The following is a 144,179-nucleotide window of genomic DNA, read 5'->3' as shown; positions in this document are numbered from 1 at the left end:
ACTTAGGAAGTATTTTTAATTCCAAAGTCGAATTTGCATATAACTTTAATTTAAAAGCAGCGAGCAAGGCAGGCTTGCTTTTAAAATGACACTGGGCACTTCAGCAGTGCACCTAGGTGTGCACCACCTATGCTGTGGTCCCTTAACCTACATGCCCTACCATATACTAGGGACTTATAGGTAGGTTAACTTAGCCAATTATAATTAGCCTAATTTGCTTATCCATTTTACACAGAGCACTGGCCCTGGGACTGTTAAGCAGTACCCAGGGCACAGCCAAGAGTCAGTAACCACCAGTACCTATCCAAAAAGTGTGGGGGTGATCAGGCAAAAAAGGAGGACTTTCCTACACTGCCCCCCCCCCAGATGAAAGGTGATAGGTACTAACCTACACCCTGGTAGTCCTCATCAGCTAAGTGGAAAAACCTGGAAAGGCCATCTGCATTGGCATGAGCAGTCCCAGGTCTGTGCTCCACGGTGAAGTCCATCCCCTGTAGGGAAATGGACCACCTTAACAGTTTTGGGTTCTCCCCCCTCATCTGCATCAACCACCTGAGAGGTCTGTGGTCAGTTTGTACACGGAAGTGAGTGCCAAACAAGTAAGGCCTCAACTTCTTCAGGGACCAGACCACAGCAAAGGCCTCCCTCTCAATGGCACTCCATTTTTTCTCTCTGGGGAGTAGTCGCCTGCTGATGAAGGCAACTGGGTGATCATGGCCCTCTTCATTAACTTGTGCTAACACTGCCCCAATCCCTTCCTCTGAAGCATCTGTTTGCACTACAAACTCCTTGCTATAGTGCTGAACACATAGCCTGTTTTAGGGTGTCAAAAGCTTTCTGACACTCTGGGGTCCAAATGACCTTCTTGGGCTGTTTCTTGGAGGTAAGCTCAGTCAGAGGGGCCACTATGGTCCCAAAATTCTGAACAAACCTCCTGTAGTACCCGGTCAGGCCAAGAAAGGCCCTGACCTGAGTCTGGGTTTTTGGAGCCTCCCAATCCAGAATAGTCTGGATCTTGGGCTGGAGAGGTTGTACATGGCCTCCACCAACAAGGTGGCCCATGTACACAACAGAGCTTTGCCCTATCTGGCACTTGCTTGCCTTGATAGTCAGGCCTGCTTGAAGCAGGGCCTGAAGCACTTCCTTCAGGTGGACCAGGTGGTCCCTCCAGGTGGAACTAAATACAGCTATATCATCCAGATAAGCTGCACTGAAAGATTCCAACCCAGATAGAACTCTGTTCACCAACCGTTGGAAGGTGGCAGGAGCATTTTTCATGCCAAAGGGCATCACCTTGAACTGAAAGTGGCCCTCTGGTGTGGAAAATGCTGACCTCTCCTTAGCTCTTGGACTTAAGGCAATCTGCCAATATCCTGAGGTCAGATCAAATGTGCTCAGGAATTTGGCAGCCCCCAACCTGTCAATGAGCTCATCAGCTCTAGGTATGGGGTGAGCATCAGTCCTAGTGACTGCGTTTAGACCTCTGTAGTCCACACAGAATCTCAATTATTTCTTCCCACCTTAGGGATTAGGTTTGGGGACCAGTACCACTGGACTGGACCAAGGACTATCAGAGGGCTCAATTACCTTGAGGTCTAACATCTTAGCCACTTCAGCTTTGATGTTGGCCTTGACCTGGTCAGACAGCCTGTACAGCTTGTTCTTGACAGGCAAGCTGTCACCAGTGTCAACATCATGGACACACCAATTGGTGAGTCCTGGGGTCAGGGAGAACAGACTAGCAAACTGTCCCAAAACTTGCTTACAGTCTTTTTGTTGCTGATCTGTCAATTTGGGAGAGAGTACCACTCCCTCCACTGACCCATCTTTTGCCTTTGAGGACAGGAGGTCTGGCAGAGGTTCACCCTCCTCCTCCTTCCCTTCATCAGTGACCATTAGCATGGTCATGTCTGCCCTGTCCTGGTGGGGTTTCATCCTGTTTACATGCAGGATCCTGTGAGGATTCCTGGGGGTGCCAAGGTCCACCAAGTAGGTGACCTCACCTTTTTTCTCTAGAATTGGATAGGGCCCAGTCCATTTGTCCTGAAGTGCCCTAGGAGCCATGGGCTCCAAAACCCACACCAGCTGTCCTGGGTGATACTCAGGCATGGTAGCCTTTTGATCATGCCAGAGCTTCATGAGCTCCTGGCTGGCTTCCAGGTTTCTGCTTGCCTTCTTCATATACTCAGCCATGCGTGACCGCAGGCCTAGCACATAATCTAGCACATTCTCCTTGGATTCTTTGAGAGGCTTTTCCCAAGACTCTCTCACCAAGCACAATGGGCCTCTTACAGGGTGCCCAAACAGTGACTCAAAGGGGCTGAATCCAACCCCCTTCTGTGGCACCTCTCTGTAGGCAAACAGCAGGCAAGGGAGGAGGACATCCCATCTCCTCCTGAGTTTGTCAGACAAACCCATGATCATGCCCTTCAGGGTCTTATTAAATCTTTCCACCAGACCATTGGTCTGTGGGTGGTAGGGGGTGGTGAACTTATAAGTAACACCACACTCATCCCACATGGCTTTCAGATAGGCTGACATAAAGTTTGTGCCCCTATCTGAGACCACCTCCTTTGGGAATCCCACTCTGGTGAACACACCAAGTAGGGCCCTAGCCACTGTGGGAGCAGTGACTGTCCGGAGGGGTATTGCCTCAGGGTACCTGGTGGCATGGTCCACTACTACCACAATGTACCTGTTACCTGAAGCAGTTGGTGGGTCTAGGGGACCAACAATGTCAATCCCCACCCGCTCAAAGGGAGTCCCAACCACTGGCAGTGGTATCAGGGGAGCCTTTGGTTTGCCTCCTGTCTTGCCACTGGCTTGACAGGTGACACAGGAGCTGCAAAACTCCCTGACTTTTTCTGACATTTGGGGCCAATAAAAATGGTTGACCAACCTGTTCCAGTTCTTGGTCTGTCCCAAATGTCCAGCTAAGGGGATATCATGGCTTAAGGTAAGGAGGAATTCTCTATACTTCTGGGGGACCACTACTGTCCTAGTAGCCCCTGGTTTGAGGGCCCTTGCCTCAGTGTAGAGAACTCCATCCTCCCAGTAAACCTTGTGGGTCCCACTGGTATCCCCTTGTTCTTGCCTGGTAGCAGTCTGCCTCAGGCCCTCAAGAGTGGGACACTCTCTTTGTCCCTGGCACAAATCTTCTCTGGTGGGCCCACCTGCCCCTTGCAGTTCTGCCAAATCAGGCATAGTTTGCAGGGAAAGTGTCCCTCCCTCAGAGTTCAGATCCTCCCCCTCAGGGTTGGATTCTTCCTGACCCTCTGTACTGGTTGGGGCTGGCAATCCAGACCCAGTGCCCTTTCTCTTTTTCTTGGAGGCTTGGCCCATTGTTCCAGGGTCCAAGTGTCCAGCATTTCCCTGTTGTGCTGCCTGTGACCTGGTCACAGCACACACCCATTCAGGGAGGTCCAGTATCTGTGCATGGACCCTTCTCTCCACTTCTGACCATTCAGATGCTTCAAGATCATTTCCCAGCAGACACTCTACTGGGAGGGCAGGAGCTACAGCTACCTTTTTAGGGCCAGTCACACCTCCCCATTCCAGACTCACCATGGCCATGGGATGGAGTTTGGTTCTGCTATCTGCATAAGTCACCTGGTGGAAGACACCAGGTAAGACCTGCTCTGGAGAAACCAGCTTCTCTGTGACCATTGTCACACTGGCTCCTGTATCTCTCAGAGCTTCCACCTCAGTCCCATTGACTTTAGGCCTCTGCCTATACCTCTCCATGATGGGAGGTAAGGTGGCCATAGTTGCAATGTCCACCCCACCCACGGATACTAAGGTGACCTCTGTGTACCCTGATTCCACCCCTGGGCCAACTTCCACCCCCAACCCTACACTAGCAATCCCCTGGGATTGCCCACCAGTGGGGGGCTTCTTGGAGCAGATAGCATCTCCTTTTTTATGTCCAGGTTGATGACAATCAAAACACTTGCCGGCCTTAGCAAGCTCCTGAAACCTTCCTGCTTTAGCAGGATCATAATTCTTTCCCTGATACCCTTTCCCTTTAAAAGTGAATTGGCTCGGGGCTCCCCCTCCCTGAGAAGTTTTTGGGGACTCTTGTGAGGACTCTTTGGGCTTTTTATCATCTTTCCCCTGGTTCTTCCCCTGAGAAGAACCATGTCTTCCCTTTTTCTGATCACCCCCTGGGGGTTTCTGGTTAACCCTAGTTCTTAACCAGTCATCTGCTGCCTCCCCCAGCTCTCTGGGGTTGGTCAACCTAGAGTCAACTAGATACTGGCGGAGCTTCTCTTGGACACAATTAGTTAGAAGGTGCTCCCTCATATTCAAATTGTACAGCCCCTCAAAGGTACTTACCCTGTTGCCCTGTATCCAGCCCTCCAGTGCCTTTACTGAAATGTCCACAAAGTCCACCCAGGACTGGGTGCTTGTCTTTTGGGTGTCCCTAAACTTGAGCCTATACTGCTCTGGGGTTAGACCAAACTTTTTAGTCAAGCAACTCTTCATACTGGGGTATGAGTCTGCATCTTCCCCACTCATGGTTAGGAGCCTATCCCTCCCAGAGTTGGGAACTAACTCCCAAAGAAGTGAACCCCAGTACTGAGGCTTGACTCTCCTCATCTGGAGGGCCCTCTCAAAGGCCCCCAGCCACTTATCTATGTCATCCCCCTCTACATAGGTAGGAACCACCCCTTTGGGTAATCTGGGGGAAAAACCCCCACCCATGGACACCTCAGCTTCTTTATCGCTGCCACCATCTCTTTTTTCTTTGTTTGCACACTTTTTCTTTTCTAGAGCCAGCTTATCTGCTTCCAAAGCTATGTATGCTAGCTGGGCCTCCAGCTCTCTTTCTCTGATGGATGGGTTCTCTCCTCCTGAAAGGACCCCCTTCCTACCACTAGCTTTGGGTCTGCCCCTAGTGACTGTATCTACTGAGGACCGTTCTTCCTCCTCCTCACTTGGGCTCAGATGCCTTCCCTCCCCTGGGAGGTTAGAGTTAGCATCCTCCCCTTTTTCTTCCTCCTCTGGAGCTTCCTCTGTGCCTAGCTCTTGGGCCTCAGCCCATGCTGTCAGGGATTTAATCAGGATTTGCTTCCTGAGATCAGTGGTTGCAGGCAACCCTCTTTCAATACACAACCCCCTAAGCTGGACTACTGTCAGTGTGGGTATGCTAGCCAGATCAAGCTCCATGGTTCCCTAGTTTTGTGTCAACAAAAACTTTTTGCAAAAATTGGAAACAAGAATTTAGAAAAATTACAAAAATTCAATAATTGAAATTAATCCAAATTAATTAAAAAAAAAAAAAAATTAAAAATTTAAAAAAAATTAAAAATTTGCACTAAGACAATTTAAAGGATTTTTAATTTGTTTTACTCAAAACTGTAACGTGATACTGAACACAAGTACAGAATCCCACCGCTGCCACCAAAAATGTTGGAAAATGGGTTATTGGTAAGGGCAGGTAGGTACCTACACCTAGCAACAAGCCACTAACCTCCACCTAGGTACAGTTAGGTCTCAGTAAATTAATCCCAGCTCAACCCTTGGTAGCTTGGCAACGAGCGTCAAGGCTTAACTTAGGAGACAGTGTGTAAAGCATTCAAATATCACAAAACAGTAATTAAATAAAACACAGGAAACAGTTTAAAAATCCAAAACCAATTCATAAAAATAGTTTATTTATAATATATTTTTATCTTTAAAATGACACAAAAACGAATAAAATCGGATAAAGGGAACCGGAGATATTAATTTTTAAAGAATTATTATTTTTCTAGCGCTTAGAAACAAAAAGCGCCAATCGGGTCATCTGGTTGCACCTCGACCGGGGCAAAGTCAAAGTTTCAGGCCGACCGCGATGGAGCCCTGCTCGGCTACAAGTCGCGGGAGGCCTCGGTTAAAAAGTTACCTTTTGACTTAGTCTTTATTTGGAAGTTTTTCTTCACCGGGACGAACCTGCCAGTTGAATCCGACCTCCTGGAGCCCTTGTCCGGATACGCGATGTGGGTTTCCTCGGTGGAGACTTTTACCTTCGGACTTAGTCGTTTTTTCGAGATGAAAATCCTTCGACCGGGGTAAACCTGGATCTTGATCCGACGTCCGTGGAGCCCTTCTCGGATACGATGGCTGGGAGGTCCCGGTCAACTTTTTACCTTCGGACTTAGTCTCTTTTTCTGAGGTTTTTCTTTACCGGGACGAACCACCAAGTCAGGCCGGGACGCGGTTGAGGCAAGCCGGCTAGAATTTCCGCGGCTCGTCGGTCCCTCTCTGGAGCTTTTTTCCAAAAATTCTCAAATCTTTTCCAAACTTCTGGGGCTTCACCCAGATGTTCTTTTAAGGTTCTTTTGGGGTCCACAGCTCACCCCAAGGGTCCAGAAGTTCTGTGATGGTCCTTGGGGGGTGCGGACTTCAACTCCCAGAATGCACCTGGCGCAAACTCCTTTTTGGCCACTGGACAGTGGTCAGCTGGTCACTTTTCAGGAGTTGGTGCAGGGGGACTCTGGATAGCAATTTTTCACCTGTAGCAAACAGGGAGTCCCTCCTTGAACCAGTTGAAGCCAGGCAAAGTCCTTCTTGTGGTGAAGCCCAAGTGTGCAGCTGGTGCAGTCCTTCTGGGTGCAGGTTCCAGGTGCAGGCCAGGGGTCCAGCAGGGCAGTCCTTCTTCTCCTTTAGTTCTTTTCTTCTTCAAATCTGGCAGGGATCTGAGGTGTGGGGGCAGGTCTGCCAGTTTTATCCTTGCTCCCTGTGATGACCACTTCCTGGGAAGTGTGGCAAAAATCCATCCCAAAAGGCAACAGTCTCTAAAAATCCAACATAGCTGAATCTGATTTTTGGAGGTTACATCTGGCTGAGCCCACCCACTGGTGTGGCTAAAAATCATAAACACACCCCTCTCCTGCCCTCTCCTAATCTAATCAAGGGGGCACCTAGTTGTCTGGGGTTGCAGGATGTGGGGGTGTTGCTGGGTGCTCCAGATGTCCTTCTCTGCCTTTGAAGACCAGTTTGGCAGCCCTCCCCCTTCCTGCCTCACCATCTGCTGAGGGGAGATTCACTCCCCCAAGCACATTCCTTTGTGTGAAGCCAGGCCACTTCACACCTCATCAAGGCAGCTTGGCAAAAGCTGCTGCAGGCTGGCCAATCAGAGCACAGCTGCAAAAACAATGCAGAGCTGAAATTGGCAACTTTTTAGGTAAAGTCTAAACTTTTTACCTGAACAAGTTATATTAAATCCCACAACTGGAAGTTGTGGGATTTATTACAACAATTAATTTGATACCAAATTCTTGGTATGCAACATTTAAGGAGACTTTAAAATGTAAAATAAAGTCTCTCCATTCTAGCCTATGAAGGCCATTTACTTCAATGAAGGAAAAACGAATTTGGCTGTTTTTACCTCGCCAGGGCTTATAAATCTATTTTTATAAAGTCCCTGCTTATAGTTACATGGCACCCAGCCCTAGGGGCACATAGGGCACACCTTAGGGGTGACTTATATGTAAAAAATAAGGTATTTTAAGACTTTGGAAGTATTTTTAATTCCAAAGTCGAATTTGCATATAACTTTAATTTAAAAGCAGCGAGCAAGGCAGGCTTGCTTTTAAAATGACACTGGGCACTTCAGCAGTGCACCTAAGTGTGCACCACCTATGCTGTGGTCCCTTAACCTACATGCCCTACCATATACTAGGGACTTATAGGTAGGTTAACTTAGCCAATTATAATTAGCCTAATTTGCTTATCCATTTTACACAGAGCACTGGCCCTGGGACTGTTAAGCAGTACCCAGGGCACAGCCAAGAGTCAGTAACCACCAGTACCTATCCAAAAAGTGTGGGGGTGATCAGGCAAAAAAGGAGGACTTTCCTACACATGGTAAAGAAAAGAACGATGGATTAAACCCAGATTTGTGACTGGGGCTGAGTTTTTGCATTGTTCAACACTCCGTCCATCATCCTTTTGTTTTGCTAAAGCTGCCCTTAGTGGGAAGGGTATGCCCAGACGTGGGTCCTGTGCTCAATGAGCCACTGGATTCAAACTAGCCTGGCTGATGAAGGGTGATGGCCTTAAACTGGTCATAGGATGCTTGTTTCTAGTCCAGGGAGAACCTAGCCTGACAGTTCGTGCTGGACTGTTTCCATGAGGAACATAGCCAAGGCTGATTTGCATATGGTTGGGTCCAAACTGGGGTGGCATGATGAGCAAAAGAATGATGGCTTAGTTATAGATCTGTGACTGGGGGTGAGTGTTTGAATTGTTCAGCACTACGTCCTTCATCCTTTTGTGTTGCTAACGTTGCCCTAAGTGGGAAGGGTATGCCCAGATGTGGGCCCCGTGCTCACTGTGCCACTGGATTCAAGCTAGCCTGGCTGATGAAGGGTGATACCCTGAAACCAGTCCCAGGATGCTTGTTTCCGGTTCAGAGAGGACTTAGCCTGGCATTTTGGGCTGGACTGTTCCCTGGAGGAACAGGGTCAAGACTGATTTGCATATGACTGGGTCCAAACTAGGGTGGCATGGTAAGCAAAAGAATGATGGATTAAAGACCGATCTGTATTTGGGGTTGAGTGTTTACATTGTTCAGCACTCCGTCCCTCATCTTTTTCCGTTACTAATGAGCCTGTAGTACTGATTGTGCCACTCACTTCGGTAGCCCTTCAAACATACCTTAGGCCTGCTATTGCAGAGCCTGTCTCTGCAGTTTGAAACTGTCATGTCAACCTGGCAGGTTAACCCTCTAGCAAGGCACAAAACTTCCTTTTTAATACATATGAGTACCCCCTAAGGTAGGCCCTTGATAGCCCAGTGCCGGGTAGACTGTATTTAAGAAGTAGGACATGTATATTTAAATTTCACATGTCATAGTAGTGAAAAACTCCTTCGTCATTTTTAATTACTGCAAGGCCTATAACTCCTATAGGATAACATTGGGATTACCTTAATACAATTTATAAGTGCAATTTTGAGAAGAGGTAGGACCACAAAGTTTGATTCCTCTAAACCCACAATTTAAAATCCAATCTTATGGCATAGTCAGATTTTAAATTGTGATTCTTAAAATGCCACTTTTAGAAAGTTAGCATTTTCTTACCTTAACCATCTGGTGCTTCTGTCTGTCTCTGAATACACATTGTGGTGGGGGAAAGCTGGCTCCTGTGCATTCCCTGCAGATAGCACACACAAAGGGAGTTTAAGTGTGACTGATGGGCCATCCTGGGACAGTCGGGAGGGAGGAGCTGACACTCCTGAATTGGCTGAATCATGATCCCACACAAACGGCTACATTATCCCCTTCAGTGAGACTAGAGCCAGAGCAGGAAGAGCAGGGACTCTGCATTCTTCAAAGGCTTCTCTTTGAAGTCACCCCACTTCAAAGGCACAACCAGGTATGAGAACTGGATTTCAGACACCACCAACCCAGCACACTTCTGGTCTTGTGGATACTGTGCCAGGAATAAGGACTGCCATGCTGCTGAAAGGATACTCTCTCCGCTTCACTCTGCTGGACTCCTGCTCTGCTGTGCTGACCTTCTGTCTGGTTCCCTCCTTGCCTGGTAGTGAGAAAGACTTGACCTGATTCTCTCCAACCCAGAACCAAAGTCACTCCCACGGATTTCTGGTTTGTCTGCTGTTCTTCAGACGTTCAAGGGACATCAAAGACTTCTCTTCATCCTACAACAACACCTGTATGTTGCTGCTGTAATTCGTGCCATGGCAACTGCCGTCAGTCTAGTCCTGGGCCCTTGGAAGCACATATAAAGTGCTGTAATTGCCTGAACTTGTGCAACGCTGGCTGTGTGCCAGTCAGAACCAGTGCATCTCCATCAATGCCGACCCATTGCTGCAAGGATCAAGGACCCCACATTACTGATGACACTGGTGCATCATCACTGCTGCGAGGATCGGGAGCACGTATTGCCGACTACATGATGCATCACCACATCTTGCGCTTGACATTGACACTACTCTGAACTAAGGTACTGTCTTAGGTGGGCCAAGGATGGTCACTACATCTGACTTTTCAGTTTTGGCCCGGTCTATCATGGTCAGATAACCCCAGGTGATGCTTTACACTTCTAAGCAAAACAACCAAGTTTATTCTTTAAAAATGAATATCTCGACTTCTACTTAATGGATTTTTGTTGTTTTTGCCTTGCTTTGTTAATTAAATTAAGCATTATTATTCTAACTAAGTGTTGTACCTTTTTGTGTAGTGTTTCCACCATTTTACTGTTTGGAGTGTTGCACAAATACTTAACACATTGCCTCTAAAGTTATGCCTGACTTCTCTGTGCCAAGCTACCAGGTCAATTTAGGGTGTGTATCCGACTTACTCTGAGTAGGATTGTGGTTCCTCCATGCAACCCCATTTTTAAAAAGGTGGTTTATCACCTTGAAAAGCAGCAGCAGAGTCAAACACTGCTGCAGTCAATGTTTTGAAGCCATCCTGTACCACCACCAGAAAGTAGGCTAAGGCATTCCATTGATACTCACACAGATCACTCTGGGCCCTCTGGATATCATTCCTGCCACATGTAGCTGAACCCATCAAGGCTCTACTCATGGTGTTGACATTGGTCTCTGCACTCCGAACCCCACTTGCTACAGCAGGTCCTGCTTCAGTCCTTTCCAAAACATCATGTAACATGGACCGAGTGTCAACAACAGTAGTATGCCCTAAACTGCACAGCAAACATTTTGACTGTGCTTGCCACAAGAGTCAGAACAGGGGTGGCCAAAGTTGTTGAGTTGTGGGGCCATGGAGCTTTTGGTAGACTCAATTTACGTAACAGGGGAAAGTCTCTGGTGAATGGTATTGATCTTCTGTCCTCAGGGAAAGGAAGAATCCCAGGGAACTGTCCACACAAAACTGATGGGGCCAGGCTTGTCTGCAAGATCATCCTCATTGTCAGGAGAATGACTGAATGTTTCTTATCTTTTTTCCTAAGGCAGAACTGAATCGAGGCTGATAACTGTGATCTTGGTGTGTCACATGGGATGCTACTGCACATTTGTCATTTATTGATGTTTATAATGTCGGACTGCTCTCAATGAGTTTTCCATACCTACTGATGGCATTTTGTGAAATGTTCATTCAGAGTAAAGTGAAGTGATTTGGTGGTGCAAATTGTAAGACTGGCCTAGTGTGTGTCTGCCATGGAACCCACAGTTGCTTGAATCTCCTATTGCAGAATACACTTTGCTATGCATTAGCAACAATTTGCAAAGTGTAATCCTACAAACAATTGGCACTCACTAATGGTAATGTTGAACAAGGAAGTCTGCTTTACAGTGGCTAACGAGGGAAACAAATAAATAAAAACTATGAGCAGATTAAATATTTTGTCTGGTGCCTGATCAAAGTAGAATGCCCAGAAACAAACTATTACATTTGAAGCAAAGAAGCCGGTCTTGCAGAGTATCAATGTTTCAACTGCACACTGTAGATTTACAACTGCAGAATCTCCTGGAGACACCTATTATTTGTGTGCGGATACTTCTACTAGTAAAGCACCTTTGTAAATAGCAAACAATTGTAACTTTACCCAAAAATATGATTACCTTTGTAAATCAGTCCCTTAATTTACAAGGAACTCATCTTTACTGCTTGCTCCAACTATTATCAGAACCACATCTTCCTTGCTCTGGATCTCACTAAATAATTATTTGTGTTACATAACTCCTTAGCAAATGGTGAGGCCTGTACACCTAAAACTCAACCCACCCAAACATTTGACAATTTAATGTATTTGCAAGATTTCTCAGATCTTGCCTTCTTTTTGTCAATCTCTCCTAACGTTCTTCCGCTAAAGATTACTTATAATTACAGGTGAGGAATGAAAGTGAGTCCTCTGCTCCGCATTTTTAGACTGTGTGTTTTTAAATGTCATATACTGCATTTTATAAGCATTTTTTAGGCTTTTTTGAATTTTATTCATGGGCTGTGTATTTAATGTAAGGTAACTATCCCTACCTGTGAGGGCATTTCACTTTTTCGGACGCACTCCGTGTTGGTGGAGGAAGCGTGCTTGAGGAAGGGTTGGGTCTGTTAGAGCCCGCCCTCCCTCCATTAACGTTCTGTGTTGACTCAATGGTCTGTGGCAGGTTAGCTGTCTAGCGGCTGCCTGTCACGTGGGGGCATTCCTTGGTTGGGGTTCACATATTAATCGGGCGGATGCGGCCCCGTAGCGAGGAATGAAAGTGAGTCCTCCGCATGAAACTGCTCCGCATTTTTAGATTGTGTGTTTTTAAATGTCATATACTGCATTTTATAGGCATTTTTTAGGCTTTTTTGAATTTGATTCATGGGCTGTGTATTTAATGTAAGGTAGCTATCCCTTACCTGTGAGAGCATTTCACTTTTTCGGACGCACGCCGTGTTGGTGGAGGAAACGTGCTTGAGGATGGGTCGGGTATGTTGGAGCCCGCCCTTCCTCCATTAACGCTCCCTGTTGACTCCAGGGTCTTTGGCAGGTTAGCTGTCTAGCGGCTGCCTGTCATGTGGGGGCATTCGTTGGCTGGGGTTCACATATTAATCGGGCAGATGGGGGTGCGCAGTGGACGCGCGCAGCGGGTGCGCCACTGGCGCGCTGAAGGCACGCCTAATGCAAGCCCGTCTGCTCCCGTCCACCCACGTGCGGGGACGGGGGACGGTGACTCTGCGCCACTTGAGGAGATCTCAAGGCGCATTTGCTATTCTTCCCATACTCTTCACTCCTTGGCGGCAGCTCCATCATGTAAACATCCATTTCTTCCAGTCACTTGGAGGACTAGAGAGAGGGTATGTGAATGCTGTGTATGGTCACCTTGAACCTCCTTTTGCGTTCCTTTATTAAGAGTAAATAAGGGGGCCCACTCTGTGTGGACTATAGTTGAGAAACCCGTGATATGTGGTTTGATAAATGCGCGTTCCCTCCCCAAACATAAGACAGAAATTGCTGATTTGATTAATTTATATCAATTAGACTGTCTATTTATTACAGAATCTTGGGCTAAGGCAGATTCCAACCCTGATTTTACTGAAGCATCCCCGGTAGGATATTCCTTCTTTAGATTTGATAGGCCCTTGGGTAGAGGGGAGGTTAGCGATTATTTGTAGGTCTCATTTATCCTGTCAGTGGGAACCAGCTAACCCTTCAAGTAAGTCCTGTGATGGCCTGTTTTTCAAGATCTGGCAGAATAATTGTACACTCTTTGAGGGGCTACTTATTTACAGACCGCCTGGCCCAGTTGCCTCTTTTCTATTAGACTGGCCTAATCTAATTGAATCATTGGCTACGGCAACTAATTGCATCATTCTGGGGGACTTTAAACTCCATTTTGATGACAGCCAACTCACTCATATCAAAGAGCTGGTCAATTTCATGGCTACTTTCGATTGGAATCTTATAGTTACCACGGCCACTCATATGGCCGGGCATATTTTAGATGAGATCTTCGCTCGCCCAGAGGATCAAGTGACATTGTCTAACATCCCTCTGGAGTGGTCTAATCACCACCTTTTACTGTTTAAAAGTGGACATTGGCTCCCCAACTATCAGATGAGGATGTGCCGCAAAGCTTTGCGGCATTGTAATAAGATTACTAAGGAGCAGTTGCGCCCAGCGTTAATTGCGGGGTGGGAAGTGCCTGCGAGCTCTCATACGTCTGCCTTGGATGCCTTAAATTCGGGTCTTAATTTGGCTTTGGACCCACTTGCCCCAGTTGTGAAGAGGTCTCCGGTGGGGAATGAAAAATCTAGCTGGCCAGCTGGCCCTGGTTTAATAGTGATCTGAAGCTGTTACAAAGGAGATTTCGTCAACAAGAAAGACGATGGAAACTATCCCCCAATGCAGCGGAAAAGGATAAGCTGAGAACTGTTCTAAAAACATATAAAGCTGCGTGTTTTGAGGCTAAATCTGTTTATTTGTCGTCAAGAATCAAAGATGCGTCAAACTCCCTGAGAGAATTATTCAAGGTGGTCCGATCCTTGACTATTCCCCCTCCCTCCACTGACGCAGTTAATTCTCAGGAAATCTGCAATAAAATTGCTTTTTTCTTTGAAACTAAAATTTTACAAATGTATTTGGATTTCCCTCAATCTTCTGTGATGCCTGCTTCCCCTTCTGTCCGGGACCCAATCTCTGACCTTGACATTCCTTTGCTTACGAACTTCCATCCTTAACCGCCAGATAGGATTAAAGAATTGTTAATGAGGATAAAGTCGGGCTCGTCATCTGACCCGTGCCCGCCTTATATCCTTCAGATGGTTCCTGAACTTGTCGCACCGGCATTGGTGACGATTTTTCAGGAAGTATTATCTTCTGGAGTTCCCCCCCCCCTTGGTGGGAGTCTACCGTCATTCCCCTGAAAAAGAAGTCGGACCAAGCAGCTTTTGAGTTGAGCAATCTGCGTCCTATCTCATTACTGCCCACATTGGCAAAAATGTTTGAAAAACATATTAATCATGGACTTTTCCTCCTTCTTTCATCGTGCTGGTTGTCTTGATCAGTCGCAACATTGTTTCCGGATGGCCCATAGCACCGAATCAGCGCTTCTTACGACTTCTGACTCCATCCGCAGATTATTGGATGAGGGTCAAGGTGCTGTCTTAGTCCTATTGGATCACTCTGCGGCATTTGATACCATCTCCCTGCAAATTCTGGTGTCGCGTCTTCACCAAGCTGGGATAAGAGACTCCGCTCTTAAGATCTTGGAGTCCTTTTTAGGCAACAGACCCATTACGGTGAGCTGGGCCGACTTCAAGGCACCGGCCTTCTGTCTGCCTTGTGGAGTTCCGCAGGGCTCAGCTCTCAGCCCTACTTTGTTGAATCTTTATGTTGCCCCGCTGGCTAAACTGATTTGTTCATACGTTTTATTCCAACCTCCTATGCGGATGACACTCAACTTCTCATCCCTGTGTCCAGGAACTACTGGGAGGAAGTGGCCGATCGGTTCAGCAACTGTATGTGCAAGATTAACTAATGGATGGGCCAGAACTGGCTAAAACCTAACACTGACAAGACAGAGACTGTTCTGTTTGGTTTCAGTAATGAGGTGTGGAACCCTCAATGGTGGCCTTCAGAGTGTGGGAAGCTCCCCTCCCCCAGTGTTCCCACCAGAAACTTGGGAGTGATCTTTGACAACTCTTTGAGTTTTAGGCCGCAAGTTAATGCCATAGCGAAATCCAGCTATTGGATTTTAAAGACCTTGAGGAAAATGTTGCCATACTTGAAGCAGGAGGAGAGTTACAGTAATTTTGGCTTTGGTCACGTCCAGGTTCGACTACTGCAACTCCTTGTTACTGGATCTAGACTTAGGCCCTCATTCCAACATTGGCGGTAAATGCCGGTTACCGCCGTGCAGAAGACCGCCAACACACCGCTGCGGCTGCCGAATTCCGCTACAGCTATTACGACCCACAGCTCGGAACCCGCCAAAATCTAGACACCCACACAAGTCCGCCACACCAAAGGTGAGTGATAAACTGGTGATAACAAAACCGACACCGTCACGCCAACAGGAATACGCCCACACTATCACGACCCACAAATCCACGTGGTGGTCTTTCAACCACGGTATTCCATTGGTGGTACACACCGCTGCGCTCAAAATACACACACATATACAAAACACAACTACATTGGACAATTCGAAATACACACACCTGATACACATACACACACCACTCCCACACACTCACACCACTATAAAACACACACCCACAGACCCCTATGACACAAAATGAGAACGAAGCACAGAGAGAGACATCACCATCAACAAACTAGCATCCACAGGCACACAATACCATCACTCACACAACATCCATGCACCTCACACAACACACACAAACACATCCCCTCACACATCACAACACACACCGCCTGACACATCACCCACACCACACCATGGCACCGCAAAGACACCCCAGGTTCTCAGAGGAGGAGCTCAGTGTCATGGTGGAGGAAATCGTCCGGGTAGAGCCACAGCTATTCTGATCACAGGTGCAGCACACCTCCATTGCTAGGAAGATGGAGCTGTGGCGCAGAATCATAGACAGGGTCAACGCAGTGGGACAGCATCCAAGAACATGGGATGACATCAGGAAGAGGTGGAACGACCTACGGGGGAAGGTGCGTTCCGTGGTCTCAAGACACCAGATTGCAGTTCAGAGGACTGGCGGCGGACCCCCACCTCCTCCCCCACAACTAACAACATGGGAGGAGCAGGTCTTGGCTATACTGCATCCTGAGGGCATCGCAGGAGTAGCAGGAGGAATGGACTCTGGTAAGTCCAATCTTTACTATTACATCCCCTACCCTACCTGCATGCTATCACATACCCCCACCCTCACCCCCATCACTCCAACACTTCTCATATGTCCCACTATCACAAGCCACCCATCCCAAAACCAGGACCTGCATGCAACACTAAAGCATGGACACCCATCATTAAAGCATGTCCACTACAGATACCCACACAGATCCTCAAACAAAATATCACACAAGGTCCTAGACAAGATTGTAAGCACTGGGGTACAGGGTCACCCACACATTGCACACAATGGCACACACAGATGCAATATTCATGCCTTTACACCCCTGCAGGACCCCTACCCAACGTCACCGGACAGGAGGCTCCAGACATGTCCACTCCCTCCACAGAAGAGGCCCACAGTGATGACAGCAGCTCTGTCCAACTGGATCTAGATGACCAGCCTGGCCCAACTGGGACCTCGGGACAGTCGGTTCCCCTGACACTGGCACATGCCACCACAGACCCTCCCCCTCAGGAAACACCAGCACAGCACCCACCCAGCGGGCCCATCCCTCTGTCCCCAGGACACGTCAAGCAGCAGTGTGTCCACCACTACACGGAACCCAGGCAAACCCAAAAACCCAAGAACATCAGGGATCTGGGGTCAGTGGCATTTGGGCACATGGTTCAGGGGACAGAGGAACAGGAAAACAGGGGAACTGGGAGGACTGCTATGCGACCGGGGGAGGACAGGCCTAGGGAACCCACGCTACACGAGGCCCCCTCCAACATCATCGGAGCATACCATCATTCCCGGGAGACGATGGCAACGGTACTGGCCAAGTTTCAGGAGACCCAGCGGCTGCAGGAGGAACAGTATTTGGGGATCAGGGAGGAACTCAAGCCCATCAACGCCACCCTGGTCACCATTGTAGGGGTGCTGTAGGACCTTGTAAAAACCATGAAGGAACCCTGTGGCACAAAAAGGGGCCCCTGACAGTAGCCTCGATGATGAACAGCCCACCACCTCTGCCGGCGCTAGTGGACAGGAGGCACCGCCACAGGACCATGACACCAGCACCCCACCCCCTGCAGATGGAGAACCACCCCGCAAACGGTCCCTGAGATCCAGGAACGAGACAGAGAACAATGCCAAGACCCCCGCCAAGAAATGAGACCATCCTGAATGTCATCCTTCTGTCCCACTTCGTCACCCTGTCCATCCTTAAACTGCCCTAGCTCCACTTCCTATGCCCCTTTGGACAATGCACCTGTGAGACAAATAGACTGGACTCTGCCATGGACACTCCTCCACCATCACCCCTGACCATTTTATAACCCCCTCCACTATTTTGCACTTAAATAAACACCCTTGAATCACAAAACAATCTGGAGTCAGTCTGTGCTTTCACAAATGTGTATTTGCAATAACTTTGGAATATTGCAATGTCAATTTACTTGTTCACATACCAATGTAACGCAGCTGTAGTCCATGAGGTATTATAGCAGAGGTCACACAGTGGGACCCACATCTGTGAAATGGAAAGGCAAAGTAATAAGTCAGGGTCCATACACTGGGTGAAAGTGACAGACATATGATAGGTCTAACAATTGTATGAGATGTAGGAGGCAGTGATGTCTTCTTACCTGTGTCTCACTGGAAGTATTGCTGGATCACGTTGTTTCTGTTGTCGATATCCTCTTCTTCTGCCTCCTCTTCTTCACTGTCCACAGGCTCCACAGCTGCCACAAGACCTCCTTCTGGACCATCCTCCTACAGAAAAGGCACCTGTTGTCGCAAAGCCAGGTTGTGCAGCATACAGCAGGCCACGATGATCAGGCACACCTTCTTTGGTGAGTAGTAGAGATAACCACCTGTCATATGGAGGCACCGGAACCTGGCCTTCAGGAGGCCGAAGGTCCTTTCGATCACTCTCCTGGTTCACCCATGTGCCTCATTGTAGCGGTCCTCTGCTCTTGTCCTGGGATTTCTCACTGGGGTCAGTAGCCATGACAGGTTGGGGTACACAGAGTCACCTGCAAATGTTGAGGGACAACTGTTAGACAAACACTAACCCTTAGGGACAACCCCAGACCCAGACAATCATTCACACGGTATAGGGTCCTTGTCCTCACCTATTATCCACACAAGGATCCTCTGGAGTTGCTCCATCACATAAAGGATGCAGATATTCCTCAAAATGTAAGCGTCATGCACTGAACCAGGAAACTTGGCGTTCACATGGGAGATGTACTGGTCGGCCAAACACACCATCTGCACATTCATAGAATGGTAGCTCTTCCTGTTTCTGTACACCTGTTCACTCCTGCAGGGGGGTACCAATGCCACATGTGTCCCATCAATGGCACCTATGATGTTGGGGATATGTCCCAGGGCATAGAAGTCACCTTTCACTGTGGGCAAATCTTCCACTTGAGGGAAAATGATGTAGCTGCACATGTGTTTTAGCTGGGCAGACAACACTCTGGACAACACGTTTGACAACATAGGCTGGGACATCCCTGATGCAATGGTCACTATTGTTTGAAAAGACCCACTTGCCAGGAAATGGAGAATTGACAGGACCTGCACTAGAGGGGGATTCCTGTGGGATGGCTGATAGCTGAAATCAGGTCTGGCTCCAACTGGGCACACAGTTCCTGGATTGTGGCACGATCAAGTCTGTAAGTGATAATGATGTGTCTGTCTTCCATTGTCGCCAGGTCCACCAGCGGTCTGTACACCGGAGGATGCCGCCATCTCCTCACCTGCCCCAGTGGACGTGACCTATGGAAGAGAACAGCGAGCACAGAGTCAGCCAACATTGAGGTATAAAAAAAAGAATTTATTGCACACATTTGTCAATCCGCAATGTGCCTATCACTGTGTGTATACAAGGCCTAGGTAGGTGTGATACATTTAAAATTAATGCCATGTGGCCACCTGAAATGGCGGCTGCCTGACCTGTAAGGTGGGACAAGGGGATATGAGGTAACTGCGCTGGCGTTGTACACCGACGCGTTATGCGGTCGAAGACCGCGGCGCAATCCTGCATTGGAGCCAATGATGATGTACGCCGGCGGTGACGGTACGCACCGCTGCGGAAGTGACCGCCATTTTCTCTCTGTTCACTCACTTGATACCTGACCTTCGACATGAGAGGACCTACACTGCAAGTGCTGTTGTGACCTCAGTCTGGAAGCGACGATGGCTCATGTGTCTGGGGAAAGGGCCCTTGCCTTCACTTTGGAGGAGTTGGAGAAGTTAGTGGTTGGGGTCCTCCCCCAGTACACACTACTCTACGGTCCTCCAGACAAACGGGTGAGTACACTGTGAGAATGCTGTATGGGCAATGCCTGTTTGGAGTGGTGTGGATGGAAGATACTTGGGGGGAATGAGGCCTGCATGAGCGGACGGTGAGTGTATGTGCGTCAGGGCAAGGGTGGAAACGTGGGCCAATGACTGTGACGGTCCGGACAGTTAAAGATCATCCTTTTCACCTGTACTATTCCTGTAGGTCAGCGCCCACCAGAAGAATGATATTTGGCGTGCCATCGCCAAGGACGTCCGGACCCTGGGGGTCCACCACAGACGGAGCACCCACTGCCGGAAAAGATGGGAGGACATTCGCCGCTGAAGCAATAAGACGGCGGAGGCCCAGCTGGGGATGGCCTCCCAATGTGGAAGGGGTGCCCGTCGCACCATGACCCCCCTGATGTTCCGGCTCCTGGCGGTGGCGTATCCGGAGTTGGATGGGTGCTTGAGGGCATCACAGCAGCCACAAGGGGATGTGCACCGTCACATCCATCTGACTCTGCCCGCATCACGAGGTGTCTGGGTGAGGGAGGGGGCAGTGGGTTACCCTAGGCCAGGGCGAGCTTTGTAGGCAAGGACCCTTTGTGAGGCAGGCTATGAGGCACCCCAACCCCACCAGTGGTGAGAGCCATCTACACCTAGTTAGGCTCCTGTGACTTCCATGTGTGCAGCAATCGGGCATAGGCCTTGTACCCCATGTCCCTGTGATCAATTAGGGAACTGACAGTGCATGGCGTAGTGCAGCGGGCTGCTGTGTCTGTAGTGTCCGCCAACGGTAGCGGTATTGCATGCACTGTACATGTCTTTCTTCTTTCTTCTCCCCCTTTTTGTGGTCTCCCTGTTCTTGTGTGCATCAGCATCATCAGGCGGAGGAGCAGTGCCACCGGAGCAGGATGGAGCTGCATCCCACATGGCCATGGAGGGTGAGAGAACAGAGTATGAAGTCACCAGTGGGACGGAGGGCGAGGGGAGCTCCACGGCGGGGACAAGAGCAGAGACCAGCGACACTGACTCCTCCTCTGATGGGAGCTCCCTTGCGGTGGCGGGCCCCTCTGTGCCCCCCGCATCTACAGCCGCCATCCCCCTACCAGCACTGCCCTCCCAGCAGCCCCTCAGCGTGTGTCCTGTGGCCGCTCACCCAGGAGGGTGGGCATCTCCTTCGCCCCAGGCACCTCAGGCCCTGCCCCAGTCAGCCCAGCTGCCATCAGTGAGGAGGCTATTGACCTCCTGAGATCCCTCACTGTTGGGCAGTCTACCATTCTGAATGCCATCCAGGGTGTAGAGAGGCATTTGCAACAAACAAATGCATACCTGGAGGGCATTCATTCTGGCCAGGCAGTCCAACAGCGAGCATTTCAGGCTCTGGCCTCTGTACTGATGACAGCCATTGTCCCTGTGTCCAGCCTCCCCCCTCCAACCTCCTCCACCCAGACCCAATCCCCTGTACTTCAGCCTATCCCAAGCACACCATCAGATCAGCATGCACACACCTCAACACACAAGGGTGGCTCTGGTAAACATAAGCACCACACATACCACAGGTACTCACACAAGCATCATACACATACACACATACAAACATCCACTGCCTCCACTGTGTCCCCCTCCTCCACGTCTCCCTCCTCCCTCCCTGTCTCGTCTCCACTCACACCTGCATGCACTACATCTTCAGCAACTACCTCATCACCAGCACTCCCATCACCACACACCGCTCATGTGCACTCACCACCCCCACTACCATTCACACATCCCCTGTGTCCTCTACCAGTGTGTCTGTGAGCCCTTCTCCCAAAGTACACAAACGCAGTCACACACCCACCCAACAGCCATCCACCTCACAACAGCCTCCAGCCCATGCACCTTCACCCAAAGTCAGCAAACGAACACCTCCTACAACCACCACCTATTCCTCCACTCTCAAACCCCCTCCATCTACCCGTCCCAGTGTGTCAAAAAAGCTTTTCCTACCAAATGTTGACCTCTTCTCTACACCTACCCCCACCCGTCCATCTCCTAGGGACGCCTTTCCAGTTCTCAACCCAGCACCTCAGCCACCACATCACCGGGCACAGTGGTGCCAGCAATAGCAGGATTTTGGAGTGTGCCAAGCAACAGGGCTGCCAGTGTCCCAAGGAGCGAGGGCAAGGACATTCCACCACCTCCAAAACTGAAAATGTTGCCCACATCCCGGAGGTAGAAGGCAAAAATACCTCCCACAAGAGCTCAGGTAAAACCAAAGCGGAAAGTGGCAAGACAGCTCAGCCACCATCTAAGGTGGGGAAGGGCCAGAAAATCAAAGGCAGGTCCACGTCAACGCCAACCTGCACGGTGGACAAAACCGCCACCAGCACCTCCACCTGCACTGCCGCCACAGACACCACCGCCAGCACCGCAGACACTGAGCCCGCCACCAGCACCTCACACACTGAGGCCGCCACCGGCACCGTGGCAAGTGAGCCCGCCACCGTTTCCACAGAGCCCGCCACCAGCACCGTTTCCACAGAGCCCGCCACCAGCACCGTTTTCACAGAGCCCGCCGCCAGCACTGATGCCACAGAGCCCGCCGCAAGCAACTTTTCCACAGAGCCTGCCGCCAGCACCGTTTCCACAGAGCCTGCCGCCAGCACCCATGCCACAGAGCCTGCCGCCAGCACCGATGCCACAGAGCCCGCCGCCAGCACCGTTTCCACAGAGACGGCCGCCAGCACCACCGCTACTGATACCGCCGCCACCACCGCCGCTACTGACACCGCCTCCACAACCGCCAGCGGCCCCACGACATCCTGAGCCAGTGGCACCACCGCAGACATGGCTGCCATCCCCAGTGGTCAGTTGTATGAGGCTGGTGGTCAGTTCCAGGAGCCTGGCCAGCTTGCATGTTGCACCACCGTCAGTGGAGTGTCACATCCACTACCTCAGTCCTTGGCAGGATGAAGCACTCTGGGCACAAAACCCCCTCCAGAACCAGTGGAGAACTGCATCCACTACCTCAGTCCTTGGCAGGATGAAGCACTCTGGGCACAAAACCCCCTCCAGAACCAGTGGAGTAAGGCATCCACTACCTCCGTCCTTGGCAGGATGAAGCACTCTGGGCACAAAGCCCCCTCCAGAACCAGTGGAAAATGACATCCACTACCTCAGTCCTTGGCAGGATGAAGCACTCTGGGCACCAAGCCCCCTCCAGAACCAGTGGAGACTGTTATCCACTTGAGAGTCTGTGGCTTTGCACTCCCCAGGATAAAGCAGTGGGCAAACCACCCACTGAAAAGACTTGAGAGACTTTGGCTTTGCACTCCCCAGGATAAAACAGTGGGCAAACCACCCACTGAAAAGACTTGAGAGACTGTGGCTTTGCACTCACCAGGATAAAGCAGTGGACAAACCACCCACTGAAAACACTTGAGAGACTGTGGCTTTGCACTCCGCAGGATAAAGCAGTGGGCAAACCACCCACTGAAAAGACTTGAGAGACTGTGGCTTTGCACTCCCCAGGATAAAGCAGTGAGCAAACCACCCACTGGAGAGACTTGAGAGACTGTGGCTTTCCACTCCCCAGGATACATCAATGGTCATGGAGCCCCCTCGTGGAGCTGGCGTCGTGCACTCATCCTGCTGAGGTGCCCCCCCTTACCTTCCCCCTGAGGTGCCTGTTTCATTTCGATCTGATGCCCCAGCAGTGTTCTCTCCATTTGAAGTCTGGTATCGAGTGTGGGCCTCGCCCATGCATTTAGGGCCCAGTGGTCCACGGACTATGAATGGTGCACTATCCGGACTTGTATAGTTGGTGTATATAATTGTTTATACTGTATTTAAAGTTTTGACTAATGGATTTTTCATGATTACAATTGTTACAATCATTTCCTTTTGTCATTGCGTTCTTCCAGGGGGGTTGGGGGGTGTAAATCTAATGTTGCAGCATGTATAGGTGTGTGTGTTGTTGTGTGTGAGGGTGGGGGTGTTGCATGTTGCATGTGTGTGTCACTCTCTTTTCCCTCCCCTGTGTTGTAGGTGCAGTACTCACTGTGGTTGTCGCCGCCGTCTATCGTGCTCCTGGTAGAGGAGCAGGAATACTATCGCAGGGAGGATTTGGAGTTCTGGCTCCATGGCGTCCATGGCGTCCTGGTTCCTCGTGGGTTGTGTAGAGGTGAGTGTTTCCCCTTCCAAGACCTGTTTCCGCTGTGTTTTTGTTCGCGTTGGTTCCGCCCCAGAAAAGGTGGCGGATTGGCCTCTCATAATTGTGTGGGCGGTACATTGTCTTCCTCCTGTCTGTTGGCGGTGACCGCCATGCTGTTTGTTTGTACTGCCGTGGCGGTCGGAGTGTTAAAGTGGCTGTCTATGTTGGCAGTTTCCACCATGTTCGTGATTCCATTTCTTTTACCGCCGGCCTGTTGGCGGTCTTACCGCCGCTTTAACACCGCCAGGGTTGTAATGAGGGCCTTAATATCCTTGAGTAAACTTCAGTTGATCCAAAATAGTGCGGCCCGTCTGATATTGGATCTCCCTCGCTCGGCTTTGGCCAGCCACAGTCTTAAACATCTTCACTAGCTCCCGGTCAGGAAGCGGATTATCCTTAAAACTCTTTGTTTTACGTTTAAGGATGTACATGGAGGGGGAGCAGACATCCTTGCGGCTAGACTTCAGTGGTATTGGCCAGGGCGCGAACTCAGATCTAAAAATGCTCATTTGATCCATGTTTGTCGAACACGCAGAGCTAAATGGGGAGACAAAACCTTCACTGTGGCAGCTTCTAGGTATTGGAAGTCTCTTCCTTTGGAAGTCAGGAAGGAACAAAACTTTGTGACTTTCAGGAAGCGGGAGAAGACTTGGCTGTTTCCACGCTAACTATCTGGTTAGTCTGCTGCACTTCTCCCTTTCAGGCCCTGTAGCGATGCCAAGGCCGGAACGTGCTTTAGAAATACCTATATACATACATACATACATACATACTTCTGCATTCCCCATGATCTGAACAGATTTTAATTATGTGTCACATGAGGTCATTTTTGCCTAGACATATTCTGCCACTTCTCGGTCTCCCCTAGTCCTTTCCCCAACCAAAATCTTTAAGACCATTGTTCTGTTTGTCACTCTTTTGATTATGTCCAATTGAAATTATTCATTAGAAATCATCTAGGTCCCAACTTTATGAAAAGCTGAACTAGTCCCCCTCTGTCGAAAAAGCCTACCTTAAATCATGAGCTTATTGCAAACAATTGCTTCATCTTCCCCATATCCCTATGATCACTAAAATATTTGGAAAGATGAGTTAATTTCCACCCATACCAGCATACTGAATACAACAGCATACTTAAATCTTTCCAATCTGGAGTCAGGACGACCTTGAGCACTCTGATCATGTTGATTTACACCGTTAACAACATCAGAATGATACTGGACTCAATGAAGTCTGTGGCCCTCATAGTCTCATATTTTCTCAGGCTGTGTGTGGCTTTGGGTACTTCACTGTGCCTCCAATTTTCCATTCCTTGGCTTTTATGTGTCATTGAATAATATGTTCTTTCAGTAGTACTAATGAAATCTGTAAACTCATAGAATGGAACATTGTTGGTCTGGTCACATGGATTCATCTGTACCAACATGCACTTCTGGCAGTTTTTAAGACAATATTGTAGTGGCTGCACAGAGATATTATGGCCCATATTTATACTCTGTTTGCGCCAGGTTTGCATCAATTTGGGCCTTAATTTTCGTGGGCTCTGTTTTTTGACAAGACCATGTCCACTCAACTAAATTCCAGGTTCCGTGGGAGCGAAGAGAATAAAACCCTAACCACTATTCTCTTGTATCTGAAAAGAACAGGGAATGAGCGATTAGCCTCTGGGGGAAATGGATAGGGAACAGGAATTTGGGAAGGTAAGAGAAACAAAACACTGGTTCACGAAGGAGCGTCACTGTTGTTCTAAGAAAGTTGCCTCAGGGCTTGGTGTAGGAATGCTAAGACCAAAAACAAATTAACAACAAAAGAACTCCAAATATCACAGAGTCTTTCAGCAAAAAAACAATAATTATTATCATTCGATTCGGCAATCACCAAGTCTTTCAGCAAAGTCACAATAATTATTAGCACTTGATTGCTCAACTATTAAACAAGCTTTTGTAACTCACAACAAAATCATTTTAAAATCAAACTTATGAATTTGTCTTTTTTTTCATTTGTGGGGGGAAGCACTCACCAGCTCCTCGTCACACCGCCCGACGCCTCCAGCGTTTTGGAGGTTGAATTCTTGAATCCTCGGGGGACGACTCCGCCGGCTCTTACACTCCCATATCTGTGAATGGGAGTGCCCTGGCGGGATAGTGAGGGCCTAGTGGGGGGTCCCAGCATTTCTTTTGGGTTGTGCTGGCTCAGGGCCAGCTTGGAACTAGGGCGTTCCAGGCAAGACGCTGCCAGACTTCCCTTCTGGGTCAAGGTAGGCAGAGTCAGCACTGACGCTGACAGGCTGCTTAATGGAGACACGGTAGCTGCAGGCTTAAAAATAGTGGCAAGCAGCTCCAGAATTCGTCCTTTCTCCGGCATATCAGCACCCCAAGAGAAGGTAGGAGGCAGTGGGTGTGAGGAGAGAGAGGAGAGTCAGCTGGTCAGGGTACAGTGAAAAGTGGATCCTATGAGGCACCATACCCAACTCGCAAGGCAAAGTTTGCCACGGGCTAAGTTGGATATTGGGGAAGGAAGTGGAGAAGGTGGTTTAAAGCCCTTAAAAAATCTTAAAGGTATGAAACCCAGGAAAAAAATAGGAAGCTCTAAACTGACTCCATTGGCAAAAACTTTTTTTAAAGTTAAATCCCCTGACAATTTGGCGATTGTTGAAAGCGAGATGGACGGGAGTGTTTCAAAGGGTCAAGAGGTGGGAGTGGAGGTGGAGGCAGGAGGGGAAGATGGCTCCCAAAGTGGGAAACACTCTCTAGCCAGCAGCTACCCGTGATGTTCTAAGGGACTCTAGTCGACTGGCAGGAGGTTGGAAAAGTCTTGGATAATAAAGGGGCTGTCCCTCAAGCTGTTTCATCATTGGTTGATACGTCTCAGGGGAGTGAGATTCCTGTTTCCCCCCCCTGTCATTCAGCCCCGGCTTGGTAGGTCTTTGTTGCAGTTCTGGCTCCCCTATTGAGGCAGTGCTCTCAACTTTATCGGTGGACATTAAAAAGGGTTTTGCCATATCTGAAATTAATCAAGGGGAAATAAGAGAGGCTTGTGGAGCCTTGGAGAAAAAAATTGACCTTCTGGCATTAAGAACGCAAGCACTGGAAGAAGCAGTGGGAGAAATGAGAGTGGAAATTAGGGACCACAAAATGGAAATCGATTTGTTGAAGGGAAATGTGCAGGCTCTTCAGAGTAAATTGGAACGATTAGAGAATAACTCAAGAAGAAATAATTTGAAAGTGCTGAATGTTCCAGAGGATGTGGAAGGTGGAAACTTAAAAATGTTCTTGAGTTCCCTTCTCAAGAGCGCACTTTCATTGGAAGAGTCTCTTGAGGAAATAGCAGGGGAAATTCAGCGAATTCATAGAGACCCCTTTAAGAAAAGGCCAGGTAGTCTCAAACCTCTGAAGATTTTGATACATTTTCAAACCTATTCTTTGAAAGAGAAAATCTTGACCTTGGCTCTTAAACAGAAAACCTTAAAGGGGGATCATTTTTCGTTTGAGGTCAGGTTTGACCTGTCAAGTGTGACTTTAAATAGGCAGTGAGAGCTAGGGAGGCGGATGGAAGAGTTCAGGAAACTAGGTGCCTCAGTTCAGATGAAGTTCCCTGCATTTCTCAAGATTGTGTATAATAACAAAATGTATAACATAAGAGAGGTGGAAGCAGCAGATGAGCTCCTGGGGACTATTAAAGATGGAGGCGTCAACAAGTAATCTGTGTTGCCGAGGGATGGCCGAATGGTGCTTCATATTGGGTCATGGACCTGAATAAAGGGGGGGTTTTCCTGGGAGGGGCAGGAGGGGCAGGAGAGGGGGGGTGAGGGGAGCACAAGAGGGGGGAGGCGAGGTTGGGTCTGGAGGGGGGAGAAGGGCCACGAGAGGGGGGGAGGGGAGCACAGGGTGGGGAGTAGATGGCAGGGATATTGGCAAAAGAAAAAGGTCCTGTACACCTCAGTTGTTTAGACAACCTGTAAGGCATACATAAGGAAGAAGTGGCCCAAGGAGTTTGCCCCCAGAGGAAACTTCAAATACTTTCTTGGAATGTGAATGGTCTGAAGGTGAGTGGTAGGAGAGATAGGATCGTACAGTATTTGAGGGACTCTCCTGCCCAGGTTTTTATATTGCAAGAAACGCATCTAACGGGTGAAGAGTGTAAAGTCTTATTTAGAAAACAGAAGTGGGTTCGTTGCTGTGTATGTACTGAGCAGGGCTCCCATATTAGGGGGGTGGTAATAGTGTTTAAACATCAGTGCGATCCAGTAGTATTAAAAGTTAGTGTAGATACTGCAGGGAGGTGGGTAATAATTAAAGTTAAGTTATTTGGTAGACCTGTTACCCTGGTTGGGTTTTATGGTCCCAATAGTGACGATATTGAGCCTCTTAAGAAACTGTTCTGTCAACTGTTCAATTTTTCAGACCCAGTGTTAATGGCAGGGGACTTTAATATAATACTAGATAATAAATTGGATAGATCAACCAAAAGAAGATCAGTACTTAATTCAAAATCTCAGCAGCTTTTGAAAAAGATGATGAAGGAAAGGGCATTGGAGGATTGGTGGAGGGCTAGAGTGGGACCTCAACAGGCCTTTTCATATAATAATAAGAAGTATAACCACACATCGCATATTGATTACTTCTTGGTAGAGCAGACATGGCGTGGTGCGATAGTTAGTATTGAGTATCTCCCCTCGCATTTATCGGATCATGGAGCAGTGGTATTAAAAATGAATTTAGCGAGAGAGAGAGAGGTGAGTCGGTGGACGTTGGACCGCTCCTTATTATTAGATGAAGAAGTCAGAACTAGGCTACTTGCAGAAACCAAGGAGTTTTTTAAGGTGAATATGGGTTCCGCCCCTTTTGATGTGGTTTGGGACGCATATAAGGCGGTGATACAAGGGATTCTTATTAATATTGCCGGTTATAAGAGTAAGCGCTACTGGGAGGAGTTAGAGTTCATGGAGGAAGAAATGAAGGTTTGTAGAGAACGGTTATTGATGAACATAGGCGAAGATGAGAAGCGGATAAGGTAGCAAAGATTGGATGTCTTGAAACTCCAACTGGAAGCGCTTTTGCAAACAAGACTTATGCAGCGATGGGAGGCAAGTAAGTTGGTACATTTTGAAAATGGGGAAAACCCAGGAAAATTACTAGCTTGAAAAGCAAAAAGGGATCAAGTAAGAAATTCTATTAAGGAAATTGAGGTAGAGCAGGGGCAGAGGACTAGAGAGAGCGGGGAAATTAAGAGTGCTTTTGGACAATTTTTTCTCAACTCTATACAGAAGAGGTTGATGTTACTGAGCAGGCGGTTCAAGCTTGGTTGGTGGAAGATACTCTCCCCTGTTTATCCCCTGTTTATCCGTGGAGCAGCGGCTTTGGTTGAATAGGCCTATCACTCCAGATTAAATTATAGCTGCCTTGAGGGGAAGGAAGGGGGCAAAGCCGCAGGTCCAGATGGTGAATTGTATAAGACCTTGGAGTAGGTATTAATGCCCTTTTTGTTAAAGTTGTTCTCTGAGGTATTTGCGAATGACTCCCCCATTCCGGCATCCTGGAATGAGGATAGTCATTTAATTGATTTTGAAACCAGGTAAAAACCCGGCTAGGTGTGAGTCATATAGGCCCATCTCGCTGCTGAATTCAGATTATAAGTTGTTTGCAAAGGTTCTTTCAGGTAGGTTAAATTTGGTAGTAAAGGATCTAATCAACACGGATCAGAAGGGGTTTGTTAAGGGTAGGTATTTACATGAGCTCACCCACACCTTGATTGGGGCAATAGATCTGGCAACTACTCATAGGACCCCTTTGGGGGTTTTAGCTTTAGATGCTATGAAGGCCTTTGACAGGGTCAACTGGAGTTATTTAGTTCTTATTTTGAATAGGTATAATATAGGGAACAATTTCTGTAAAGCCATTAAACGGATCTATTCTGACCCCTCTGCTAGAATCCTAATTAATGGGGAACTATCAAATTGCTTTAGGATATCGAGGGGGACTAGGCAGGGGTGTCCATTGTCCCCGCTCCTCTTTGATTTGTATATTGAACCCTTCGCCAGGAAAATAATACAGTACTCTGAAATAGTTGCTTTTAAATGGGAACCGCTGATCTATCAACTGCCCTCCCAGCATTACGAAGATTTGCGGAGGAGTTTGGTTTTGTCTCTGGCTATCAGGTTAACTCAGAGAAGCCGGAAATTATGGTATGGAATCAAGACTGGCAAGGGAAGGATGAAATACACTACTTAGGGTTATTAATTACACATGATATTGAGAAGTTAGTGGTGAAAAACCAAGAAGCATTGGTGGTAGAGTGCATTAATTTAATGAAGGGCTGGGCCCACTTGCCGCTGACAGTACTGGGAAGGGTAAACCTGGTTAAAATGTTTCTTATTCCAAAAATTAATTTTATTCAGAATGCCATTCCATTATTAATGGATGGCAGATATCTTAAGAAACTCCAACAGGCTATCACTTCTTTTATTTGGGCCTGTAATGATCCCAGGATTGCGTGGAAAAAGCTGCAGAGGAGGAGAGAGAAGGGAGGTTTATCATTGCCCGATCTACAGCTATTTGCTTGGGCCTACCAGCTGAGAAATTTGAGAATGTTATTTACTTCTTTGGATGATTCAGTGGTAGGCGTAATGTTTAAAGCAATGACATGTAACATTCAGGGAGCAGGAAAACAGTTTCTTTTTAAGTTTGGAGACACAATTGTTTTTAAGAAAATACGACTAAAAGTTCTGAGGGAGGCAGCTATGTGTTGTCTCAAGTGAAATCCACCATGAAGATTGATTATTATAATCAGCTAGCCCCTATTTGGGATTCCCTGGGCACTCCAGAATGTTTGAAAGATGCTTTGGCCAAACCGTTAAGAGATGTCGGTTTAGAATGCTGGGGGGATCTCATATAGGATACGATGTTAATTTCTTGAAAAGAACTGAGTACTATGACAGACGGCACTCTGTCTAGGTTCAAATATTTTCAACTGGCTTCCTGGGCACTGTCCACTCGACAAAGTAATCAGGGGGAAAACCCTTTATCAAAAGATCTTTTTTTACGGCTCCCCCAATGGCTGTAAGATTGCAAGGTGGTATTGGGAGATTCTGGAGCAGATCGACGGAGAGTTTAAGTTGCCAGAGCAGCTGTGGCAAGGCATCATGACAAAAGAAACGGCGCAGTTGGAATGGCAAGAATCATTGAGAATGTGTTTTGAGGTAGTTAAGGCCGCCTCGTTAAGGAAGAATCATCTGTACGTGTTACATAGAGCTTACATCACTCCAGCGAAACTTACGAAGATAAAGAAAGGCGAAGTGGTGAACTGTCTCAAATGTGGAGTTTCGAAGGCTGCAGATGTTCATCTCTTTATAGAGTGCCCGGGAGCGTTTTTCTTTTGGACGGAAGTGGTGGGTGCGCTGTCACGGGTGGTAGGAAATGAACTAACTGTAAATCTCCCCTTAATTATTTTTGGGAAAACCAGCGATATGGTAGGGTGGTCCAGAAATAATAAGAACTTTGTGTTCTTTGCTATTTTGTTAGCCAGAAGAGAGATTTCTTTTAAATGGATGACGGCAGCCCTGCCACTATATAGGAGCTGGTTGAATATGTGTGTGAAAACAGCTAAATTAGATCTTAAGGTGGTCAGTCCTGAGCGGAGGAGGAAAAAAAGTAAATTATGGGCTCCCCTTCTGGAAGTGGTTCCTCCCGTTCCCTCCCTCCCTTCTGTAGGGACATTTTTTCCGATGGTTTAAATCCTCCCCCTCTCTTACATCTGGGCCAGCTACTGGGCTCCCCCAGGTGGGCTGAGCAGGTGATATAGGGTCCTCCTTGGGCGATATGTCCATCGTTGGCTTTAAATGCAAGTAGACCTTGCTGGAAATAAGGTGTGACATATCGGTGAGGTGTATGAAAAAAAAAAAAAAGAATTTGTCTTTTGTTACTCGTTTTCACACAATAGACTCGCTTCAAAAACTCCAAAACAATCAGAATACATTTAAGTTTGCATAGATATCGAGCGATGCTTTCAGGAGTCCACAACACTTAACTTCAATGCTGCTTTTAAAAATACTTCTCAAGCTGTATTTGGAAAATAGTCTTGTATCACGGGTTTCTCAGCATCGACAAATATCTTTCATAATGCACCAAAAGGTCACTACCCTCAAGAAGGCTGAAACCAGGGAGACAAGAGGGGTATTACTCATGAACTGCCTTCTCCTTGAATGTTTTGATTATTTGAGGAACATGGAATACTGCTTGTAAATTCTCCAGCCGCTGCAAAAGTAATCCGCTCCAGAGAGGGAAGCTCCGATGAAGCCTCGCACTGAAAATGCGACTCCTGAAAGAATCACTTAACCCCTGCTGAACCGGGAACACCTGCGAGAAAAGGAAGACTCGAAGCCAAGCAAAGGAAACACCTTGGCAGTTCTATTTATAGACTGGTCTGCTGGTGATGAGTCATCAATCATGAGGGGTGTGGATGCTGTGCTGGTGATGAGTCATCAGACATATGCTGGTGATGAGTCATCAAACACTTCTGATGATTCATATGAAGGAATTTGATGTCTCCATAAAGCGCTTGACAAACAATTCACAAACGGGACAACACTTTCTTTTAACAATATAAGAAAACATGCAATGTAATATCTGGTCTTCAGACGGAAGATCATTTTCCTCACAAGTTACAGGGAAGTGCTGTGCTGTAAACACATTCGTTGCATGTTTAATCTTTTTTCATTTATGATGATTTATTGTGTGACGGAGTAGCAAGAAGCGTGCGTGTGGAAGTGAGAGTCCTAACAGTACCCCCCCCAAGGCCTTTTTACTGGCCGTGGTTTGGAGGGGTATTGTGCATGAAAGGAATGTACCACCTGTGGGGTGTGGACATGGGCGGCTGGTTCCCACGACTGCTCTTCGGGTGGGTAGCCTTTCCAGTCTAATAGATAAAAAAGACAGCCTTGTCATCTACAGGAATCAACAATGCAATAAACTTTTAATTCTTCATGATTATCACTAAGTATGGAAAGCGGTGGGTGAATAGGTTGAGTGGTGGGGAGAAATGGTTTGAGCAACGAGACATGAGATACTGGATGCATTTTTTGTTCACTGGGAAGGTTCCGTTTCATAGCTGCAGGCTTGATAACTTTGGCAATGGTGAAGGCACCTATGTACCAAGGCTGTAATTTATAAACCCCTGGTATGGATAAATAATGGGTGCTTAGTCATACTTGATCTCCTTCTGCATATGTTGGTGCAGATGTATGGTGTTTGTCTGCTTGTTCTTTCATCTTTTTCTTGGTGTCAAGTAGGGTTTCTTGGGTTTTATTCCAGATGTTTTGTAATTCAGGTAAATGTGCATGTACTGCAGGTACCTTTTGGGATGGTAGGAATGGTATGCACTTGCTTTGATAGCCTAGATTACAATAAAAAGGTGACATGTTATGAGCCAAATGAATGCTGTTGTTATATGCAAATTCGGCTCAGGGAACTGCTTGCAACCGACTGCTAGTTAAGGCGGTAATTAAACAATGTAGGAACTGTTCCATGATTTGGTTAGTTCTATGTGTTTGACCATCAGTTTGAGGATGATATGCAGAGGATGACCAATATTCAATACAAAGAGAAGAACATAGTTCCAGCCAAAATTTAGACACGAATTGTGTTTGTCAATCAGAGATAATTACAGTTGGCAGGCCATGAAGCCGGACAATATACATTATAAAAGGTTCAACTAGTTCTTTAGCAGTTGGGATTTTAGTGAGAGGAATGAACTGGGACATTTTTGAGAATAAATTCACTACTACTAGTATACAGGTATTCCCTTTATCTTTCGGTAGATCGGTTACAAAATCCATATTAATAGTATGCCATGGAGCTGGCGGTACTGGTAGAGGAATGAGTTTTCCTACGGGGTGGTGTGTGAAGGTTTGTTACAAGCACATACGGGATATGTACATATAAACTTCTTTACTTCAGCAGCTAGGGAATCCCACCAGAACCGTTGTGTGCACAAGTCCTTAGTCTTACACTCTCCCAGTTGTCCACTCAAGGAGGACGAATGATACCATTGAATAATCAGTTCTCTCAGATTCTTAGGGATAAACAAAGCCTGATCATGATAAAATAGATTGTTAGAAAATTATTGTTCTTTCATCTTTTCCTTGGTGCCAAGTAGTGTTTTTTGGGTCTTATTCCAGATGTTTTGTAATTCAGGTAAATGTGCATGTACTGCAGGTACCTTTTGGGACAGTAGGAATGGTATGCACTTGGGATGATAGCCTAGATTACTATAAAAAGATTACATGTTATGAGCCGAATGAATGCTGTTGTTATATGCAAATTTGGCTAAGGGAACTGCTCGCAACCGACTGCTAGTTAAGGCGGTAATTAAACTACGTAGGAACAGTTCCATGGTTTGGTTAGTTCTATGTGTTTGACCATCAGTTTGAGGATGATGTGCAGAGGATAACCGATGGTCAATACGAAGAGAAGAACATAGTTCCTGCCAAAATTTAGACACAAATTGTGTTTGTCAATCAGAGATGAATACAGTTGGCAGGCCATGAAGCCAGACAATATACATTATAAAAGGTTTAACTAGTTCTTTAGCAGTTGGCATTTTAGTGAGAGGAATGAAATGGGACATTTTTTTAGAAGAAATCCACTACACTAGTATACAGGTATTCCCTTTATCTTTCGGTAGATCGGTTACAAAATCCATACTAATAGTATGCCATGGAATTGGCAGTACTGGTAGAGGAATGAGATTTCCTATGGGGGTAGTGTGTGAAGGTTTGTTATAAGCACGAACGGGGCATGTTCGTGTAAACTTCTTTACGTCTGCAACTAGGGAATCCCACCAGAACCGTTGTGTGCACAAGTCCTTAGTCTTACACTCTCCCAGATGTCCACTAAAGGAGGACGAATGACACTATTGAATAATCAGCTCTCTCAGATTCTTAGGGATAAACAAAGCCTGATCATGATAAAATAGATTGTCAGAAAATGATTGTTCTTTCATCTTTTCCTTGGTGTCAAGTAGGGTTTTTGGGGTCTTATTCCAGATGTTTTGTAATTCAGATAAATGTGCATGTACTGCAGGTACCTTTTGGGATGGTAGGAATGGTATGCACTTGGGATGATAGCCTAGATTACAATAAAAAGGTGACATGTTATGAGCCGAATGAACGCTGTTGTTATGTGCAAATTTGGCTAAGGGAAGTGCTCACAACCGACTGCTAGTTAAGGTAGTAAATAAGCAATGTATGGACTGTTCCATGGTTTGGTTAGTTCTCTGTTTTTGACCATCAGTTTGTGGATGATGTGCAGAAGACAACCAATGGTCAAAAGGAAGAGAAGAACAGTGTTCCTGCCAAAATGTAGACATAAATTGTGTACCTCGAACAGAGATAATTACAGTTGGCAGGCCATGAAGCCAGACAATATGCCTTATAAAAGGTTCAACAAGTTCTTTAGCAGTTGGGATTTTAGTGAGAGGAATGAAATGGGACATTTTGGGGAATAAATCCACTACCACTAGAATACATGTATTCCCTTTATCTTTCTGTAGTTCGGTTACAAAATCAATATTAATAGTATGCCATTGAGCTGGCATACTGGTTAGAGGAATGAGATTTCCTATGGGGGTGGTGTGTGAAAGTTTGTTACAAGCACATACGGGACATGTTCGTATAAGCTCTTTTACGTCTGCAACTAGGGAATCCCAGCAGAACCATGGTGTGCACAAGTCCTCAGTCTTATGCTCTCCTGGATGTCCACTCAAGGAGGACAAATGACACCACTGAATAACCAGCTCTCCCAGATTCTTAGGGATAAACAAAGCCTGATCATGATTAAATAGATCGTCAGAAATTGATTGGAATGGATGTGCTAACCATTGTTAAATATTTTCATTCTGCAATTCTTGTTTTAATGTGTCCTGGAATAGGAGCTCGTCCGAACAACTACCTATAATTTTTTCGTTGGAATCATTGGAATTGGTGTTATCTGTCTTGTATCTGATTGTGTTGTGGTGTTTTGGAGACGTGACTGGGCATCAGCCTTAAATTGTTGTGTACCGGGTCTATAAGTAATTATGAAATCAAATTCATTAAAGAAAGAAACCCATCTCATTTGTCGTGGGGTGAGTGCTTTTGCAGATCTAAAAAAGTGTAAGTTCTAATGATCTGAATAAATAGTGATGGGAAAATGCACTCCCCACAAATGATGTCTCCATTCTTGAAAGGCCAGTTTTATGGCTAGAAATTCTCTTTCGGGTACTGTATAGTTTTGTTCTGTCGGTAAAAGCTTTTTAGAGAAGAAGGCTATTGGTTGCATATTCCCAGTTTCAGACTCTCGCTGAGAAAGGATTCCACCTACTGCCACGTGTGAAGCATCTGCTTCTACATAGTAAGGTAGAGAGGGGTCAGGATGCCTTAATATGGGAGCAGTAGTAGAACTTCCTTTCAGTGAATAAAAAGCTTGTTGTGCTTCAGGAGTCCACTTAAAAGGTACTCCTTTTCATAACAATCGAGTAAGTGGGGCTACAATGTCAGAAAAGTGGGAGATAAACCTTCAATAGAAGTTAGCAAAGCCAACTATAATCTGGATTTCTTTTATGTTTGTGGGTTGTGGCCATTGTAAAATAGCATCAATCTTTCTTTAATTCATTTGGACCCCTTGTTTTGACAAAACAAACCCTAGAAATTACACTTGAGGAGCATGAAATTGAATTTCTTTCAACTTGGCATACAAATTATGTTCACGTAATTTGTGTAACACAGTTGAAACATGATTTTCATGTTCTTTTTCATTGTGTGAGTAGATTAAAATATCGTCTATGTAGACTATGACAAAGCAATCCAAGAATTCACTAAGAACATCGTTTAGAAAGAATTGAAATACCGCAGGGTTACACAAACCAAATGGCATCACACAATACTCAAAAATACCATATTTTGTGCGTAAAGCTGTTTCCATTCAACGTCCTCGCAGATTCTAATGAGGTGGTAAGCTCCGCAAAGTTCAAGTTTGATAGAGAATGTAGCTTTGTAAAGTTGGTTAAGATGGACCGGAATCAAAGGAAGCCGGTACTTATTTTTTATGGTCACTGTATTAAGGGCTCTTTAGTCAATACAGACCCCAAGATCTCTGTTCTTCTTTGGGACAAAAAACAAAGGAGACGAAACAGAGGAAGTAGAATGGCAAATGAAGCCAATTGCCAAGAGCTCATCTAGATAGTCTTTTAAAAACTTTGTTTCTTGCTCTGACAGAGAATGTATACTACTACAAGGTAGGGTGGCACCTGGAACCAAATCAATTCCACAATTGAAACTACGATGAGGTAATAAACCGGTTGCTTGAACCTTATTGAACACATCTGCAAACTCCTGATATTGTTCCGGAAGCGAACTGTCACTTGTGGATGATGAGACCATACATAACAAGAGAGAATCCCAGCTTGTTGCCTCTTGGTAAAAATTCTGAAGACAAAATGGAGAATTTAGGCCCTAATTTATACTTTTTGGGGCAAAACTGCACTACAGTAATGTAGTTTTGCACCAAAAAGTTTAGCACCCGCTTGCACCATTTCTGTGCAACAGCCAGGCACCAGCTTTATGGAATGGTGCAATCCAGTGCAAAGGGTAGGCTAGAGTAAAAAAAAATGACGTTAGTCGGGTGGGGCTGGCGGTATGGAAGAAGGGGGTTTTGCACCAAAAAATGATGTTAGGCAGGTTGGAGTAAAAAAGAAATGATTCGCACCTGCCGAGAGTCATTTTCTGAAGCAAAATCATCCATGCCACATGACTCCTGTCTTAGAAAAGACAGGAGTCATGCCCACCACCACAATGACCAGGACAGCAGACCAGGGTTCCCTGTCACAAACTATTGTAATATTTTCTGAATAATAAGTTATTCATCCTGAGGATAATGTTTGGGGAGAAAAGTGATCCCTAACCTTTTGGCTAATGAAATATCCAAAAAACTACGTGTTGCCCCAGAAACAAGACGTATAAATTGGACTTTTCTTAATTGGGTTTGGAAAATCATGGTCACTATTATTAGGAAATGATGTGTAAGTCTAAGAAGGGTATATCTGGAACCCTTTGAGGTATTTTGTCCTTTGCTCAAAACATAGACCTCACTTTCCTTGGGCTATCTAGTTTTTCAGAATTTTCACTGAAAAGGTTTACTGAAACTACTGTCTTTATGGGTATTGGTGCCTTGATCTTGGTTCTCACAGGACATGGGTACTCGCAAACATTTTCCCAGGGGCCAAAAAGTTTGGTCTGTGGTGTGCCTGGGGGCCACATTGATGCAAGGGCAGTGGCGGTTGGGTGGGGTGGGGTGGCTGGTGGTATTGGTGACAAGGAAGGTGGAGAAGAAGCAAAGAATATACATCTAGTGGCTGAAATACACAAAAGGAAAAAAGAAAACCTGGAATAAATCCCGGCTTACCCACTTTTCCAAATTGTGTGATCCTAGGCAATTTTTTAATCTCTCTGTCCCTCCTTTCTCTGCATTATCACATTTAAGAGGACCTCGAAATATATGATTCATGGTGTGTGCTGCACAAAACCTGCTTCTATTTTTGATTTAATAAACTATAATGTGGTTCATGTATGATAGCAACCCAGGCCACCCATAAAGTGCACATACCAAGTGACTTGCCTCTTTAATTTACTATTGGTGGTGTTCTCAGGGTAAGGGAAGAATTAATGTTTCCAAATTCATGTTTGAAAACTATCACTTTTAAATGAATACATCTCAATGCATTGATAAAATAAATTGTACTAAGGCGAAAAGGTTCTGCATGTTAACTAAATACACTTTTTTAATTTTGAAGAGACTGCCTTAGTTTTACACATATGCTGCAAGATGTCTTTAAAAATGAAGGTGTTTCTAAAGTTAAGTGCAGGTGTCCCTAGTTACTTCATTTCTTTAACACCAATTAAGTTTGAAATAAATGATTGTGTGCCTATGTAATATTTTTATTGTTAGTGCGGTCGAGCAAACAGCTGGCCAGTGCTCCTGTTGCCTAAGGGGCCGCATGTAAAGGTCAGACGGGCTGCATGTGGCCCGTGGGCCGTATTTTGAGTATCCATGTCACAGGACATTCTCATGCAAAATGACCTGCTTTACCACAATAGAGACATAATTTCAAAGAACATCTCCTATCTTTTTCTTCTATGGATAACGGAGAAAGGACACCCCCTATTTGCATTGTTTTTCTATGTTTCTGATTCTTAGCCTCTTCTGTTTTCTCAGCACGTAAAACAATAAGACGTGTATTAACTCCTCCACCTTTTTCGCCTTTTCTTTCATTTAATCGATTATCAAGTTTAACGATTAAATCGATAAATTTGCCACAATCTTCTAGAGGTTCTACTATCTGAGACAAAACGTCTTTCAACTCATCTTGGAGTCTCCAATAAAATAATGAGTTTCTTTTACTCTCTGACCAATGGGTTTCTGATACTAATCTATTGAAAGTGGTTACGTAAGAGGTCTTGATTTCCTTGTTTCAAATTAAATAACTCAGTATCACTAGATTGCATGAAGGTGTGTCGAGAAAAAAGTTTCTTTATTAGGGCTCGAAACTCTTGGAAAATATACAAAAGAGGGCCATTGTTTTGGACTAAGGGGATAGACCAATTAGCAGCATTACCTGCAAGGTACGAAAGGACCAAAGCAACTTTTGCGCATCATCCAGAAAAGCTGCGGGCCTACACAAAAACTGCAAGTAACATTGGTTCATGAATATATCAAATTTACTACTATCACCAGTGAATCTTTTGGGCAGAGCTAATGGAATTAGTGTAGGTGTCACTACAGTGAGTTTCATAGGTGTTGCTTCTTCAGGTTTATTAGGAACAAAGGTTGGTGGTTTTAGAAAGGGTTTGTCTGTTCTAGGAACTGCACCTAACCATGGTCCCCCCCTAATCTTGTATCTCTCAAGTTGTTCTCTAAGGGCATGCTTTTCCTCCCTTAATTGGCTACCTCAGCCTGAACCTGTGTCAAAGCCCACGCAAGATCCTCCATGTTGACCTCTGTCTGAGACATCTTTGCTCAGGCGGACTTAGGGCCAGATTTATACTTTTGACCCAAAACTGCACTAACGCAGTTTTGCGTCAAAAATGTTAATGCAGTCTAACGCCATTTCTTAAAGCCACTCGTGCGTCAAATTTATACTTTGAGGCACAGTGGCACTAAGAACAGGTTAGAATAATTCTTTTTTTACGCTAACCATTGCGCCTTGTTGTAAGGCAAAATTACATTAATGTAGGAATAAATGACTCTAATCCGGTCTGTGACATGGATAATATTGCAAAACAGATATGCATCATTTTTCACTGCAATAGCGTCAAAAAGCAACACAAATGCAGCAAACAGTACTGAGGAGCCCCAAAATGGATGCCAGAAGCCAGGAGACCCCAGGGAGACCTCAATCAACCAGGAACCAGCCAGGAGGACACAGACAAGACCCAGGGGACAGACAAGAAGAAGAGGAAGTGTCGCTTCAGTGCAGAGAAGCATGAATACTGGTCAGAGAGGTGACGGAGCACCAGCATCAATTATTTATCACCTCTAAATTACCAAGTGGAAGGAGAGAGGTAATTTGGTAACAAATTGCGTACAAGATTAACAGTGTGGCAGAGTTCAGGAGCACTGTCACAGAGTGTAAGAAACACTGGCATGACTGCAAGTGCAGGACAAAGGAGAAAATGGCAAGGAACAGGAAGGCAGCACTGCAGAACGGAGGTTGGCTTCCACCACCACCGCAGGAGGACCTGGACGAGATGGAGTAGATGGTTGCAGCCGTCATCCCTGAGGAGATCATCACGGAAATCGCAGTACAGGACAGCGCAGACTTCCAGGAAACAACATTTATGCAGGGTAGGTTACATGGGGGACAAAAATTCCTAAATATAACGTGCAGGAAGGGGGAGGTACATACATACTGCACAATGCATGTCAGCCCTGGAAATCAGGCAGTCGAAAGGAGCAAAGGGGCACGGCACAGGTGCATGGGCTGTGTAGGGGCATCCAGGGGCACAGCTGAACACAACACCATCAACCTTTGCATGGGGGTACACAAGCGGCATTTACCATTGACAACACTTGCTACTCATACCTGTGCTGTGTTTGCTGGTCAATTAGGAAATGGCAGTTAGGTGCCCATGGCACAATCACACTCAAAATGAGGGTTCAGTATGAATACATGATTAATCCCCATCAATCCCTGTCCAAGTGCAACTCCTGTCAACTGCTCATGTCCATTGACTCAATAAACATCAGGCACTGTCACATACATTATGAAGTGCACAGCAGTAATCTCATTCCCATGCTGCCCATTCCAGGGTCTACCCCTGTGTCACAATTGCTGCAATACCACCATGCAACATCTCAAGTGTCATAGTGCTAAGACAACAGCATTGAGGGGGAGGACATATGTGTGTAGCTAGGGAAACACACCCGCACAATCATAAGAGGAAATGGAACTCTGCCAGGCCCATCAGTGCAATGCATTGTAGCACACATACACAAACATTAACATGAGAAACTACCAATGCAAACACCTGTATTGTTCCATGGAAATGCAGAACATGGTATAGTGCAATGGCTCTGCACCGTATAGGTGTATGTAACAAATGATAGATTGGGACGGGCCATATTGTTATGTGTGGAGCATGTGACATCAGCACACCAACAAGTATTGCAAGGCCTCACCATGCTAATGGTAGCAGAGGGAGAGTTGATTAGGACAAGAAGGTGGCACGCCAACATTTGGACAGAAACCCCACCTAGAAGATGTGAGGCAGACAAATTCCCAAACTGCCCACACTACCTGGGACATGCAGGTGTGGCATAGGCCTGAGAGACTGCAAACATAAATGACAGGAACAATGCATGGGAACCAAGATTACAACGTACTACCAAAAGGAAGTCAGTGACGTCACATTACAACTGCCACAACAGAGACACTCTAATTGTAGAATATCTCATTGCAGAGGATGATGGTTCTCCTGTGGATCTGCCTGTCCTGGACTACCCTGATGACATGGATGACTAGCTGACAACCATCAGCCAGGAAACCCTCCAAGATGTTCTGGGAATCCTCCAGACAACACCTCCAGTAGCAAGGAGGAGCACACATGTAGCAGCCATCACAGAGGACCCACTCACCACCCCAATTTTACGACCTGCCAGCTCAAACACAGCTGAGGACTCTGATGACACTGGGACCACCTTTGAAGTTCTGGGAGTACAGCGGGAGCTGGCCATAGATGTGCGGGTGGGGATGCAAACTATGGCAGCCAGCCTTGAGGGGGTGCGCAAGTGCATGATGACATCCACAGAACAGTCAGCAGCCATACAACTCACCCAGTCACAACTGCAAGAAGTCCAACAGTGTGTGAGGGACCTCACCACTGATGTGAGGGAGTTGCAACAACACCTTCACTCCCACTCTTGCGGCTGCATGCATGATAACAAGCTGGACTCCCTCAGGGCAGACATGGCTGCCTACTAAAGGGATGTTGCTGGCTTACTCAATAGTCAGCAGCTCTTCCTTGCTGCAGTTATGCCATATCTAGTTACACAGATGGCAGCTGCCGGGAATTTGGAGTCCACTTCTCCAACCACTGAAGTGTGTGTTGGCCCCTCAAACCTACCACCACCACCATCAAGGGCAGAGTAGACGACACACACATTAGAGGATCAAGATGTAGAACAGATCACCTTCACCCGTAAGAGTACCCGGTAGCACCAGCCCATGTCACATGGGCACTGCTTTTCCTTTGTCCTGTGCTTGACAACATGCCAGTGTTGCAACAGTTGGTGACATGCACTCTTCACCCACACACTGCTAACCTTACCACTATGGACTGCAATTGGCTCTCACTACCCAATTGGCAATTCATGTTCCTCTGGACTGAATAACACTTCATCTTAGCATGTTAAATGACATGTCCCTCAACCTTGCACTTGTGTTGCATCACAATAGAATGCTTTACACTAATGGGCTCACAAACCTGTGTTTTGTAACTATTGCACTGCAGCACTTTGAAATAAACAGCACCTACACTACCACTTTGTCTCTATGTATTGTGACACATCTACTTTGCTGGAGATTGGTAATGCATGTAACATGTTAATGGTCAAAGAGTGTCAATACCAGAGTGCAGAAATAATGTGAGCAGATACTTATGCACAAGGGTCTGGATTTTTAAATCATCTGTGCTGCCTGTGGCTCATTTCTGAGGTAAAAGCAGCACAAACTTAAAAAATGTCATTGTAATTTGAAGATTTGTGCTGCTACCGTGTTAAAAAATGAGGCAAATGCTGTGTAAAAATTGTATATTTCAGGCCCAAGGTTTCTACAAGATTGAACTCAATGCTGTCCACATCCCTTAAAAGACAATCATTGTGTACGTGACATTTGACTCAAAGCGTGCATGCCACACCCACAACATACAGCAGGAATGGCTGTGTAAGAGTGTTTGGCCAATAACGTCAGCTGGGAGTCGAATTTAAACTCATAGGCATGAATTTTGTATTCTTAACCTCATACGAAATTGGCACCACTCAGTTTATCAGGGTTCACATGGATATCAGGCGGCAGACAGACGTCCCACAGTGCCCAAGGTTCCAACACAGGACCTAAACGATGACAGCTTTAAAATCACACCTACCTGTCCAATACATGGGAACCATAGTCACTTTGAGTGGTGGGTACAATGGATGGCAGATGCATAGAGATGTAGCTTTGTTGTAGCTGCCAATGTGACAGCTTAGTTGTAAGTGGGTATTAACATGTCAAGAGTGGGATGTGGATGCAGGACGGAATACACAGGCCAATACAAATTTGGCACTGTACACTTATTCAAAGACCCAGATTCCCAAGCATATGACACATGCCATAAAGGGCTACCTAAAACTTTATTAACTATGTATAAAAGAGAACTTAAAACTAAGTCACACACCTATACTAACCTACCTATCCTAACTATATATTACACACAATTGGCCCTAACTACCCTATGCTAAACTTACTTACCACATTTAGCTAAACACTCTAAACATTTGTCCCCCACCCCCTTATATGACTGGACACATGTTGGACAGCATCTACTAACCTAAACACATACTAACTAACACTAAACAGATATATATTTCTTTGTATTTTTTTATAGAAAACACAAAAGCCCCAACATCAACCCCCACCCACCCACAGCCTAACATGTAATTATATAACCGCCCCACCCCCAAAACTACTTATCCTATCTAAACTACTAGCCTACTAGAACCTATCACTATAACCCCTGAACCCACTAATAAACAAGATAAGGAAAGAGGCGGCCGGGAACAGAATTAAGGGTGAGGCAATGCAGGAGTTAGAGGTTTGCCGTCTTGAGAGTTCTCTTAATGGATTTTAGCCTCCGGCTATTCCTATCAACGTCCCGCTGGAGACTGTCAATTTTCCTCAGGACCTTTTGCATGTCCCTCTGTAGCTGCCAGATTGCGGCCATGTCCAAAGCAGCTGCTGTGGTGGTCTGTGTCCCTGATGTTGTCGCTGCTGCAGGTGCCGTGGACAGGGGTGCTGGAAGTGAAGGTGCAGCAGGTGTTGTGGCTGTAGCTCCTGAGGTTGCGGGTGCAGCAGATGGGGATGATATACTGGTGGCCACTGTGCCACTGCCTGCAGTCATGGTGGTGGTGACACCTGTTGTGGCCAATGCCGGGCCCCCTTGGCTAAAGGCCCGCCATGCTCCTGTGGCTCTTTCCCGACTATAGCGTCTTGCCATCATTCTAAAGCCAGACTCCACATCCAGGATATGCCTGTATCTCAATGCTCACCTCTGGAATTCTAATCTCTGCGGCATTCATGTTGGCAGCCGTAAAAATGAGACAGGCAACCATTGGTGTCATCATTGGGTGATGCATGTACAGATGATAATCCAACACTCTCCCTCAAATTGCACATGCAGTCCAAATCACAGTACAGATGACAAATTGTCCCTGAGGAATGACATGGCAACGCGGCCTATCCATCAAGTATTTTACAGCACAGCAAAGCACAACAAGGTGAGTACCAAATAAAGTGATCTGTGCATTTATGTCCTGCAATGTGTCACAATGCAAATGCAGCAAGTACTTAACATGGGCCAGGCCAACTAATCCCCATCATCTGGATCACCTTCAAGGCACACAATACCTCTGATTTGTATATGTAATTGGCAGGATGGAATGCAGTGGCTAATCATAAGGGGTCAGTGTTGTTTGGGACACATGGATGCTTGAATTAGATGTCTGTCATCTACACTACGACCATCACACCTACCTACATATATGTTCTCCATCTGCCCCTGTGCCTCAGGGGGGATGGGCATGCAATACATCATCACAACTGTCAAGGACAAGCACAAAGTCATGTCCAGCTGTACATAGCTTTAATGAGTGGAACACATGTGAGGAAGCCTGCCAACTAGGAGTGAGGTAACCATTGGTCAATCACATCCATATTCATGTTTCCCTTTGTGGACAGCCATCAACATCTGATCTGCCAACACATTTCCTAAATCACCCACATTGATGCAAGCACACATCTGGTCTTGGTCTGCATGCACACCTATAACATACCACATAAGTGCCACATAAATGGAGTACAACATTTGGGGCTAGATGCTGGGGGACAGTCACCCATACAGTCCTACATGTATATTAAAATACAGAGATGTGCACTTTTGTGTGGAAAACTGATGCATCACTGTCTTGTGTGAATGAGGGCATGACTTGCTGTCAATATTCTGACACTGGAACACCTCCAAATCAAATGTGGCCCTACATGTGGCTACCAATCACCTTTTTCACCTGCTGCTGCCTATTGCGCAGCACAAGGCTCCCAAGATATGACTCTCTGCCAGAGAATGTCTAACGCTTGCATGGAACACTATGTCAACCTCCAGTCAAGTCATACATCAGATCACATGCCAGCTCATCATATCTTGCAATGATTCCAACACACAAGAGTCAATCACACAACAGCTGCAATCACAACACAGGACAGACATTTTCACACTTACTGGATATGCCTGGGTCCTCAAATTGTGCCACTTCCACGAAGGTATAGGGAACCGATCCACCTGTAAGACATGGAAAAGAGATATATGCTCAATGTCTGATCACTGTACAAACATGGGAATAACATATCACAGTGTGTGACATTTTATATGAGTGAGCTGCAGATCAGGCATGTAGACACTCCAAAAGACATACCACTGCAAACTTGCATCGACACTGACACTCCAGTGAGTGATAGACACACATATGTACTGGCCTTAACAATCATGTGGTGCTAAATCTGACTACAAAGTCTTGTGGCTAATCCACTTCATATTGTACTCCATGTCATGATTTGTAATTGGGTCACAATTGCAATGGCACTTCCCTGGTGCACTGCAATACAAGTGACTCAGGTACTGTGGCTTGTGCACCAAGGGACAATGATTATCTGTGTGATGGACATGTGGGACAATTTTCTGTCAGCAATTATCATGCATTCAGTGGTCCATACCAGATGTGGCACAATTGTATGTAGGTAACAACTGCCCAATTGGCAGTGTCCCCTAAGCCGTATATGCCCCCTATACCAACATGATGGCAGGGATCATGTGTATGTAATGATGACAATGTAGCACTAAACATGGATTGCCCACTTTGCTGTCCCAATACTGTGAAATATGGTATGCTGACACTGTCTTAGCTGATCATCATTGTTAGAAAGCATGGGCACAGGTGTAGTCATTACACCTGAAATGTGTCACTTAGGGCCATATGTACCTATTACAGGTTTTGTGGTTCACACATTGCGAGACTTAGCAAATAGCAATTAGCAAACTGGATGATCAGAGGTAGAACACTCAAAATAACACTGTTTGCAATTACAAAATGGGATAGCAAATGACCTACCTCTCGAATAATGATGAGGTAGGTCTCATTTTGCAAACCCCCTGGGAATGGCAGCACTCACAGGGATGCTGGCCTGCTGAGCATGCCTGTGAATGCTTTCATATTTGGATGTAAATATTCATTTAATTGCAGCCTTGTTTTAGCAGGGGTGAACAGAAAGTATTTTAAAAACCTATTTTATTACTGAAAGACATTTTTGGAAGCAGTCAGTGGTCTGTGGCACAACTTGCTGCTCAGAAAATGTTTTTGGCCATGCAGTCACAAAAAGGAAGGGATCCCAGCACCAACTTGAAATGGATGGTAACTGCAATTGCTTAGTGCCAGCATGTGTGCCCAAGAAAAAAACAAATATCCACCTGCGACTCAATGATAGGATAGGAATGCCTATTCCTAAATGCCAGTAGAAAACCCTGTTTTGTGATTGTGCAATGTGATAGCAGAATGGCAAATTTTGGTTTGTGTATTTGAATGAATGTTTGTCCTGACGTAAACACAAAAAATCAGTAAATTACGCCATTTGGAAAAGTTACAATAGCTTGGTACATATGGCCCTGAATAATAGTCGGACATGGCTCAACAAAACTAAGGACTACATTGTTAACATGTATCAACATGTGTAATACATCTCAGTACTGGTACACTAACAGTTTGTTCAACTTACATTCCATATGGCCACAAACATTGCATGCAGCACGTCAAGACATATGTTACTGTCACTCAGGAGCATTCTACTGTACACATTTGTCAATGTGATACTCACCAACAGGGACACTGATCACCACACCCAGGTGGTCCAGCAGGTCCTGTTTTTGGGCCACCAGGTGAGCCCAACAATGCTTCAGCTGGTGCTCGTTCTGGGAGGTGTTGAAGACTCGTTTAAGGTGGAAGAGCACCTTCGCCCAACGCAGACTCCTTGCCTCCGTGTGGTACCCCTGTATCACACGACCCCCTTGCCTCCAGCATCATTGGAAGGAAGTGGCACACAAGCCACACAAATGCCCCAAGCTCCTGCTCACCATTGCACCCCAGCCTCGCCCTTCCTGACATAATACAGTACAGTATTTCAATTAAAAAAAAATGAAAAAAGGGCAAAAAAATAGAAAAAAAGGAAACTTACAAACACAAATTACAGGCCCCAACTACCCCAACTAATCTAACCCCCAAACAGACACCCAACAGTACAAATACTATTCAGACAACAATAAAAGATACAAAACACTTACACAGGTACAAAATACAAGAAGGATACACTAAACGACAAAAGATAGACCACACAAGATACAAGATACACAATCCACAAGATAGCAACACCAACACACAGCCACACAGTCAAGAAAATCACAGACTGCAAAGTGAAAGCGAAAGTACACCCACTGTACCATGTCTGTAAAAAGGATTTCCTATTACATCACTTCCTGTCCCCTTTGCACCCTGTTTTCCATCTTGCGCGTATTTTTTTGATGCATACGTAGTTTGCATGAATATATTCAACGCATAACCTACATGTGGCAAAATCCCACGCATTACCAGGAAACTACTATTTTTATGGATATCCGCATACGTGGGCTGCGCTGGTAGAATTAACGCTAGGAACCCATTGATGATTAGTATGCGTTTGCATGTTTATTCGACACATGCGCATCAAAATTTCGGACTCAAACTGTGTTTGCATGATTTTTCATTATTTAGCATGTATGCAGCCTGTATGTAGACGAAGATAGGATGGTATGGCCTGCAGTTTGTGTTCTAGTGTTTGGCCACATGTAGTAGACCATGCAACTACGGCCCACATATTTACTATCTTTGTGCAAGATTTCCCTTTTTTCTGATGCAAAAGCAGCACAAGTTAGGAAATTTAAATGTAATTTGTAAGTTTGCGCTGATTTTGTGTCAATAAATAACCGGCAAGGCTGCATAACAAAAGTATAAATCATGGCCTCTGTGTTTTGTGTGCAAATCGACTGTTACAACTATATGTGTGCTTCTTATGGAACACCATGCAATACATTTGGCGTAATGTTCATGTATGAATGTGTTACAAATGGGTATCAACATCAGATGGCAATCAGTGAGCTACAACAGTCATGATATGTGTTTGTAATATGTGTCGACTTATTTGCTGTGCATAGTTTTTTTTACTTTGGGGACATTACATTTCCCACAACAAACAATATACAGGGAAGATAGAGAATGGCTGATGAGGGCCAAGTCGGATATGTTACCCCTCAAATGTCATATATATTTGGCTACGACTTCATGGTGACGTGTGTGAACTACCCATAAGTCAGGCATTTCAAGATGTTTGGTAAATACAGTGTTTTTGACACAGAGCCTCAATTCCAATCATAAAATTGTTCTGCACACGTCAGTTTGACTAAAGTAAATTACCTATGTTCCTCCTGTGGCTGTGGTGGATATGCAGCCCTGGCTCCATGTGTTCACATATTTTCAGAGGTCATTGCACAAAAGTGTCCAGTTCAAGTTTGTGGGCATGTGTAACCTGTGTGAGTATTGGGCTCCATGGTTCTACGGTTTCATGCAGGTCTAATCAGGAGTCTGTTGGGGCAACCCTTGAGTTCACAGAGTATCTTTCAATGCAGATTTTTCCTAAAGCCAAAGATCATCTAAAGGCATACAAGGGGATAGGGCAGCTATGGTACGGCAGATAATACAGAAGAGTAAAGACAGAGCAACCTCAGTATGGACAAATATGTAATGGGTCAGTAATGGACAAACATGCAGGGCTCATCACTACATTTGTAAACAGGGTAGGACTCAGAACTTCCCACAGCAACAGGGAACGTCAGTGCCTTTGTGTAGATTAATCTCACAGCTAGTCACCACACAAGCTCCATTAAAAGGTGGTGGCAGAAGTGAATCTGTGTCAGGACCCTCAGGGCACAAATATGGATTGTCCTTACATACACAAGACTGGCCCTTGTTTGTCGGGCTGGAGACACAGTAACAAATCCAGGAATACAGCCATAGCACACTGTCACTGTAAGGCACTAATAAATACATGCAAAACTAGACAAAGGATGGGGGCTGGACTAGCCTCCTGGAAACCATGTGCCAGTACAAATTTAAACAATTCTTTACAGTTGAGGACTGATAGTACACTTACCAGACACAATACCCCAAGAGGAAACGGAGGGCAAGGGAAACAACTAGGAGGCAAATGCAGGCAGAGGAAACAGGCTTTGGTTGACACAAAGACTGGAACAGGTCTGGCTAACAGGAAGCAGACTCTGTCAGGAGCCACGTTGAACAAGACTGAAAAACAGGGAGCAGAGTCTGATTGGAACAAGCAGGAACCACACTGTGTAAACAGAGAACAGTTTAATTTCAGGCGTAATCAGGACTGTAACACAATCCAACAAGGGATCTGGTACACAAATGAATTGTACTCCAATGCACTACGAGGAGCTTCAGGGAATGGCAGCTTCTAAGCAGTTCCAGGTAGCAGCAAGGTGAGGCCAAAGTCACATGGCTGGGCTGCTCGAGAGAGCTCACAGGTGTGGACAGCTTCAGTCTCCCACAAGTACTGGAGGAGAGAATCCAGTATAAGGGGACAACCTGACATTTCCCATGGGAAGCTATGGACAGAAGATTAGAGGTCTGGGAAGCTATGGACAGAAGATTAGAGGTCTTACTGGCTACTGGGCAGTTTATTATGAGACCTTAAGTCCATGCAGCCTAATGTAGCTATTCTATAGCATGCATGTGTTGTGACCATTGTTTGTCATATCTGGGGCACTCATGCTATCCATTTTCAGGATTGATGCACCTCTTATCACACAAGCTCTTTGCACCAGATATAAATATGGTGTTAAGTTTGCGCCAGATTCACGCAAAAGAATTACACTAATCTGGTGCAAACAGAGTATACATATGGGCCTTAATTATCATGGACTTGGCTTTTTGACAAGACCATGTCCGCTCAACTAAATTCCAGGTTCCGCGGGAGCGAAGAGAATAAAACCCTCACCCCTAAACACTATTCTCTTGTATCTGAAATGAACAGGGAGCAAGTACATAGCCTCCGGGCAAAAGGGATAGGGAACTGGGATCTGGGAAGGGAATAGAAACAAAACACTGGCTCAGGAATGAGCGGCACTGTTGTTCTAAGAAAGTTGTCTCTTGGTTTGGTGCAGGAATAAAAAAAATTCTAGCTTACGCGTCAAGAATTTTCAATTCTATTAAGGACACGGAGACGAGGATTATGCTTTCTCTTTCTTTACTGACTTAAAACAGCAGCCAATCACAAACAAGTTTAACAAAAAACTACACATCCCATGATGCTCTAGTCAATGTCACATGGTCCAATCACCTATCACGACCTCTGCCCATATAACACCTGACTCTCGATGTCACTTCCTCTTTCTTTGGTCAAGGCAGATATAGTTCACATTGAAATCGAAACTTCTTACATCAACTGTAACTCAGAGTTCGGATAGTCCTCTTTTTAACAGGTAACATGAGTTTGGAGACTCCAACTTGAAAAGGAAAACCATTCCATCGAAATGAAGGTACAAGACTTTACCAAGATCCTGGACTCAGGAGTTCTTCTGATCAGAAACTATGAAATAAAACAGGTAGGTAATATTCTCAAAGGAAAACAAATTCTCATAAATAATATTTATATATCTGTGGTATCCAATGGGAGGGAATAATAAACAATAATCATATCAGATAACAAATCTGTTCAATAATAAAAATTTTATGGGTGGGATAATCCTCGCCTCCGTGTCCTTAATAGAATTGAAAATTCTTGACGAGCAAGCTCAATTTTTTTTTATTCTATGTCAGGACCGGAGGCTCTGATTATGCTAGTTTAAAGCTGTCCCATTACTACAGATGCTACATCCATCACAGGCTTGTGATAAAATTCACAAAACGTATTCTCTGAAGACCAATCTGCAGCTCTCATCTTGTCTAAAACTTTCTGTGACATTTTCATATTCTTTTAAACAATGAACAACACATAACTTAGAATTATCAGGATACATTGGATATGTTACTGACCTGTAATTCGTTTTAGTCCTTCTAGATATTGTGAAAGTCACCCCATTTGGTGAGTATACTCTACCAGATAAATCTAACGCTCTGACACCTGACACTCTTTTACAGCAAATGAGACATAACAACATGGTTAATTTGGCCGATAGTTGCTTGTGAGATAAATCCTTATTAGCAGGCCAGGAATCCAGAAATCTTAGGACAACATTAACGTCCCATAATACTGAGTATTTTGCCTGAGGCGGTTTAGACAGGCGAATGCCCCTTAGTAATGTACATACTAAAGGGTGTTCACCTACAGGTTTACCCTCAACCGGGATATGTCCCGCTGAAATGGCTGATCTAAAATTATTAATCGTCCGGTAAGCTAACCCGGAATTGGCTAGTTCTGCTACAAAGTTAATGACTAACTCGATATGTGCTTCCATCGGATTGGAACCTCTTCCATCACACCAATTACTCCATCTGCGCCAGGCTGAATCGTATCTTTTATGGATACTACCCGCCCAGGCTTGTTTAATGAAGTCCTCAGCTTATTGCGAAAGGCCTGAGGAGCTCCATCTTGACCTGAAATCATCCATGCTAGCAGAGCCAGTTTTCCTGACGAGATCATTGGACACTGATGGCCCTCCTGATTCAGAAGAAGATTCCGACAAGGAGGAATGAGAAGAGGAGAGGCACAAGCTAAATTCAGCGCTACTGGGAACCACGGTTGTGCCCTCCAGAAGGGAGTCAGTAACACGATCTGAGCTTTCTGTCTCTGGACTTGAGACAACACCCTGGCAATCATAAGAAACGGTGGAAACGCATAACCTCGAAACTGAGACCAGTCCTGAAGAAATGCATCCGTCTTCATTGCACAGGGATCTGGTCGCCAACTGAAGAATTTTGAAATCTGGCAATTTAGGTGGGAAGCAAACAGATCTACCTCGCAATTGCCCCACTCTTTGATTATCTGGGAAAAAATCATTGGGTCCAGTTTCCAGTCGCTGGAGTCTGTCAGATATCTGGAGTTCCAGTACGCAACTATGTTCTGGTCCCCAGGAAGGTATTCCGCAATGACTACTATGCGTTGTGTCAGGCAGAAATGCCAAAACTCCTTGGCAATCTCTGCCAGGATTTTGGATTTCGTTCCCCCCAATTTGTTGACATACCTCACTGCTGAAACATTGTCCATTCGTAGAAGTATGCAACAATCTGTCTTCTGAGGGGAGAGACTCTTTATTGCAAAGGAACCTGCCAGAAGTTCTAGGCAATTGATGTGTAGGGTCTGTTCCCATTCTGACAATCTGCCTCCTGTCAGTAAAGAGTTGCAACGTGCTCCTCAACCCCAACGTCTGGCATCGGATTCGATCACCACGTTCGGAAGAGACCCGAAAATCGCTCTGCCGTTCCAGGCTTCCATATGTTGTAGCCACCACTGTATCTCTGATTTTACTTCCATAGTCAACGGGATCTGTTCTGAATAGCTCAGACCCTGTTGTAGGTGCGTGATCTTGAGTCTCTGAAGGGCTCTGTAATGTAAGGGGGCTGGAAATATTGCTTGAATGGAAGAGGCTCACAACCCCACTACTCTGGCTATGTTCCGTAAGGAAACCATCGACCTGGTCAAAAGGGACCTCAATTCCCTCTTGATGTTGCGAATCTTCTGAGAGGGAAGAAGAAGTTGACATGAGATTGAGTTTATCCGAAACCCCAGGAAATCTATTATTTGTGTCGGATTCAACAATGATTTCTGCACATTGATAAGAAAACCTAAATCTTGCAGAATATTGATGGTCCAATTCAAATGCGATAGCAGGGTCTGGGGAGCTTGAGCCATCAAGAGAATATCGTCCAGATAAATGATCAAACGGACGCCCTTGGCTCTTAGCCATTCCATGACCGGTCTCATCAGCTTCGTGAAGCACCAAGGTGCTGATGACAGGCCAAAGGGGAGTGGCAGAAATTCCAGGCACTGACCCTTCCATTGAAATTGGAGGAACCTCCTGTGTGGAGGAAAGATTGGGATTGACAGATAGGCATCTTTTAGGTCTAGACGAACCATCCAGTCCCCTTCTAATAGAAGGTCCCTTAGCATATGAATGCCCTCGATTTTGAAATGCCGATATAGTATCCATTGGTTGAAGTCCTTTCAATTCAAGACTAGGCGGTGACCTCCCCATTTTTTGTGCACCACAAAAATAGGGCTGATAAAACCATAAGGATGAGGGGTGGAATACTGTACTGCGCCTTTTTCTAATAAGGCTTGGACTTCTTTGTCTATAAAAGCCTGATTTTCTAGGGAAAAACACATCTGAAGCGGAGGGTTGACCTGAGTGGGAGTACTGACAAACTCTAGGTGAAAACCCAAAACCGATTGGAGAACCCAGGGATCCCCGGTAATCTTTCTCCAATTTTTTATAAACAATGCCACTCTGCCCCCAAGAGTGACCCGAGAAAAAGGAATAATGCTCACCTGAGAAATTAGAGTCCTGAATGGCACCTTGTTGCCCTCTGCGAGGACCTCTGCGGAAACGTTGGCGTCCTCCTCTGTGGCGAGTGGGATAGAAAGTGGTGTCTTGTTCTCCATACCAACCACCTCTGCCCCTGGGGTAATAATTCTGGGGACTGATGTATGAACCTCGGCCGGCCATGCGTCCGCCGTAACGACCGGCCCTGGTAAAAAGGCCTCTTTTAAAGACTTTTTTAAGTGACATTTGGGCTTTATCGAGAGATGAAAATGTGGAGCAGATCTTGGCTAGCTCTTTAATAAAAGACAAACCAAATAGAAGGCCATCAGCTGAAGGACCCGCTTCCGAAGATGCTAGATCGGATAGTTTTGGGTCGATACGCATCAATATAGACTTCCTACGTTCAGAGGAGATAGCGCAGTTAGTGTTCCCTAAATGACAAACAGCTCTTTGAGTCCAACCAATCAGGATGTCAGTGTCCACCGGGGTGCTTGACTCCTTGGCCACGTACGCCATTTCGAGAATCTTAGTCAAGGGGCCAGAAAGGTCCGAAAGTTTATCTTGGCAGTTCCGCCACGATCCAGCTAATCCTTTCTTAGGATCTTTGGAGAATTGTTTCATAAATGTGACCATGGTTGGGTCTATTTCCGGAGTCTCTGAGACTCTGCCTTCTAAATCTGGTCTGGGGCATTCTGCCTTTAGGCAAGAGCGAACTTCTTTATCAAAACCTTTTCTGATATTAGTTTGCACATACTGGGCTACCTCAGGAGGAGGAATCCAGTTCAAAGCTCTGGGGTGAATGATTTCCGAAGGATCGAAATCAAGTACTAATGAAGGAGGGGTGACTTTTTTAGCTTTCTTACTAGGTACTGGGGAACCTGAGTCGTCTGAGTCCTCGGATGAGGAATTTTTGTCTGATGAGGAAGGAGAGAAGGTAGTATCCTTTTTTGAGCTGTAATTATGCTCTTTGCTGTGTTTTTTATGCAGCTTCTCAAAGGCATCCGCATGAAGGTCACTAAGAACAGGGGAAGACTCTTCCAAATTTTTTGCTTTTCCTTTTTTCCCTCCTGGAGTGGGGCTTGGCCTTGCACCCATCCTTGAGAACGTGCGTAGTCAAATAATTGGCCTGAGAATGGGCCTAGAGCTTTTACCAGCGCATCGTTAAATGATTGCTGTACCCTAGTATCAAGGGCTTCCACTAAGTCCACTTCTAATTGGCTTCCCAATTCTTCAGTGTAATATTCACCTTCTTGTTCATTCCACTGAGCCATTTGAACTCAATAGTTATTAAAGCAGATGTAAAAATCTGTGTGTCTACACTTACTTAAGTGTGGGAATCAAATAAATACTCTAAGTATCAGGGGGGAGTGCAAAAACCCCAAAGCAGGCAAAGGATTCGATTGTGCCCACAATAAAACATGGAAGGTGCTGCCTGCCGGCACTCTAGGCAGAAGCCTAATTTCAATTTTACAACCTTCGTTCCTATTTAGAGAACGGGCGTCAGGGATCAATAAATACTTTAAATTGTCGACGGAAGGACACAGGTGGCCGTCCGCACGCGTCTCAACACGCCGAGCCGATCGTTCTAAAACACGAAGGATCGGCTCTGGAACGAGTTGAGCGCGCGCGTGAGCCGGCAATAAATATAGAAGAGATACTGCGTGGAACACGCAGTGCGCTCCCGCTCCCACTCCACAATCGGGCATAAAAACACGGCAAAAATGCAGAAAACGGAAGCGCAAAGGTGCGCAAACACACATATCGCAACGCCAAACATTTTAATAAATAAGCAATTACAATCGAAAAATAAACATTTGCAATGATGAATAAAGATAAAATGCACTTATCTGCTGCGAAGCAGACAAGAAAGAGGAAGTGACATCGAGGGTCAGGTGTTATATGGGCAGAGGTCGTGATAGGTGATTGGACCATGTGACATTGACTAGAGCATCATGGGATGTGTAGTTTTTTGTTAAACTTGTTTGTGATTGGCTGCTGTTTTAAGTCAGTAAAGAAAGAGAAAGCATAATTGGAGCCTCTGGTCCTGACGTAGAATTCTAAGACCAATAACAAATCAAAAACAAAAGAACTACAAATATCACAGAGTCCATCAGCAAAATAACAATATTTATTATCATTCAATTAGGCAATCACAAAGTCTTTCAGCAAAGTAACAATAATTATTAGTGCTCGATTGCTCAACTATTAACCGCCTAGGTGCGGGCGTCGGCCAGTGGCCGACGCCCACACACCCTCCCTGGTGCGGGTCACGACCAGTGGCCGACACCAGGAAGGGTATCAATAAATCCTCGGGTGCGTTGCACCCGAGGATTTATTTATTTTTTTAAACCCCCCCCCGGGAGACACGGAAGCTTCCGTGTCTCCCCCCGCCCCCCCACCCGCCCCTTTGTGACGTCAGCGCGCCTCGCGGCGCGCTGACGTTGCAAAGGTGTTTTCCCCATCAAAGCAGGAAGCAGCCTTGCGGCCGCTTCCTGCTTTGATGGGGAAAACGGCCTTTCTCACGTTCGGGAAGGCCTCGTAAGAAAGGGGAGTGTCTCCCCTTTCTTACGAGGCCTTCCTGAAAGTGTTTCCTGGCCCCCGATCGCAGCACAGCTGCGATCGGGGGCCAGGAAACACTTTCAGGAAGGCCTCGTAAGAAAGGGGAGACACTCCCCTTTCTTACGAGGCCTTCCTGAAAGTGTTTCCTGGCCCCCGGTCGCAGCTGTGCTGCGATCGGGGGCCAGGAAACACTTTCAGGTTTCCTGGCCCCCCGATCGCAGCACAGCTGCGATCGGGGGGCCAGGAAACACTTTGAAAAGGCCTCGTAAGAAAGGGGAGACTCTCCCCTTTCTTACGAGGCCTTCTCAAAGTGTTTCCTGGCCCCCGATCGCAGCACAGCTGCGATCGGGGGCCAGGAAACACCACTAGACGCCAGGGATTTCACTTTGGGGGGGCGGCCCCCTCGGAAAACGGGCCGCCCCCCCCGGGGGCATAATTAATAAAAAAAAAAAAGGTAGGTGCCCCCTGGGGGGGGGGGGGGGGGCGCAATTTTGGCCCCCAAGGAAACCATACAACAACTAAAAAAAATAGATCTATATATAGATCTATATTTATATATCTATGTAGATAGATATATCTATGTACATGGATATATCTATAGATATATCTATGTACATAGATATATATATATATATAGAGGTAGATCTATATATACCAAAGAGATTTATAAAGTGTGCTACTCACCTGTGAGGGTCTCAAGGCGCTTGGGGGGGGCGGGGGAGGGAAAGGGGCTGGGAGGTTCACTGTTCGAAAAGCCAGGTTTTGAGGCCCTTCCTGAAAAGAAGTAGGTTTTGGGTCTTGCGAAGGTGGGTTGTGAGGGCGTTCCAGGTTTTGGGTGCAAGGTAGGAGAAGGATCTGCCCCCGCTGGTGGTGTGTTTGATGCGGGGGACAGAGGCGAGAGAGAGGTCAGCTGAGCGGACGTTTCGTGTGGGGGTGTGGAAGGTGACTCTCGTTGAGGTAGGCAGGGCCTGTGTTGTGGAGTGATTTGTGTGCGAGGATGAGGATCTTGAAGGTGATCCTTTTGTCAATGGGGAGCCAGTGGAGGGATTTGAGGTGTGGAGAGATGTGTTCGTGTCGGCGGAGGTCGAGGATGAGTCGTGCTGCTGAGTTCTAGATGCGTGTAGTTTGCGCTTGAGTTTTAGAGTGGTGCCGGCGTAGAGGGCGTTTCCGTAATCAAGCCTGCTGCTGATCTGTGTGTGAGTGACAGTTTTTCTGGTCTCTGTGGGGATCCATTTGAATGTTTTTCAGTATACGGAGTGTGTTGAAGCATGAGGAGGTGAGAGCGTTGATTTGTTGGGTCATCGAGAGGGAGGAGTCTAGGATGATGCTGAGGTTGCGTGCGTGGTTGGCGGGGTGGGTGCAGGGCCTAGCGTGGTGGGCCACCATGAGGGGTCCCAGGTGTTTTTGTGTGGGCCAAAGAGGATTATTTCGGTTTTGCTTGAGTTGAGTTTCAGGTGATTGGCTGTCATATATATATCACTTTTGTCAATATGTGTGTGGTTTCCCTGGGGGGAAAAGGGTCCGACTTGTCTAGTGGCAGTTTTAGTGCCATAAAGAAGCGCAGAAGGTTTATATGCCTACTGCAAAGAGCAAATCTGTATTTTATGTAAATAGCTGAGTACATTAGCAAAGTCTATGGAGAGATGAAGGGCACTTTTGCTGGGTGGTAATGAGGGAATCCGAGGAGGAGGGAGTGGGAGCACCAATAATGATTGTTGGACTGGGCGCAGGAGGTGCTAAAGACTGTGACGAATGGTATGTGACAAGGTGTTTTTTGAGTGTCTTGAAAGTACGTGCTGATTGAGGGAAGAAGCGCAGGTAAGGTGGCCTCTACTGTTGCACGTATCTCACACACCATCGATTTTGTGACTGTCTACGTAGGCTAGTGTTTTAGAGCAACAGTTTAGCCAATAGCAGAGATGGCATCTTGATGGATGACTGCTGCCTACACTCGGGTTATAGAGGACCGCTCTGACATAGGATCAGAGACCGAGACATCAGATACTGAGACAGCATCTGAGGGATAGGACAATGGCGCAGACTCTGGGAGTGATTTTTCAGTCAGAGGAGTCCCATTCGATAACTCCTCTTCCAGTACATTATGAGGGAGGTGATGAGGACAGTCCTGCTGTCCCTTCGCAAGCTGTTTGTGCAACTGGGTAATAGTGGGTTACGCCAACCCAGAGAGCAGGTGAATGCGGCGGCAAGCAGAGAGAGAGTGCTCTCTTGGGAGCTCCCCAATTTAGTTCAGCCCCAAATTCCACCACCCAAATCATATTGTGGAGACATCAAAATTATCCATGGCAAAACAAACTGGTTTTGTAAGGCAGGCACCTGTGTTTTTGGTCCTGGATTCGGCGGCCATATAGAGAAACACACTAAACCCAAACATTTCTGGAAACTAGACATTCGGGGGAGTCCACAGAGGTGTGACTTGTGTGGCTTCCCCAAAGTTTTCTTACCCAGAATACCCTGCAAAGGTGAAATGTTGAAAAAAAACTCAATTTTTCTCGCATTTCTGTCACACAAACTACAGGAATATGCTGGGATCCACAATATTCCTACCACCCAGTGACTCCTCACCTGTCCTGATAAAAACACTACCCCACTTGAGTGCCTACACCTAGTGTCTGTGTCAGGAATGGATCACCCCAGGGTCAACAGCTGCCTCACGTAAGGACCAACATTGACCGTTGTGTGATCTATTCCTGTCGCAGGCACCAGGCCTAACCACACAAGTGAGGTATCATTTTTATCGGGAGGCTTGGAGGAACGCTGGGTGGAAGGAAATTTGTGGCTCCTCTCAGATTCCAGAACTTTCTGTCACCGAAATGTGAGGAAAACTTGTTTTTTTAGCCACTTTTTGAGGTTTGCAAAGGATTCTGGGTAACAGAACCTGGTCCGAGCCCCGCAAGTCACCCCTCCTTGGATTCCCCTAGGTCTCTAGTTTTTAAAAATGTACAGGTTTGGTAGGTTTCCCTAGGTGCCGGCTGAGCTAGAGGCCAAAATCTACAGGTAGGCACTTTGCAAAAAACAGCTCTGTTTTCTGTGATGTGTCCACGTTGTGTTTTGGGGCATTTCCTGTCGCGGGCGCTAGGCCTACCCACACAAGTGAGGTATCATTTTTATCGGGAGACTTGGGGGGACGCTGGGTGGAAGGAAATTTGAGGCTCCTCTCCGATTCCAGAACTTTCTGTCACCGAAATGTGAGGAAAACTTGTTTTTTTAGCCACTTTTTGAGGTTTGCAAAGGATTCTGGGTAACAGAACCTGGTCAGAGCCCCGCGAGTCACCCCATCTTGGATTCCCCTAGGTCTCTAGTTTTCAAAAATGTACAGGTTTGGTAGGTTTCCCTAGGTGCCGGCTGAGCTAGAGGCCAAAATCTACAGGTAGGCACTTGGCAAAAAACAGCTCTGTTTTCTGTGATGTGTCCACGTTGTGTTATGGGGCATTTCCTGTCGCGGGCGCTAGGCCTACACACACAAGTGAGGTATCATTTTTATCGGGAGACTTGGGGGGACGCTGGGTGGATGGAAATTTGAGGCTCCTCTCAGATTCCAGAACTTTCTGTCACCGAAATGTGAGGAAAACTTGTTTTTTTAGCCACTTTTTGAGGTTTGCAAAGGATTCTGGGTAACAGAACCTGGTCAGAGCCCCGCGAGTCAACCCATCTTGGATTCCCCTAGGTCTCTAGTTTTCAAAAATGTACAGGTTTGGTAGGTTTCCCTAGGTGCCGGCTGAGCTAGAGGCCAAAATCTACAGGTAGGCTCTTTGCAAAAAACAGCTCTGTTTTCAGTGATGTGTCCACGTTGTGTTTTGGGGCATTTCCTGTCGCGGGCGCTAGGCCTACCCACACAAGTGAGGTATCATTTTTATCGGGAGACTTGGGGGGACACTGGGTGGAAGGAAATTTGAGGCTCCTCTCCGATTCCAGAACTTTCTGTCACCGAAATGTGAGGAAAACTTGTTTTTTTAGCCACTTTTTGAGGTTTGCAAAGGATTCTGGGTAACAGAACCTGGTCAGAGCCCCGCGAGTCACCCCATCTTGGATTCCCCTAGGTCTCTAGTTTTCAAAAATGTACAGGTTTGGTAGGTTTACCTAGGTGCTGGCTGAGCTAGAGGCCAAAATCTACAGGTAGGCACTTTGCAAAAAACAGCTCTGTTTTCTGTGATGTGTCCACGTTGTGTTTTGGGGCATTTCCTGTCGCGGGCGCTAGGCCTACCCACACAAGTGAGGTATCATTTTTATCGGGAGACTTGGGGGGACGCTGGGTGGAAGGAAATTTGAGGCTCCTCTCAGATTCCAGAACTTTCTGTCACCGAAATGTGAGGAAAACTTGTTTTTTTAGCCACTTTTTGAGGTTTGCAAAGGATTCTGGGTAACAGAACCTGGTCAGAGCCCCGCGAGTCACCCCATCTTGGATTTCCCTAGGTCTCTAGTTTTCAAAAATGTACAGGTTTGGTAGGTTTCCCTAGGTGCCGGCTGAGCTAGAGGCCAAAACCTACAGGTAGGCACTTTGCAAAAAACAGCTCTGTTTTCTGTGATGTGTCCACGTTGTGTTTTGGGGCATTTCCTGTCGCGGGCGCTAGGCCTACCCACACAAGTGAGGTATCATTTTTATCAGGAGACTTGGGGGGACGCTGGGTGGAAGGAAATTTGAGGCTCCTCTCAGATTCCAGAACTTTCTGTCACCGAAATGTGAGGAAAACTTGTTTTTTTAGCCACTTTTTGAGGTTTGCAAAGGATTCTGGGTACCAGAACCTGGTCAGAGCCCCGCGACTCACCCCATCTTGGATTCCCCTAGGTCTCTAGTTTTCAAAAATGTACAGGTTTGGTAGGTTTCCCTATGTGCCGGCTGAGCTAGAGGCCATAATCTACAGGTAGGCACTTTGCAAAAAAACAGCTCTGTATTTTGTGAAAAAATGGGATGTGTCCACGTTGTGTTTTGGGGCATTTCCTGTCACGGGCGCTAGGCCTACCCACACAAGTGAGGTATCATTTTTATCGGGAGACTTGGGGGAACATAGAATAGCAAAACAAGTGTTATTGCCCCTTATCTTTCTTTACATTTTTTCCTTCCAAATATAAGAGAGTGTGTAAAAAAGACGTCTATTTGAGAAATGCCCTGCAATTCACATGCTAGTATGGGCACCTCGGAATTCAAAGATGTGCAAATAACCACTGCTCCTCAAAACCTTATCTTGATCCCATTTTGGAAATGCAAAGGTTTTCTTGATACCTCTTTTTCACTCCTCATATTTCAGCAAATGAATTGCTGTATACCCAGTATAGAATGAAAACCAACTGCAGGGTGCACCTCATTTATTGGCTCTGGGTACCTAGGGTTCTTGATGAACCTATAAGCCCTTTATATCCCCGCAACCAGAAGAGTCCAGCAGACAAAACGGTATATTGCTTTCAGAAATCTGACATCGCAGGAAAAAGTTACAGAGTAAAACATAAAGAAAAATGGCTGTTGTTTTCAGCTCAATTTCAATATTTTTTTATTTCAGCTGTTATTTTCTGTAGGAAAACCTTGTAGGATCTACACAAATGACCCCTTGCTGAATTCAGAATTTTGTCTAGTTTTCAGAAATGTTTAGCTTTCCGGGATCCAGCATTGGTTTCACACCCATTCCTGTCACTAACTGGAAGGAGGTTGAAAGCACCAAAAATAGTAAAAATGGGGTATGTCCCAGTAAAATGCCAAATTTGTGTTGGAAAATGTGGTTTTCTGATTCAAGTCTGCCCGTTCCTGAAAGGTGGGAAGATAGTGATTTCAGCACCAGAAACCCTTTGTTGATGGCATTTTCAGGGAAAAAACCACAAGCCTTCTTCGGTGGCCCTTTTTTTCCATTTTTTTGGAAAAAACTAAATTTTCACTGTATTTTGGCTATTTTCTTGGTCTCCTCCAGGGTAAACCACAAACTCTGGGTACCATTAGAATCCCTAGGATGTTGGAAAAAAAGGACGCAAATTTGGCGTGGTTAGCTTATGTGGACAAAAAGTTATGAAGCCCTAAGCGCGAACTATCCCAAATAGCCAAAAAAGGGCTCAGCACTGGGGGGGAAAAGGCCCAGCAGCTAAGGGGTTAAGCACACTTTTGTAACTCACAACAAAATCGTTATAAAATTAAACTTATGAATTTCTCTTTTGTTATTTATTTTCATACAATAGACTCACTCTAAAACAATCAGAATAAACACGTTTGCATAGATATCGAGTGATGCTTTCAGGAGTTCACAACACTTAACTTCAATGCTGTTTCTAAAAATGCTTCTCAAGCTGTCATTGGAAAATAGTCTTGTATCACGGGTTTCTCAGCATCGCCGAATATCTTTCATATTGAACCAAAAGGTCACTAATCTCAAGAAGGCTGAAAACAAGGAGACAAGAGGGGAATTACTCACGAACCAACTTCTCCTAGCATGTTTTGAATTTTTGAGGAAGATTGAATACTGCTCATAAATTCTCAGGCCGCTGCAAAAGTAATCCGCTCCGGAGAGGGAAGCTTCGATGAAGCCTCACACTGAAAAGACGACTCCCGAAAGAATCATGGTACTTCATCTGAACCGGTAACACCTGCGAGTGAAGGAAGACTCGAAGCCACGCACAAAAAAACACCTTGGCAGTTCTATTTATAGACTGGTCTGCTGGTGATGAGTGATCAATCATGAGGGTGTGGATGCTGTGCTGGTGATGACTCATCAAACACTTCTAATAATTCATATGAAAGAATTGTCTCCATAAACCGCTTGGCACACAGTTCACAAATGGGACAACAATTTCTTTAAAAAATATAAACAAACATGCGATGTAATATTCGGTCTTCAGATGGAAGATAATTTTCCTCACAAGTTACAGGGAAATGCTGTGCTTTAAACACATTCATGACATGTTTAATCATTTTTCATACATGCTGATTTATTGTGTGAGGGAGCAGCAAGAAGCGTGCATGTGTGAGTGTGAGTCCTAACAGGTGCTCTACTAATGAATAGCATCTGGAATCACCAATATGCCAGTGATACACAGCTCTACTTGAAAGTCTCCTCTACTTCAGACATCAAAAGCCCTAAGCACTGTGTGTGCATTATCCAGACCTAGATGTCCAGCTCCTATACGAATCTCAACGCAAAGAAGACAGAATATTTGTTCTTTGCCTGGTACACCAAACAAGAAACATTACAAACCTGGCTCAATGGCATAAACCTTAATAACTTCAAACTCAAAGTTTCAATGAATGCCAAGTTACCTGGATTCACCCTGGACAGCAACCTGACCTTTGATGTGAGGACCCTTTTAGGACCCAAGTTGGTCACCCATGTTTTAGCTTAGTTTTACAATTCATGTTTTTTTTAACATTTTATTCATGTTAGCAATGTGACTTTTTAGCCTTGACTCTTTACACATTTCATCAGTTTGCTTTATTCTAGGAAAGCAAGGAACATGCTGCTTATTTAATCAGCTTTGCACCATATATAATCATTTTTATTGTGCAAGGCTATGGAGCGAGGTGAGCAATATGCTAACTAATATTGCCAGTCCGGGAGACATCATCTATAATCAAGATACAGCACGACATTATACTATATGCCCAATGTGGTACGCTTTATTATGTAAACTGTGCATCGACACGCTAATGGGCATTCCAGCCACCACGATCCTGGGTCACATGCTGGGTGACACGCAGCGCAGCTGGTGCTGAACTGCCAGCTCCCTGAGAGGATTGCCACCTACAAGATGGGCAGATTCATCACACTTTATCCAGTTATGGGGCTGGTGCTCATCTCTTACATTGGGCCAGGCAGAGGACTACAACCACTATGTTCTCAAAAATAGACATACGATTCTGTAGGAACTTCTAGAACCTCTATACCATTTAGAACCACATACTTCATGGTTGTTTATCTTCTTTACCCTAATCGTAATGCTGAATACCTTGCTTTGTTTCATCTGCCTAATTATCACAGCTCACTCTTTACATGCCAGATTGTGATTGTTTCAATAAATGTATTGCAATCATTTCATTTATTTGTGTTTCACCTTGGCATGCATGAGTAAGTTAGTGAAGTTGGTATGATTTGTTTCCACGGCTTCCCTGGGGAGTTGAAGTGTCATGTACTGGTTGCCATAATCACCTTTTACCCTTGTGGGTTAGGAGGTTTGGATGAGGCACTGTGAGCTAGCCAGAAATTAGGCTAACAGAAACTAAAGGTATGGATTGAACTCAGTCTCCACAGTCTACAGTGCTGCCGTCCTAAGCACTCTGTCCTATTACCAAAGTAATACCGCATATCACCCTCAAAGAAAACATTGTGACCAAAAATAATTTCTTTAAGCACACAGAGGTGACACTGCAGTGATGGAACATTTTAATAGAACTTTAAAGTCTAAGGTGTGGGGACATTTCAAGGCACATAACACATCCACTATACAGATATATTACAAACATTTGTAGAAGTTTATAACACAATTTAACAGAGGGCTATCATAACCACTGTAATAGCATTAATGCTGAACAAAGCTTTAACTTCATTGGGAACTGTTTATGGTGATCGATTCAAGGTGAAAGTAAAGAAACCCCTTCCAAAAGAAGGTCATCAATTTAGGGTGTCTGAACTCAAAGGAATCTTTACTAAGGTCTACAGATTTTTTGTAAGATTGTGATGGTAAATAGGTTACAGTTAGATTTTGTACAGCAAAAAGTTACAATAAAGACAAGTCAGACTTGCAAGACAACCTTAAAATGTAGGGGTATTGGCTAGCTCTCTGAAGGACATGTGAGTTCAGTGCTACTCAAGTAGAAAATATAGGGGCAACTAAGCATGACCAAAGGGTCAAGATACTCTATACAGAATGTCCTCAATGTTAGTACCCATGGTTGCAACTTATCTCACTTCTACAGAAAGCAAAGTATTTTCTGCAAGGAAGCAACTTCAGAACTGCTGTTCAGGTCCTTGTAGATTTCCATCTTGCATCTGGATGGCTTCCCAGACTCCACACTAGCACTCCTTAAGGGCATCCTACATGCTGCAGTACATCTCATCCAGGGCCTAAAAAAATATAATCGCTTCATCCCCTTCCTAATGTAACTCTGCTGAATTCCTCATTAATCCATACCATCTTCAAAATCATCTATAACACTTACAAACTTATCACAGCTGCAAAGCCAGCTCATCTTGCAGACCAGTTTACATTGTCTGATGGTCAGCACACTCAGAGCCAAGACATAATCAAACTGCAGAATAGTATGCTTACATTGAAAAAAAACAGGGAAGCAGGCCTTTTAGATCTATGCATCCAGGATTGAGAACAAAATTCCAGTAGCCCACTACCCCAACTCAGCTATAATTTAGAAAAAAGTTGATGACTCAACTCTGTAAAGAATACCATGCACAATGCAATAACTGTCCTCAATCCAGCTATCTCTCCTATTATTCATTAATGTTATGCTTGTCTTTGACCTTATATAGAAAATGCTAACGTTTGGCTAGGTTTGCACTATAGGAATATGATATACAGACATCTCATACACCATCAGTGATAGCTAATTTTCTGGGTTGCTTTTTCCAGACACTTTAAGCAATATTTATTAGGTAGCTCTGCTGCTGGTGCATTGTGTTGTAAGTGGTAAATTGTTTGTGTGGCTTGAGGAGTGTCTTTTATTGTTGGAGATACATGTGAATAGTGTTAGAAATTGGGTCTCTACTTGGCAAAGGTTTGCACCCTGCCCAAGTAGGGACCACAATCCTAGTCATGATAAGTCAGATACATACCATATATTTTCCTGTGGTCACTTGTGGTAGCTTGGCACAGAGTAGTCATTTTAACTTATGAGGCAATGTGTGAAGTATTTGTGCCACACCTGGTTGCAGTAACACAGTGACAGACACCACAAAAAGACTCCACACGAAGTTAGAAAAATAGGCAATATTTATCTGAGTTACACAAGGTAATAACAACAAAAACAAAAATCCAATAAGTAGATCCTGAAATATGCAATTTTAAAGATTTAGGTAAAAAAAGCACATAAAAGTAATAAGTGCCAGCGGTAGTTATCTGGCAACCTTGGACCGGGACAAAGTCATAAGTTCAGGCTGACTGCGATGGAGCATTGGCCTGCTACAGGGACCCAGTTGGACCCATTAGTTTGAGGTCTGCATGGCCTTGTTTTTCAAGGCTTTGTGTCATCGGGCATCGGTTGCAAGAAGATGTGCAGTGAGGCTTTGCAGGCTTTGGCACCACTTTGCGCTGATCCCAGAGAGCTGTGTGGCAATGCTTTGCAGGGCTTGGCATCACTTTGCCTTGCTTCCCAGTGTTTTTTTCTGACAACCACAGAAGGCAGAGCACCTTGGACCCACTTTTATAGTTCCAGTACAGGAGTAGAACCACTTGGCAGGGTAGATTGTCAGATCGCAGAATCCAGGTGCTGTAGCAGGTAAGTTGCAGCACTCTTTGATATCCTTGAGACTGCAGAAGAACAGGGGGAAAACCAACAAGCCCTTGGAAATTCTTGGTTGAAAGGATATAGAGAACAAGTCCAGTCCTTCTCACTGCAGGACAGAAGCAGAAGGCAGCGCACCAACACAGCAGAGCAAACAGCAAAGTGGAAGTCCTTCCTGCAACAACAGCACTAAGCCAGCACAGCAGACCAAATAGCAAAGTGGCAGTCTCTCCTACAACAGCAGCAGTAGACCAACACAGGAATGTAGTTGCAGAGTGTCCTTGGTTCCAATAGAATCTAATTTGATAGGGTTTCGGGTCCAATATTTGTACTGTGGTGCCCTGGTTCTGGAAGTTGGGAAAAACTTTCTGGCATTCCTTTAATGTCCACAAGGTCCCTGCCATGCCCTCCCTGGCTCCACACAACCTACCTGGCATTACACAGCCCTGTATGGGGAGAGGCACAGCACTATTCAGGTGTAAATGTGGCAGTGCTAAGCTCCTCCTCCAATCAAGCCAGTTAATAGGCATTAAGGCCTATTAAGTCACAACTACGCTTCCAATCAGCGATTGTTTAGAGGGAATACACAAAGCCCAGATGTAATTCACCCCAGACAGGTATTCAGAGACCGGAAGAGGCACAAAATGGTTAAAGTAAGAAAATGGCACCTTCCTAAAAGTGCATTTTCAGACATACAATTTAAATTCCAACTTCGCCTTAAGTTGTGAATCTAAATTGTGAGTCCAGGGACACCGTACACCATATTTCTATCTTTTCCTAATTGCAAATTAACTTAAAAGATCTTTTAACTTAACCCCAATGTTATCCTATGGGAAAGATAGTTTTTCACTATCTGGACATGTTAAACTTTAAAGTATAGGTCCAACTTTTTAAATACACTACACTCTGCTTTTGGGGCTAACTAAGGCTCACCTTAAGGATGACTTGCATGTATTAAAAGGGAAACTGTACCCACTTGCCAAGTCAAATAGACAGTTTAAACTGCAAACACAGGCTACGCAGTGGCAGGCCTGAACATGTTTGAAAGGCTACAGGCCCATTAATGGCAATACATTTGCAGGACCTGGACACATATAATGCACTTTACCAGGGACTTACTAGTAAATTAAATATTAAGTATGCCAAACAGCTATAAACCAAGTATACCATGTTTAGAGAATAGAGCACATGCACTTTGGCACTGTTTAGCAGTGGTAAAGTTCCCAGAGTCATGAAACAAACAAAAAATGGAAAAGAAAAAGAGGAGGAAGAAGTTTGGGAATGACCCTGAAGAAAGCGCCATTTCCAACAAGTAGTTGTTTCATTTTCATCCGGTGTCAAAGCTGACGGATTTGTCTGCCAGTGGAAACCCTGACAACCATTGATGTCCTTTGTAACAAAAGTCCCTCCATGAACTAATCAATCAAATCAGTAGATTTGCAGAGTGCTTCTGGTCATACTTGACAGTATTCAGGTGCTGGCAGGGTCCAGATGTCCAGGTGATTAGCCAAATACCCAGTTCTTCAGGGACTTTCAGAGCTTTGTAAGAGATAGGGCAGTCTGAAGATGAAAGGGTAGCTCATTCCATGTTTTTGCTGCTAGGTAGGAGAAAGAGCAAGCTCTGCATTTCCTGCATTGGATGCAGGGTGTGAGGGTTAGAGAAAGGAGAGTGGAGCAAAGGTGTCTGGTGAACTGATAGAAGTTCAGGTAGTGGTTCAAGTAGATGGGTCCATATATGTGTGGAGGACCTCAGATGCTTGTGTCAAGAGCTTGAACTGGCATTCTTTCTGTATATGGAGCCAGTGGATTTCCCGAGGTATGGAGCTATGTGGATTTCTTCTAGGGAGATCAAAAGTGATTCTGGCTGCAGCATTCTTTATGTTCTGTAGTCATTGGAGGAGGTGAGGTACAATCCTTGTATATAGAAAGTTGTTATAGTCCAGTCAGTAGGATATGAGTCCATCGGTAATGGTGTGTCCTGAGCTTTGGGGTAGCCATTTGAATATATTACCAAGCATGCAGAAAATGAAGAAACAGGAGGAAGAGACAGAGTTCACCTGAGTCATCATGGTTAGTTTGTTGTCCAGCATGATGCCTGGGCACCTAGTGTTGTCAGTGGGAGTAAGAGTAGGTCCAAATTCTGAGGGGTACAAGGATGCACTCCATGGGGATCATTTCTTTCAGAAGACTAGTACCTCTATGTTGCGCTTCAGACACTTGTTATTTATCCAGTGGGTGATGTCTGTCATGCAGTTATAAAAGTTGGTGGTGGGGGTGTCTTCAGAGAGACAGGATGAGTTGTGTATTGTTGGCTATGATGTTCAGTCCATGGGTTTTGACGATGCAGGCTAGAGGTGTCACTTAAGTGTTGAAGAGGGTGGGACCTTAGCAAGGATCCATGGGGTACTCACATATGATTTTCTTGGGATTTCCTTGGGTTCAGATGTGAAAGTGGATTTTTTGCATTCTTCCAGGGAGGAAAGAGGTGACACACCTGAGAGAGCCTCCTTGCATGCCTATATTGTGCAGCCTTGTGTGATAGAAAACCGTGTTGAAGGCTGCTGAGAGGTCTAGGAAGATCAGAGCTGCAGTCTCTCCTCAGTCGAGTATGGCTCAGATGTCATTGGCAGCCATGATGAGGCCTCTCTCGGTGCTGTGACTGCTGTGGAATCCAACTTGGGAAGAGTCGAGTAGAAGGTAAGAGGCTCCATTCCAGATGTGGGGATAATTGTTGGTTGATTGCTTTTTCTAATACTTTAGTTGGGAATGTGAGTGGGGAGATATTTGGTAATTGTTGAGTTTCCTCAATCAATCATAGCAGTGGGGGAGGATGTTTGGCAGACCAGGGGAGGATATCTGTGAGATGATGACATTGAAGTGGACAATCGAGTGGTCGGCCCTGGTGAGTTCTGTGGTGTGGCTGTACCTGATGCAGTCGCTAGATGTGAGGCCATGCCTCCCTGACAACAGACAACTCTAAATATGATGTGCAGATGAGATTCCATACAAATGTTATTGGAGAGTGTTCGACCATGGGAAATGGTAGGGACCAATGACGGTGGACTGAAGTTCAGCCATTCGACCTATCTCCATCATGACATATGGCAGTCCATAAGGCTACCCCTTAAATCTACGGAGAGATAACCACCATCATCACAGATGATCTGATCTGCCATTTGGAAAGAACAACGTTCTGTTTGCTAAACTCTAGATCAGGTCCTAAATGCGTTGAAGTGAAACGCACTAAGGTCATCCACATATTTCCGAATGGAAATGTTTCTTGGCTGCAAACTGGGTCAAAAACCAGCCCCAATTGAAGTTTTAGGTCCATATTTACAAAACAGTCATAAAAGGCAATGCAGCAGCCAAAAAAAGCTGTCCTGCGTTGTGTGATAGGGAGGGAGCAGGATAGCACCATATCTACAAAGATATGACACTCTCCTCCCCTCTCCCTAGCACTGGCACTGATTTCAGCAGCTGTGTACCACGCACACCTTTGCACAGTAGTCCAAGGGTGTGTTTGTTAGTCTAGTATAGGTTTTGTACTGGAAGGGAACCCATTCATTACAAAATACTATGCCTATATACACTTTAAAACTTTTCCTAATTTTATGAAATGCTGCATAGTGTAGCACACATGCAAAGTCGGAAAAGAAAGGAGAAATGAAAACATTTTTCCTTTAAATGCATTGGTGGTTGCATGGGATTGCCCATGCACCACCCATGTAATGCCCCATTTGGCACTAAGGGCCTCATTATGACATTGGCGGTAAATCCCACTTACAGCCACACTGACGGCCGCCAACTTACTGCCACGGCAGCGGAAATCCGTTCACCATATTATGACACAAACCCGTCAACCCAAAGGTCAATGATAAAGTGGCGGTATCAAAACCCACACCATTACACCAACAGAACAATGCCCACCATGTTATGACCCACGAATCACCAGGAGCGGACATTTAACGGCGGTAAACCATTGGCGGTACATACCACAGCGCTCAAAATGGACACCCACAAACAAAACAACACTACATTGGACAATTCAAACAACACACACCTGACACCTGACACCCATACACTCACCACACCCACACACCACACCATTATAAAACACACACCAACAGTACCCACAACCCTTTACGACTACAAACCATTGCCACCAAAGAGACACCAAGACCACTGACACAACTAGAGCCACACACTACTCACACCTATAATCCACTCATGCACTCCACATCACACACCCCAACACATTACCAAACACACCCTCACCAACACACCTCACAGAACACATATGGCACCACAAAGACACCTCCGTTTCACAGTGGAGGAGCTAAGGGTCATGGTGGAGGAAATCCTCATGGTGGAGCCACAGCTATTTGGAGCACAGGTGCAGCAGACATCAATAGCCAGGAAGATGGAGCTATGGCGGAGCATCGTGGACAGGGTCAACGCCATGGGGCAGCACCCCAGAACTAGGGATTACATCAGAAAGGGGTGGAACGACCTACAGGGGAAGGTACGTTCCATAGCACCAAGACACCAGCTCGCTATACAGAGGACTGGCGGTGGATCCCCACCTCCTTCCCCACAACTCACAGCATGGGAGGAGCAAGTCTTGGCAATACTGCATCCTAGGGCCTGGCCGGAGGAAAAGGAGGACCTCCTCTGGTAAGTCAACTCTCTACTATTTTCACCATCCTACCAGCATGTCATCACATACCCTCACCCTCACTCCCATCACATCACTCCATCCCACACACTCCACCATCACATCTCACTGCATGGACACCCCTCACAGCCCTGCCTGGACACTCATCACTAAAGCATGCACACTATAGAGAAATAACAATCCCACAATACAATAACATACACAAGTGAAAGCTGGCAGGGCACATCCAACCATAGAGGGAAGCCACGGATGTTCAATATGTCACACACATAAACCATAGCACATAATTTACATCCCCCCAGGTACCCCAGCCAATGTCAGTGGAGAAGAGGTGCCAGCACTATCCAGTCCCCCAACTGAAGAGGCCCTTAGTGATTCCAGCAACTCTGGTCTTCAGGATCTGGATGACCTACCTGGCCCATCAGGGACCACTGGACAGCCTGTTACCCAGGCCCAGTCACAGACCACCACTGAGCCTCCCCCATCAGGAAACACCACCACAGCACCCACCCAGCGTACCTATAACTCTGTCCCCAGGACATGTCAATCAGCAGTGTGTCCACCTCTATGGGGACCCTAGGCCACACCTTGCCCCCAAGAAAATCAGGGAGCTGAGGTCAGTGCCACTGGGCACATGGTTCAGGGGACAGAGGCACAGGACAGCAGGGACTCTGGGAGGACTGCTGTGTGCCAGGGGGAGGACAGGCCCAGGGAACCAACTCTCCAGGAGGCACTCTCTGAGATCATGGGAGCCTACTAACATTCCCCGGACACGATGGGCCAGATCCTTGACAACGTGCAGGAGAACAGGAGGCTGCAGGAGGGACAGTACCAGGGCATCAGGGAGGACTTGTAGGCCATCAATAACACCCTGATCTCCATTGCAGGGGTGCTGGCAGACATGGCCAACATTGATAGGGAGGCAGTCTCACACCAGCGGGCCCCTGCCACTAGCCAGACATCTGAACAGCCTTCAACCTCCGCTGCCACTAGTGGCCAGGAGGCCCAGCCACAGGACTCGCAGGCCACCTGTCACCCCTCCCTGCAAAAGGTGAACCAACCACAAACATTCCCTGTGATCCAGACAGAAGTCAGAGACACTTTCCAAGACCTCTGCCAGGAAATGAGACTCTCCTGATTGTCACCCTTGTGTCCCACTCAGTTACCCTGTCATCCTTGAACTGCCATTGCTCCCCTTCCTATGTCCCCATGGACACTGCACCCGTGCTACAAACAGACTGGAACAATACCCTAGACTTACCTCCATCATCACCCTATCCCATTGCACTTTCCACCTATATGTTAGCACTTCAATAAACACCCTTGGATAAAAATCGATTTCCAATATGTCATGTATTTCAAATATGTATTGATTGAAACAGGTATAACCATTGCAAGTTAACTGTTCATAGAATGAGCATAGATTAATGACCTGTAGCTGGCTGCAGTGATCAGACCAGGAGTATATGTCAGGTCACCAACATCTGCAAAATGAATTGCCAGAGGGAACAGTAAGTGAGCAAAGAAGTGGGAAATATCAGCATGCCATTGCCACACAGATTACAACCAAAGTCATAGAAATGTAAAGTTACACTGTCCTACCTGTGTGTTATTGGAAGTATTGACGGATCACAGATGTTCTGTTGTCCTCAGCCTCATCCTCTGCCTCCTCATTGTCAACAGAGTCTACTGCTGGCACACAGGCATCTCCAGTCTCCTCTTCCTGCAGAAAAGGGACATGGCGTCTGAGGACCAGGTTATGCAACATGCAGCATGCCACTACTATCTGGTAGACCTTCTTGAATGAGTAGCACAGGGATCCACCTGTTAGATGGAGGCACCAGAACCTTGCCTTCAGGAGGCCAAAGTTCCTTTCAATTATCCTTCTGGTTCACTCATGTGCCTCATTCTAATGTTCTTCTGCCCTTGTCCTGGCATTCCTCACAGGGGTCAGCAGCCATGATAGGTTTGGGTAACCAGAGTCACCTGCAAATATTGAGGGACAACATTTAGCCACACACTATCCTATATGTCCCACACCATACCCATAAACATAATGGGTGGGAACCAGGGCTCACCTATTAGCCACACCCTGTGCTTCCGTATTTGGCCGATCACATTTGGGATGCTGCTATTCCTCAGGACAAAGGCATCATGCATAAACCCAGGATACTTAGCATTGACGTGGGAGATGTACTGGTCCGCCAAGCACACCATCTGAACATCCATGGAGTGGAAACTCTTACGATTCCTGAACACCTGTTACTTCTGCCGGGGAGGGAAAAATGCAATATGTGTTCCATCAATCACCCCAATTATGTTAGGGATATGTCCCATTGCTGAAAACTCGGCCTTCACTGTGGCCAAATCCTCAACCAGGGGGAAAACATTGTAGCTGCACATGTGTTTTATCATGGCAGACAACACTCTTGTCAGCACTTTAAGAGCATTGGCTGTGACATTCCTGCTGCCAAGCCCGCTGTCACTTGCAAAGAACCAGTTGCCAGGAAATGAAGTACTGATAGCACTTGCACAAGAGGGGGGATCCCATTGTGGTGACGGATAGCAGATATCAGGTCAGGCTCCAATTGGGCACACAGCTCTGTGATTGTGGTCCTGTCAAGTCTATAGGTGAGGATAATGTGCCTGTCCTCCAGTGTTGCCAAGTCCACCAGGGGTCTGTACAATGGGGGTCTCCATCTCCTATTCATCCGCAGCTGTAGTAATCTAAGGGACACAAGAGTGAGGAGCGGTTATAATCTGAACAATGGAGCTACAAAAGTCGTTTGCATTCTGTTAACATGTAATGGGTCAGTGTGATTTGTCCACTATGTGCCAATACCTCTTGTGATGCAGCATTATTCCAGAGCACTGCCCTCCCTGAAATGGCATCTAGTTGTCCTGTATGCAGGGACAGGTGGAAGTGAGGTAATTCTGCTGACATTGTGCGCCGTTGCAGGAGGCGGTCGAGAACCACAGTGAAACTCCTCATTGGTTAACATTAGGCCCTATGGGGTACAGTGGCCAATGGTGATTTACGCCGGCGGTGACAGTATGCACCAGCGCGGACGTGACTGTCATTTTCTATCATATTCCTCACTTGCTACCTGACCTTCCATAGGAGACGACCTACACTGCATGTGCTGCTGTGACCTGTGTCTGGAACCTACCATGGCCTGTGTGACCAGAGAAAGGGCCCCAGCCTTCACTTCGGAAGAGGTGGAGAGACTGGTGGATGTGGTCCTACCCCAGTACGGACTGCTATATGGGCCTCCAGACCAACAGGTGAGTACACTGTGGGCACGATACATGTGGGAAGTTTGCATGGAGTAGTGTGTGTGAAGGCTTTGTGTAAAGGGGGGAGAGTGGATGTCCTCTTAGCAGCATACAGGTTGTGTGCTGGGCTATGTGTGTGCCAATGGTGATGAAAACAGGTATGGTGGGCCATATGTGTAACAGGCTCGACTCAGTTTCTAATGGTGTTTCCCTGTGTGTATTGCCTCTGCAGTCAGCGCCCATCAAAGGAAGGATATATGGGATCCATTGCCAAGGAGGTGCGGACCCTAGGGGTCTATGGCAGGCAGAGCACCCCCTGTTGCAAACGGTGGTAGGATCTGAAACGCTGGGCACGGAAGACAGTGGAGGCCAAGCTGGGGATGGCCTCCCAACGATGAAGGGGTGCCCGTCTAACCCTGACCCCCCTGATGGCCCGCATACGGAGGCCTATATGGAGCTGGATGTGCGCTTGAGGGCATCACAGCAGCCACAAGGGGGTGAGTACAGTTCCCATAATTACAACTTACACATAATAGGGTGGTATCCGGGTGGTGGATGTGTGTCAGTGGGTGCCCCTAGGACAGGCTTGACATTGCAGCATAGGTCCCCTGGTGGCAAGGGCTCTGAATGGATAATCCTGCTACCTAGCTCGTAGGCATCCACTACTGGTCAAGGCTGGGTGGGTCCCAGGTGTGCTGCATTTTCCAGTGTGTGCCCCTCCCCATGCCATGCTAGCAATATCACTGGTAGTAAAATGCATAGTGTGTAGTCCTGTTACCTGTGTGTGAGGATGCTGTGTATGCCAACGGTGGTATTGGTGCAGCTAATGACCCCGTGTATCCTTTGTCTCTCTCCCTCCTTTCTTGTTTTCTCATCCCTGTCATTATGTGCATTAGCATCATCTGGCAGAGGAGCTGAGGCATCGGAGGGAGCTGCATCCCACAGGACCCAGGAGGCAGAGTTCACCGACGCTGAGGTCACCAGTGGGACAGAGGGTGAGGGGAGCACCACGGCGGAGACTGGAGGGGACACTTCAGACTCAGATACCTCCTCCGATAGAAGCTCCCTGGTGGTGGCGGACACTTCTGTTACCACCCCACCTACAGGTAGAGCCGCCACCCCCTGTGCCAGCACCACCCTCCCAGCAGCCCCTCATCGAGTTGCTTGTGCCCGCTCAACCAGGAGGGTGGGCGTCTCCTTTGCCCCAGGCACCTCAGGTCCTGCCCCAGTAAGCCCTGCTGCCCTGAGTGAGGAGGCTATTGACCTCCTGAGATCCACCTCTGTAGCGCAGTCAACCATTGTGAATGCCATCCAGGGGCTGGCAGCCCAGATGCAACATTCTAATGCATTCCTGGAGGGCATTCACACTGGATTGGCGGCCCAACAGAGATCGATTCAGGCTCTGGCCTCCTCTCTGATGGCAGCCATTGTCCCTATTTCTACCATACCCCCTCCAGCTTCCACTGCCCAGTCCCATTCTCCACAACCCCAACCGATCTCCGGCACACATACAGACGAGTATGCACACAAGACAACACCCAAGAGTGTCACAGGCAAACACAAGCGACCACACTTCATCCCATCGGCACTCACACAAACACCATCCAGTTGCAGACACAACATTCACTATTTCCACTGTCTCCCCCTCTTCCTCCTCCCCCACCTTCCACCTAGTTACGTCAACACTCAAAGCTGCATGCACTACATCATCATCCACTACCAGCATCATCACCACACAAAGCAGAACACACACCTCACTTGTAGACACCTCCACAACATCCATGCACACTTCCCCTGTGTCCTCACCCACTGTGGGGGTCATTCCGACCCTGGCGGTCATGGACCGCCAGGGCCGGGGTTAGAGGATGCACCGCCAACAGGCTGGCGGTGCATCAAGGGCAATTCTGACCGCAGCGGTAAAGCCGCGGTCAGAAAAGGGAAACTGCCGGTTTCCCGCCGGTTTTCCCCTGCCCCTGTGAAAGCAGCGCCGCCATGGGGATTCCGACCCCCGTCCCGCCAGCCTGGTTCTGGCGGTTTTCACCGCCAGAACCAGGCTGGCGGGAACGGGGGCCGTGGGGCCCCCTAACAGGGCCCCAACAAGATTTTCAGTGTCTGCATAGCAGACACTGAAAATCGCGACGGGTGCAACTGCACCCGTCGCACCCCAGCAAATCCGCCAGCTCCATTCGGAGCCGGCTTCATCTTTGCTGGGGCTTTCCCGCTGGGCCGGCGGGCGATCTTTTGAAGATCGCCCGCCGGCCCAGCGGGAAAGTTAAAATGCTCCCCGCGGTCATTTGAGCGCGGGGCGGTGTTTGGGTGGTTTCCGCCCGGCGGGCGGCGCCCGCCGCCCGCCGTGGTCGGAATTACCCCCTGTGTCTGTTCCCCCCTCCTAAAGTACACAAACACAAGCACTCAGTCACCTAACATCCATCCTCCTCAAAACAGCATACAGCTCATGCACCTGCACCCAAATCCAGCAGACAGACACCTCCAACAACCACACCCCCATCCTCCACTCCCATTCCTTCTTCCTTTTCCTGCCCCAATGCCCCTAAAAATCTGTTCCTATCCACCATTGACCTCTTTCCTCCGCCTCCCCCCCGTCCTGCACGTATGGCCAGGGTACAATAAACCCAGCCAAGCACCTCAGCCACACAGTCCACGGGCCCAGTTCCACACGCAACCACTCGTGGTGGAAAGCAAGAAGGTCAAGGAGTCTGCACCTGCGACACAAAAGGCCAAGGAGCCTGCACCAATAGGCAGGAAGGGCAAGGAGCCTGCACCAGCAGACAAAAAGGCCAACAAGCCTGCACCAGCAGTCAAGAGGGGCAAGGAGCCTGGAGTAGCAGGCAAGAAGGCCAAGGAGCCTGAGCCAGCAGCTGTGATGGAGCCCCCACCACCAAGCATGATTGTTCATCCATCTGAGGGTGCAGGGCATGTGCAGGAGCCTCCCCCCACCAGCAGCACCACCACAGTGCATCCATCCGTGGGTGCAGCAGATGTGCAGGACCCTCCCCTTATCAGCAGCACCACCACAGTGCATCCATCCAAGGGTGCAGGCAACGTACAGGAGCCTCCCCCCACCAGCAGCACCACTACAGTGTATCCATCCGAGGGTGCAGGTGATGTGCCGGAGCCTCCCACCACCACCAACACAGTGCAGTCATTACCACCGGTGGACAAAATGTAATCCTGCATCCATGGGCTGCTGTGCCGCCTTTCCACTCCAGAGCCAGTGGCCAAGACACCCACTCAACAGGCTGTGGCATTGCACTCTCCAGGACCAAGCACAGGGCATGTTGCCTCCTCCAGAACCAGTGGGCAAGACATCCACTCCAGACACTGTGGCCTGTCACTCCCCAGGACCAAGCACAGGGCATGTTGCCCCCTCCAGAACCAGTGGTCTTGTTTCAGCTCCCGGCTGAGGATCCCCACCCCCATCCCCCTGAGGTGCCTACCTATTTACCAACTGATACCCGTGCAGTGTTCTCTCTGTGTTGATGCAGGTGACAAGTCAGGCCTTTGAATTTGGCCTGTGGCCATGTGGCCCATGCGAAATGAGGGCTGGGCTGTGTCCCTTGTCCAATACATTTGTATATATCTGTTACATTGCCTAAATTATTACTTATACTGTATTGATCTTATTACATTCACTTTGGTAAAATCTTTTTGTCTTGCATTATTCAGCCGAATTAGGAGGATTAACTTTTTTCTTGCGCAGCTGGTTGTGTGTATGGTGTGTGTATATGTGGGGTGTGTATGGTGCATGTGCGTCACTTTCGTTTTCCTCCCCCCCTTGTATGCTAGGTGGCTGTACTCACCGTCATCATCTTCACTGGCTTTGGTATTCGTGGTGGAGCAGAACATAGAATATCATAGGAAAAACATGCAGTTCGGGTTCCATGGCGGTGTGGTTCTTTCCTGTGTCTCCAAAGGTGAGTCCTTTCACTTCTGAGGTCTGTTTCTGCCACGCTTTTGATATTGTTACCACCCCGGAAAAGGTGGTGGATTGCGTTGTTGTAATGTGGTGGGCTGAACTCTGACTTTCGCCTGGCTGTAGGCGGCTAACGCCATGGTGCTGGTTGTTTATGCCCTGTAGGTCGCTGCAGTACATTGGTTGTCTTTCAGAGATCTTTCTGCCATGGTCATAATTTGGCGGTACTTACCACCAGCCTGTTGGCGGTATTACCGCTACTTTATCACCGACCGCCAGGGTCGTAATGAGGGCCTAAGTAAGTGAAGCAGTGCTTTATGCTGCTTTGCATTACTTTTAAGTTACTTTCCAGCGTAAAATAGGTCTTGTGCTGGAAAACAAACTAGAAAAAAAACAATTTGTGCTGGTTAGCGTCACTTTTGTAACACTAACCCAGTGCCAAATGTGTGTAAATCTCCCCCTAGGATGGTCTGAAATACATACAAAATGAATGACAAACAAGTGCATACCATTATCCATTAGTATAGGTCATTAATAATCATAATTGACCCAAAATGGATTTGCACACTGTTGTCCTCCTGAAGTACCATTGTGAAAGTTAAATGTATTTTGTTTTGCGCAATGTATGTAACTTGAACATGTGATTGCCTATCACCAAGATCAATAGTGTTAGATAAATCTATGTATGCCACACAGGATTGAAGATACTTAAACCCATGCTTAGAGCTTTTCAAATGGGTTACTGTTGTTTCAGCACTGTGAAACAGAGAGGACTGACAGGTTGGCAGTTGAGCATTTACCATATCTAGATTATTGCTGTAGAAGTTTGTTCTCTGCCCTCGGCAGAGTTAGTCTTTGAGTACTCCATTGCCATTTCTCATTTCTCCATCAACATACACAACTTTTTCATGGCTAGTGTGTTGGTTACCACCACCATGGTGCGTGCGGCTGTAGGGCTGTTGTGAAAGATGTTAGCAATGTCAGAAATTGATATGTATGGCAGACTTATGTTAAACTTTCATGAACAATTTCAATATACACCTGCACAACATCATCCAATTACCGCCAACTACTGCCTTTCCTACAAACCTGCCCAAACCACTAAACAGATCAGTTACCACCCCTAGTACAAGGCATCAGCCACGACAGGGAGCAGAGCCCCTAACTTCTCAGAGAAAAATCTGCCACTTATGGTGGATGATACCAAAACTGTTAAGTATCAATAAAACTTTGTCAGTGTAGGAAAATGTTGTTAAGAATTACACAGTTTGTTCAAGAAGCATTACTAACAGAATAACATCAGGAAGAGGTGGAACTACTTGAGAAGAAACACCTGTACCTTCAATGTGCAATCCCATGAACATGCTAGGTATATAGGTGGAGTTCTCCCAGGCCCCTCAAACTCATAGGAATGAAGGAGGAGTTGGAAATATTGCACTCTGAATGTATTGTGTGCATCCAAGTTAGAGTGGACCGTAGTAAGTACTGCATAAACACAGTTCATATTTCATAGTCCAAATATTCCTATATGGCCTCCTTACATGTTGTCAACTCATATCTATTTTTATCTATTCTTTTTTATATTTGAATGTAGTCATCCGCAGTCATGCAAAGAAAAAGATTTGGTAAGCTATTGACAAGAAGGCTGTTTAAAAAATGTGTGCAGGCACCACAACAATAATTCTGGTAAATAATGTGTGGACCTCCACCACTGGATGCAGATTACACCTGTGTAGTAGTCCCAACCAGCAAAAGAAGTAAGTGGGTCCTTCTTGTTGGTGCCCAAAGTTAGCAGACAATATGAATGAAAAGGAGTAGCAAAAAGGCAGTAAGTGTAAAGCATTATTCCTCTTATCAGATTATTTATCAGCCAATCGTATATGTAATGATTTAATTGTCGATATTATCAGTTGATATGTTGGACGTCCTAAGGATATGCAGAAAGGTAATATATTTATAATGACAAATTATACATGCCTACTGCCCTATCATACTAAAATGAAGTTGGCTCTGTAAGAAAATACCTCTTTATGCATGGTCACTCACATTTTTCAGTTGTACGACATTGTTTTTAGACTCTGTATATTGGAATTCTAATAACCAGATACCAGAGCATGTGCTCTGATATTTATAAACCTGTTGAAGTGATTAACCATCCTGATTGGCATGTTTAGCTTGTCTATAATTCCCTATTTTATGGTGTCCTGTGTACCCGGGGCCTGTAAGTTAAATGTCACTAGTGGTCTGCAGTACCTACTGTTCCATCACTGAAGTGACAAGACAAAGCACGTCTTCAGGCCTGCCCCTGCAGCCTGAGTGTGCAGTTTTCAAACTGCAAATTCAACTGTAGAAAGTAATCCTTTTGCCAGTCCTAAAAAATCCTTTTTGGTAATCATCAGTCACCGCTAAGGTAGACCATTGGGCAGGGTGCACAGTATAAAAAAAGGCCCATATTTATACTTGTTTTGCACCGCATTTGTGTCGTTTTTTGATGCAAAAGTGGCGCAAACTTACAAAGTCCAGTTACATTTTGTATGTTTGCCCTGCTTTTGCACCACAAAATGATGCAAATACGTCACAAAAAAAAGTATAAATCTGGGCCTAAGTTCTCAAGCTTTACATGTCCTAGCAGTAGAAAATCTCCAAATTAATTTTTCTCTGTGGCAAGGCTGGTTCTCCTAAAAAAAGCACTAGGTTACACTACAACACTTTTTAATGCATAACATCAGTTTGGAAATAGCTACAACCAAGATTCAAGGGCTCAAATTAATAGTAATTTAAAAACCCAATTTGATGATCAAGTCAGATTTTAAATTACAATTTTGAAAACAACACTTTTAGAAAGTTTGGTCCTGATTTAAGAGGGCCTAGTGCCTAGTGCCAATTCAGTGCTGCTTTAGTGTTGTTATTTTGATGCTAAGGCAGCACTTAGGTGGCTTTTTTGACACGTCATATTCACAAAGTGGTACAATGCATGCGTTGCGTCAATTTGTAACCCTTTGCTCTACATTATGCCTGCGCCATTAGCGGGTCTGAAAAAATGGCACAAATAAATCTTTCTTTGCGTCATTTGTTTCTGCACTTTTAACACCTGCTCAGAGCAGGCTTTAAAAAGGGGCACACCATTGTTTCAAATTGACCCCTATCTACTGTGCAGGGATAGCAGGCTTTAAAATGGAGCACACTATTGTTTCCAATGGACCCCTATGTACTGAGCAGGCTTAGTGCCAAAAGAGTCAGGCATTCTTATGCTATTGCCCCCTACACTGCACCAGGGTGCACCCTAATTTATATACAGAGCACACATGGTGGCCAAAGGGGGCATAAGAAAAGTGGTGCAAGATGTAATGTAGCACCACTTTTCATAAATCTGACACTTGGGGGATCATTCTGACCCCGGCGGTCCGAGACCGCCGGGGCCAGGGTCGGCGGGAGCACCGCCGACAGACCGGCGGTGCCCCGCAGGGCATTCTGACCGCGGAGGTTCGGCCGCGGTCAGATGCGGGAAACCGGCGGTCTCCCGCCGGTTTCCGGCTGCCCTGCAGAATCCTCCATGGCGGCGGAGCGCGCTCCGCCGCCATGGGGATTCTGACACCCCCTACCGCCATCCTGTTCCTGGCGGGTCTCCCGCCAGGAACAGGATGGCGGTAGGGGGTGCCGCGGGGCCCCCGTAAGAGGGCCCCTCAAAGTATTTTAGTGTCTGCTATGCAGACACTGAAATACGCGACGGGTGCCACTGCACCCGTCGCACCTTCCCACTACGCCGGCTCAATTCTGAGCCGGCGTCCTCGTGGGAAGGTTGATTTGCCCTGGGCTGGCGGGCGGCCTTTTGGCGGCCGCCCGCCAGCCGAGGGCAAATCCCAAAATACCCTCAGCGGTCTTTCGACCGCGGAGCGGTATTTTGGTGGGGGAACTTCGGCGGGCGGCCTCAGCCGCCCGCCGAAGTTAGAATCACCCCCTTGGTGTTCTAAAGTCTAAAGCCTCTAGTGTTTTTTTCAGGGTTAATCCCCAACTGGTACATAGCAGCCCGCTGACAACCTGCAACTTATGAATGGCTCCTAGGGAAAAGACAAAATGGCTGTGGTCGGGATGAGTTGTGATCTCCTCCTAATAAAAGGGCTGGGAGGGTGTGCATAAACTTCAAAGGAGTATCCCCCCCACAAGAAGATATAACTCTTCTCTAGGTCTGCCCATACCATTTCTCCAAGTAACTAAAGTAGCAAAATCCCAGTGGGAGTAAATCCAGTTTCAGAACCTGTTTGTAGTGGAAGTGCCCTTGTTTCTTCAAACACACCTCAGGGATGTGCCCAAAGCTTTGCTCAAGGGTAGGCAGGGAGAAACACTGTGGGATAACTTACAGTGAAACATAAAAGAAGTCCTTTGTTTAGGTAGGGAGTGGCCAGAGGTTTCCCACATCCACAAGCTGGCACAGAGCATACAAGTGGAACCCTCAGTACCCTCTTCTGAAAGCCTCTGGACCTGTGGAATACAGAAGAAGGACTATACCTGCTATTGAACCTGTGATGAAAGCCCTAATGTTTGAACATGGGCCCCACTTGTACAGAGTAGACTTCAAGAGACAGTGTGTTATCCTCCTATTCAGCTCTAATAACACAAAAGCTACAAGAAGTTGAAATCTCTGCTGATCCCAGCCGACCAGGTCCAACTGGGTTTGCCAAGGACCCTGCTCGTGGCTTCTTGAAATTGAGTTCTACCTCCCAAGTGGGACTCAAAATGTCATGGACACTTGGCTGGTGTTAGACTGTATTCTGTCCTTCTTTAGAATTGCAAGACGGGACACTTTTTCTGACCTTCTAGAATCAGGGGTTACCATCTGACTGTCATTGAGCCTTAGTCCCAACAGTCGAACTATAACTCAGACTGAACTTGTTAGTTAGCCCCTCTGAAGTTATTCTGGCTTCCAGGAAAGTGTATCAGTCCAACTTAGAGGACTTGACCGGGACCCCCACCAAGCAGCATTCCACTGACAACAACACCATCCACGGCCGAGCCTTTAGACCTTATCCGCTTGTAGATTTCCCTCAATGACTTTGATACCATTGACTTTCCCACTAAGGTCTTGCCCTTCACCATTGTGTCATTGACAAGCCCCTCTTCATATTTCAGCTAGGGCTCTGACCTTCCATCGACCTCATCAACAATGGCTTTTCTCCATAAAAACAACTAAGTCAGGAAGTAAACTTTCCAATGGGATGAACGTAGGCCATGTAGCCAACCCATGCTCTATTGCAGTTGGCCTTAACTTTTGACTTTGACCCAGTCCATAGCTACCAGATCTCCACAGCTGGTTCTTTGCCCTTTTTGGTGCTAACAGCACCCACAACTTCAAAAAATCATATCTTTCATTGTCTACTTCTAATTATTGTTGTTTTGATTTCCATTAAAAAAAAATCTATTTTTATAAATTGGAGTGGGATTTTTATTGTGCTGTGTGTTTTTTTTTTTTACTTTTGAACTGTTTTGGTACTAATCAATACTTCACATATTTTTCAGTTAAGCCTATCTGGTTTCATACTCAACCCCAGCATGGGAACTGCCCTCATCGAAGCCATGGATGATATCCACATGACTTTGGACAATGGAGACATGGCTTCCTTCATCCTCCAGGACCTCTCCGGAAGCATTTGACAGTCTCCCATCCCATCCTTTTCCATCTCCTACATGACACCAGAATCCAGGGACATGCACTCCGATCAATCTGCTACTTCCTGACTGGAAGGACCCAGTCAGCCAGCCTGGCACCCTATACCTCAGGCGCCTACAACCTCATCTGCAAAGTTCCACAACGAGCCTTCCTGAGCTCCACCCTCTTCAATTCAGACACCAACGACTTACAACTCATTCTTTTCCTCATGGACAGACTCCCAGTAACTGGATCATGTTAGTTTTCTTCATGACTAAAATTGACCACTGGATGAAGAACAACTGTCTAAAGCTGAACACTGACAAGTACGTAATTGTAATCTACCATGGGACTCCACCTAGATTTCATTAGATCTAGGACTAACACCTACCCCCACAACCCATGCCAAGAACCTAAGGATCATCATTAACAGCAAACTCAAAATGACCACCCAAGTCAATGGCATCACAATGCCATTCAGAACTCGATGGCCAGAATCACTCTCAAAATCCCACGCCTCACTCACATCACACTACACCTGAAGTAGCTCCACTGGCTGCCCATTCAAAAACAAGCATAATTCAAAGTCCTCACCCACACTTTCAAGGCACTACATAGCAAAGGCCCAGCATAGCTTAACAATTGCATTTGCTTTGACATCTCCCCTTATCCAAACTACTTGCAGAAATCCCATGCCTAAGGAAAACCACATCTGGTGGTTGGGTTGTCTCCTACATCCCTCCTAAAGTTGAAATGACCTGCGGCTACAAAGAGCCTTCTGCTCATTTCTTGAATTCTGTAAGAAGTTGAAGGCCTGGATTATCAAGTAGTCTCACTAGGCTCTCTGTGTTAGTAGACAAGCATCTACTCAGCACTATGACGTCCTCCCCAGTGATAGTGCACTCTACAAATCTATATAACATTACAACATAACATAATAACATAAGATTGTGCAAGACTTCAAGCTAGCCGTTCAACCACTCTCTTATAGATGTCTAATAGGTCCCAAATTGCTTTAAGTACAATATCTTTCAACTTAGATTATAAAGTTCCTCCCCTAAATATCCATCCAGCCAAAATCATATAAGTGACTTTGGGCTTGGCTGTACTTCACCAGTCCTGGATTCATAGATGTCTGGAATATCCCTTGCCAATTGATTTGCATAGAATAGCAAGAAATTATACAGTCAATTATTATCATGGCACGGAAATCATGTAAGAGGGCCTACATTTTGCTTTGGCAGTTCGCTGTTTCCTATACCAGATCAGGATCAGCAGAGAAGACAATTCCATCCTTGGTCATAACATTTCTCCCTTAACCAGGCTAGTTTTTTCCTCCTTCATATTGGAAGAAAGCAATAATGGTTTGAGGTCTACAACCTTGTCCAAAACATTTTCTTTTACCACAGTACTGAACCCAAAGTATAATATTTGCCTTGGAAACTTCTTAAAAAACCAAGGGCCTGATTTCCAAGGCCTCTTAGCACCACACTAGTGTCATTTGTTACGCTAATGTGATGTGAAGGAGGTCATTCTCCTTCACAATATTTATAAAGTGGTGCAATGCTTTTGTAACTCTTTGCGCCACATTATACCTGAACCAGGTACAATGTGTGCAAGGGGGTGTTCCCACGAAGGGAGGCCGCAAAAAATGCTATACTGAAATCCACAAGAATTCACTGCTACATTTTTTATGTCATTTTTAATGCCTGCTCGGGCAGGCATTAAAGTGATGGACCCATAGTAGCCTACTACTACATTTCAGCAATGTTCAAGAGAGAATACACTTAGACTGGCATGCTGCTGTTGTCATCCCCTCCTCTAATGAGGTTGCATTCCATGATGCAAAGCCATGCACCATGGGGCAGAAATAGTTTGGAATGTCTAGCATAGGATGTTTAATGGATGCAGACCCTTCTACTGCAAACTATTAATCATGGACACATTTCTGTAGGATACCATGTATTGGATGTGTGATGTACATTTCAGCACACATGTAATCTTTGGGTTTATTACATGAGGCTTTGAGTCAAAACCTATGGATTTTTGCAAGAATCCACTAAGATAAAGCTCCGTTGATGCAGACCAAAGCATTACAAAGTTCTCTTTGCACTAAAAAAACAGGTACCTTTGCTGCACAAAATACCTTTAGCATTTGAAAGTAAATACTGATGAGTCTGTTTGCATCACTTTACATCACTTTTCACCTTTGAAATTTTGCAAAGCTGAAGTAAATCAGGATCTCAGAGCTTCCATCATAGAAACCTTCTTGAGTTATAGTCTTTTAATTGCCTTCAACTGTCTCAGAGGTATGTTAGATTGCTTTTGTTGGTGTAGCGGCTAAACTACGAGATAGAGATTGGCCTGATTCATCCTGTACCTCTTCTGTAAGACTTCAGTAAGCAAAGCTGAAGGTAGATGGAGAGATGAGGCATGGGTAGAATTTCCACATATAACTTGTTGGTCCTGCGTTATTTAGCTGACCCTAAAGATATAGCCAGAACTTGATATCAATTGATAGTACTAACATTTAAAAAAAATGGTTGCTTGTTTTAAAGTGTACTCAGTATATGGCATCAGAGGTTTAAGTTTTGCCTCAAAAACATTCCTCTGAACTGCCTTCGAAGACTAAGATAACCCTTCCTGCTGGAGCTTAAATGATATTGTTTTGGCTCTGATCACCCCTTGAGCTGTGGCTTCCTGTGCCCCAATATTCAGCTCCTGTGTAGTTCCACAGAGGTATCAAAGGGAAACTGCAATATGTATTATAGCAAGATGAAACATTAGAATTTACCACACTGGTGGCTATAGCAGTTGTCATTGTTTGTGATAGAGCAGAAGATTAGAATCATGGTGAAGCTGAAGTGGAAAAACAGATAGCTGGCAAAGTAGCCCTGTAGGCAAAAGCAGCACTGATTCTGTGGCACTGTCTTTTGGTTGAGGATATTGAAAGCTCTTAAATGTCTTGCTCTGCTCGGGGTACGTAGTAGAGAAGTCAGGACCCAAATACTGGTTCACTGTCTGTCCCTTAAAAATCTCAGGAATTGTGACAGCCATCTTTGGTGAATGACCATGCTGCCCATCAGCCCTAAGGGCTACATACTTTCATTCACTAGTTACTTGAGTAGTCTGTTACTTAGAATGCATCAGACGACTATCCCGTGTAGCTCCGCTGACAAAAGCATGCCAAATGAGTGAGGACCCAATGCATTTCACAAACCAGCGTATGGAACTTTCATATTAACTAGTTTCTAAAATGCCCCCATTTTATGATGCAAAATGCATATTTACAAGGAACACAAAATCTCTGTTCTCATTAATATTACTGAGGTAGGAGCCATTTTCGGACACCCTGACTGTGAACACAGGAATAGAAGCCTGCAAAAACCAACAGACCTCCAGCTGTGCATTAGCACTCCCTGCCTGGAAACATTTCTTTCAACATGGCTCATTTTAAGGAAGGGAATAAATTGAGGATAGTATGCAGTGTTCCCATTAAGGACTATCTTCATTCCTTGAGGCTGGCCAGAGCAGCTCAAAAGGATAGCTTCCAATGAGACAGTTTTCCATGGAACAGTTTCCTCTTTGTAAATCAGAAACCATACCAAGTTTACACATTCTATTCCAAATCACAAATAGGAAGTGACGACTGTGCAAAGGAAATCACTCTCTTTGCAGCCAAAAGCCACAAAATATGTGATTGTGGTAATAGTAGTTTATGCGATCATAAGAGAGTTTAGTACATGTGACTCTAAATTCCCTCTTGAAATTAATATTCCAATAGGCCTACATTCACTGCGGTTTTCATACAGGAGAAACAACATTTTTGTAATCCAGTGAATTACAACTGTCATACAACGTAGATAAAACTGTCAAGCTATATTATATCAACCTACTGTGTGGTCTTCAATTTTAAGGCTAGCCAGCCTTTCAGTCTCAATTTGGTGCTAGAGACAATAACTATGAAGAACAATTGTAATGAAGAAATACAGTACACTGTTCCAAAAAGAGAAAAACACTGGTCTCTCGGGCATCCCTAAAAATAGGAGCAAAAGCCCTCACACATCTGTGTGATTTCATGCTTCATCACTGGGCTTGCTCCACGTCAGACCGGTGCTGCAATGTCTGACGGGCCCCTCAGGGGGGTTCTTTGCCGGAGATCTTTTAGTCTGTGCCAAAGTATGGAAAATAGGAGTAAATTTAAACCCATGTTTCATCAAAGAGAAAAAAAGAAAAAAGCTGGAAAGAAACAATGAAAGATAAAATTGATTCGGTCTCCAACTCGAAAAACAGATTTTATCTAAGCAAGACAGGAGTCGGTCAAGGTTAAAAAAACAGTGTAGAGTGAATAGGGAATGATGAACCCACACTCTACTAAAAGAAGGGGAAAAAAAGAAATTTTCTTTGTCCGCTACAGCAAGTCAACATGCTTCGCGCCTTATCAAGTCCTCACGGATCACTTGGTGCTTCATCAGGACTATGTATATTAGTATAAAGTGTAAATTGCACTTAATGTGTGCCTGACAAACAAACAACAATGAGTGAAACTTACTCACATCAGTCATATACCTAACAGATCAAAACTGAGAGAAACCCTCCTTAATTAGGGACAGGGCTTCATGGGAAAGTGCAAGTATATGGATTGTCATTTTTTTTACTGAAACGGCAATCTATCACTGGAGACCTACTCTGGAGTCGCGTTCCCGAACAATTGTAATGTGCATACTTCTATGTAAAACCTTTGTTCTGCTTTCCAACACTGTCGGCACATACTTAGAGGCATAGTGACTACATCATGTGAAGTGGACACTACAGTCAAGATTTACTAGTTGTTAGGGTGAAATTTTGCGTGAGGCAAAGAGTGGCAAATTCACGCATGAATTTACAATGCTTGTGCCGTGTTGTTTTATGTGAAATTCTTGTAAATGTTTTCAAAGAGAGCGTGGAAGGGTATTTCCCACACAAACTGAAGATGAAATCAGCACAAATACATTAAAAAAAAGTAAAGTAAATCCTCACAAAGTAGCGCATGCAACATTTGAGTCAGAAAAATAGTACACATACTAAGCAGGGGCAAAAGCAGTCTTACAAAAACAAGGAGAGACTGCAAAAGGAACATCAGTGAAAGATTTGTCATAACAGAAGCCAAATGGAGATACTTATTGAAAGACACAGGCATCATCTAATTGCGCAAGTAGGAATAAGAGAACACAAGGAGAACATCTTCAAACAGATGGTACCATTGTTTGACCAGCATGAGGAAGAAATCATAAAGAAATTTAGACTGAGTGGAGAAATGGATTGTATGTCTCCTTCCCTTGAACTAGCAACTACCAAATCACATGTCTTACTAGCACATGTGAAACTTATGCCTGTTCTACATCTTTTAGCCTCTGGATCCTTCCAGAATATAGTAGCTGTATTGGCTGGTGCGTCACAGGGTGCTTTGCCTGCCTTCCTGCCAACAGTTGTGGAAGCCACATGGTGTTGATGAAACAGATTGTATCGTGTCAACCTGCTCCCACCATCTGGAACAGCACATCGGTGCAGAAATCGCAAACAGGCACACTCAATCAATGTACAGGTCATTTGTAATGACAAATACTGTTTCAGAAATGTTGCAGGCAAATGACCTGGCTTTGCACTTAACTCCTTCATAATTTGGCACTCAAAGATCAATAAACAGTTTGAAATTGGGAAGTATGGTCAAAGTGTACTGCTGGGTATATATGTGTGTCTGAAGTTAGGGATAAAGTAGCAGAAAGGAATAGAAATAACTATGGGCCTCATTATGACCCTGGCGGGCGGCGGAGGCCGCCCGCCAGGATCCCGCCCTCCAAATTACCGCGCCGCGGTCAAAAGACCGCGGCGGGTATTACGAGTTTTCCCCTGGGCTTGCGGGCGGTTCCAGTAAAACCGCCCGCCAGCCCAGGGGAAAACGACCTTCCCACGAGGATGCCGGCTCGTAATCGAGCCGGCGGAGTGGGAAGGTGCGACGGGTGCAGTGGCACCCGTCGCGTATTTCAGTGTCTGCAAGGCAGACACTGAAATACTTTTCGGGGCCCTCTTACGGGGGCCCCTGCCGTGCCCATGCCATTGGCATGGGCACGGCAGGGGCCCCCAGTGGCCCCGCGACCCCCCCTACCGCCATCCTGTTCATGGCGGCTTTCCCGCCATGAACTGGATGGCGGTAGGGGGGGTCAGAATCCTCATGGCTGCGGAGCGCGCTCCGCAGCCATGGAGGATTCCAATGAGCAGCGGAAAGTCAGCGGGAGACCGCTGACTTTCCGCTTCTGACCGCGGCTGAACCGCCGCGGTCAGAATGCTCATTGGAGCACCGCCAGCCTGTTGGCGGTGCTCCCGTGGTCGGTGGCCCTCTATATTCCCTCCATCTGGAGTGTATCACTGACATGCTATGACAAAAATCCAGAGGTATATCACTTACAAGTATAGTATAGCATAGTATAGTATGGTAGTTTGGAAGTGACAAAAAGTTGGTGCTGATACATTGTTACCTCTGCTATTAAGGTTTCTACCTCTTCTGGAGTACATTTGAATTTCCTTTTACGTGCTCCTTCATGTGAGCACACTTGAGATAATTCTACTACTAATTCTGCCATTTTTTCATTGTTTCTTTGTGGATTTTGGTTTCCTCCTTCGTGTTCTATTTTGCATAGTTAAATCAGCTTTTCAGTGTTTGTTTACACCTTTGCGCTGCTTTGTGTCATGTTTTTACTGTTTACATGACACTATGGCCCTCATCACAACCCTGGCGGTGGGTGATAAAGTGGCGGTAATACCACCAACAGGCTGGTGGTAACTACCACCAAATTATTACCATGGTGGTGATATCTCCGATAGACAGCTAATGTACCACACCGACTGCCAGGGCAGGAACAACAGTCACCACGGCAGTAGCCGCCTATAGCCAAGCAGAAGGCAAAGTACCGCCCACCATATTAAGACACTGGAAACCACTACCTTTTCTGGGGCGTTACCAAAGCCATCAAAAGCCTGGCAGAAACAGAGCACAAAAGTCAAAGGACTCACCATTGGAGACACAGGGAAGAACCACGCTGCCATGGAACCCAAACTGCAAGTTTTCCTGATGATCTTCTATGCCATGCACCACCTGGAACACCAACACTGGCGAAGACAACGACGGTGAGTACAGCCCCCTAGCACACAATAAAGAGAGTTACACACACATGCACCACACACAACCAATACACACACACCATACACATAACCATATGCATAACAAAAACAATTTGACCATGAAAATCTGCAGAATAATGCCAAGGCAACAGGAATACATGAAAATGTTTGTAATCAGTACAATAATAAATTCAATAACCCGATTTACACATTCAACTGATTTGTACACGTGTATAAAATAGGGACACTGCCCAGTCCACAGTTCACAGGGCCCACATGGCCACAGGGCAAAGTCCAAGTCCCCACTCAAATCCTGCCCCAATCCAGAGAGAACACTGCAGGGGCATCAGTTGGCAAATAGCCAGGCAACTCTGGGGGAAGGTGGGCACCTTAGCCAGTTGCGGAAACAAGCCCATTGGTTCTGGAGGGGACAATATGCCCTGTGCTTGGTCCTGGGGAGTGCAAGGCCACAGTCTGTCGAGTGAGCGACTTGCCCACTGGTTCTGGAGGGGGCAACATGACAATTTCTCTGTCCTGGGCAGTGCTAGGCCACAGGCTCTTGACTGGGTTTCTTGCCCACTGGTTCCGGAGGGGGCAACATGCCCTGTGCTTGGTCCTGGGGAGTACAAGGCCACAGTCTCTCGAGTGGGTGACTTGACCACTCGTTCTGGAAGGGGGAGTATGCCCTGTGCTTGGTCCTGGGGAGTGCAAGGCCACAGTCTCTCGAGTCGGTGACTTTCCCACTGGATCTGGAGGGGGCAACTTGCCCTGTGCTTGGTCCTGGGGAGTACAAGGCCACAGTCTCTCGAGTGGGTGACTTGCGTACTGGATCTGGAGGGGGCAGGCCGCACTGCAGCCCTTGGACGCAGGACTATATGGCGTCTGCCGGCGGTGATGGCTGCACAGTGGTTGTGGGAGGCTCCTGATCAGCCCCTGCACCCTCCGATGGCTGCACTGTGGTGGTGGCTGTGGGAGGATCCTGCTCAGCCCCTGCACCCTCTGATGGCTGCACTGTGGTGGTGGCTTTGCGAGGCTCCTGCTCAGCCCCTGCACCCTCTGATGGCTGCACTGTGGTGGTGGGTATGGGAGGCTCCTGCTCAGCCCCTGCACTCACTGATGACTGTACAACCACAGCTGGTGGTGGGGGCTCTGTGACAGCTGGTGGTGGTGGCAGTGTATGGCTGTCACCTTCCTCTGGCATAGATTGCCTCCTCTCCACCTGTTAATGGGTTGGGAGTCCCTTACCCTTTCTGGCCCTGGTGGACGGCCTCTTCCCCCCTTTTCCTGCTGGTGCAGTCTCTTTCCCCTTCTCTGCAGCTGGTGCAGGCTCTTTCCCCTTTTTTGCACCTGGTGCAGGCACCTTCCCCTTTTTTGCAGCTGGTGCAGGCTCCTTCCCCTTTTTACAGCTGGTGCAGGCTCCTTCCACTTTTTTGCAGCTGGTGCAGGCTCTTTCCCCTTCAGTATTGTTGACCTGGAATACTTTCCACCACGAGTAGGTGGTGCTACCACTGGGCCCTTGGAATGTTTGGCTGAGGTGCTTGGCTGGGTACTTGCGACCCTGTCCATACATGCAGGTCGGGGTGGAGGGGCAGGGAAGAGGTCAATCTGGGAAAGGAAAAGCTTTTTAGGGACGTTGGGGTGGGAAGAGGGAGGAGTAATGGGAGTGGAGGATGAGGGAATGGTTGTTGGAGTTGTTTGTCTGCTGAATTTGGGCGCAGGTGCATGGGCTGTTGTGAGGTGGATGGCTGTTGGGTGTCTGAGTGCTTGCATTTTTGTACTTTCAGAGGTGGGGACAGACACGGTGGGAGAGGACACAGGGGACATGTGCATGGATGTTGTGGAGGTGTCTGCCAGTGAGGTGTGTGTTCTGCTTGTTGTGATGATGATGCTGGTAGTAGCTATTGATGTAGTGCATGCAGGTGTGTGTGTGTGGATGTAACTGGGTGGGAGGTGGGAGAGAAGGAGAAGGGGAGACAGTGGAAATAGTGGATGTTGTTGTGTTTGCAAATGAATGATGCTTGTGTGAGCGCCTGTGGGATGAAGGGTGGTGATTGTGTTTTCCTGTGACACTCTTGGGTGTTGTCTTATGTGCATGCTCATCTGCCTGTCTGCTTGGGATGGGTTGGGGTTGAAGAGAATGGGACTGGGAAGTGGTAGTTGGAGGGGGGACAGTAGAAACAGGGACAAAGGCTGCCATCAGAGAGGAGGCCAGAGCCGGAATCGATCTCTGTTTGGCTGCCAATCCACTGTGAATGCCCTCCAGGAATGCATTAGATTGCTGCATCTGGGCTGCCAGCCCCTGGATGGCATTCACAATGATTGTTTGCCCTACAAAGATGGATCTCTGGGGGTCAATAGCCTCCTCACTCAGGGCAGCAGGGCTGACTGAGGCAGGGCCTGAGGTGCCTGGGGCAAACGAGATGCCCACTCTCTTGGGAAGCGGGGAAGCGGGCACGGTCAACTCATTGGGGGGCTACTGGGAAGGCAGTGCTGGTACATGGATGGTGGATCTACCTGTATCAGGGTGGTCCTGTGGGATGCAGCTCCCTCTGTCATCGGTACCTCTGCTCCTCCACCAGATGATGCTAATGCACATAAGGACAGGATGAGTAAACAAGAAAGGGGGAGAGAGATAAAGGATACACTGGGTCAATGACTGCACCAACACCACCTAGGTGTACACAGCACCCTCACACACAGGGAACAGGCCTACGCATTATGCATGGCACTACCAATGAAATGGCTACACAACAAGGAATGAGGAGGGGTACACACCGCCAACTACAGCACACTTGGGACCCACGCAGCCCAGCCCAGTAGTGAATACAAACAAGCAGTATTTCACAATCAAATCCTTAGCCACCAGAGGAACAAAGCTGCTATGGCTGGCCAGGCCTAGGGGCAACCACTGACACACTACCACCACCCGGACACCACCCCTCCAGCCATGAGTTTCAATGATAGCCACTGCACTCACCCCCTTGTGGCTGCTGTGATACCCTCAAGCGCCCATCCAGCTCACTGTAGGCCACCACCAGTATGTGAGCCATCAGGGGGGTCAGGGTCCGATGGGCACCCGTTCCTCATTGGGAGACCATCCCCAGCTGGGCCTCCGCGGTCTTCCGTTTCCAGCGTCTCAGGTCCTCCCACGTTTCCGACAGTGGGTTTTCCGCCTGCCATAGACCCCCAGGGCCATATTCCCTTCTTTTGATGGGCGCTGACCTGCAGACGTAGGTCAGCAGGAGGGCACCATTAGAAAAACAGTCCAGCCAGTTACACAAATGGCCCACCATGCCCGTTTCCATCACCACTGGCATACACAGAGCCCAGCACACAATGTGTACACCGCAAAGAGGACATCCACCCACCCCCTCACACGAGGTCTTCACACACACACAAATCGATGCATTCATGCCACATGCATCGTGCCCACAGTGTACTCACCTGTTGGTCTGGAGGCCCCCACAGCAGTCCGTACTGGGGTAGGACCCTATCCACCAGTTGCTCCAACTCCTCAGAAGTGAAGGCTGGGGCCCTTTCCCTGGTCACACAGGCCATGGTAAGTTCCAGACACAGGTCACAGCAGCACATGCTGTGTAGGTCCTCTCCTATGTTAGGTCAGGAAACAAGTGAGGAATCTGATAGAAAATGGCAGTCACGTCCACAGTGGTGCCTGTCGTCACCAGCAGCGTAGATCACCATTGCCCACTGTACCCCATAAGGCCCAATTATACCCAAGGAGGAATTACACGGCGGTTCACAACCGCCTACCGCCGGGGCACACAAGGTCAGCGGCATTACCTCACTTCCACCTGTCCCTACACACAGGACAGGCATTCGCCATTTCAGGGGGGGAACAGGCCTATGGATGAAATCTGTGTCACAGGATATATAGGCCCATACTTCACAAATTACACTGTCCTATAACATGTTTGTACCTTTCGGACTGCTGTTGTGGCTCCATTGTTCAGTTTGTGACAGACTCCTCACTCTTTTGTCCCTTAGATACCTACTTCTGTGGATGAATACAAGATGGAGACAAACCCCTGTGTACAGACCCCTGGTGGACTTGGCTACACTGGAGGACAGGCACATAATACTCACCTATAGACTTGACAGGGCCACAATCACAGAGCTGTGTGCCCAATTAGAGCCTGACCAGATATCTGCTATCCATCACCCCACTGGGTTCCCCCCTCTTGTGCAAGTGCTTTCAGTTCTCCATTTCCTGGCAACTGGTTATTTCCAAGTGACAGTGGGCTTGGCAGCAGGAATGCAGCTACATTGTGTTCCCCCAGGTTGAGGATTTGGCCACTGTGAAGGCCAGATTCTATGCAATGGGACGTTTCCCCAATATAATTGGTGCAATTGACAGAACACATATAACATTTGTCCCCCCCGCCAGAATGAACAGGTGTTCAGGAATCTTAAGAGTTTCCACTCCATGAATGTGCAGATGATGTGCTTGGCGGACCAGTAAATCTCCCACGTCAATGCTAAGTATCCAGGGTCGGTGCATGATCCCTTTGACCTGAGGAATAGCAGCATCCCAAATGTCATGTCCCAGCTACAGAGGCACAGGGTGTGGCTAATAGGTGAGCCCTGGTTCTCAGCATATGTTGGTGTGTGCCTATGGTGCTGGCCATATAGGACAGTGTGTGGCTAAATGTTGTCCCTCAATATTTGCAGGTGACTCTGATTACCCAAACCTATCATGGCTGCTGACCACTGTGAGAAATGCCAAGACAAGAGCAGACGAAAGTTACAATGAGGCACATGGGTGAACCAGAAGGATAATTAAAAGGACCTTTGGCCTACTGAAGGCCAGGTTCTGGTGCCTCCATCTAGCAGTTAGATCCCTGTGCTACTCACCCAAGAAGGTCTATCAGATAGTGGTGGCATGCTGCATGTTGCACAACTTGGCCCTCAGACGACATGTACCTTTTCTGCAGGAGGAGGAGACTGGAGATGCCCTTGTGGCAGCAGTGGACCGTGAGGACTGTGAGGATGAGGAGGGAGAGAATGAGGATGAGGATGTGGACAACTGAACATCTGTGATCCGTTAGTACTTGCAATGACACACAGGTGAGACGGAACAACTTTACATTTCTATGATTTGGTTGAATTCTGTATGGCATTGGCATGCTGGCATTTCCCACTTCTTTTCCTACTTACTGTTTCCCCTGGATATTCATTTTGCAAATGTTGGTAATTTGACAAATTCTCCTGGTGTGATCACAACAGCCAGCTACAGGTCTTTAATTCTATGCTCATTCTATGTACAGTTCATTTGTAATGATTGTAGCTGTTTCAATCATATATATTTTAAATACATGAAATACCCGAAGTCAAATTTATCCAAGGGTGTTTATTGTAGTGCTTATATAGAGAGGGGAAAGTGCAATGGGATGGGTCGATGGTGGAGGAAAGCCCAGGGTATTGTTCCAGTCTGTTTGTAGCACAGGGGCATTGTCCATGGGGACATAGGAAGGGGAGCAATGGCAGTTCAAGCTGGACAAGGTGCCTGAGTGGGACACAAAGCTGACAATCAGGAGAGTCTCATTTCCTGGTGGTGGTCTTGGCAAGTGTCTTTGGCTTCTGTCTGGTTCGCAGGGAAAGTTTGTTGGGTGGTTCACCTTCTGCAGGGGAGGGGTGCTGGTTGTCTGTTGGTCCTGTGGTGGGGCCCCCTGGCCACTAGTGGCAGCAGAAGTGGAGGGATGTTCGGATGACTGGCTAGTGGCAGGGGCCCGCTGGTGTGACACTGCCTCCCTCATAATGTTGGCCATGTCTGCCAGAACCCCTGCTATGGAGATCAGGGTGTTGTTGATGGCTTGCAAGTCCTCCCTGATCCCTTGTTACTGTCCCTCCTGCAGCTGCCTGTTCTCCTGCATGTTATCTAGGATCTGGCCCATCGTGTCCTGGGAATGTTGGTAGGCTCCCAGTATCTCTGCAAGTGCACCCTGAAGAGTCAGTTACCTGGTCCTGTCCTCCTCCTGGCTCACAGTATTCCTCCCAGCGTCCCTGTTGACCTGTGCCTCTGTCCCCTGAATGGTGTGCCCACTGCCACTGACCCCAAGTCCCTGATTGTCTTGTGTGCGATGTGTGGCCTGGGATCCCTGTACAGGTGGGCACAATGCTGATTGATGTGTCCTGGGCATAGAAGTTTGGGGACGCTGGGTGGGTGCTGTGGTGTTGGTTTCTGATGGGGGAGGTTCTGTGGTGATCTGTGACTGGGATGGGTGACCGACTGTCCAATGGTCCCTGATGGGCCAGATAGATCATCCAGATCCTGAAGTCCAGAGTTAATGTCATCACTGTGGGCCTCTTCTGTTGGGGGACTGGATAGTGATGACACCTCCTCTCTAGTGACATTGGGTGGGGTACCTATAGGGATGTAAATGATGTATTATGCTTCATGTGTATGACATTTGTACATCCCTGGCTTCCCCTCTATGCTTGGTGTTGCCCTGCCAGCTTTTACTTGTGTATGTTGGTTTATGGTGGGGTTGTTAGTTTCCCTATGGTGTGCATGCGTTAGTGATAAGTGCCCATGCAGGGCTGAGAGTGGTGTCCATGCAATGGTACAGCATGCAGGGCTTGGCATTGGGATTAGTATGACGTGATGGTGGAGTGTGTGGGATGGAGTGGAGTGATGGGAGTGAGGGTGAGGGTGTGTGATGGCATGCAGGTACGGGGTGATAATTGTTGAAAGTTGACTTACCAGAGTCCACTCCTCCTCCAACTCCGGCCAGGCCCTCAGGATGCAGTATTGCCAACACTTGCTCCTCCCATGCTGTGAGTTGTGGGAGAGGAAGTGCGGGTCCACCGCCAGACCACTGTATAGAGAGCTGGTGTCTTGCTGCTATGGAATGTACCTTCCCCAGTAGGTCATTCGACCTCTTCCTGATGTCGTCCCTTGTTCTTGGGTGCTGTCCCAAGGTCTTGATCCTGTCCACGATTCTCTGCCATAGCTCCATCTTCCTTGCTATTGATATCTGCTGGGCCTGTGCTCCAAATAGCTGTGGCTCTACCCAGACGATTTCCTCCACCATGACCCTTAACTTCTCCTCAGTGAAAGGGGGGGTGCCTTTGTGGTGCTATGGGTGTTATGTGATGTGTGGTGGTGAGGTTGTGTTGGGTAATATGTTGGGGTGTGTGATGTGGAGAGTGAGGGGTGTATGGGTGTGAGTGTTGTGTGGGTCTATTTGTCGCAGTGGTCTTGGTGTCAGTCTTGTGGCAATGATTTGTATTCGTAAAGGGTTGTGGTACTGTGGGTGTGTGTTTTATAGTGGTGTGGGTGTGAGTGTGTGGTGTGTGTAAGGGTGTCAGGTGTGTGTTGTTTGAATTGTCCACTGTGGTGTTCTTTTGTATGTGGCGGTCCATTTTGAGCGCGGCGGTTTGTGCCGCCAATGGTTTACCGCTGCTGAATGTCCGCCATTGTGATTCGTGGGTCATAATGTGGTGGGCGTTGTTCTGTTGGCTTAACGGTGTGTGTTTTGATACCACCAGTTTATCACTGACCTTTGGTCTGGCGGATTTGTGTATGTGGCTGCATTCGGTCCGATTGGTGTGTGGGTGTCATAATATGGTGAACGGATATCCACCACCGCGCCGGTAAGTTGGCGGCCGTCAGCGTGGCTGTGAGCAGGATTTACCACCAGTGTCATAATGAGGGCCTATGTTATTTTGCTATTTCTCCACTGTTGTGCCTTCTTCTTTGTTCGGGTCATAAATATGATGCTGGACTGGTAGTGTAAATAAGCACTAATGTGGCGATATTATTTTTGGTGCAAAACATCGCCAAAATGTATTTTAGTAAATATAATCCTTCAAGTGCTAAATTTCAGACGCAGGCTGGACCACAAAGCATTTTTGACTGACAGCATTTCATGTCCCTGGTGGTAAGGTAATGCATTGCTTGGTTCAAATAGTTTTCACCACCAGATTATGAAAGCAGGTTTTCCAGCAGTAGTACATGCAGTGGGTTCCTTAACGTACCACCCAAAACATGAATTAGCAGCAATTAAAAATATTTGGTGATATATCCTCCATCCAGTTTCTTAAGTCTTGACAAGCTGGAGCATCACTATTTTGTCAGAGAATGTGATGAGTGGTTACTTGTCACAATAAACTTAAAAGCAGTTGCTGAAATTATAGCAGGATTTGCTGACATAGCTAAAGTAAGAAACATAACATAACCCAATAACACATGCAAAACAATATGTAAAAATACAGCACAACAACCATGAAACTACTCAACATCATATTGCAATAATGTAGCAGAAGAACACAGGAAAACAGAAATACTATAAGATATCACAACCTTAGCAAACTATCACAAAGTAAATATTCTTTAACATTCTTGTCACATATTACCACCTCTAGAAACCTGCTTTCATAATATGTAAAAGGTGTTTTCAAAAAGCACTGCTTTAACCTACCTTCAAGGACAAGCTCTAGGACTAATTAAAACTGCTTTGTGATCCAACCCACGATTTTCTATGCAGGCCCATGTTCTGGGTCATTGCCTTTCTGTTAATATACTACGTATTTACCCAGGCTCCTACTCCATGGGGTAGATATTGTCGGCCCTTTACATAATCAAAAGGGCCAATTTCATGTAAACTCAGACAATACACAAAAGGAAATCCTCACTAGAAATTATACATATGATAAGGGCCAAAGTGTCTGTCAATTCAAAATACTCAAAATGCAAAGTAAATCAGCAATGGTTGAGCAATCTGAGTCCTAGTTTAATCAATAGCTAAAACTAATTTCGGTCTAGCACAAAGTAAATAATAACTCAAAGAGCATTATGTCCAAAGGAGTGCTACATTTAGCAGGAAAGAAAGAACATGGAAAATATTCATAAAAACGCTAATTTGTCAATAACCTGGTCGGTCTCCATTTTGGAGAGTTTTTATATGCTTTAAGACAGAGAAATTGTACAGTAACTATGACTTGATATAAAAGTTACATTAACCCATTAAGTAATGAAATAGAAAACTATAATACAGTATAATTACTTTCACTTCACCTCTATTAACCCCTTCGCAGCCAAGGACGTAACGGTTACGTCCTTGGCTGCGGCGCTGAAGCGCCAAGGATGTAACCGTTATGTCCTTGGACTGGCTCATGGGAGGAGCACTAGTGCACCCCCGTGAGCCGAGCCTCGGAGCCCCCAGTGCAGGGATGGAAGGGGAATCACTTCCCCTTCCATCCCCGTCCCCCTCTGACCCTGTGGCATCTGATGATGTCATTGGCGATCGCGCGTTGACCTCATCAGAAGCCTGCCCCTCTGAATAAGGGGAGCGGCCCCTTGGGGAAAGGGCCGCTCCCAAGGGGGACAAATAATTTTTAGGCCATTTTGCCACCTCGGGGGCAGATTGGCCTATTATAATTAGGAAACCACTAGACACCAGGGATATATATTTTTTGGGGGGAGCGACCCCTTAGGCAAGGGTCCCTCCCTGGGGGGCAAAATTACTTTTAGGCCATTTCTGTCCCCCTTGGGGACAGATCAGCCTACTTTTATTAGGCCAATCTGCCCCCAAGAGAGGCAGAAACCACTACCCCTCCTGGGGGCATACCGACCTATTATAATTAGGCTGATCTGCTTCCACAGGGGGCAGAGACCCCTAGACACCAGGAATATTTTTTTGTTTTTGTTTACATTATTTTTTTATAAATGGGGAGTGACCCCTTAGGCAGGGGTCGCTCCCCTGGGAGGAAAATTGTATTGAGCCATTTCTGCCATCCTCGGGGGCAGATCAGCCTATTTTTATTAGGCCAATCTGCCTCCGGGGGGGCAGAAACCACTAGAAACCAGGGATTTTTATTTTTTGTGTCAATTTCACGTAAAGGGAGCGACCCCTTAGGCAAAAGTCATTCCCCAGGGGGGCAAATTCATTTTAGGCCATTTCTGCCCCCTTTGCGGCCAGATCAGCCTATTTTTATTAGGCTGATCTGCCCCCAAGGTGGGCCGAAACCACAAAGCACCAGGGATTATTTTTTTTTAGACAATTTCACGCAAGGGAAGCAACCTCTTAGGCAAGGGTTGCTCCCCTGGGGGGGCATTTCTGCTCCCCTTGTGGCAGATCATCCTATTTCTAATAGGCCGACCTTCCCCCAGAGGGGGCAGAAACCACTTAGGAACCAGGGATTGGTGTGTGTGTATGTGTGTGTTTTGTTTGGGGGGGCAGCCCCTTGGGCAAGGGTCGCTCCCCATGAGGGCACATTACTGTTGGCCATGGCCTAAGGGGCAGATCTGCCTATTTTTGGAAGGCCCACCTGCCCCCAGGGACGGCAGAAAGCCCAACAGAGACCAGGGAAGATGTTTTAAAAAAATAAGAGTGTGGGGGCAGAAAGTGCACTAGGTGCGATGGAACAAAAAACAAAGTGTGGTGGTGGCTACCAACCAGTAGGGGCATGGGTATGCCCCTACCCCAACTGAAGAGGGTAACAGTCTTTCAGCTCTTCCCCCGCACACTAAAACATCGTATCCCATGGCAAGCAAGAGGACGTTTGATTATTTTGGGTTTTGTTTTTACAGTTGGGCCATGAGAGCTTGGCTACCTTTCAAAATCATCCCACTTGGAATGGTGAGGCCTGCATTTTTTGGACTTTGGGACGCGGCCATGTAGAAAAATCCACAAAACCTAGACACATCTGAAAACTAAACATCTGGGTGAGTCCAGAGTGGTGTGCTTCACATGCACCCTGCACCATTTTCTTATCCACAATGCCTTGAAAACCTGCAACTTTGCTGGAAATCACACATTTTTTTGTTGGAACCTTCCAGAATCTGCAGGAATCCACAAAACTCCTACCACCAAGCATTGTCTTATCCATACCGATAACAATTCTGCCCCACTTGTCACCCCAAAAATGTTTTTTTCCAAACTTCCCTTTTGGACCCGCTTTGGTTCCCCCTCAATTTCAACATGTTTTTGACTCCTTCCTATCACAGGCACTTGGCCCACCTACACAAGTGAGGTTTCATTTTTATCGGAACACTGAGGGGAACATGGGTGGTAGGAAATTTGTACCGGTGCGGTAATCTCCCACAGAAATTTCTTTTAGCTAAATGTGTGTTTTTTTGCCACAGTTTGAGGTTTGCAAAGGATTCTGGGTAACAGAACCTGGTGAAAGCCCCACAAGTCACCCTATCCTGGATTCCCCTAGGTGTCTAGTTTTCATAAATGCCCAGGTTTGGTAGATTTCCCTAAGTGTCGGCCAAAATCTACAGTTTGGGACTTTGCAAAAAACACGTCAGATTTCAGTGTAAAAATGGGATGTGTCCATGTTGCGTTTCCTGTTGCGAGCGTTAGGCCTACCGACGCAAGTGAGGTACCATTTTTATCAGGAGACTTGGGGGAACACAGAATAGAAAAACAAGTGTTATTGCCCCTTGTCTTTCTCTACATTTTTTCCTTCCAAATGTAAGACAGTATGTAAAAAAGACGTCTATTTGAAAATGCCCTGTAATTCACATGCTAGTATGGGCACACCGGAATTCAGAGATGTGCAAATAACCACTGGTTCTCAACACCTTATCTTGTGCCCATTTTGGAAATACAAAGGTACAACCTTTCCAAGGTGCAGCTCATTTATTGGTTCTGAGTACCTAAAGGTTCTTAATGAACCTACAAGCCCTACATACCCTTGAAACCAGAAGAGTCCAGCAGACGTAACGGTATATTGCTTTAAAAAATCTGACTTTGCAGTAAAAAGGTACAGAGTAAACCTTGGAGAAAAATTGCTGTTTTTTTCACCTCAATTTAAATATTTTTTTATTTCAGCTGTTATTTTCTGTAAGAAAACCTTGTAGGATCTACACAAATTACCCCTTGCTGAATTCAGAATGTTGTCCATTTTTTAGAAATGTTTAGCTTTCTGGGATCCAGCATTGGTTTCACATCAATTTCTGTCACTAACTGGAAGGAGGCTGAAAGCACAAAAAATAGTAAAAATGGGGTATGTCCCAGAAAAATGCCAAAATTGTGTTGAAAAATGTGGTTTTCTAATTCATGTCTGCCTGTTCATGAACGATGGGAAGATGATAATTGTAGCACTACAAACCTTTTTGTTGATGCCATTTTCTGGCGAAAAAAAACAAAAAACAGGCCTTATTCTGCAGCCTTTTTTCACATTTAAAAAAAATAAATTGCTGTATTTTGGCTAATTTCTTGGTCTCCTTCAGGGTAACCCACAAAGTCTGGGTACCTCTAGAATGTCCAGGATGTTGGAAAAGAAGGACACAAATCTAGCATGGGTAGCTTATGTGGAAAAAAAGTTATGAGGGCCTAAGCACGAACTGCCCCAAACTGCAAAAAAAAGGCTTGCCACCTGAGGGAGAAAAGGCCTAGCAGCGAGAGGGTTAAATAATACTGTACTATCCCCTACAACAGAAAACAGAAGCACTTTAAAAAATAAACAATGCCTCCATACGGCCAAAGGAAATGGCCTTCGATTGTTTACTGATGGATCTGTTCTTTCCTCAGGAACATCATGAACAGAACATAATACTTTTAAACCACTAGAGTGCAAGTAGGATCATAGAGCAAACTGAATTTTGTATATTAAATGAAAAATTGAAAATTTCATTTGAAGCTCCTTGGTGCACACGCAGAAAAAGAGAAAACAGGAAAATAGGCTCTGTATATCACATGCATTTTAAAGCCCCATTGCAGACAGGACGAAGACCATGTCAACCTTAAAACTTTGTTATGTTAAACACAGTACAAGCAAAACATTTGCGTCTCTTCCAATATTATCAAAAGTCAAAAATTATGTTTTAAAAATGTGCACTATTACAGTAGGTAAAGTGATACCAGAACCACTCACTGCTCCCCATTTATGGCTTTCTTTTACTATCCAACAAGGGAAAGGGAGATTATTTCCTTGCTTTAATTTGAGCCTTTGTTAACCTTGCTACACGATTTGCTGGCTCACCTCTAAGTTAAAATATATAGAAGACATCTGTCAGGCACATTTGTTGCAAAGACAGGCTGGTTAAGTATAGGTCTGGGAATCGAGGTACTTCGTGCTATGCAGAGTAGTGCAGAGTTCCTGAACGCTGCACTCCGGCATGGTGCAGAGTTCGTTTGCATTTGCGAGACTGGATTTTGGTGCTCTCTCGCAAGCGCAACAATACTCCTGGGCATAATTATTTTTTATTTTGCATTTCATTGGTTTTTCAACTTTTGTTAAGGAAAATTGTTCAGTAGCTCAGCACCTTTTGTACATGTTTGTAACATTTACAATAATATTTTAGTATGTGGCCTAGATTTCCAAATGGCCATTTAGCCAGTAGGCCCAGTACTAGTAGCCATCAGTGCATGTAATAAATGTTTCAGTGGTATATATTTTTAAAACTTAATTTAGGGCAGAGATGGCATTGGATTACATTTAAAATGTTGGTTATTGTTTCAATTTCATTTTTTTTCAAAGGGTGTATATATTGGGGAATAATAATATTTGAAGGAATAGGAGGATTTTGTTTGACCATTCCATGTGGCTGGCAGCCATTTTGTGCATGCTGCCAGTGTCCCTTTGCCAAAGGCCTGCATGTGATCTTCTTTGTTCTCCATGCTCCTTGTTGTCGTTGTTTGACTCTGTGGCTGGCAGCTATTTTGTGCATGCAGTCAGTGTCCCTTTTCCATAGGCTTGCATGTGTTCTTTGTTTGCCATGCCTCCTTACTCCTTGTTATTGCTGATTGACCATGTGGTTTACTGGCAGCCATATTGTCCATCAGCCAGTGTCCCGTGCTGTAGGCTTGCATGTGTTCTTTGTTTGCCATGCCTCCTTGCTCGTTGTTGCTGTTGTTTGATTGTGTGGCTGGCTGGCAGCCATTTTATGCATTTGTGCTCACATACAAACACTTTTAATTAATATTCATTTGTTTTAAGGTTCTATTTATATTATTTTCTATCTAAATTGTTACATTTTATTTTAAATTTGTATGCCACTTTTTTATTTCTTTTTATTTTCATTTTTATATATTTTTCTATAATTGTTTACTTTTTTACTTATTGTATTAATTTTTAATTGTAATTGTTTTCATTTCTTTATTATTTTAATTCATAATTTTCTATTTTTTATTTTAATTTGTATTTAAATCTTCATTTTGTCTTGATTCATCCATCCATATTCATCCCATCCATTCCTCCATCCATCCACCAAAACGTACAGCTGCACTACAGCATTCAGTTCCTTTAGGTGTAATTCCATTTCCTCCAGGACACCCTGGCAATGGAGCACGGAAGACAAACCAACGGCATAATTAATTTTATTACTGATTAATCAATTTCCTCTGGACCACCTTACCGCCATAGGTTATGTAAAGGATTAGTCCATTTACCCATATACATCTCTCTTACTACCCCAGTTGTCTCCTCTAAAACAGATGGAGATAGAACAAAGAGCTCGACCTGCCTGTTGTACTGTCTGATTTTAGATGTAATTTTTTTATAGGGTGATAGTGTGGTTTGCCGTTACAATGTTTGATTAAATAGTTATATTACATAAGTAACCAACTGCACCAAGATTGCATTTCTCTGTACTATTTAAACCTGCAACAATGCCACTTTTCACTAACTACATGTTTTTCTTGCTTGGTTGTTTTTAGGTGCACAAGAGAAGGGACCCCACATCACCCACAGTATTGTCAAAGAGAAGGCCTTACATTTACTTCGGTCCACAGGCACCAAACTCTTTTCCTTGTGCATTTTAGTGACACTGTCAACCCATAGTTTAGGATGGCGCCAAAGAAAGTAGTTCCCACATAAGTAGCCAGTGAGAATAAGCAGCTTTTCAGCAGTGGCGTGCAAACTGCAACCTTTTTCAGGAGAGGTGTGCCTGCCCCATCGGTCTCCAGAGAGGAAACTGGGAGCAGCACTCCCGCATCAACAGCACCACCCCAACACAAGCCCAAGACCATGTCTGTCAGTGAGGCAGCCACTGCAGGGATGGCGATGTCGCTGAACAACGATGTTCAATTAGATTTCTCTCTTTCACAAAGTAGTGCCCAATAATTTCAGTAAATAGAGCAAAGTGGACAGCAGCCACAGCCAGATCTTCCCAAAGCTGGAGCCAAAAGGGAGGTTGAACTTTCTGCTGAGCAAGAACTTCTTCTTTTAGAATCAATGGCTCCCAGACATCCAGCAAGAAAAAGGAAGGGCACTACTCCACCGTCTTCTCCAAGCACCACTTCTGATACCAATGCTAGGGACATGGAGTTGATGATGAGAAGGAGGAGGAGGATGATGACGAGCCAGCCAGGAAGCTGGCACCAAGAAGTCCAACATTACTATCCAACTAGCTCTGAGGATATGGCATAGGCAGCACCACCTACTCCCATGTTTTAAAGCCCCAGCAGAGACCTGAACCAACCTGTACCTCAGTAGAAGTATGCACTGCGGAGAGGCAATCAACACACTTACCTACATTCAGTTCTTCTTCAGGCATTGTCCATACCCCAATAAGAAATTACTCCTCCTCAGTTTGGGACTTTCCTATGATTAGCAAACAGGAGGAGAACATTACCATATGCTCCATTTGCCATCCAAAAGTTTGTCAAATTAAGCCAGGTTCATGGAGGCCAGACAATTTACATGAAAAAACATTACACAATCCGGTGGGAGGAGCATCTTAAAAAAATGGCTCAACACGGTTGCAGTGATGGTGAGGAGAGCAAGGGAACATCAGCTCTGGTCAAATCATGGTGGAAATTAGGAAGAAGAGGGTGACATCCTCATGCAAAGCAGTCCTGTCACTAACAATGCACCACAATCACCCACCTCAGTGACCTCACATTGGCACAGGAAGACTCAGAGTCAGATTGAGACACCACAGCATAGGGTGACTGCACCACCACATGCTTTGAGTCTACCACCACCTACATTTCAAAAGTGGCCTGTGTCAGTAGCCCCACAAAAGAAGATCCAGGCTACAATTGCGGGCATGTTTAGGAAGGAGGGAAAGCAACCACCCAATGGCATGTTTCTATCATGGAAAGCTGGCAAAATAGTTTGTGGCAGCCATCTGCCTGAAATGGAAGGTTCCAAGCTGGACCTATTTTTCCAGAGTTGCAGTTCCAGCGCTCCATCACAATGTGCTGCAATTGGTTGGACAAGCTTTGCAGCAAAGTGTTGGTCACAGTAGCCACCTGGCGACAGATATGTGGACCAGTTGTGAGGTGACTGATTATATGTGCATAACTGCACACTGGATCTCTTTCTAGGGGTAAAGCACAACTTATATATAGGTCTTGGCACTGAACAAGTTTTTAAGAGTGTTTGATGGCACGCAATAATAGACATGTTTGCCATGGAGAAATCACACACAGCTGCACATATGTTCAAGGAGTTTAATGGCAAGGTGTCAGAACAGTGCAAGTCTTTTAGTTGGATTTGTTGCCAGGGACAATGGCAGTAACATAGTGAAGACCATGTACTGCATCAACCTAGTTGTGTGAAGAGTTTCTTAAGAAAGAAGATATAGCCAGCAACATACCGACCACCTGCAGATGCATCTCCACTCACTTCAGCCATTCTATTAAAGGCCAGAAACAGTTGTGGATTATCCAGTGTGACAACAGAATACCATTTAAAGCCCTCATCGAGGCAGTGCCAACATATTGGAACTCAACCTAATATGTGTTGCAAAATCTGTTTGAGCAGAACAAACAGATCAATGACTATGTCATTCAAAGAGGAGCTGATGCTGTTGGAAAAGCTATGACCATGGATGCAGACAAATGACGACTAGTCAAATGTCTCACACAAATGCTGCTCCCTTTTGAGGTTTTCACACAGGAAGTTAGCAAGGAAGGCAGTACAATGGACCAAGCTATTCTCTTATTGTATCTGCTTCAGGAGCAGCTAAAGAAGGTGTCTGAAAGGCTCACATTCGGGGTTGCAAATGAAAACCCAGATGCCCATTCCTTGGTTAATAGCCTAAGCTAGGCTGAAAAATTATATTATCTTGTCCAAAGAGTACATTGGTACCAGCCTACTTGATCCACGCTACAAAAAACATCTTTCTCCTATCATTTATTTTTCTGAAGGGGATGTTTCACAATACTAGAGGTGGACTGTTGAGCAGCAGGAGAACTGAAAGGAGAACAACTGGAACTTAGACTCCTGACAGATAAACCACAGCTAACAACAAATGTAAGCGGTGAGCACTCCTGACTGCTGGGTGCAGATCCCAGTGAGATGGGTGCCTTGCTATGATGATGTCCACTATAGAGGTACGCTGCATGAACTGGGAGAGGGCAGGATGGAACATTATTTGACTTGAATGCCACCCTGGACACACTGAATAGGAACACCTGCTCCTCAGTTCTGGGATGCCGCCTTTAACTTTCAGAGAGGGCAGTCTTGTCTGATGTCTACAAACCCCACCAACAAGAAAACCAGCGACAACAGAAGAATCAGACCCATTCTCTGCATTGGCTTGGTTTTAAGTGGCAGGTTTTAAGCCCAGTGCAGAGGCAAAGGGAAAAGTAGTAGAGCAGGTGGCAGCAGCACTGACCATTAGGAGGATATTTCAGGAGTATCTGGATGATCTGAAAGAGGTGCATGTGGATCAAAACCCATTGGTGTATTAGCATGGGAAGATTCACCCATGGCCAGAGCTCAGCAGGCTGGAAATAAAGTTTCTGGCTTGTCCTGTGGCCAGTGTGTCTGCAGAACGTGTGTTCAGTGCAGCTGGTGTAGCTGTTACAGTGAGAAGGTCCAGTCTCATGATCAAAATGAACCAGCATTTCATAGAACCTGATTACACTGTTCCTAAAACACCACAAGGAAGAGAATGAGTGTCAGAATCAAGTGTGCTAGCTGACCAACTTCTGGGAGAACCACCAGAGTTTGAGGGTTGAGTATGCCAGTTCCACCATAGATCTTTTTAATTATTTCTCATTCAGCTTCTTTTTTTCTTTCTTCCTTTGCAAAAACAAAATATTCTATTGCAACATTAAGTTTGTATCACATCTATGCTGTTCCACTATTGATTTTATAGTCACATTGGCCTGGATTGGCGATTGACCCATGGAGTGTAAATACGGCGCACATGCCTCGGAGTAAATTTTTTAGACGGGAACGCCTACCTTGCATATAATTAACGCAAAGTAGGTGTCCACGCTAAAAAATGACGCTAACTCCATGGACTTTGGCGCTAGACGCGTCTAACGCCAAAGTATAAATATGGAGTTAGTTTTGCGTCGAAATTGCGTCAAAAAAAACCACGCAATTTCGGCGCAAACGGAGTATAAATATGCCCCTAGATAACTATGGGTATCCAAGGTGGGCTGACTTGTGTGACTCTCACCAGGTATGTTTTTTACCTAGAATCACTTGGCAATCTGAGAACTTTGACTAAAAAACACACACACACATATATAAATACAAGGCCTGAAATAAGGAAAATGCCAAACAATTCTCTGTAAGTTGCTGACTTTGCTACATTCCATAATGACCAGTTGTGAGTGCGCTTTTGTTCAGGAGATCTCTCTCTTGTATACATATATATATCTATATATCTCTATATATAGGTATATATATATATATATAGATATAGATATATATAGAGATATATAGATATATATTTCTATATATATATAGATATAGATATAGATATAGATATATTTTTATATATATATATATATATATATATATATATATATATATATATATACAGTATATATATATATATATATATATATATAGATATACAATGTAAAATTCAGGAATCCATGGGGAGCCTCAAACCTTCTCCCCCAGGTCTCCTGATAAATATTAGTATCTCACTTGTGTGGGTAGACCTAGTTCCTGCAACAGGAAACCGAAAAACAATCTGCAACATAGGTGCATCACATTTTTTCACCAAAAACTGACCCTTTTTCCCCAATGTGGTTATCTCAAGCTTTTGGACACTAGATCAGCTGGCACTAGGGGAAACTGAGCCAACCTGTATATGTTTGAAAAGTAGACACCTTGAGATATCCTTGATGAGCTGACTTGTGTGGCTCTTACCACATTTGTTTACCACGAATCCCTTGCAAACCTTGAATAAAAAAAACAAAATACATTTTACTCACATTTCTGTGATGGAAAGTTCTGGAATCTGCAGGCAGTCACACATTTCTTACCACCCAGCATTCCCCAAGGCTCAACAGAAAAATGGTGCCTCACTTGTGTGAGTGGGCCACGTGACAATGACAGCGAAGGGACCAAAATCTATTGTGGTGATAATGATAACAATGTTGGGTATACTAATTAGTCCTGGGATTGGCTACCATGTAGGGAAACCTATTAAACCCATACATGTCTTAAAAGTAGACACCAAGGGGTGTCCAGGGAGGTATCATTTATGTGGACCCCCAAGGTTTCTAACCCAGAATACCCTACAATGTGCAATGTTGAATAAAAACATTATTTTCCCTTGTTTATCTGTGATACACTACAGGAATATTCAGAGATCCACAAACTTACTAACACCTAGTTTTACCCAGCGTGCTCCAATAAAATTTTTTACCCCCTTTTGTGCCTGGGTCTAATGCCCATGACAATATGGATCACACAAAAGTCAATGGCTGTCCTTGCATGAGGACTACCGTTGACCCTGAGGTGATCCATTCCTTACACAGGCACTAGGTCCGGGCACGCAAGTTTGGTCACATTTTTAGTTAGACAAGTGGGGGAAAGCTGGGTGGTAGGAATTTTTGGGATCCCTGCATAGTGCTGTAAGTTACATCGCAGAAATAGCAGAAAAAGTGTTCCTGTTCAATGTTTCACATGTGCAGGGTATTCTGAGTAAGAAAACATTGGGGAATCCACACAAAACACACCTCCCTCAACTCCCTTGGGTGTCTAGTTTTCAGAAATGTCTAGGTTTGGTTGGTTTCCGTTTATGACCGCCGAGCCTGGGACAAAAAACACAGGTGCACCCTTACAAAACAGGTTGTTTTATGGTAGATAATTTTGATGCCTCCACAATACATATTAGGCCCTTCCCTGTCATGCTTACTTGGCCCTCCAACACAAATGAGGCAGCATTTTTCTCAAGAGACTTAGGGGAACACAAGGTTGGTTTCTGCACTAACCCTATTTTGAGCATAAGGCCCAAAAATATCTTCAACTCCTCCAGGGAAGTGGGAGTCTACCAGTGTGCCCTAAAGCAGGACCCTAGAGGTCCTCCATGCTCCCTCGGAAATTGTTCGGCATGCACATTTGTTTGCTACACAATTTGCTCAAGAAATTCAACATCCAAAAAGAGATGGACTTAGTCAATTTGCAAAAATGTTGGCCGTATTGATTTTACATCTAGCTTCACCAGTTAAAGGTGGAATTTGAGTCTGAACTTAATTAATCAGATGCCAAGAGACTACTCCATCTGTGCTTGCCACCAATCATGCATGCTCTCTGGGTTGGTCTAACCTGCTACTGTTTTCCCGCTGCACAGTCTGTGCTTGTGAAGGGACAGCACGACTGTCATCATTGTCTCGCTCAGCTGGAAGAGGGGAGTCGTCAGATGGGACTCTGCCGAATGGAACTTCACTTCCAGATTCTGATCCACTGTCCTCTCCCTCAGATGCTGTAGCAGTACCTGCTGTCTCAGTCTCTGATCCCACATCAGAGTTGTCCTCCATAACCTGAGTAAAGGCATGAGCAGTAGTCGTCCAATGGGACGCTACTGGCTTGAAGCATCCTTCTAAAACACTATCCTATGTAGAAGGTAGATATGTTGTTCGCAAACTGTTGGTGTGTGTGTGTGTGTGTGAGCGATGTGTGCAACAGTAGATAACATTGGTCACCTTACCTTGTCTTCTTCCCTCAATCAACAAACTCAACAAAGACACAAAAAAAAAAAAAATGACACAGTTTTTCTTCACCTTGCCTCATATCCATCATCATAGCCTTTAGTGTTGGTGGAGCCCAGTGTGATAATCATTTTTGGCTCTCCCCCTCCCATGGCCTCCTTCTAGCAATCCCTCACTACCACCCAGAAAAACTTCCCTTCACCTCTCTATAGCAGCTCTCGCACATACATTTAATTTGTTTTAAAGCTCGGATAACAACTGGCTTCACTAATCCACTCAGCTGTTCACATAAATGACAGATCTGTTCTTTGCAGCAGGCACATAAACTTTCTGCACTACTTTATGGCATCAAAACTGCCACCTGACCGAAGTCTGATCTCATTCTCTCAAGCAGGAACATAGAATCACAGGGGTTATCTTGACATTCTTTTTCCTGTCTGGGTAATCTTGGATCTAATTAGTCACCACCAGGTAGTTACAGTTACAACCTAGTTTCTATATAAAAAGTGCAAATATCTTTAGCGCTGGTTGACGAATCTTCAGGAAACTTTCCAAATGAAAATGTCAGTCCCATCAGCAGCTGCCTTGAAAGTTTCATGGTGTTCTGTCCTGGGAGGGCAAGAAAAAAGGGGATCCCAAAACACGCTTTTCCCATTCATTTGTCCATAGGGATTTTGAACAGCAATAGCACAAAAACTATTCGACGGAATGGTGTAATTTTGTTCAGTAGTTTTTGAGAAATTAAGGGGAAAGCAAATTTGTATGTCTAGGGACACGAATGATTTGTGACCCCTAACAATTTTGTGCTGAGACCTGATTGGCTGATAACACTTCAACAACATAAGCTGTTGAAGTGTTTCCAGTCATCTTGGGAATCGACTGAGGCCGAGTCCCAAAAAAGAAAGTAAAAATAAAAACAAAATGGGCCAGGGTATGAACACTTTGACCTTTTAGCTCTGGTGGTGGAGTCCCAAAGGAAACCCCTAGGGCTAAAAAACATTTTTTTTTAAATTTTACGAGCGGAGTCACAGTGGATCTGCAAATCCGCTCTTAAAAAAAATTAACAAATGAAGTGCAGCCTCCTGTGTTTCAATAGCCTAATGCCCCTGGGTGGGCCAAGTCCCAGGAGGCTTCTTTTTTAAAAAAGCAAGGGGAGCCTTCTGGCCTACTTCCCCTGTGACCACCACCTTCCTGGTCCGATGTCTTCATTAATTCGTGGGGCCCTGTGGCCACCTGGCTGCCACGAGGACTGCCACCCCCCAGGGCAACATGTTATTTGTAGCAGGGAGGCACCTGCCCCCCTCCCCACTGCCCTGGAGAACACCACCCCCTGGGCAAATGTTCACAAAAAGAAAGGGGGTCCTCACCATGCACTGAGAATTACCCCAGAAATTATTGCAATCAAGCCATCTTTCATAGCATCATTGATAATATCAATGTAATATTTGAAGTACATTTTCTGATGAAAAAACTGTGCATGGCGGGGGTGCGAGTTGTAGTTTCCTTAGGGCACGAGTTATAGTTACGTGAGGTAACTCTAACTATAACTGGTCAATTTATATGGTTTTGTAAGTTTAAAATGTGAGCCTAACAATAACTTCCCGGAAAGCTCTGGTTTTTAAAATGAATTTCTATGGGTTTTTTAATTATATTTTGCAACTACAATGTTCCATTTACCTTTGTTTTTTTGTTTTTTTTAATATATATATTTTCTAATGGTGGTTGACACCAAGTAGTTGTAGGTAGGACCTACTTTCTATATAAAAATAATTTTTTTACTTACCTATATCTTTTGAGCCGTTTGAGGAACTTGCACAAAACTTTACAAAATATTTGCCAGTTCTGTCAGCTGCTGTGTGGGAATTTTTCGGGTGATCCCGTCGGCGGGGGGGGGGGGGGGGCGTGAATGGAGAAAAAAGAGGGTTCCCAAAATACTTTTTTCCGATTAATTTTTTCATAGGGACTTTGAACAGCCATAGTGCAAAAACTACTGCACGGAATTGCACCAAATTTGGCAGGAAGCTTGGTCCTGGTCTAGAAATAGTGATTGTTTTGTTTTAGTGTAATTCTGTTTAGTAGTTTTTAGTAATTAAGTGGAAAACACATTTGTATATGTAGGGACGTGGATCAGTTGTGGATCTAGCATGGAGGGCCGTAAATCTATGAGCCACACAGAGGATTTTGATTGGCTGGGTGGAAGCTCTTCAGAAAGTTATGGCCACCAATTTTCTGCACCGGCAACAGTCCTGGGGGATGGATTTTATTTGTGGAGTTGCTGTTAGGGTTCAGGGTAGGGGTACTCTGTCCCCATGGGGATAGATAGAGGTTTGCGAGGGATATGTTATCAACCAATCAATCAATCAATCAGGAATTTGTAAAGCACACTACTCACCTGTGAGGGTCTCAAGGTGCAGTGGAAGAGAGGGGAGAAAGGGGGGGAATGCTGCTACTGCTCAAACAGCCAGGTCTTGAGAAGTTTCCTGAAGGTAAGGAGGTCTCTGGTCTGGCGCACGTGGGTGAGAAGAGTGTTCCACATTTTGGCAGCGAGGTGAGAGAATGATCTACCTCCGGTTGTAGTTCTGTGGACGCATGGGACGGTTGCGAGGGCGGCAGTTCGGAGATGCCCGGCCGTGGTGTAGAAGGAGAGTCGTCTGTTGAGGTATTATGGTCCGTTGTTGTGCAGTGCTTTGTGAGCGTGGGTGAGGAGTTTGAAGGTGACTCAGAGCCAGTGCAGGTTTTGCAAGTGGTCTGTGATGTGGCAATAGCGGGATATGTCCAGGATGAGGCATGCAGAGGCGTTCTGGATGCGTTGCAGCCTCTTCTGGAGTTTGGCCATGGTTCCTGCGTAGAGGGTATTGCCGTAGTCCAGCTTGCTGCTTACGAGGGCTTGAGTGACTGTTCTTCTGGTTTCGGTGGGTATCCATTTGTAGATCTTTCAGAGAATGCAGAGGGTGTTGAAGCAGGAGGAGGAAATGGCATTGACTTGCTATGTCATGGCTGGGTCATATATGTTATAAGAGATAAAAATGTTTTTGTTTGGGAGATCGTAAATCCGTGACTCCAAAGGTCTTGCTCAGAGCAGCCTCCTGTGTCATGAAGGAGTTGTGACTCCTTCTAATTAAAGAAAAAAATATATGTTTCAAAAGAAAATCCTGCCCATATTGTTACAGTTACTCAGCGACACCCTGAGAAACTTTTTTCACTCACAAAGCCACTCAAAACCCCATGTAACCACTCATAGATGTACTTCGAAGCTCAGGTACTCACTGAGCGACCCATATAGACACCTATGCACACGCTCATACATATAACTTTTATCAGTTAATACTTCACACGCTGTCACACTTAATTGCAGATACTCTGAGAGACTTTTTGGCCCAGTCAGACATTCACTCAAAACCTCAAGCTCCCACTCAAAGATGCACTTGGAAGGTGAGACACATACTCAGAGACTCATATAGACACTCATACACCCTCTCACAAAGTCACTCAGGTAGTAATGTACCCACTGAGAAACACATGTAGACAGTCATGAACCCACTCACACATGTAGTCAAAAATATATATTTGATCAGCTAATGCTGCACACTCTGTCACAGGCTCCTGAGAGACATTTTCTCAAACTCATAAAGCCACTCAAAACCTCATGCACCCATTCACAGATCAACTCAGATTCTCAGGCACACACTAAGAAATCAATATAGACACTCATACCCCCACTCAGAGACCCACTCAGATAGTAATGTTCCCATTGAGAGACACATTGAGACAATCATGCACCCCCTCACGCATGTAGTTGAAAATATATATTTTATCAGCTAATGCTGCGCACACTGTCACAGTTAATCACAGACACTCTGACAGACTTTTTCATCCACTCATAAACCCAATCAGAGCCTTATGCACCGAGTCAGAGAACCACTCAGAGGCTTGAACTGACTTCAAGACTCAGTTGGGTGCTCACACATTTACTGACAGAGCCACTGAGAGACTAATTGATTCATTCAGAGATCCACTGACAGCCTAATGCAGCCAATCACAGGTCTAATGAAACCCTCAGACTCTCACTAATAGAGCTACTCAAACACTGTGACAGCCAGCCAAATACACATTCACAATAACATGCAGATGCTCACATATTTATTGAGATAGTTGTGGAGGCACTGATACACCGATTTGGACAGGGATGGAGTTGTTCAGAAATGCACTTAAAGAGTGTCACAGCCCCTAAAAGACTGAGTGAGAGACTAATGCTCACATGTATAGCCTCTGTGTAATAGTGATGGACCCATTGATAGACCCATTGTGATGCTAAGACTGCCTTTTAAATTAAGACTCTGACTCTGATGTGTGCAGTCAAAGACATATTTGGACACTTGTGTGTGTAATGACAGAGTGACTCAGCTAATGATGCAGGCAATGCCAAACTCACTGGAAGAGTCATACCCAGAGTGACAACATTATGTACGCTATTACAGATCCAATGTGAACCTGAGGTACCCACTAACACAGTTAATTAGATAGTCACATATGTATTTACAGTTCAACTGAGATAGTAATGTATCATTTGACAGATCCACTGAGATACTTGTACACCCATGGACAGATCCACAGAGAGAATGTTTTACCCACTCAGAAATCCACTGAGAACCTTTTCTACCCAGTCACATTACTCGAGGCAGCCAATCACAGAATTACACTGACAGTAAGATACCCACTCAGAGTTCTACTCAGATAGTCACATAAGCACTGAGGTACTCATTGTGACAGTTATGCACCCAGTTATGCACCCAGTAAGACACCTTATAATTATTCAGCCACTGACAGACATACTGATAGATTTTTTACCCACTCCAAAGGCTCTGTGAATGTTGTCCATTGAGTCATAGTAGGAAATTTAAATTCCTGTGATGTATTGCAAAATGTACTGTTAGATATGGCAAATAAATACAAATACATGACAAAAATGTTGGTTATTGTGCATTGAATTGTGCTTTTGGTTTGTGGAACCACGACATAGTTGTGAATTTAATTTTTTGTTAGAAAAAAATTAAATGAGACTTTCTTTTAAATTTTAAAAGTGTTTGGTATGTAGAGTGGTTCTTAAAAGAGCCTTCGTGTTTGTTGATTGTATATGTTTAGAAAGTGAATGTATAGTTTTAGGTTACGTACAATACTCTGTTGCCCTCATTTGTGAAGTGCACTCTATCCCTCCTGTGTCAGTCCATGGCACAACACACCCACACAACTCATGCTGCTATACAAACACATCACATACATTGAAGACACACACCAAATTGCACATATACAACACATACATCTGGAAGGAAAGGCAGGACAAGTATGTAAACCTTGACACCAATGGGTGACTTGTGTAGATTTATTAAATTATTGATCCCCTGCTAATAAATAACTATATACAAAAGAGGCCTAATGGCCAGTCCATAAGTGTCTATTGCCCCAGACACACTGGGGAGAGTTCCTGGACCCAACTTGACTCCTGACTGCAAAGTGGCCTCCACATGGCAGGGACCTCAATGGGGCATGCAGGCACCTCAGAGGTGATGGGGTGGTAGGAGGCGAGTTTGGGAGGGGGGGTCGTTAGGTTTGGGTTTGGGTGGGAGCCTTAGATTTGGGTTTAGGAGGGGGCTTTACATTTTCATTTCATAGGGGGGCTTTCCCCTTTGTATGGCCCTTAGGAGGAGGGCCCTTCCCATTGGTGTGGTGGTAGCCCCTTTAGGGGGAGGGGCATGGGCACTACCGGGGGGTCATAGGAGGACTGAGAGGTGAAAGGACTGGGAATGGGGAGAGAATGAGGGTGCTTGGGGAAACAGGGACAGAGTCAGTGGGAGGGAACAGGGAAAACTTGTTGAGGAAAGGTTTTTAGGAATATAAGGGCAGTCATGGGAAAAATGGGTAAGGGAGAGGGAGTTGTTGTGAGGCGTGTCTTAATAGGTGACTTAGGTGCGGGCGTGTGTGTGGAAACCGTGTGTGGTAGGTGTCTGTTGGGTGGATGAGTGCAGGCGCTTAGGTGTCTTGGGGTGCAGGGAGATGACAGGGTGGATGTGTGAGTGTCTGTTGGGGTAATGCCTGCAGGTAAGCAGGATGTTCTGCAAGGGGGTTTGGGTAGTTGAGGTGACTGCGCATCTGGTGAATGGGGTGGATGTATGGGGATCTGCTATTGTGATGACTGTGGGCATGATGGGACTTGTGGATGGATCTGGGAGTGTTGATGCGATGAAAGAAGGCATGAGTGCTGTGTCTGAGACCGAGGAGGTGGGGTGAATCTGTGTAGGGAGTTGATGTTGTGGTGTGTGCATGTGAATGTTGGCTGTGTGCATGGCGGTGGTGGGACTTGGGGTGCCTGTGTTTGCGAACCGTGTTTGTTGAGGTGGGTGAATGCTGGTCTGACTATGTGTTGTGGATGGGTGTAAGGAGGGGGTGTGGTATTGAGCACAGGTAGGTGAAGGGACACTGGCTGCCATCAATGAGGAGGACTGAGCTTAAAATGATCTCTGCAGGCCAGACAGGGCACCATGAATGCCTTCCACAATGGCAGTGGTCTGCTGCATCTGTGATGCCAGACCCTGGATGGCATTCACATTGGTCGACTGTCCCACAGAGATGGACCTCAGGAGGTCACTAGCCTCCTCATTGAGGGCAGCAGAGCTGACAGGGGCAGGAGCAGAGGTGCCTTAGGTGAAGGAGAGGCCCACCCTTCTGGGTGAGAGTGAGAGTGGCACAGGTAACTGGGTTGGGACCTACAGGGAGGGCAGTTGTGGTAAGGGGTAGTGGAAAAGGATGAAGCTGAGCTGGTCCCAGATGGGTCCACCACTGCCAGGGAGCGTCCATCGGAGGAGGAATCCGAAGGGGATGTTGTTGATCCGGTCTCTCACATGGCACTCCCCTCTCCCTCTGCCCCACTGGTCCCCTCAACTACGCTGGTATCAGCTTCCTGGGTCCCATAGGCTGCAGCTTCCCCACTTGCCAGTGCCCCTTCTCCTTCGCCTGCAGATGCACACAGAGACAAAGGAGGAGAGGGAGGGTGGAAGAGAAAGAAAGGGTGCGGTGTGTCAATACCTATTCATCATGCACACAGACTGACAATCTAATTAGCTGCTGGTATGCCATGCCAGTGCATACCATTACATTTTACAACTCAACTTTGGGAAATCATAGGGGAGACAGAAGCTATGCACTCTAATCCAAATAATGTGGGAACATTGACACCTTTGACTACATGAAGGGTCATACAATGCACAGTAGCACATAGAAATACACAGTACACCTTACTCTACCAATTCCTGCATGGCAAGGTAACATCAACAATGTGGCCAGTTACATTTTGTCCCCGGCAGCCATCTACACCTACAGTCTGAGGGAGCTGATTTGGATCACACTAATTATCTCTGTCATAGTGGCAGACCATTAGTGATGGCAATGTTCTGACATCTCAGGTATATTGATGTTGATGGAAGGAGCTGGTCACCAAAAATATGGCAAATGTCTGTACACAATATCCTAAATTTGAGTTCCTACCCACACAAGCCACCATCTGCATGGTATTGGCACACATACCCGTTACAACTCCTACCAGGATGGTGCATAGCCATAGCCGATGTGCAATTACCAATGGCCTACACAACATCTAACCTCTAGTAGGCTCCCCAAAACCATACATGCCTAACATTAGGGAGGTTGGAGTGTGTACTTACCCCCTTGTGGCTGTTATGCTGCCCTCAAGCACCCATCGACCTTATTGTAGGTCACCACCACAATGCAGGCCATTAGGGCAGTCAGGGTCCGATTGGCACCCCTCCCTCATTCGGAGGATGCCCCCAGCTGGGCCTCCGCGGTCCTCCCACCGGTGTCTGCAGTGGGTACTACGCTATGCATGGACCCTCAGGGTCCACACTTGCTTGGTGATGGCACACCAAATCACCTTCTTCTGACGAGCGCTGACCTGCATGGGTGACACAGACAGAAGGAGAAAGTCATGTAGAGTGACATCACACCAACAGCAGTGAGCTTCACAAATAAGACACATCTCATGACCACACAAACATGTCTTAATGGCACTTCCACACCTACTCCTTTGCTATATGCATGCATCCACTCCCTGTGCGTTGTCGGCACGCCTTTCAACCCCACACACATCAACATCAGACAGAACAAAAACATTGGACTCACATGCTGCTCTGGTGCCCCATCCAACTGTCCATACAGTGGTAGGATCCGGTCCACAAGCTTCTCCAGTTCCTCCTGGGTGAAGGCAGAGGCCCTAGATCCTGCAGGATGTGGCATAATGGCTCTTAGAGACCGAACACAGCAGCACATAAAGTGGAGGTCTTGCTTGCATGAGTGTCAGGAGCCAAGTGAGATATGCAATACAATATGGCAAACACAGACACCGCGTACATGACTGTCACCGCCAGCGGTGATCATCATTGGCCCCAGTCTCCCATAGGCAACAATCTTAGCCAATGATGATTTGCACTGTGGTTATGTCCACCTGCCACCATGATGACTAACGCCGGTGGAATTAGGTCACTTCCATCTGTCCTGTGCTTGCAGGACAGGCGGCTGCCATTTTACATGCAGCTAGTGTATTGTAGGTGAATTAAAAGTGTGTAGGAATGACAGTGACATGCATACATTATCCAAGTTCAGACATCAAAGCAAGGTTCACACATGTGACATTCAGGGATAGTCAAGTGTGTGTACTGAAAACTATGACACAACATGTGCAGTCACTTGCTGCATAGTTTATGGCCTTACCAAATGTGTGTGTTACCAAGCCACATGTATAGTGTTCCGTGGCATGTGAACTGTCAACATCATCGTGTGGCTTTTCCTCTCTCTTATTTCCAGATATTGTGCAATGGTGAGAATGAGACATGATCTGGTGTACCGGCTTCTAGGCAACCTTGCTACCCTGGAAGAGAGAGACATCATTCAGACCAATCGTCTGGACAGTTAGACCATCATGGAACTGTGTATCCATTTGGAACCGGATCTCTTGCCAGCCATAAGTAATCCCTATGCCATAACTCCCACAGTACTGGTCTTATCTGTTCTGCACTTCCTTGCCTCAGGCTCATTCCAGTTGACAGTGGGCTTGACAGCAGGAATGCCACAGCCTATGTTCAGTATGATGTTAAATGATGTACTGTGGGCTTTATTGAAACACCTGGACAGCTACTTCAGATTCCCCGAAAGTGCAAATTTGGCCACTGTTAAACCTGACTTCATGATATTGCACAAGTCCCTCATGTGATAGGGGCCATAGATGGCACCCACATTGGTTTGGTACCTTCCAGGTTGAAAGAACAAGTGTTCAGGAACAGGAAAAACTTTTATTCCATCAATGTCCAGGTGGTGTGTCTCGCTGACCAGTACATCTCAGAAGTGACGGCCACGTTTTCTGGATCTGTGCATGACTCCTACATCCTGAGGAACAGCAATGTGCCACACATGATGGCACAACTACAGAGAGAGAGGGCCTGGCTAATGTATGTATACAATAGCATGTGTGCAACATTTGTATACACAGGTGACTCTGGCTATCCTAACCTTCAGTGGCTGGTGACACCAGTGAGATATCCAACAACAGATGGTGAAAGCTCTTTCCATGAGGTCCAGGGCAGGACGAGGCATGCCATCGAGAGGACCTTTGGGCTTCTAAAGGCCAGATTTTGGTGTCTACACTTCTCAGGAGGTGCCCTGCTCTACAGACCACTGAAGGTGTTCCAGATCATAGTTGCCTGTGCATGTAACACAACCTGGCCATTACTGGATGTTGAGGAGGTGGCAGCTGGACCTGTAGCTTATGATGGTGATGTAGACACTGAAGATGAGCCAGATGATGAGGATGCAGCTGACTCTAGGACAGAGTTGATCCAACAATACTTCAAATGATCTACAGCTATGTGTTAGTGTCTTAAATGTGAACTGTACTCCTGTCTGGCTTGTGACATACCTCATCCTGGTGTATACCATCAGTGGAAGTGTTAAGTGCAGCTATCCCTCTGTGTGTGTTTGTGGCAATGACATTTTGCCCATCAGGGATAGTGTCACTGTTGAAACGTCAGTGCTATGTATACTGTGATGTGGGCTACCATGACATCTGCATGGAAATGGCCATGATGTATGGTCCCAGTAATACAGTGTAAACTGTTAAGGGACTGGCAACCAAGGTTGTGTCTGCAGTATTGCAACTTGTCCTTACTGTACACAATGGACGGATGTGGTAGTTAAATAATATTGACAGTGGAACTTGGCTTTAGTTGCGTACTGTGAGCTGTAAGGGATGACCATTGAGAATGAATGTTTTGACAATGTGGATCTGCTACGGTAAATTGAGTTTACATGCCGTTTGGGTACTCACACTAGGGAGGATGACAATTTACTGCATGTGTGTTGGCTGGGAAACAGTGACTCCTACTGTGATGGTTGTCCCTATCTTGGTGCATTTGCAGGTAATTTTGCTGGTGCTACTCTGGTTCCTGCCTTGATTGGTGGCTCCCTTGACACAGGATTTGAGGATGAGTCTGATCTACTGACAAACTTGTTGCACATACCTCCCCTTCTGTCCACCTTACATACTTTTGCTGGTCAAACGTTTATGTAAGCTGACATATTGTACAACAGTGAAGACATACATGTTACAATAAAGACAGGTAAGCAGTAGCTGTGCTCAATGGTATTTATTGTTATTTACAAGTGCAATGGGTGATGAGTGGTGTCATTGTGGTTGAAATCATCAGAGCAGTTGGCCCAGCTGTTGGTAGTTGGTAGTACAGGTCCAGTATCCAAGGACCATGGGAATATGGAGAGATGACAGTGGACAGTCAACAGGGTGTGTCAGTGCCACACAAGGGAATATGTTTTAGAGAGTCTTACTTCCTGGTAGTGGTCTTGGTCATGGCATCAGTTCCTGCAGGATGTCTGGATGGATGACCTTGTTTGTGGGAGGGAGGGGTGCTAGTGGCCTATGGGTCCTCTGCCAGGGCATACATTCCACTTGCTAAGGCAGAATTGGATGTCACAGATGGTATGTGGTTAGTGGAAGGGGCCTGCTGATGAGAGGACGACGCATACTGGATGGATGTAAGTTCCTTTAGCGCCCCTGAAATGGTGGCCATGGTGGCATTGAGAGTTCGCCACTGCTGCATGGCCTTTTGGTGGTATTCTCTCTGCAGTCTCTGTTTCTCCTGCAAGGTGGAGAGTATCTAGCCCATCTTATCCTGGGATTGCTGATATGCACCCAGGACTTGGGAGATGGCGTCCTGGCCAGTCCTTTCCCTTGTGGGTCCCAAACCTTGGCCTACAGGTGCACTCCCACCGGCCCTGCCCCCCCTGTGCCTGTGTCCCTGGCATGGTGTGCCCACTCCCTACACCGGTCTATCATCATCTTGGGTGTGATGGGTATACCCAGGTCCCTGTACTATGGGGCACACTGCTGTTTGAACAGTACTTGGGGCACAGGTTTTGGGTCGAGGGTTTCCCTGTGTTATTGTTACTGCAGGGGTAGGGGACACAGATGTGGACAGGTTGAGACTGGTGGTGGTAGACTGACCGAATGTCCCAGATAGGCCAGGTAAGTCATCAATGTTCGAACATCCAGAGCTGTAGTCCTCACTGGAACCTTCATCCCGGGGAGGGCTGTCTGTCTCTGGCATCCTCTGCAGGTGGCAGGGGTACCTGTTGATGGGGAGGAGGAGAGTTACACTGTGGAGATGTACTTATTTTTTATCATTGTATGATGCATACAGTGGCTTGACTTGCTTCCCTGTGATGGCAATGACAGATGCAGGACTGCAAACATTGTTAGTCACTAATGGATCGTGGAACCTTGCTCAATGGAGGGTTGTGGATAGCATAGCTGTCATTGTCATGTAGTGGTACACAGTTTGATCATTCAGTTATTGCAGCTGTTGCAATGGTTTTAGGTGCAGGTGTTCCACTTGTGAAGTGGGACTGACAACTTTTCATGTATGGGGAGTCATTCATTGTCAGAGTTGTAGTGCTTACCACTGTAAGTGCTATCTGTGCATTCAGGGTAGAGTGGGGGGTGGTGGCAGTGGGGTGGTGTGACATGTAGGGGAGGAGCATTGGGTGATTTAGTGGTGTATGGAAGTGTGAGGTAGGTTGCGTTAGGGAGTGATATGGTGGTGCGGAAACATGTTCTACAGGAGTCGTTGGTGGCAGGGGAGTGTTAGTGACTTACCGGGCTCCATTTATCTGATTATTCCAGTCAGGCTCTCTGGATGCACTATATCCAAGACTTTCTCCTCCCACAATTTGAACTCTGAGAGAGGAGGTGGGAGCCCACCGCCAGTCTTGTTGATGGCAATGTGGTGTTGTGATGCCATGGAACGCACCTTCCATTGTACGTCATTCCACCTATCCCTGATAGCCTCCCTTGTGCGTGGATGGTTGCCCACTGAATTGACCCTGATGACAATCCTCCACCAAAACTCGATTTTCCTTGCAATTGATGTATGCTGGACATTTGCTCCGAACAGTTGAGGCTCTACCCTGATGATTTCATCAACCATGACCCTCAACTCTTCGTCTGTTAATCATGGGTGCATTTGAGGGGACATGGTGATAGGGAAGTGGATTGGGGGGTGTTATGCACAAGGGTGATGTGTTTAGTACTTGGTGGGGTGTTTCAGTTGGTGTGGTGGTGGGTTGTGGTGTTTGTGTGCAGTTTTGCTGTGTGTGTGCCTACGGGGTATAAGTGCGATCTTTTGGTTATGGCAGTATCTCTGGATCAGTGTAAATTGTTCCTTTTGTAAAGGATTGTGGGATGTGTCGGGCTGTGTTTTGTAGTGGTGTGGTTGGGTGTGTCTGATATCTGTATGTGTCTCAGGTTTGGGATGTTCGTACTGTCCAATGTGTCTTTGGGTTCTTCTTCTTGGGGTGGGTCACACCATCAATGGTTTACCACGTGATTTGTGGATCATTATTTGGAGGGTGGTATGTTGTTGGCATGGCGGTGCTGGTGGTGGGACCGCCTCTCTCCCACACTCAGCCGGCCTGGTGCTATCATATTTTCATCTGGTTTTGGACAAACTTCTGTCTGTGAATCGTAATACAGCAGTCTTGAGACAGCCAACACGTTTAGCAGCCACCACCACAGCGGTCTTCCAAAAAGACCGCCAAAGTCATAATGAGGGTCTCAGTGTGGGCGGAAGAGCAACTCCTAAAGGCTTAAAGGAGACAATCACTTACAGCTAAAATAAAAAATTTGGTGGAATAGGTGTTGTAATTTAGTAGCAATTAGATTAAGCATTAGCAGAAGACATCTTGTATTTAGCAACTATTGTCAACATTTCGCGGAATCCATTTTGTATTCATGGCAGCCATTATCTGTGCCACATGCTGCCATGTGCTCGCCATGTGCTCTGTGCTACCTTCCTGTTAAATACTCTTGAAAATCTGTTTAGTGACAAGTTATATTTAGCATCTCACACTTTGCACATGCCCAGAAAGGTCTGCAGCTGTTAGTAATTAGTAACCGACAGTAATGGGTCTACTAGTCCTTGAAAACTGTTAGCCCCTCCTACCTGTCGACTGTGCATTTCCATATGATCTTATATGTATATAAGTCTTGCTTCTATAATTGTACCACCTTCTTTTAGCCCCTGCGTGGGTATAAAAGGACCATGCTCTCTTAGTTCAGTGTGCTAATTCAAACATTACCGAAGGGTGCTGATTGAACTGTGGTACCACCTCATGAGGTTTAATAAACTTTGTTTTTTATTTAAGTTTCTGTGCCATCTTCTTCCTATATGGTCTGAGGACTTTGTGCAGAGAAGGGCGAACCCCTTGCACTAATAGGACTTGCTGAGGCTTACTTCAACATATTGGCGCCCGAACAGGGACTCATCGGCGACTCGGACGCCCGATGGATTGGTCGTGACGAAGGATTGGGATCTCCCTGCGGACGATCAATGCCTGAGGAGACCCGAGTCTTGGCAACCACGTGTTTTTCCCTTCTTTCTGATTTGACCATCCAGGTGGCGCCGGTCCTCGACTGAGATCCTTTTTGTACATTCGTCGTGCAGTGACCATTTGGTCGATTTTAGAACTTGGCAGTTGGAACCTGGACGCCCTGTGATTGGTAATAGCCGTTTTAAAGCACTTGCTGTGGGCTTTGATGTCTTTGTTTCACCACTTACTGTGGCTCTCTGTTTTGGGTGACTAGTCAATTTGTGTCCTTTGAATTGATATATAAATTGCAATTTATATAGGCAGGTAATGAGGAGAATTTTCTCCAATTTAATTTTGATTTGAACGGCACATTAAGTGCTACTTTGATTATAATACTGCATATTCTGCAGTATTTTTGGCATGCCTGTTTTTAGCGCACTTCGTAGGATGTGTTGCTTTTGTAATGGTACCAATTTGAGACTGGAAGAATCGCAACCGGCACCCCCAGAGGGGACGCCCAATAGAGATATATATGTTAAACATGGTCTTTCTTCTATAATGTACAGCACATTATGGAATAAATACACTTGTGAGGATCCTGAGTTACGTTGGCCTATGCATGGGTCATTTGATTTGCGAAAGATTGAGTATGTGGAACAATGTATGTGTAAGTGAAGGTCTAGGCAAGATATGTTTGACTGTGTACGAATGTGAGAGAAAGAAGTACGTGGACGAGTGAAGCGTGAGCAAGTCTTGCTTGAGAAAGAGCAGTGGAAGAATGTATATGTGAAAGCATTGGAAATGAGAAAGAAAGAAATAAACAATTTAAAGGAGATAGAAGAGAAAGAACGTAAATTACAGGTAACTGGCCCATACACTGTTCGGCAACCTCTCTATCCTATCCTTAGTAAACCGCACGATGATTTTTTGTTACTAGATCGCCCTCCATCTCCGTATGTTGTTCCTTCTGCCCCTCATGAGTTAGCTGAGGTCTCTGGTACGGAGCAACGGAAGATACGAGACAGTAGCTCTATGATGCCTGCTGACCGTGCGTCTGAGCTTAGATCTACTGCTCGTAAAACAATTTGTAGCGTTGTCTCTGCTTCTGAACTTTTAGACAACATAAAAGGGTGGACGGAAAAGGAGCAGCTATATTTTACTGAGGCATTTGGCACAGAAGTTATTGAACTATTTTGGAAATATTCTGATGCGTTAGAGCCCGATGATGTAGCAGCTGATCATAACCAAATACGTGATGGTCTTTTTATTTTCTCCCAGGTGGGTGATGGAATCAGGCGTTTGGTGAAATTATGTGTTGCGGCAGTCCGTTTGCAAGAGGAGAAAAGGGCCGTGGACGTAGTTGCACGGACATCTGAAGGAAAGTACCATCTTGCCTGGCATGTTACCCCCATATTTCACTGTATATATGTTGTTTTAGTTGTATGTGTCACTGGGACCCTGCCAGCCAGGGCCCCAGTGCTCATAAGTGTGCCCTGTATGTGTTACCTGTGTTATGACTAACTGTCTCACTGAGGCTCTGCTATCCAGAACCTCAGTGGTTATGCTCTCTCATTTCTTTCAAATTGTCACTAACAGGCTAGTGACCAATTTTACCAATTTACATTGGCATACTGGAACACCCTTATAATTCCCTAGTATATGGTACTGAGGTATCCAGGGTATTGGGGTTCCAGGAGATCCCTATGGGCTGCAGCATTTCTTTTGCCACCCATAGGGAGCTCTGACAATTCTTACACAGGCCTGCCACTGCATCCTGAGTGACATAACGTCCACGTTATTTCACAGCCATTTTACACTGCACTTAAGTAACTTATAAGTCACCTATATGTCTAACCTTTACCTGGTAAAGGTTGGGTGCTAAGTTACTTAGTGTGTGGGCACCCTGGCACTAGCCAAGGTACCCCCACATTGTTCAGGGCCAATTCCCCGGCCTTTGTGAGTGCGGGGACACCATTACCGGCGTGCACTACATATAGGTCACTACCTATGTGTAGCTTCACAATGGTAACTCCGAATATGGCCATGTAACATGTCTAAGATCATGGAATTGCCCCCTCTATGCCATCCTGGCATTGTTGGCACAATCCCATGATCCCACGGGTCTCTAGCACAGACCCTGGTACTGCCAAACTGCCTTTCCCGGGGTTTCACTGCAGCTGCTGCTGCTGCCAACCCCTCAGACAGGTTTCTGCCCTCCTGGGGTCCAGCCAGGCTTGGCCCAGGAAGGCAGAACAAAGGACTTCCTCAGAGAGAGGGTGTTACACCCTCTCCCTTTGGAAAATGGTGTTAGGGCTGGGGAGGAGTAGCCTCCCCCAGCCTCTGGAAATGCTTTCATGGGCACAGATGGTGACCATTTCTGCATAAGCCAGTCTACACCGGTTCAGGAACCCCTCAGCCCTGCTCTGGCGCGAAACTGGACAAAGGAAAGGGGAGTGACCACTCCCCTGACCTGCACCTCCCCTGGGAGGTGCCCAGAGCTCCTCCAGTGTGCTCCAGACCTCTGCCATCTTGGAAACAGAGGTGCTGCTGGCACACTGGTCTGCTCTGAGTGGCCAGTGCCAGCAGGTGACGTCAGAGACTCCTTGTGATAGGCTCCTTCAGGTGTTGCTAGCCTATCCTCTCTCCTAAGTAGCCAAGCCCTCTTTTCTGGCTATTTAGGGTCTCTGCTTTGGGGAATTCCTTAGATAACGAATGCAAGAGCTCATCCGAGTTCCTCTGCATCTCTCTCTTCACCTTCTGCCAAGGAATCGACTGTTGACCGCGCTGGAAGCCTGCAAAACTGCAACAAAGTAGCGAAGACGACTACTGCAACTCTGTAACGCTGATCCTGCTGTCTTCTTGACTGTTTTCCTGGTGGTGCATGCTGTGGGGGTAGTCTGCCTCCTCTCTGCACTAGGAGTTCCGAAGAAATCTCCCGTGGGTCGACGGAATCTTCCCCCTGCAACCGCAGGCACCAAAGAACTGCATCACTGGTCCACTGGGTCTCCTCTCAGCACGACGAGCGAGGTCCCTTGAATCCAGCAACTCTGTCCAAGTGACTCCCACAGTCCAGTGACTCTTCAGTCCAAGTTTGGTGGAGGTAAGTCCTTGCCTCCCCACGCCAGACTGCATTGCTGGGAACCGCGTCTTTTGCAGCTACTCCGGCTCCTGTGCACTTTCAGAGGGAATCCTTTGTGCACAGCCAAGCCTGGGTCCACGGCACTCTAACCTGTATTGCACGACCTCCTGAGTTGTCCTCCAGCGGTGTGGGACTCCTTTGTGCAACTTCGGGAGAGCACCGTTTCACTCCACTTCATAGTGCCTGTTCTGGCACTTCTGCAGGTGCTGCCTGCTTTTTAGAGGGCTCCTTGTCTTGCTGGGCACCCCCTCTGTCTCCTGACGCAATTGGCGACATCCTGGTCCCTCCTGGGCCACAGCAGCATCCAAAAACCCTAACCGCACGACTTGCAGCTAGCAAGGCTTGTTTGTGGTCTTTCTTCAGGAAAACACTTCTGCACGACTCTTCGCGATGTGGGACATCCATCCTCCAAAGGGGAAGTTTCTAGCCCTTGTTGTTCCTGCAGAATCCTCAGCTTCTACATCCTAGTAGCAGCTTCTTTGCACCCACAGCTGCCATTCCCTGGGCATCTGCCCACTCTCGACTTGATTGTGACTTTTGGACTTGGTCCCCTTGTTCCACAGGTACTCTCGTCTGGAAATCCATTGTTGTTGCATTGCTGGTGTTGGTCGTTCCTGCAGAATTCCCCTATCACAACTTCTGTGCTCTTTGGGGAACTTTAATGCACTTTGCACTCACTTTTCAGGGTCTTGGGGTGGGCTATTTTTCTAACCCTCACTGTTTTTTTTACAGTCCCAGCGACCCTCTACAAGGTCACATAGGTTTGGGGTCCATTTGTGGTTCGCATTCCACTTTTGGAATATATGGTTTGTGTTGCCCCTATCCCTATGTGTCCACATTGCATCCTATTGTAACTATACATTGTTTGCACTGTTTTCTAATACTATACTGCATATTTTTGGTATTGTGTACATATATCTTGTGTATATTTGCTATCCTCATACTGAGGGTACTCACTGAGATACTTTTGGCATATTGTCATAAAAATAAAGTACCTTTATTTTTAGTGTATCTGTGTATTGTGTTTTCTTATGATATTGTGCATATGACACTAGTGGTACTGTAGGAGCTTCACTCGTCTCCTAGTTCAGCCTAAGCTGCTCTGCTAAGCTACCATTATCTATCAGCCTAAGCTGCTAGACACCCTATACACTAATAAGGGATACCTGGGCCTGGTGCAAGGTGTAAGTACCCCTTGGTACTCACTACAAGCCAGTCCAGCCTCCTACAACATCTCAGACCGGTGGGGTGCAAGCTTCCATCTTCAGAACAGATAAGACTATGATAGTTCACGCAAAACCAATGCAGGAGGCCGCGCCTTTGTATGTTCCTCCTAAAGGATTGGGTACAAGTGATGATAAAACTTCTGTTGATGCTAAGGGTTATTTTATTTATAATTGGGTGTACACTCCTTAAAATAGGGCAGATGTAATGGCACTTAAAACAGCATTAACTGACCCGCTGAAAAATCCAGCCGCCTTTTATGAGGAAGTTGAGGGAGCAATTAGTTCTTGTACTATGACTTTGGCTGACATTGATTTATTTTTCGGATTGATATTACAGCCAGATATGTGGAGAACTGTTCGTAAAGTTGATGATCGTGTAGTTTTTGGGGCATCATGGAAAGAATTAGAACAGATGGACGGGGATAGGGAACCTGCGAAAAAGCCATATCAGTTGATTCTAGATCTTCCTGCCGCCATATTAGTTAAGTTAAAAACAATTATTCCCTCTAAAAAGATAGATTGGACTGTTTTAGCGTCTTGTAAGCAAAAGGCAGATGAATCGGTCTCTGATTTCTTTACACGCTTTGAAGAAGCATTTCATGATTTTAGCGGCCAGTTATTGTCAGATGATACGGGCAGACATTTGTTCGTCGATAAATATGTCACAAATCTGTTACCAGGAATAGCTAGTCATATAAAAGCTAGTGAAAGTTCATGGACTACCTCTACTCTGGTTTCTCTTTTGACTATGGCTCAGTATTATGAACATCAGGAATTAGAAGCAAAGGGTAGCGAGGATAAAAAGATTAAAGAATTAAAGACGAAGGTTATGTTGGCTCAAGCTTATGGTCCGCCTTTTATAGGTAGTGAAAGAGGTGGATGTGGATCTTATGGTTCTTATAACACATGTTCGAATTTGTCTGTTGATCAGTGTGCGTCTTGTAAGACATTCGGCCATTGGGCTGCCGATTGTCCAGCACTACGTGTTCAGCAGTGTTCACGTGGTCGGGGACAAATAAGAAATCGCTCAGGATATTCAGGGCCTAGAAGAAGCATGAATGATCATGCTAGGGTTGATGCTAAAGTACGAGGGCAGGATGGGTTTAACACTTTTGATAGACGGAACCAATACCAGATGTCTAACTATGTGCAGTCTGATTTCCAAGATTCTGCTTATGCATAGGATTGCCTAGGATGGGGTAAGGAATCAGTTGAAGTTCCAGTAGATCAGAGGGGTCCCTATTTTACAGCACATGTTTTGGGTTCTACTGATCAGTTTCTGGTTGATACAGGAACTACTCGTAGCGCCTTGTCTAAACAATTGGTTCCAAGGGCTTCCCTGTCTGGCTTAACCATTACATCAATAGTTTTCGATGGAACACCTTCCCGTAGCCCATTGTCACTACCACTTGCATTCCATGTTGATAAATTTACTGCTCCATGTCTGTCAATATTGTGGGTCTTGATATGCTCAAGTATTTCAGGGCTACAATACGATGCTCTCCTGAAGGGGTGCGTGTTATTTTGAATGATAATTATCCTGTGATGGAAAGAGTTTGTCTTGTTAAAGAGGATATTGCATTAGCTTCACTCCCTAGTACTTTGTGGGCTACTTCAGATACTGATGTGGGACAAATGATTATTCCACCAATACATATTAGTGTCAAGGAGGGAGCTGTATTGCCACGTTTGCCTCAATACAAAATTTCACAGGAGGGCGAAGAAGCACTCACACGAATTGTGCATGATCTTATTGCAGTTGGAGTTGTTGAGGAAGTTCCGTATGATGTTTGTAACAGTCCGATTCTTCCTATTCTGACAAAGGATAATGATACTAGAATTTACCGATTCATTATTGATTTATGAGAAGTGAATAAGATTGTGGTACCACAATATCCTATGGTATCTGACATCATGACACTTCTTACTTTGGTTCCCCCGACAGCAACTACGTTCTCTGTGATAGACTTGAAGAATGCTTTCTTTTCGATCCCTATTCAACCTGACAGCTGATATTTGTTTGGTTTTACTTTGAATAAACAATCATATAGATGTTGCAGAGTTTGCAGAGTTCCTCAAGGCTATACTGAGAGTCCTAGTATTTATAGTCAAGCGTTAAAACGACAACTTGATTCTTTTTTTTTTGCCTGAAGGTGTGGCTCTCATACAATATGTCGATGATATTTTGTTGGCAGCTGATACCCCTGAGCAATGTGAAAAGTGTACTTTGTCCTTACTTTCTTTTCTTGCTTCACACTATCATAAAGTATCACGAAAGAAATTGCAATATTGTAGACCAAAGGTAACCTATTTAGGCCACCTTTTGTCTAAGGAGGGCCGTGCACTTACATCAGATCATATTCAAGCAATTTTAGACACACCAGTACCCTCTACTCAGAAAGATGTTTGTGCATTCCTTGGTCTTACTTGTTTTTGTAGGCAATGGATATTAGGGTTTTCACACATTGTCAAACCTTTGCTAGCACTTTTGACTAAAGATACTCCAATGCCCCTCCCATGGACAGATGAATGTGAGACTGCTTTCCGGCAGCTACGGCAAGCCCTTTATTCAGCACCAGTGTTAGGTACTCCAGATTACACAAAGCCTTTTGCACTTTACGTACATGAGAAAGATGGACGTGCATTGTCAGTTTTAGTACAGACACATGGCAATAAGCAGCGTCCCTGTGCATATTTTTCAGCAGTACTTGATCCTGTCCCTCGAGCGTTGCCTGGGTGTTTTAGTTCAGTTGCGGCAACAGCTGTGTCAATACGTCAGAGTGAAGGGATAGTTTTGTCACATAAGCTCTTAGTACCCCATGCGGTTGATGCTCTTTTAAATCAAACAAAGATGCAACATTTAACTAGCGCTCACCTGACAGGATATGAATTGACATTGCTGGCTCCTCACATTACACTGAAGAGATGTGCAACACTAAACCCAGCCACTTTATTGCCATATCCGGTGACTCAGCCTCAGTCACAAGAAACACATGATTGTATATTCCTTACCAAAGAACAGACAAAGGGTTGTATTGATTTGCAAGATACGCCCCTTCCAGATGTAGAAGGGGAATTGTGGGTTGATGGGTCTTGTTTGAAGTTGCCAGACGGTACGACCTCAGCTGCATATGCAATCACCACAATACACAAGGTAGTGGAGACAGCTCATATAACACAGAAGCCAGCTCAAGCAGCTGAACTAATAGCTTTGACACGAGCATGTGAACTTAGTACTGACTTATGTGTGAACATTTATACAGACAGCCGCTATGCTTTTGGAGTGGCTCATGATTTTGGTTTGCTTTGGAAGGAGAGAGGCTTTCTCACATCCCACGGGATGCAGATAATGCACGGAGAATTAGTGCATAACCTCTTGACTGCATTGACATATACAAAGAAAATAGCTATTGTGAAATATAGTGCACACAAGAGAGTGACTGATAAGATAGGGCAAGGTAGTGCCCTTGCGGGCCGCGTAGCACCTGAGACTGCGATGCAGCGAAGTACTACTTCTATGTATGTAGTGAAGTCACAAGCTGAACATTGGCATAATGCTAGACAAGACATATTAGATATACAGAAATCTGTTTCTGTGAAAGAACGTGAGCAATGGTCTGAAGAAGGAGAATTGGATGATGAGGGCTGTTGGCGGAATAAGCAGATGGATAAATGGAAATTGCCTATAGCTTTTGTACAACCTATGATTCAGATGGCACATGGGCTGGCACATGTTGGAGCTTCAATAATAACGAAGTTGCTTACGCAAGTTTGGGAGCATCCAGAAATTTCCAGTACAGCTAAGAGAGTAGTACAGTCTTGTTTGATCTGTTTACAATACAATCCTGGAAAAGGGACACGAACTCCTGCGGGAGGGTTTGCTACACCAACTGCACCTTTCGAAGTTCTACAAATGGATTATATTCAGCTTGAACGCTGCAACAATTTAAAGTATGTCTTGGTGGTGGTATGTGCCTTCAGTAAATGGATAGAGGCGTACCCCACAAAGGATAATACTGCCATTACCACAGCGAAGGTGCTTTTGAAATAATTTTTCCCCTAGGTTTGGTGTTTGCAGACTTTTATGGAATGATAACGGACCTCATTTTGTTGGGGAAGTTATTAAGTATGTCCTGAAAGGATTAGGGATCAAACAGAAGTTCCATGCGGTTTTCTACCCACAATCAGTAGGGTTGGTGGAAAGGTATAATGCTACTTTGAAGCTGAAGTTAGCAAAGATACAGGCTTCCACATCTTTAACTTGGCCGGATGCATTACCGTTGGCATTATTGTCTATTAGATACGTGCCACACTCTCGAACAGGCCTTAACACCTATGAAATAGTATTTGGAAGGCCAATGAACATTTCGGGAGTTCCTAAGCCAAATTCTGTATATGATGTAACTTGTGTCCTGATGAATGATTATTTGGCACAGTTGACCGACAATTTGGTTTCTATTCATCAACAGGTTCGAGAAGCACTTCCTGACAGATCTACAGGTGAAGGCCATGAACTCCGACCAGGTGACCAGGTGATGATTAAGTCCTTTGAAAGATCAAGCAGCTTGGAACCAAGGCGGCGAGGCCCAGAGCAGTTGCTCCTTGCGACAAGGACAGCAGTTCGAGTGACGAACCGAAAGAGTTGGGTCCATAGTACTCACTGCAAGAGAGTGCTACCTACCTTGGTGGAACCTGCTGTGCTGACCGATCATCGAGAGATCTTGACTACGGAGAAAGGCCGTGCTATGTCACCCGACGAATCTGCGGAGTTCTTCCCGGACCATATGATTTCTGGAGTATTGCGATATAATTTGAGACCGAGAAAAGAATCTGCGGTGCCGAAAAAAAACTGGTTGAGCTACCGCCCTCGGTTAGTTAAATGGAGAGCCAATGTCGCAAGGGGGGGGGGTCTGCCATGCATTAGATTAGTGACACCCGTCTTGGCCCGTGGTGAAGAAATCAGCGGCTGCCCAGGGATAAGAGCTCCAACGATTGTTTTTAATTAATTTCTGGAAGGGTCGATTATCACTGTTGCTAAAATGAATAACAAACTGATCATTAGTACTATGGGGTTTGTTGTTGTTTTGGTGGTTATAGCAATAATCACCTGGTTTGTTGAAAAGATGGCTTCTGCTTGTGAGTTTTTTGTTGCCACTACTCCAGTACCAGAGGATCCCTATTACTTAACGCTTCACTATCAGGAGCAGAAGCACTGTCAATCGTACTTCAATAATACTTTCATTCAGATGTTGCATCATACTCAGAATGCTACGAATACTACTAACTGTTGGGTATGTGGAATGATACCTGCGCATCAAAAGAAAGGAGGAACACCTTTCATTCCTCTTCTTTTTTCACACAATGGTTCTTGTCAAGCTTGGTATACGCTTTTGTTTGCATCTGGAAAACGTACAGAGGGCGGACTTCTTTTTCACCTTCAAAAAGTATGCTACCAAGACAAAGATGGGTATCCCCAAACCAAAGGAACTAAATGGGAATGGGAAGAGTATCAACCGGACAATGTTTCAATACCATATGTCTTCACAAATATAAGAGACTCTGACAAGAAAGAACAATTTGTGATTTCTGTTACAAAAACTAAAGCAGATTTATGTATACGGAGCATTGGGTGAATTCCAGTGGGGACAAGCGATTGTACCTTGATTTTAACTATTGAGGGTGTAAATAATAGTAGTTTTACAGCTTCACATAATATATATTTTGTTTGTGGTAACTATGGATATTACCAACTACCTGTTGGGTGGTCAGGTGTGTGTTATGTATCTTTTCTATTACCCCCTGTGTTTTTGGCACCTGCATCATATCACCGAGATTTTAAACTGTTCAATGACATCATTAAAAATAGATATAAAAGGACAATAAGTACAAATGAGGTAGACCAAACGGACACTAGCCTGCAATAATACATTGATTTTAATTTAGGGTTGTTCTCCTTTGTGGGTGCTGCGTTAAACAGTAGGAAAGTGAGACGATTGACTAGGGTTGTGGAAGCTGTTACCAATCAGGCAGCTCTGGCACTTGGGAATATTACCGAGGAGCTTCAAATTGCGAGGATTGTAGCGCTCCAAAATCGTATGGCACTAGATGTGACATTAGCTGATCGAGGTGGTGCATGTCGCATCATCGGTAGTAGTTGCTGCGTTTTCATTCCAAATCACTCACCTTCAGTATATGATGCAATATCTAAATTGCATAAAATTGCTGCAGAAATTCACACAGAGACTGGTACTTGGACTTTTTCTGGATGGTTTTGGGCTCTTGTTTCCGCTTGGGGCTGGAAACTACTGACTATCCTGTGTGTAATGATTGTAATATTTTTCACATGCTGTATCTGTATTCAGTGTGGTCCAATGTTCTGTTCCATGTGTATTACTGCTTGTATGCCTACCAAAAGAGATATTACAGAAATGAAAGGACAACACATGTTAGATAAGGAAATAGCTGAAATGATGAGCATAAATATACAAGATGAATATTTAGATTATCCCAGAAAGACGAATGTCTTCAGCTAATGCTGAAAGGGTCGTCTGTTGTAATTTAGTAGCGATTAGATTAAGCATTAGCAGAAGACATCTTGTATTTAGTAACTATTGTGAACATTTTCGCGGAATCTATTTTGTATTCATGGCAGCCATTATCTCTGCCACATGCTGCCATGTGCTCGCCACGTGCTCTGTCCTACCTTCCTGTTAACTACTCTTGAAAATCTGTCTAGTTATATTTAGCATCTCCCACTTTGCACATGCCCAGTAAGGTCTGCAGCTGTTAGTAATTAATAACCGACAGTAATGTGTCTACTAGGCCTTGAAAACTGTTAGCCCCTCCTACCTGTCGACTGTGCATTTCCATATGAACTTATATGTATATAAGTCTTGCTTCTATAATTGTACCACCTTCTTTTAGCCCCTGCATGGGTATAAAAGGACCATGCTTTCTTTGTTCAGTGTGCTACTTCAAACATTACCGAAGGGTGCTGTTTGAACTGTGGTACCACCTCATGATTTTTAATAAACTTTGTCTTTTATTTCAGTTTCTGTGCCAAATTCTTCCTATATGGTCTGAGGACTTTGTGTAGAGTAGGCCTTGCTGAGGCTTACTTCGACATAGGATTCAAATAAAATGTTTTCCAAGATAAATATTATGTGTATGTTTGAAATGTGTGGAATAAAATGACTTGAAATATGTTTTTTGGTCCTCACGCAGGAGGACACGAAGGGGTCACGATTTCCTGTAGCACACAGTAGGGATTTGAGCTTCTCGGGAGGAGCACAAAAAAAGGTTAACAAGCAGTAACCATTAAAAAGTACCATAAATATAAGATTAAATAGAGTTTGTGATTTGCTAACTATTGCAGTATCACAGAGAGCAAAGATTGACAGGCTGCCATTACTGGCTGCTTGGAGTGAGAGTGGTCTACCATTCTTACTCTGAGTTTTTCTTGAGCTAATAAAAAGTGAACAGAGATTGTGAATGTGATTTATCTATCATCCCAAGACATGTAGAGGTATGCAAATTGGTATGTATTGTTTTTGGAGGGAGTTGTACCTCATAATAAAAGTAAAAAAAGTGTACATTATATGTAAATAAACTATTGTAAGTACGTAGTAGTGACAGAGATTTTTAAGAATTAATAGAAAATGTTTATAATGTGATAGTAGAGTTTTTGGAAGGATGTTTGAAAGTTTAAATTCAGCTTTTAATTGGAAAGTGGTTTGAACCATTACAGGTCCACATTTTTTTTATATATGTCATGTTTGAAATAGGAGATTTATGAGGTATAAGAGGTATTAAAACGGTACTGAAAATGTGCAGTAGATAGGATTGAAATGTTAGATGGTTGAGTAAATTATGATAGAAGAAACATGTGGATATGCTGCATAATGCAATAAGATAGTGAGGGTAATCTTGGACCTAATTAGTTACATTTTAACATAGCAATACATCATGAAAATAAATTGTTATGGAAAGGGCCTCACACTGAGTACCAGAGTTTGTGGTGTATTATTTTTAATTTGTGAACAGTTTCAACTAATAGGAAAATGTTTTATTTTTCTAAAAATCTCCTGACTATATGGCAGATGATGGATTATGTGGCAAGTGTGGTTGTTGTGTTATTATTAAGAAAACATTGGGCAAACTTGTATTGCAATTTCTTACCACCCTGACTATAGTATGTGATTATAGTTAGACATATATGTGTCAGATGTCTAGGGTTATGCTGTACAGTAGTGTAGGTACTTATGTGTATTCTTGTTCAACTGTATCTAAACATATAAAAATATTCGAATATTTATGGAATTAAAATGAATTTCTATTGTTTGGTGTTGTGATGATGTTGAAAAGTATGTGGAAGTGGAGTGGAGAGAATGTTTCAACATGCTGCGTGGGTTGTTCAGTTGTGCAAAACAATATTTTTGTGATTGACACAATGAGAGTATTTTATTATGAAGGAATATTAAAATATTTTGGGCCTGATTATGACTTTGGTGGAGGGGATTACTCTGTCCCAAATGTGATGGATATCACGTCCGCCATATTACGAGTTCCATAGGAAATAATGGACTCGTAATTCGGCGGGCGGGATATCCGTCACATTTGAGTCAGAGTAATACCCTCCGCCAAAGTCATAATCAGGCCCTTTGTTATTTGTACAGATATATCTTTAGAGTGGAATAGAAGTGAAAAATGCTAAATAAAATACAACAGAAAACTAAAGTGTGTAAATTATATTATCAATTTGGAGATCATAAGAAAGAAAAACAACATGTAAGAAATGGCAGTAAACACATAGAAGTTGCTGGTAAGTGAACCAAATGTTTTTTTAAAGCTCTGTGTGCCAAACTGAAATGTTTGCACAATGGAGAAAAGAAATAGAAACCATGTACATCAGTTGTAGAAACTAAAAAACGTAGACAATAGACAGAAGGCTGAAAGATCATCCAGGAGACAACAACAGTTCAAGGAAATTAGAGTGAGAAAGTTTCATGTAGGGTAATTCAGAATCCTGTTAATAGTGTGACAAAATACAGAAAAATGACAAAAGTATTGAAACAAAAAAATGGTTGAGGATATAGTTGATAAGGTGTTTGAGTTGAAGAGGAATTTTTTTATTTTGATTATAAATAGGATGAGAGGCTTGGGTAAAATGGTCTTGGGTATGAAAAGATGCAACCTAGGAAAAGACTTGTTAATAAAAGTAATTTTTATGAAATATTTGGAGGAGAATGGAACCAAACACCCAGCACAGAACCATTCTTTAATGAAGAAGCATATTTGCAAGAGAATACATTAGATTAGTTCATGCAGTGGATTCAACTGGTCTATGTTATGAAATGAAGGAAAGGACTCCGATAGAAAAAGAAAGATTGATCCTAGAGGTGATAAAAGATCCATGGCTGTAGATGTTCCTAAAAGAAGTACAAAGTGCCCTATTTACCAGTGGAGTTGTAGTACTATTTGTAGCATTTGGCAACAATCAGTTTATTTATTACAAGCTTATGTACGTGAATTTCCAAGCAGATCTCTGAAAAGAAAAATTTCAATTTTGCAAGATTTTAGTTCCTGCAAAGTAAGAAATCTATCAAATTTACATTCTTTAGCATGTTTATCTAGGAAAGTGCTCCAGAGCACCTTTCATCCCTTTAGAATGCTAGCAATTCACCATTTGAATATGAAATGTTTTGTTCAGAGACTTTACTATGTGAAGAATCCAGTGATATGCTTAGGGGAGATGAATAGAGTACTTTTTCATGGTACTGTATAAGAGGTAGAAAAAGTTTGTGATGATGTCCAGTTTCGGTTCTTTGGTTCTAAATAAGAATGTAATGTGAATGAGGAATTTGTATGCATATATATTGTAGAAGAGAGTTCAAAACTAGTACTGAGAACTTCCAGGAAGAGATTGCAACATTTAATAAAACTAGTTGTGAAAAGCCAAACTATGTTTGCATTTGTTGTAGATGGACTCACCATAAGATACAGATACGAAATGTAGATATATTTTCAAAAACTCAAGGTGAAAACAAGGAAAAGTGGTGAGAACTTGCTGTTTTTTTATTTGTAGAAGAACGGTTTGATTTGTCAGTTTGACAAGTAATTTTTAAGTATGGCTATGACAAGTTAGAAGGTAAGAGAACACCAGCTAGAGCAGTATAGAATGGTCCAGAACTTTTAACTGTTCCAGAACAACTGAAAGATTTAAATATGTATGAATCTTTCTTTATATAATCTGTACATCCATTTCAAACAATTATATGTTTGGAACCAAAGACAGGTAAATTGCATCCCACAGAATTATTGAAAGACCTTAAAGGAAGAGTAGTGTATTTGACATTAGATTATAAGAAAAATGTTGAAACTATCTGAGTTGACAAACATAATGGAGAACCACTTATTATTTTGGTAAATGGCGTATCTTCTAAAAAGAAAATAATTTGGCAAGAGTTGGTTGATGTTAATAAAATTAAACAAGCCAAATTATACCTTATATAAAATAATGTTTATTATAATAATGTTGTTGTGCTGAATCGAATTGAAAATATTGATGAAGATAATGAGTGTTCGTCTGGAGTGGGACAAATAGAAAAAGCAGATTCATACCTGTCAGAAAAAATCTATGAGCTCTTCAGCATCCATCCATTACATTCCAAAGAAGACATTGGTGATGCTATAGACCTTTACAAAATGAAGCAAGCTGAAGGAGATCCTTTGAGTGTGCGGTAAAAGAGCTTGGAGGCTTGTTACTTCCCAAACTTATTTCCTACAGGAGTAGGAGGTCAGCATGATGATTAGCCTATACAAATACCAGCGGCTGAATACCGATCAACCAGATTTTTGGGGGCGGAATGAGTAGCAAGCAAGTGGTGCTCCTCATACTCACATCCTACCATGGATAAAAGATGCACCAAGGTTTAGATCTGAAAGTGATGACTCTATTTTGTAGTATGTCACATGCGCTATACTAAAACAGACTGCTAACAAAGCTGCTAGAGAATACAGTTTGCATTTTCAAACTCATAGATGTGGAATGTATTGTCGTCCTAGATACAGATCAAGAGGGGCATTTTTTACACTATGTTGATTTGGTGTTCCATGACCTGTTATTATAAAAGGAAGAGTGAACAGCTATTTGTCTTCAGTGAGACATGGAATATCTCGGAAATCACTAAAGAACACATATAGGTTAAAAAAGAAGTAAAGATTCCATATATATTAATTACTACAATACTGTCATTTTGAGAATATGGAATGCTAATATGGACATTAGGAGTTATGAGGCCTGTGACACGTTAAGTTTGTCAAGTTTGCACTTAAAATATAAAAGAATTGTGTTGGTTAGTCTTTGTCTATCTCACACAAGAAACACAGTATTCAAGTATTTTCTTGAAATTCAGTATCTGACAGAATTCGAACCTGAAAGTACTAATAGAGTGAAATAAAATATGTTAGATACATACTGTCCAAGAAGAATTCCACATGTAGAGGACACATGTCTTTATGAAATTCTTCAAACATACAGCGATATAAATAATGTCTCTCGGAATGTAGAAGAATAAACATATGCTGTTCATGGTTGTAATGGATGCTTGGTAAAGCATGAAAAACAAAATGTAATTAACCTTCAGAAATTGACCTGTCAAACCTGAGAAAATAGACTTTTTTATTTAGCACTACTTCAGTTGTTCAAACCTTGGCATGGTGAACTGGAATTACTTGGGGATTACAACTGCTACAAATTTTATTTTATTGCTATCAAAGGTAGTATTGAATGTCCTATGTTTAATAACTACTTAAAAATGCTAAATGATGAGATCCAATAGGATGAAATGATTGCAGCTGAGGTAGCCAAGGATAGCTCTCAAAGCAGCCAAAGCTCAGAACCTTCAAGTTAGGATACTTTTGGAAAAACTATTTTTATAAATAATGCTGCAGTAGCTATGAATGATGTGGAAACTGCAAAGGAACAAGCTAGGCAAGAATTGGTAGATTTGGAACAGTTAGTTAAGCAACTGACAAATGAGCAAAATTACATTTGTATTGAAGTTAAAAGCAAAATAGACCATAGATTGCAACATGAGAAGTATGAATGCAATTGCTCATCTTTCAAGCCAATACTGTTATATATTAGTGGTCAAGCTAGTACTGGAAAAAGCTTTTTAATTAAAGTTCTGTCAAGTTTTCTACAAAGGACTACAGATTTGAACTTATTGTGTGTGGTAATGGCACCTACTGACTAGCTGCATACAATATCAAAGGGATTACTCTACATAGGCTTTTAATGCTGCCAGTCGAACATAAGCTGGAATATCAGAGTTATCAGGTAACGCTTGTCATGAGGTAGCAAGAGGTTTGAGGAAAATGAAGCTTTTGATTATTGAAGAGGTGAGCATGATTTCAAATCTAATGCTTGCCTTTATGCAGTTTCACATGCAGGAGATTTTAAAAACTGAATTTGTTTGGAGGAAAGCATTTGATTGTTATTGGTGATCTATTACAACTTACTCCTGTAAAAGGACAGCCTGTTATCAAAACTCCTCACATGAAAAAACTCAAAACTTAGTAGGAAGGATTGGCAATGTAAACATTTGACAGTATTTTGTATACAATGAACTTCTTAAAATATGGGTTAAGCATCTGATAACATCAATGGACATATTCTAACTGACATTAGAATAGGAGTTCTAATAAAAGAGGAAAAAATTAAGTTGGAAACTTGTCTTATTAAAAAGCTGTTTCCCTCTCATAAAACACGAGCAGAACTAATGTGTAAATTTTGTAAAGAGAGGAAACAGATAGTGTTGTTGATGCATACTATTCAAGAGCGTGCTGAACCTTGAAAATGAACAGATTTCGGAGATTACAGCATTTGACAAGATGGAACATCAAAGTGTAACTATAGTTCTGAGTACTAAATCACAAGATAAACTAGACTCTTTGGAGAAGTCTGTGTCCAGGAATGCTGGTCTAGAAATTTTTTAACGTGTTTGTAAAAAGCTCAGAGTCATTTAAGGATGTAATTTAGATGTAGAAAAAGGATTGATAAATGGTGCCATGGGTAATGCTGTTGATTTCATTAATTTCCCTAATCAAGACGAGGTAGAATTCTTAGCTATATAGTTTGATTAGGTTGATAGTGTGAAACAAATTGGTTGATGTAGTGTACTTTTTTTGCTTGCTAAAGATTTGTCTGTGAGACGAAAATGGTTTCTAGTTTGTTT

The sequence above is a fragment of the Pleurodeles waltl genome, chromosome 2_1 (genome assembly GCF_031143425.1).
Source record: "Pleurodeles waltl isolate 20211129_DDA chromosome 2_1, aPleWal1.hap1.20221129, whole genome shotgun sequence".
NCBI lineage: Eukaryota > Metazoa > Chordata > Amphibia > Caudata > Salamandridae > Pleurodeles > Pleurodeles waltl.
Note: the sequence above shows the minus strand (reverse complement) of the source record.